This window comes from Podarcis pityusensis (genome assembly GCF_964106645.2).
Source record: "Podarcis pityusensis genome assembly, chromosome: 11".
Taxonomy (NCBI): domain Eukaryota; kingdom Metazoa; phylum Chordata; class Lepidosauria; order Squamata; family Lacertidae; genus Podarcis; species Podarcis pityusensis.
This window is the reverse complement of record NC_138036.1, coordinates 37,176,387-37,307,333: the sequence shown is the minus strand read 5'-3', so window position 1 is coordinate 37,307,333 and position 130,947 is coordinate 37,176,387. Positions and strand designations below refer to the sequence as shown.

At 41.9% G+C, this 130,947-nt stretch overlaps 2 protein-coding genes and 1 long non-coding RNA gene across 11 annotated transcripts; 2 read left to right on the top strand and 1 right to left on the bottom strand.

The window, feature by feature from the left end:
- Window positions 1-20,322: 20,322 nt before the first annotated feature.
- Window positions 20,323-44,369, top strand: ERAP1 (endoplasmic reticulum aminopeptidase 1). Of its 3 annotated transcripts, none has more exons than XM_080972451.1 (20): window positions 20,323-20,340; window positions 22,063-22,626; window positions 23,033-23,171; window positions 23,621-23,755; window positions 27,261-27,381; window positions 27,542-27,696; window positions 27,829-27,942; window positions 30,356-30,487; window positions 30,888-31,019; window positions 31,168-31,245; window positions 32,258-32,415; window positions 33,083-33,162; window positions 33,469-33,652; window positions 35,587-35,743; window positions 36,433-36,617; window positions 37,725-37,886; window positions 39,191-39,331; window positions 39,424-39,505; window positions 40,019-40,204; window positions 44,233-44,369. In XM_080972451.1, exons 2-19 carry the CDS (start codon window positions 22,142-22,144, stop codon window positions 40,178-40,180), a joined length of 2,802 nt encoding a protein of 933 aa, XP_080828577.1. In that variant the 5' UTR covers window positions 20,323-20,340; window positions 22,063-22,141; the 3' UTR covers window positions 40,181-40,204; window positions 44,233-44,369. The 3 variants fall into 3 exon arrangements, with proteins under 3 accessions (XP_080828577.1, XP_080828576.1, XP_080828575.1); XM_080972450.1 differs by lacking the exon at window positions 20,323-20,340 and adding an exon at window positions 20,374-20,623; XM_080972449.1 differs by lacking the exon at window positions 20,323-20,340 and adding an exon at window positions 20,374-20,664.
- Window positions 41,078-100,279, bottom strand: CAST (calpastatin). 7 transcript variants are annotated; one of them, XM_080972509.1, is made up of 33 exons: window positions 100,057-100,279; window positions 88,095-88,154; window positions 83,383-83,454; window positions 73,955-74,014; window positions 68,996-69,061; window positions 67,835-67,885; window positions 66,620-66,676; window positions 66,414-66,530; window positions 65,456-65,557; window positions 65,315-65,377; window positions 64,899-64,997; window positions 63,447-63,527; window positions 63,306-63,359; window positions 61,877-61,975; window positions 61,680-61,775; window positions 59,885-59,986; window positions 58,680-58,763; window positions 57,151-57,198; window positions 55,803-55,907; window positions 55,264-55,362; window positions 53,917-54,018; window positions 52,701-52,802; window positions 52,205-52,288; window positions 51,477-51,524; window positions 51,157-51,252; window positions 50,583-50,693; window positions 49,700-49,801; window positions 48,737-48,829; window positions 47,927-47,971; window positions 47,247-47,336; window positions 45,530-45,601; window positions 44,200-44,260; window positions 41,078-42,382 (listed from the first exon to the last, which is right to left on the bottom strand). In XM_080972509.1, the coding sequence occupies exons 1-32, from the start codon at window positions 100,105-100,107 to the stop codon at window positions 44,210-44,212; spliced, it is 2,562 nt and encodes an 853-aa protein (XP_080828635.1). In that variant the 5' UTR covers window positions 100,108-100,279; the 3' UTR covers window positions 41,078-42,382; window positions 44,200-44,209. The 7 variants fall into 7 exon arrangements, with proteins under 7 accessions (XP_080828635.1, XP_080828634.1, XP_080828633.1 ...); XM_080972508.1 differs by having other exon boundaries at window positions 55,264-55,365; window positions 61,680-61,772; window positions 100,057-100,277; XM_080972507.1 differs by having other exon boundaries at window positions 55,264-55,365; window positions 100,057-100,276.
- Window positions 100,280-113,929: 13,650 nt separating this feature from the next.
- On the top strand, window positions 113,930-117,369 carry LOC308458965. Its single transcript, XR_013977788.1, has 3 exons — window positions 113,930-113,991; window positions 115,366-115,440; window positions 117,306-117,369. It is a non-coding gene; the product is annotated as an uncharacterized lncRNA (long non-coding RNA).
- Window positions 117,370-130,947: the final 13,578 nt, after the last annotated feature.

Sequence of the window (130,947 nt, the reverse complement as noted above, 5' to 3'; positions counted from 1 at the left end):
GATGTTAGAAGCATCTTCATCTGATCTACTGTACCATCCATTTTGAGTGCTCTCTTGCAGTTTCATTGTAGTCTTTGTACTTGGTACAAATTTGGTAATGCATGTGCCCTGTACCCCTTGTACTACTGGTTAGGGAAATAAAATGCAAAAATGACATACAAGTTTTTTTTTAAAAAAGCTAAGTATGTTAATCAGGGAGAAGCCATGCATGGCAAAATCCATGACTGCATACCTTTCTGTAGGGGTCCAGCATTCAGTTAGCAGCCCCACTTTTAACATATCTGGTGGAGAATCTGCTTTCTATGTAGTTCCCCATATCCAGGTTTTCCTGTTCAAGTTGAACAGTCCCTTTCCAAAATAAAAAAATTCCTTTTTTCTTTTTTGTTTTGTTTTGACTACAACAGACCAACACGGCTACCTACCTGTAACTAGTCCCTTTCCACCCACCTCTTTGGGGTGACTTTCCCCCCTTTTTCCTTTTTGCTGAAAGGCAAATAGGCACTGTTCTGAATGTGCCTAAGTGTGGTGTGCAACCAAGAATGAAGAGCCAGGCAACATTTTCAAAAGGAAACTTCCGTTTATTGTAAAGTAAAAAAGGATATGAAAGCATATAAATCACAGTGCAGTTGAGGACTAATTTATGTACAACAGCCTAAGCAGGTGCATTTGATTATCGCCCTAACACATTCATAACTCTAAGTGAAAGAATTTAAGAATTCCATACAAGAAAAAGGAAAAATGGAAGGTTTGGAGTACAACCAAGTGTCATACAAATTCCCAGAGACAGAAATGGGTTGTAAAGATATACTTCTCTTGGCTCAGATTGGGAAACGCCTGGCTGCCGGGTGGATGAAAAGATGTGGAGGAGCTCTTGATTAAAAGCAGGAGTGGGATGCCTCATGCCTGCAAGGTTCATCCATCTGGGATATGCTCCAAACCTGAGGCACCAGGACCTCCTCCAGAACTTTGGGGCCTTCAGTCCAATGAAAGCTGCCTTTGTGAGAGCACCTAGAAAGAGGAACCAGGTGGAGCTCAAAAAGGCTAATTAACATTTCAAAAACAGATTTCCTGGATATGCTTTTACCTCTCACAGACGTGTCTACCTGTGGGAGTGTGCGGGAGTGGTTTTAATGACATCCAAATGAAAGGTGAGAATGTCTCCTTGCTTACCTGAGAAAATGGTAGGGCCCCAAATTTTTATGGCTCTTCTCCTTGCCCCAGGGAAGATGTGCAGCACGACTTGTGCTGACTTAACAATTTTTAGATAAACAACCCTTCATCTACCCTTAGCCTTGTTATGAATGATACATAATGGGGAGAAATTAACCTCTAGCCAGGCAGTGCGCTTTAGCAACAGGCCTGTATCAGGGACTCCTTTTTGAAGTTTGAATATGCCGTCTTGCCTTGCTGTTCTGCTGCAGTTAAAGCCAGGATGCTTGCGTTCATGTCATGTAGCATTCAATGGAGACAAGAGGGCCAGAGCAGGGAGGAGGAAGGCAAAGGGGAATATGTCCCAGACTGCATTATGGCTGATACCCACACCGGTCTCTTGAGGTGAACCAAAATTCTGGTGCCATGGGCAGTCCTCGGGTATGTATCTGAGGCCTTCTAGCTATCTTCTGCTTCTTGAAGTAGTTGCAGATATCCATAGCTAAAGAAAGAGCAACAGCTCTGCTTCTTTGCTTTCTCTAACAACCTAATACAGGAAAACACTGTACTTTTCCTTTCTACTTTCAACTGATCAATCCTGTAGCAAGTAAGTTTCTGTTTCCCAAGAAAGCGATTTTTGCTACCCATTTCTTGAGAACCATGTCAGCACTTTTTGTTTCTGTTTTTGGCCACTGTCCCCACCTACCTCTCAAAAAGCAGGAGCAGGTCCAGGAACACCCCAAACTCACCACCCGAGGACCACAACACCTCTGTTTATATTGTCATTGTATTTCTAGGGTTTCCAAATCTTGTAACATTTACAGAAGCAGCATCACTACATCAGAACAAGCAGCATGGAGATGAGCTGTCTGCTCGTCCAGGAAAGCTCTTTTCCAGAAAAGTGCTGTCCTGGCGTGACATCCATCCTCAATAAGAGCGATCTCAGAGATCACTCTAAACCTCAGGATGTGAGTGTGCTTACTACTAAATGTACTACTTTATTGTAATGTAAGTGAACCCTTGACCTCCTGTGGGCTCCCCCATGGATAATACACAGCCATAATGGCTAGTAGCCATTGATAGACTTATCCATGAATCATGATGACTCATGAATCATAACCTTAAGAAGAGCCCTGCTGAATTGGACCAAAGGGCCATCTAGTCCAGCATCCTGTTCTCACAATGCCCAACCAGATGTCCATGTGAAGCCTGCAACCAGGACACAACAGTACAGTCGTACCTCGAATCCCGAACGCCCTGGAACTCAGACGTTTTAGCTCCCAAACGCCGCAAACCCAGAAGTGATTGTTCCAGTTTGCAAATGTTCTTTTGGAACCCACAACGTCTGATGGGACTTATGATGGGCAGCAGGAGCTTCCTGCAGCCAATCAGAAGCCGCAATTTGGTTTTCGAAAATTTTGGAAGTTGAATGGAGTTCCGGAACAGATTCCATTCAACTTCCAAGGTATGGTTGTACTCTCCCCATTTGTGTCCCATCAACTGAGAATCAATGGTCATTCTTTTATAAGAGCTGTTTAACTGGATCACAAGAAACGAGCAAGAAAATGGCCAGTCCAGTGTAGTAATGTGAGGCTGCTTAAAAAATCATTGTAAACAATTAAAATTATGGTTTTACTGAAGATTTAATAGAATTGGATTAACAGAGAAGAGGCAAGAGAAAAAGTTAACATGAGGAACTACAAAAGGGGAGGAGGGAAGTCAAAGGGAACTTATGGAAATTGTCTTAGTTTAGGATTGTAAACCTGAAAATCTAAATAAATTTTTAAAAAAGAATGAGATGATACACACCAGAACTGGTTAATTGATACCAAATTAGTTCGGTGCTGTTGTATCAAACCTTGTATTATCAGCTGCCAGTTTTTAACTCTAAATTTCTTCAGTACCCCAAGATCACCAGCGACAGACATGGAAACTTTTTATGTAGGGTATAACGTGTAACTCATATTAATGGTAAAAAATATACACAGTGAAACCATGGGCGTAGCTAGAATTTATTTTAGGGTGGGCAGGCTTTATGTTGTGGAGACAGAACCAAGTCATCTGTAATGCAATTGGTCAGTTAGTTAAGCGTTTTTATTTATTTACTTCATTTAGGAGGGGCAGTTGCTCCCTTTGCAACCCCATGGCTATGCCCATGAGTGAAACAAGCATCTGTAGTACTAGCACAGTAGAAGAACAAACATTGCAAGGAAGGCAAACAATTTCACCAAGAAGATAGCTAACACAAATACAATAGATAACTAGTTTCACAGTGATCTTGTTTGCTTTACAAACAGGTGAAGATAGCATATTGTGCCGGGGATCCAAAGTCCTTCATGCAGAAACAGGAAGCATGTCACACATACCTGGGGGCAGAAGCAGTATTGTGCTTCACAGGGTGATCCTCTGGTGCCCTCCTGACTAGAACAGGCTATGAAGGGCTTCTAATAGATAAAGGAAGTTGAAGAGAGCTACTGCCATGAGCAAGTTAGAACAGCAAGCATGGCACTTTGGATATCAGCCTTAAGAAAGTCACAAAAGTTTTACCTGTAGCTAAATATTTGGAAGTAACTAATGATGATTACTTCTTCATTTATAGCTTCAGGACTGATTTGGGGGATTTTGAGCTTTCGTGGCACTTTGCATAAATACTTTGGTCTTGGTTTGGCACTTAGCAATCCAGGAAAGGCAACTGCCGGTTCCAGACACCATCATCCCATCCATGCTTGCAGGATGTTAGAGCAAACAGGATTTTGTTCTTCTCTGGGCTGCCCTATCACGTGTGTAGATAATTCTGCCCTGCTTGAACAGAACACGGAGATGTTAATAGATGTGACGAAAAGCCACAACATCGGAGATTGAGGAGGAAGGAGAAATATTATTCCTATCAAAATAATCTATACATTTCAGTCTGTAAACCAACTCCATTCTGGAGACTGATTTCACAGGAAATTCATGCTAATATGTGACCAGATAGCAACCCACAGTGCAGGCTGGACCAATTACTGGTGCAGTTGTGAGGTTAGGGTGTACACTATGTCTGGAATGGTGTTAGCACCTGTCAGTGCATCCCAACAATATTGTTCCTGATTTAAATGATTTAAGGAGTACAGCAACCCTTTATCCCATATACAACTCCCAGGAAGCACTACTTTATGTCTGTGCACCAGTGTGCATACAATCACACCATAGCTGTCAAGTGTCCCTTATTTGAAGGGACAGTCCCTTATTTCAGCGCCATGTCCCGCTGCTGTCCCTTACTGATGGATGTCCCTTAAATTTCAAAGAAAGCAGCTCCTCTCCCTCCCTCCCTGCCGGCCAGGGAGGAGGGAGGCTCCAACTGTGTTTCTTGGCTGTGTTGCTCACCCAATAAGAAGTCTAAGAACGACTGCGGGGTGGAGCTTGAATGCCTTGTGTGTGGCTAGTTAATGCAAGCTGAGGGGGTTTTTGAATGCTGGACGCCATTTTGTTGCACGTGCTGCTGCAATCTTTGCAGTGCAAAGCCAGGCCGGGGAGCCATCTTAAGTTGAGGCTGCATAGGCCTTGTGGTGCATGTGATTCAGATTCTATTCAGTTGAACCTCTGGTTCCAAAGTTGGTTGGACAGTGTTCTCGAAGCTACCAGCATGAGTTTGACCAGACTGTAGGAGGACAGGAAGACTGGAGTGCCTGGAACAGGTGAGCCTGCAGGTCCCTTATTTTGGCTGCTGGTCCCTTATTTTCAAGGCTGCTGGTCCCTTATTTTCAAATCTGTAAGTTGACCACTATGAATCACACTCTTTCTTGACATTATATTTCCTCTAGTTACACTGACTGTAACAGTATCCCTACTAAGCAGTGACAAAATGGATTATTTAAAACCCATGAGGGATTTTAGGATGACAGGACAGATAAAATTTTAACATCAAATATTTTATGAAGGCTAAACATTGTGGAATAAAGCAGAGAGAAATTGTCACTTGCTGCAAATCTGCATGCTAACGTTACCAACTGGTAGCAAAACCAGGAAGCAGTTTTTGTAAATATATGGTTAATGGAAATTTAACTGTTACCTATTTAGTGGCCCAATTTATATATGCAGCAGGCTGCAAGGGCAGCAGCTTGTACTGTAGTTCAACCACATGAGCGGAGCATCTTGTGGCAATTTTGTGTAAGTGGCTCCCCACATGGTGTGAGTGGGTATTATTTATCATATTCTGTTTTATAACCATTCCCAAAGTGGCTTACAAAATATGCTTTAAAAAAACAACATTTAAGTCTGGCATCAGAAAAAGAACCATCCCAAATATGCATCAGTTTCCAGAACATTTAACCAATCATGTTTTTCCTCGTTGCAAAGTATACGCAAGACATTAGGAAATTAGCACCATTCAAAAATGAACAAATGAAAGAGGAAAAGAGGAGAGGAATTTGAGTGGAGCCTCACAATACATACAAAAATATTTTATGTTGTGCCAGCACTTTCTGTCTGGGAGTGCTCTTTATTTGCATAGTAATAAAATCATGCAAATAATTAAAAACTTACATGATGTTGACTGTCATCTAATAATCATTCATAATGTCCCATACGATTCATTGTTAGGCCCATAGCATCCGTACAGTTCTGCTTCCAACATAAATTTCACTAGATCATTGGAAACTCTTGTAATTTTTAAATAGAAAAGAAATGTCTCTACAGCAGAGGTTTTCAAACTTTTCCTGCTGGTAACACACATTTTAGATACGGATCATTTCACGACACAGTAATTCAGTTTTACTAACAAACCGCAGCTTAAATTAACCCCTTCCCAGCCCCGGGCACACCTACACACTGCAGATGACAATGTGTCATGACACAGTTTGTAAAGCTCTGATCTACAAGATTATTTAGGTGGTATTTCCTGCCTTCCTCCTGGTTCTTTATTTGGCCTCTGCCAACCAGGAAGTGGAATTCACTAAGGCCCTCCTAGGCAAGGGAGTGCAGCTAAGCTGCTGAAACTCGCTCAGCCCTTGTCAGGGAGAGGGAAACACAAGAGTAGGAAAGATTATGTCTGCTGCAAGCACCAGTACAATCCTACAGAAACTGACAGGTAGCCTTGAAAAATGTTGTTCTGAACTGTATAGAACTAAATAGTCATGACAGATTACGGTCATAGTGACAACCACTACATGGCTGCATTCAACAGAGAATTTGGATCATAAGATCTGTGGCTTTTAGAAATTAACAGGATGTAGTTTATGGGGACAACTCTTGACAGTCGACAAATGAGCACAATGTACCTCAGATGATAAAGAGTGCTTCTTTTTGGCGTTCATTTCACAAAGGAGGAAAACAACCACCATGCGTTATAGAAGCACTGGAAAATAAGAGAGAATGAAACTGAAATGGAATTCAACACTGTAGCTTGAAATTCGACTGTAGTCAAAAGTGAGCAAGAAGATCATGGCTAATCCTCAAAATTTGTATTGAAAATATACCCGGTGGTGTTTGATGAAAGGTGGACCAGGCTACTGTTTTTCATGAGTTCTTCTCAGCCATTGAAAATAATGTAAAATATCTGACTAATAGTCAATGTTCAGAATTTACCCTCTTCTCCCCCACTCTACTGCCCTCTGCAGACCAAGAGGAGGCTTCCAATATTAATACTGTGGCATAAAAAGCCCTGGCAAATACCGTATTTTTTGCTCTATAAGACTCACTTTTTCCCTCCTAAAAAGTAAGGGGAAATGTGTGTGGAGCGAATGCAGGCTGCGCAGCTATCCCAGAAGCCAGAACAGCAAAAGGGATCGCTGCGCAGTGATCCCTCTTGCTGTTCTGGCTTCTGGGATTCAGAATATTTTTTTTCTTGTTTTCCTCCTCCAAAAACTAGGTGCGTCTTATGGTCTGGTGCGTCTGTTTGCAAATAGCTAAATTTACCATCCCAATCCCAAAGAAGGGCATTGCCAAAGAATGCTCCAACTGCCGCACAATTGCACTCATTTCACACGCTAGCAAGGTTATGCTTAAAATTCTACAAGGAAGGCTCAAGCAGTATGTGGACCGAGAACTCCCAGAAGTGCAAGCTGGATTTAGAAGAGGCAGAGGAACCAGAGACCAAATTGCAAACATGCGCTGGATTATGGAGAAAGCCAGAGAGTTCCAGAAAGACATCTACTTCTGCTTCATTGACTATGCAAAAGCCTTTGACTGTGTCGACCACAGCAAACTATGGCAAGTTCTTAAAGAAATGGAAGTGCCTGATCACCTCATCTGTCTCCTGAGAAATCTCTATGTGGGACAAGAAGCTACAGTTAGAACTGGATATGGAACAACTGATTGGTTCAAAATTGGGAAAGGAGTACGACAAGGCTGTATATTTTCTCCCTGCTTATTTAACTTATATGCAGAATTCATCATGCGAAAGGCTGGGCTGGATGAATCCCTAGCCAGAATTAAGATTGCCGGAAGAAATATCAACAACCTCAGATATGCAGATGACACAACCTTGATGGCAGAAAGTGAGGAGGAATTAAAGAACCTTTTATTGAGGGTGAAAGAGGAGAGTGCAAAATATGGTCTGAAGCTCAACATCAAAAAAACGAAGATCATGGCCACTGGTCCCATCACCTCCTGGCAAATAGAAGGGAAAGAAATGGAGGCAGTGAGAGATTTTACTTTCTTGGGCTCCATGATCACTGCAGATGCTGACAGCAGCCACAAAATTAAAAGACGCCTGCTTCTTGGGAGAAAAGCAATGACAAACCTAGGCAGCATCTTAAAAAGTAGAGACATCACCTTGCCAACAAAGGTCCATATAATAAAAGCTATGGTTTTCCCAGTAGTGATGTATGGAAGTGAGAGCTGGACCATAAAGAAGGCTGATCGCTGAAGAATTGATGTTTTTGAATTATGGTGCTGGAGGAGACTCTTGAGAGTCCCATGGACTGCAAGAAGATCAAACCTATCCATTCTTAAGGAAATCAGCCCTGAGTGCTCACTGGAAGGACAGATCGTGAAGCTGAGACTCCAATACTTTGGCCACCTCATGAGAAGAGAAGACTCCCTGGAAAAGACCCTGATGTTGGGAAAGATGGAAGGCACAAGGAGAAGGGGATGACAGAGGATGAGATGGTTGGATAGTGTTCTCGAAGCTACCAGCATGAGTTTGACTAAATTGCGGGAGGCAGTGGAAGACAGAAGTGCCTGGCGTGCTCTGGTCCATGGGGGTCACAAAGAGTCGGACACGACTAAATGACTAAACAACAACAACAAAATTTACCATCTACATCATATTTCTGGTGTACAGGCAGGTAATTGGAACCAACAGCTCTTACCAACATAGGCTTCGAAAGCATGATGCTAACAATACAGACCTAAAGCACTTAACCATCTTCAAATATCTAAAGACCTATCACATGGAAGATGGAGCAAGCTTGTTTTCAGACACTAGGTCCCGAAACAATGGATTCAAGTTACAAGAAAGGTGGTTCCGACGAAACACCAGGAAGAACTTTCTGACAGTAAGAGCTGCTCATCAGGAATGGTCTCACATGGGAGGTGATGGACTCCCCTTCCTTGGTAGTTTTTGAGTTCTGTCATGGATGTTTTAGTTGAGATTCTTGCATTGCATTGGGTTGGACTAGATGACTCTTGGGGTCCCTTCCAATTCTACGACAAACAACATGATCTTGCCTAAAAATATTATCTTGCCCATCCTCAGGTTTTGGAAATCTCAGTACAGACCCACCAATGATTTCCCTGCATCTCTTTTAAACTACATACTAAGCTTCTTTGGAGGGACGCGGGTGGCGCTGTGAGTTAAACCACAGAGCCTAGGACTTGCCAATCAGAAAGTCAGTGGTTCGAATCCCCGCAACAGGGTGAGCTTCCGTTGCTCGGTCCCTGCTCCTGCCAACCTAGCAGTTTGAAAGCACATCAAAGTGCAAGTAGATAAATAGGTACTGCTCCGACGGGAAGGTAAACGGCGTTTCCATGCGCTGCTCTGGTTTGCCAGAAGCGGCTTTGTCATGCTGGCCACATGACCCGGAAGCTGTACACCGGCTCCCTCGGCCAATAAAGCGAGATGAGCGCCGCAACCCCAGAGTCGGCCATGACTGGACCAAATGGTCAGGGGTCCCTTTACCTTTTTAAGCTTCGTTGATCATCCAGTTGATAACAACAGGTCAAAGTGTTCCTTACAGCAGCAGTTGGACTTCTTAAGTACGATACTTTGGGATAAACTGTAGACTACAGTCACTTCCCTATTATGTACAAAGTGGCTATAAGCACAGGAACTTCAATGTTCTTAGAAAATCAGAAACCCACATACCCCACTCCCAAGTATTCACATGATCCTTGTTAACTTATTGTGCTTTGCTGGTCTTAACATTTTGCTGTTGTTTGTCTTCATTTATAATGTTTTGAAATTCTGTTTTCTAAAGGTTTCTCTTTGTCAAATTTGGTTTGTACTTTTAAAGTTGCCTTTGCTATGCAAAGCTGACTAATAAATGTTCAATCAATAAAGAAATAGCTGCTGGATAGGGATTGCACTTGCGGGACTTAAAGGGCCGTCAATTCTGTCAGCTTTGACAGCGCCGACCATCTGTTTGAAAGTGCGATGGGGATTAAATGCAGGTCCCAGTACTTTGCTCCACTTTCTGACAAGTAAGTGGCATTGTCAGAGCTGGCCATGCTGGCCATCTGTTGGGCAGCTGCACGTGTCTGCAAAACCCAGCATGCTGCTACACACGTCTTTGGATCAGAACCATACCATTTCCAGATTCAAAGTATCCTTTCGGTGGCTTACACCATGCTATTATTAATTGCTTAAACCAAGCTATTTCCAGGTTCAAAATGTAGTCTTTAAGTTGCTTAATTCGTTCAGTTAGATGTTTCCCTTAACCCAACACAACAAGCCATTTCTCCAAAGCCTTGGTACGGGGAAATATTTCCCCCAAAATCACCCTAGCAAAGTGTATGGGAGAAGAAGAAAATGCACACCACTCAATTTTCCCAAGTCACACCACACATTAACTAGTTCAACATTTATTATCCTTTGACTCCAGATCGTACATGGGCCCATCCTCAAACTTACTCTCCTGCACTATCAAGTTTAAAATCAGTCTGTTTAACCCATTTTCTGACTATAAGCCAAAGAACCTACTGCCCCCACCAATTTCTCATTCTCATGGTGATTTCAGTCAATGGTCTCCCTTCCTTGGAGGTTTATAAGCAGAGTTTGGAAGGCCATGTGCCATGGTTGCTTCAGATTCCTGCAGGGGGTTGGAATAGATGACCCTTGGGGTCCCTTCAACAGTTCTATGATCCTTAATGACTGTTGCCCTATAATATTCTGAAACAGCTCCCCCCCCCCAAAAGCTTCTCTTGAATTCTCACAGTACCAGAGTTCTGAAAAAATAAGCCACACCCAATCCATTTAGAATGTTTTCTAAAAACCATTTTGACAAACTGTTTTCTGAAACTACTGTCACCAAACTTAAAAGGGGCATCCCCCCCCCCCCAGCAGCACTTCTACCAGTATAAGTAGTACAATTTTGTTTTGTTTTGTTTTCCCAAGACAACAGGCCTTCGGGGACATGCTCTGACTTGCTGTATTTTAGTAAAGCATTTGAGTGCTACTGTTCTCGAAGCTACTAACATGAGTTTGACCAAACTGCGTGAGGCAGTGGAAGACACGAGTGCCTGGCGTGCTCTGGTCCATGGGGTCACGAAGAGTCGGACACGACTAAACAACTGAATGAATGAATGAACTTTATTACGGTCACAGACCAGGATTTAAAAAGGCATATAGATAAAATAGCAGTTAGGAATTTTTGACCGATAATTGTCAGGGCAAATGAGGACAAGGAAACAGGCATAAAACATCCAAATAAAATACAAAATTAAACACAGATAATGGATAAAAAACTAATAATTAAAACAGATAAGAGCTAAAAACCAACAAAGACACGCAGTTAAAACAGCTGCAAGAGCATAAGAACTAAAAGACTCGCAGATAAAACAACTATAAGAGGCTGCAGAGTAGAAGCCTCTTAAATAGAGGACACTCACAACGTTAAAAACTGCTGTGCAAATATGGTTAAAACAGACAATTAAAACAATATACAACACTAAATTTAGAAACAATGTACAACAATAAACTGTCCCAGGGAGTTGACTCAGAATCACCCATGGAACCGTGTTTGGGGCTTTTCATGCCCGACTATTTTGAGTTGGCCGATGGTCTGCGCCTACAGATCTGTAGACAGAATCTGGTGACCATCCAGGTCATCTTCTGATCTTTGCCCAATAGCAAAAGGTCAAATTTTTGCTTTTGCAGGAGGTCGCCGAGCCTTACCAGTAGGGGATCCATGATCTTACTACGTGCCTCTTTATAAAAGGGACATCTAAAGTGCAAGTGTTCTGGGCTTCCTATCTCTCCCAAAGGACAGGTGCAAAGTCTCTGAGCATACGGGACCCTTCTAAAGGCTCCATCGAGGACCGGCGAGGGAAGAGCCCAGCTTCTGGTGAGTGTAAAGGCCCTTCTTGCATCCCTGGATACGAGAAAGAAGAGATATGGTGCCGGTGCGGCTATATATCTCTCGATTTCTCCAATTCTATAGTTGGGGCACCTTGCACAGTCCTGCTGTCTCTCGGTGTCTAATATTCTTTGCCTGACCATAGCTTTTGCCTGGTCCAAGCCCAGACTTAGAAGGGCTTGAGGGGCAAAACCCAATTTCCGGAGGGTGTTCAAGACTGCAGTCTGCCAGCCCGACTGGAATTGGTCACAGAGGATCAATGGGGCTATTCCTCGGGGGAGCAGGTTCAATGTCAGCCATTTGTAAATTGATGTTAGACAGATGCTAGCCTCCACTCTCATCATCCCCGTTTCTAATCTAACCCATGCGTTTGAGACACATATGGGGACTTGGAGGAGAGCTCTAAGAAGTCTGGATTGAACTCTCTCAAGTGGGGAGAAAGCAGAGGAAGGCGGGCCCAAAAAGGAACCATAGAGGAGTTGTGCCAAAGTTTTGGCCTTGTATAATTTTAGAGCTGCGGGGACAAAGAAGCCCCCTTGTGCTCTGAAGAATTTAAGGATACAATTTGCGTTTCCCCCCGCTGAACTCCCAATGGAGTTTATGTGTAGTTTGTTGGTTCCTGAGGCCTGTACCACCATTCCTAGATACTTGTAGTTTGTGGCTTGTTCTAATTTATGGCCTTGGAGTTCCCAGCTTCTAAGCTTTGGTTTTTCCCCAAAAGCGAGTATCTTGGTCTTTTGATAGTTGATTTTGAGACGTTCAGATTCGCAGTATGCTGCGAGCTTTCTTAGTGCTCTTTTGAGTCCAATGGGGTTCTAGATAGAATTACCGCATCATCGGCATATAGCAGGTCCGAAATATGCCGATTTGCAAGCTTCGGCGGGTGGAGTTCTGAGTCATTGAGTGCAGATACTAAGTTATTTAGATAGAAATTAAATAGTAGAGGGGCCAATAGGCACCCTTGCCTGACTCCTTTGAAGGTTTTTATTGGGTCCGTTAGGTGTCCTAGGCGGCTACACCTGACTCTAAGGGCCGTGTTTGCGTGCAGTGCCTAAATTAGGAGCAGGAGCCTTCTATCTATATTGGTACCCTGTAGTCTGTCCCAGAGTCTGGTTCTGGAGACTGTATCAAAGGCTGCTTTTAGGTCAACGAAGGCAGCGTATAGTGAGGCCTGCCCTCCTGATTTGTATTTGTCAATGAGATGTTGTAACGTTAGACAGTGATCTATCGTGGACCTTCCAGGTCTGAAGCCCGCTTGTTCTATTGCCAGGATATCTTCATTCTCTAGCCATTCTGTAAACTTATTAAGGAGGTGCTTTGAGTAGAGTTTACTAATCACACTTAATAAGCTAATCGGCCTACAATTCGCTGGGTCCCCTCTGTTGCCCTTTTTATAGATTGGGACTATTATGGCTGTTCCCCATTCCTTTGGGATGCGGCCAGTGTCATCTATGTAAGTGAAGAGGTTGGCTAAGAAAGGTGCCCACCAATCCGCCTGTGCTTTTATCATTTCTGGTGTAATGCTGTCTGAGCCTGGGGCTTTGGCCGTTTTCAGTTGGTTTATATATGATTTCACTTCAGTTATTGAAACTGGAGGCCATTTAGCCAGTTGTTCTATATTATAATTCCGTAGTGGAGGTTCAGCATCCTCGTACAGAGATTGGAAGAATGAGACCCAAAGGCTAGGGGGAATTTGTGAGGTTAAGAATTTGTGAGGTTAAGAAATAGCTTTATGGGTGCCAGAAGCTACCAGTTTGTAGAATAGTGTCTGATCTTTTGCTTTTGCCGCACTAATTAATTCTAACCAACATTTTCTGGTATAGGCATTCTTTTGGTGGCATATTAGGTCTTTATACTCTTTTTTTAGGGCATGGACAGCAAGATAAGCTTGATAGGCTTATCAACAACAACAACATACTAAACGACTAAACAACAACAACATACAAATAAGTGGGTATGAAAATGAAGAAACAACTTCACTTCAGCTGTGAAATTTATTGCATCTTTATTGTAAACACCCTGGCACAGGAAAGATGTGCAAGGAAATGGAATATAAAAATTAACCTTGCATGGAAATAATATGATGTATCTGCTTATTTTACACTTGCTTCAAATTTTATTAAGAATGCAAATTGAGGATTTAAACATGTGATGTTTCTGATATATCGCAGAGAAGTTCCGATTTGAGGCGTCCAAAGTATACATTTTATACTAAACAAAGTTTCCAGAATGTCTGTAGAGCTGCCCTTGAAAACAATTCAGTTGGACATATTTCAGAATATAAATAAGCTGTGGCTAGGGCAAAACTGTCCATGACCACCACTAACACAATGATCTTAACTGGTGAGAAGTACTTCAAGGATGCAAGATCTAATTTCAAGATGGTAAGATTTTGTTACTTTAGTTTATTGTGCTTCAGAAGCATACAGAATGACTTTCTGTGAATAAGCCGGCTGTTATCTCAATTACACTGATAGGGAATGAAGGATGAGAGACAGCAAGTCATTCAAGGTTATCAGGCAAGGTTGTGGATGAGGAGGCATTTATAGCATTCTCTCCTAGAACTTGTCTGAGCTGCCACCATTGGCCATTCAGTTAGAAAGGGTTTATTTATTAAATTTATATCCTGCACTTCCTCCCAAAGGGTGGCAAACAACAAGAGTTAAAGCAACAAAAACATCTTAAAAACAATTCCAATACAGATGCAGACTGTACTGGGGAAGATCTCAACTTAAACTTTGTTGAAAGATGGAGGTATTCAGCAGGAACTGAAAAGAAAAGCGAGATAGTGTCTCTCTCTCATATTCAAATGAAGGGAATTCCTCAGGGCAGATTCCATAATACTAAAACCCCCACCTCCAAAAGAGGTCCAGAGGGAGACACAAGAACTTCCCACGCTGGAGGAATGGCAGATGAAATTTATGGACTATATGGAATTGGCGGAAATGACTGGCAGAATCCGAGACCAGGGAGAAGAGTCGATGGAGGAAGACTGGAAGAAATTCACAGACTATCTTCAGAAACACTGCAAAATTAAGGAATGTTAGAGTGATGATGGACTGAAAACAAGTGGTTTCCAGCTGCACAGGTTAAAGTTAAGGATAGATTAAGATTAAAGATTAAGATTAAATAAGTTTAAAGAAATGGAAATTTGATTTTAAAAGGGGAAACTTTAAAGTTATATGATATTAAGATTAAAGGATTAGGTTTAAAAAAAAAAAGTTGAAGTTATATATTATAACATTTTATTAAATTAAAGATTGAGATTAAAAAAGTGGAAAAGAAACTGCTGGACAAATAATGTGGATTGGAATACAAAAGAGGGAGGTATGAGGAAGTCCAGAAAATAAGTAACTTAAAATTGGAAATGGAAAAGAGAGTTTGTTTTTAATTGTTTTGTGTTTATATTGTTAAGTCTTGTATTGTTTTTTGTGTGTGTTGTTTTTCTTTTTTTTGTTGTTTAAAACTATAATAAAAAATTATTTAAAAAAAACAAAAAACAAAAGAGGTCCAGAGGGTGCTAACACAAGAATGGGCCTTTTCTGTGGTCGTTCCCCATTTGTGGAATGTTCTCCTCAGGGAGGTTTGCCTGGCGCCTTCGTTATATCTTTAGGTGCCATGTTAAAATATCCCTCTTCCAACCAGGCCTTCAGCTGTTAATCTATTGGGGGGGTTATTGTAGTCCCCCTCCCTTTTACTATTATGCATTTTGTGTTTTATGTTGCCACCTGCCTTGTGGTCTCTTGAGGAAGGGAGGTATATAAATTTAATAAATAATAAAGGCCCAATTCATAGAATCAGAGTTGGAAGGGACCCCAAGTGTTATCTAATTCAACCCACTGCAATGCAGGAATCTCAACTAAACCATCCATGACAGATGGCCATCCAAACCCTGCTGAAAAACCTCCAGTGATGGAAAGTCCACAATCTCCTGAGGGAGAATGTTCCACTGTCAAACAGCTCCTACTGTCAGAAAGTTCCTCCTGATGTTTAATCAGAATCCCTTTTCTTGTAGCTTGAAGCCATTGATTCAGGTCCTAGCCTCTGGAGCAGGAGAAAACAAGCTTGCTCCATCTTCCATGTGACAGTCCATTTGAAGATGGCTACCATATGTGCTCTCAGTCTTCTCTTATCTAGGATAAACACACCCAACTCTCTTAACCATTCCTCATAAAGTTTGGTTTTCAGACCCTTGATCATCTTGGGTGCCGTAAGCTACAAAAGTTCCAGCTTATCAATACAGTGGTACCTCGGGTTAAGAACTTAATTTGTTCTGGAGATCTGCTCTTTCTTAACCTGAAACTGTTCTTAACCTGAGGTACCACTTTAGCTAATGGGGCCTCCTGCTGCCGCCTGCGTGCCGCCGCCACGCGATTTCTGTTCTCATCCTGAAGCAAAGTTCTTAACCCGAGGTACTAGTTCTGGGTTAGTGGAGTCTGTAAGCTGAAGCATCTGTAACCTGAAGCATCTGTAACCCGAGGTACCACTGTATCCTTAAATTGTGGCACCCAGAACTGGATACAGCCTGACATTTGTTCCCATTGAAATTTGTTTCTACACTGTGCAGAAAGGATATCCTGACCATGCAGAGCACAGTGATCGAGTGAATCTCAAGGTGAATCTCAAGGTGTGAGATTATCTTTCAGGTACGACCACTTATTTAGGTTCCGAGATAGCATCTGATTTACAAGCAATTGCAGCAATTCTTCTAGAGTATTTTTTTTTAAGTGCTTACATATAAAGGTTTTATCTGAAGATCCCAGAAACTACAACAGGACCATGGGCACAGGGCAGTATGCTTACTATCACACTGATGCTATAAAGTTAAAACATTTTAACTAGATTTACAATTTAATAATGCCTTACTGCCACAGAAGCCTTTTTTGATCCTTCCAAATAACCTGTAAGCAGACAGCCAGAGGTGAAAGTATTTAAATCAGTAATCAAGTCCAAATGGCTGCAAGGTTTAACCAAAGGGTACTCTTGATTCTACTCATTCCTTTGGAACAATCATAATTGCTTTCAAATGGTGACAGACAGACAGACAGCTCCCAGATGGAAGGGTCTTGAGAGCTCTGAACATATTTTGCCTTCCTCCCTGGAAAAGATTAATGTCAGGTAATTGACAGGCCCACACTATAAAGCTATTTCAGAATAATAATGTTTAATGAAGCCATGGTGCATGAGTGATCCCCTTTGAAATTCATGAACGTTCTGACCTTCTCACTTCAGGAAATAGTTCTCTGGAAAAGGTACTTTAATCTCTGTACTTCATTGCACACATTTTAAATGAAAAACACCCATACAGAGAAGACAATATTCCTTGACTTCATAAGAATCTCTGATCTTGGCCTCCCAGAGATGCATACACATTGTACAAATGGATGGAGAATGACATCTCTTGAAAACAAAGAAAACACCAAATGACATATCTTGCCTTGATCTAGAGACCCTTCTGGAAACAGCAGGCTGTGTAACTACTGCTACAAGCAAATATATCCCCTGCCACTATCAGCAAAAGCACCAATAATTTGCTTGGCAGGGTGGAGTAGCACTAGAATAATAGAATAGTAAAGGTGGAAGGGACTCCAAGGGTCATCTAGTCCAACCCTCTGCAATACAAGAATCTCAACTAAAGCATCCATACTATACAGGGCAGCATGCATTTTTGCGTGGACAGGCGGAGTCCCCAGGCGCGCGTCCACTCAAAGGTCGCCCCCCGTTTTATGCGGGGAGCGGTCATTGTAGCATAATCTATCCATCCATCTGGTATCAGCCTACTTCAGACACATCAGCTAGTGTCTAAGTCAGGCATAGGCAAACTTGGCCCTCCAAATGTTTTGAGACTACAATTCCCACCATCCCTGACCACTGGTTCTGTTAGCTAGGGATGATAGGAGCTGCAGTCCCAAAACATCTGGAGGGCCAAGTTTGCCAATGCCTGGTCTAAGTCACAGTCCTGACCAACCAACCCCCCCCCCGCGCACATTCATTATAAGACTGGATCTTAAGATTAAAACTGTAAAATTTAAAATATTTGAACTCTTCCACCCCCCTTTTCTGGTTTCTGATTTAGCACTACGCAGATACTGTATTCCAGCTCAGTTAAAACCAGTTTTAAATTATTCATGTACCTACTTCATCACCATCACTGCTATCAAACATTTATTTGGTGCCAATATTATACAGTGGTACCTTGGTTCCAGAAGTGAGCGTTTCGGTTCTCAAATTTTTTTTAGAAGTCGAATGTGTCCTGAGTCGTGAGCTTCCATTTTTAGTGTTGCGCCAGCTGAGCCGCTTTGATGAGAGATCGAGATTGAAAGATTGCACTGATTGGGGCAGTGGGGAGAACAGCCTGGAACGGATTAATCCGTTTTGCATTACTTTCTATGGGAAAGAGCGCCTTTGTTTGGGAATGTTTTGGTTTAGTAACAGACTTCCGGAACGGATTAAGTTTGAGAACCAAGGTAACACTGTACTGTCCTTGCCTGGAAACCTTATGATGTGTTAGTATTATAGGATAAGAACAGATACGTGGAACGAGGGAAACAACTGTGAACATAAGAATTAAATGAATTTAATAAGAACATAATTATTAAATGAATGTTTCCATTTAATAATTAACTTAGACAACTGATACTGCATGTTTAATTTTTGAAATCATGCATTTATTTCCTTAACTTGTAATATATGACTGCTATTTCAGTTACAATGGCAGGAACTGAAAGAATAGCTGGCTGTTTTTTTCTTTCACGCTACTGTACATTTTCTTCCTAATTCACTAAGTTCATGGCTCCATCGTAAGAATAGGAAAAGAGCCACCTCTGGTGGCAACAAGCTGAAAGGTACTATGTGAATATCCTACAATACAGAAACTAATCTGCATGGCTATTCAAATGTACACCTCACTACTATCTCAGAAAGGAATTATAGTACATTACATAAACATTCCCTTTTTTTCCTGGCCGTTGTCTAATTAAACAATCTGGGACCTTTTAAACTGTGGAGGCGAGGGCGGGAAGGCTGTATTTGTTTGTTACCATGTTATGTATTTTTGTGTTTTTTATGTTGTAAAGCGCCCTGTGATTCTTGGATGAAGGGTGATATAGAAATAAATAAATTTCTTGTTTGGGTATCTTGTGGAATCCTGACAGATATTTCAACACACAAGAGCAAGTGGTAGGGCTGTTATTGCTTCTAAATGTCCTATTCATTGAGCATTCATCCCAATTTGTTTGCTCAAAGTTTGCTTTTTGAAGATTCATTCTTACCAAAAATAAAAAATAAAAATCTGCTTTTGGAGAGAGAGGGGGAGCAGATTTGTTGTGCAAGAACGTCAAATCCACTTTAAATACTACCCACAAAATAGTAACAGTCTCGAAGCAGCCTTTGCTGACTTCTCAGCTTCTGAAAAGAGTTTGCAGTCATGCAAGAAGCTGGAGCATAGGAGTTTATGGCTCTGTACCACAGATACACCCCATTTCAGCTCCCAGTGCCAGTGAAAAACACTAGGAGGGACGGAGAAGGTTCAAATGCACTTTGTTTCTCTCTCTGCACTCACCCCACCCCCTTCAAACGTTGGAATTATTATTATTATTATTATTATTATTATTATTTCATTATTTATACCCCACCAATCCGACTGGTTTTCCCAAGCCACTCTGGGCGGCATTAACTTGGTTTGAAGAAGGAAAATAGCAGCCTTTTGCCCATTTGCAGACTCCCTAACATTTTAATTGTGCCAGATAATGGGTGCTAGAGAGCCAGTATGATGTATTAGCTTGCGTCAGAGTAGGACAGGAAAGATCCAGGTTCAAATCCTTACTCATGAAGCTCCAAGCAACCTGATCCTAGTCGTGCTATTTCTCAGCATCGCCTGTCGCAGGACAGGATAAAACAGGAAGGGGGAGAGCCACGTACAGTCTTGAGCGGAAGAAAACAGAAATGTGATCAAGAACTACAAAATAGTGTCGCCATATATAGCTATCCCATTCACCGCTGGATATTCAGAATAATATCCAGTGCTTTTTCTTATGGGGGTACTCAAGAGTACGAAGTACCGGCACAGTTTTTTCAAATGTTAGAAAGTATGGCACTTACTTTTAGAAGACATCTGAAGGCAGCCCTGTTTGGGGAAGTTATTAATGTTTGATGTTTTATTGTGTTTCTAATATTCTGTTGGGAGCAGCCCAGGGTGGCTGGGGAAACCAACCCATTTAGGCAGGGCATAAATAATAAGTTGTAGTAGTAGTTGTTGTTGTTATAAGTTGTTGTTGTGGTTGTTATATTATGTAACAACTTCATGGTAAGTACCAAAACCTTTCCCTTTTTTCCCTAAAAACACTGCTTATAGCTTACTTTTCTCCCAGGGCAAACAGCCTGATCATAAAACCATGCAATACACTTGAACCATTTCAAACTGCTCAAGGAACTGCTTACTGCTTAAGGAACATACTGTACGTCCAACACTGAACCACGACAAAACTAATCATAGGCTCTCTACAAATAAGGGACTATCTTAAGGCTGCAGCTGTGAACGCAAAAAAAAGGGGGGGGGGAGAGAAAGAAACAGCAACAAGCGCTTTGCTTGGGTACATTTCCCCTTTTTTTTTCGAAACTCAAAACCTGCTCGAGCAGGAAGCTGATCTTCCGCCGGCCAAGGTTGTAACTTTGGGACCATATGCTTCAGAAGCAGGTGACTCGGCGCCTATAAAATAGATTTGCTTCCTCGACGTCGTATATATAAATTAACGGTATACAACGGGGCTTGCAAACGCCGCTTCCTCGCCCTGGTGCAAAGGCTCCTGCCGCTGGGCAAAAGGGCGCCAGAGGCGGAGATCCACTAAAGTCCCCGCGACACCAAGACGCGTAGCGAGGGGAGAAACTCGCTTTCGCTTTCACTCCCCCGGCTCTGAGGGAGAAGAAGAGGCAGGGGCTGCGGCGCCGGAGGCCTCCTCACGCTCCCTTCCTCCGAATAGGTACGGGAGCCGCGCCAGCGCTGCGGGAGCCGGGAGAGTAGGTACCGCTCGCGGGATAAGGGAAGGGAGCGCAGGGGAGGCGGAGGCCTCTCCGCCGAAGGGGCCTAGCTTTGGCGCGCACCTCTTTTCGCAGTAGGCGCAAGAACGCTCCACTGCGCATGCTCACCCTCAGCAGGCCGCCGCCTCGCCCCCTTTTTTGAGGCGCAGCGCAGGAGGCCCAGGCCGGGTTTGGGGGCAAGGTGTCGGAGGGGCCTGGCCGCGTGCGTCGCCCCTACCCCACCCCTGTACCTTTCACCGTCATAGTCAGTCCAGGGATTCGCCCGCAGCCCGCAACACATGTTTTCTCCCCAACGGAATCATGGGAATTGTAGTTTACCCCTTCGCAGGGAGCCATGTTTTCCCAGCACCTTGAAACTACAGTTCCCAGGAATCTTGAGGGGGTGGTGCGGGGAAGCTCAGGTGCTTGAGCTGTGGAATAAGTAGGCAGCCGCAACGACAAAAATGGCCGAAAATTAAAACTCTACCTGGAGCTGAGGAAAAGTTGCTTCTCCTCCACCCCACCCCCCATCGTGCTAAAAGTCCAGCTCGCTTTGGTGGAATTAGTTGGCAGTAAAATGAGGACAGACCAAGAACTACTGGCTTCTAGCCTGCCCCAAGGGGTTCCATGTGTATCCCTGGGACTGAGTGCTTGGCATATGGGGCTGCAGAAACAAGCCTTAGACTTGTGCACCTACCTGCTGTGCATATTTTATTTATTTTGAAAGTTTTACAGATTATCACAATGCTCTGTGTGGTCTATGTGAAAATCTGTAAAAACTTTTTTTTAACGAACATAAGATGACTTAGGCTGTGCACACACCAAACTTTGAAAGCAAATTCATAGCCCATGTCTTCCCCCAAAGAATCTTGGGAATTGTTGTTTACCCCTCAAAGCTGCAATTCCCAGCAGTTTAGCAAACTACAGTTCTTAGAATTTGGGGTGCAGTGGTGCTTTCCATTACAGTATTGTTTCTTAAATGTACAGTATGGGGTATACACAGTGCTAGTTACATATCTGGGTAGGCTTGCTAAAATGAAAAGTTTTCCGTAGACATCTGAAATAATGTAGCAAAGGCACCTGCCTCTACTATCAATAGGCAGGGAGTATCAAAGTATAGGTGCCACCACACTAGAAGTTCAGTTCCTTGCACTTGCAGAACAGACATCATCATGGCATTTGTAGAAGGGCAAGTTCTGCAGATCAGAGCAGTTGAATAAGACATGTATGATGCAATGGAAGTGCTCCTTCAGTCTCCACTTTATAAATCCAAAGTGCATGGAATTCTGCACTGTTGATGTTTTTCTGACACAAAAGATTGCATTGATAGGGAAAGCCATAGGTGGTAGTCAAAGAGGTTTTAAAAGGTTTTTCTATTAATTTAATAATGTTTCTTTATTAGATTTGTCACTGGATACAATAACAACCTGACACTGAGATTGCTGCTTCCAGATTATACAGTTGCCTTGAAGAAGCTGAAAATGTTTCTATTGCTAGTCATTTTAAGTCTTGTTCCATTTTTGAGCTGTAATCTCAATAGCCAAACAACAGATTCAAGCACTGGAGGTGGAAGTAATCAGTTTCCTTGGAATAAAAGTAGGCTTCCCAAGCATGTCGTCCCAGTTCATTATGATCTTCTTATTCATCCAAATCTCACCACTTTAACTTTTACTGGACTGGCCAAAATAGAGATTATGGTAACTGAACAAACTAGCTCAGTCATCCTGCACAGCAAATATCTCCAGATCACTAAAGCTACCATCCAAGGAGCAACAGGATCCCCTGATGCTGATAAAGAAGTGACTGTTTTAGAATACCCACCATATGAACAGATTGCACTCGTTGCTACTGAACCACTGCAAATTGAGCACAAGTACATTATTAGCATTGAGTATTCTGCTAATCTCTCGGACAGTTTTCATGGATTCTATAAAAGCTCATATAGAACTCCAGAAGGAGAAGTAAGGTAAGACTATTTTCATTTAGATTTGTATGTATCTTTTTGACCTTCCTGTTTCCTGTGATTCATTGCTTCTGTGTTTATAAAGTTCGTGTCATATAGAATTGCAAAACACACGCAAAAAACTTGCATATGTGAGGAGCTCCAATCCCACATTAAATACCTGTCTGGAAGCACCTTTAGGTTGCAGTCATATGCATATTTATATCAAAGTAAATTTCATTAGCATAATGCAATCTGCATCTTAATACACTGTTAAAAGTTTTTTAAATATCTCTTTCTTCAATGAAGAAATGCAAGCTGATTTCTATTCATTAGGTGAAATGTTCATCTTTGAATATTTTTACTGTACTACTATGTACTGTACTACTAACAAAGCATATATGTCATGTATTCTGTTTCTTAATTCCAGGGTGCTTGCAGCAACACAGTTTGAAGCAACAGCTGCACGTATGGCTTTCCCTTGCTTTGATGAGCCTGCATTCAAAGCTAAATTTTCTATTAAGATCATAAGAGAACCGAAACATCTTGCACTATCCAATATGCCCATTGTAGGTGTATACTTTGTATTCTTTGATCTGCCTAGTTGAGCAAGATAAAGCAAAGTAACGTAGAAAACATTACCGTTGTACACTATAAACCGTATCTCGTAGGAGTTTATGCTCCTGTTGTGTTCACTTTTGGTGCTCACATAAGAAAGCAAAGCAGAATTTAAAAATGAATATATTCATGTGCTGGAAAAGTGTAAATCTGTTGAGTAGGGCTAGAAATAGGGGGCAATTCTCTCCTGCTAGGTTGCCCTTCTTAACTGATCTGTTTCTAGCTTCTTCTTAGATGTAGGTTTGCAACTGTGAAATGGAGAAAGCATTTAAAAGAGCTATGAGGGAGATAATATATATAGTGTGTGTGTGTGTGTGTGTGCGCGCGCGCGCGCAAGACCAGAAGTAATGAATGTACTTCAGAGCTAGAGTTGAAATGTAATAGTTTTTACATTTTTTAGGTGGAATCCGTAAACATTGGAGGGCAGCTCATTGAAGACCGTTTTGATGTCAGTGTAAAGATGAGCACTTACCTAGTGGCCTTCATTGTTTCAGATTTCAAATCCGTTTCCAAGATGACTTCCCGTGGAATTAAGGTAAACTTTTCCTATCAACTGAAGTGTTGCATATTGATATTTTAAAATTGTAGCAGTTTCAATTTTTAAAGTAATTAGAGCCTGGAAAGGTTTTAAAGAAATTATTATGGGTTAGAGCTAGACTTAGTCATACTTAGAGTAGATCCATTGAAATCAATGGTGCTTAAATTGGTTGTGACTAACTTTGGATCCAACCCTATAGAATTTGAAATATTTTTTCAGTAGTTCTCAAAACGTCTATTACAATGCTATAAGAAGCAAAAGTTTAGACTTGCAGTGGTCGTGCTCCATTTGTTAAGCATCAGTTATATGGATAGCAGCCATTGCACAGCTGTTTACATTTGTTGGTAGAAATGTGTACCAGTAATGCTTAATTTTCTAAACTGCTGGGATAAAAATTAAAAAGCTTGAGTACATGCAGTTGCAAAAAAGACTGAGCATCTGGATAATGAGATAATGTGCCTTTAAATTAAAAAATAATAATAAAGGCAGTCACAGGGCACTTCATCTTTCCTAGTTAGACTTTCAGTTTATCTGCGCTAAAACACCATGAGGTAGCTTAGTATGAGATACATACAGCCACTGCCCCAGGGTAATCCTGTGTACTTCATTTCTAAGCAAACATTTGAACTTGGTCCCTATCCAAATTCAACTCTCTACCCACCACAGTAGCTCTTCCCTATAGAATCATGGAATTGTTAATTTGGAAAGTGCCCTGAGGGCATGGGCATAGACAAGAATTTTGTTAGGGAGTGGCATGACTTTGTTAGGGGGGCAGGACTTGGGGGGCAGGTTAGAACCAATATGATTTGTCAGTATTTCTATTGTTTTACTTGATCTAGGGGAGCCAACTGCTCCCCTGCCCCCACTTGGCCACGGCCATGCCTGAGGGTCATCTAGCTCAACTTTCTGCAGTTGATAGCCACCCAACCTATGCTTAAAAACCTCTAAGGAAGGAGAGAGCATCACCTCCCGAGGGAGACCATTCCACTGTTGAACAGCTCTTACCGTCAGAAAGTTCTGCCTGATCCTTAGTCAGAATCTCCACAAGCAACCTCCACAAAATAAAATTTTCTTGATTCCAGGGTTTGACAAGGTTAAAAAGGTTATATAAGATATAGATACTTTCACTGCCATTGTTAGTGTATTTTTTGCTAAATTAAGATCCACCTTCGGAGTCCTTTAATTTGAATGGATCAGGACTCTTTTTAAAAAAAAATGATATTTATTGAAAAAAGAGTTGTTTTTTTTAAAGAATTACACAAAGGAAAAAACAAGACAGAAAAGGAAAAAGAAAAAGAAAAGAGAAAAATAAAAATAAAAATAAAACCATCATTCTCCAATTCTCCACTTTCAATACCTTCTTTCCTTGACCTCCTCCTCCTCCCTTTTCCTGTATCCTGTTTTATAATAATCACAGCAAATCCTTTCCATAATTCATAGTATTCTGTCATCACATTACCTTGATCTATTTTCATCTTATCTTATACAAAACCTTAAAGTTTAAAACTTAAATCTTAATTTTTACCAACTTCTCCTAAACCATAACATTCTTACCTAGTTCTTTAGACATTTTTATAAGAGCCAAATAGTTTCATTTCAACATTTTCCTAACATTCATCAATTTTATAAAACAGTCCTAATGATAAAAAGAAAAGAAAAAAGCAATCCAGTCTTCATCCAATGTCCCTTCCTCCTGGTCCCGGGTTTTGTCAGTCCTTTTTATCCTATTAATCTAGCACATTAACCTGGCAATCTTATATCCGAGGCCCTCAAGTCTCTTCCATGTCCCTTTCGTACATCTTCTTTATATTTCCCTTTTATTCGTGGGAACTCCGGCTTGGTAGTGTTTTTGACCCTTTTCAGCAAGACGATCCCTTTTCCATAGCTCGATGTAGTATTTACAAGCATGCTCCAGATTCCCTTCAAAGTTGAGAGCCCCCACAGCTCCAAACATCTGGCGGCCCCTTTCCAGACTTGAAAAGTCCAAATCTCCCTGTAAAGGGGGGTCTATCCAACCCCCCATTTCCAAACCAAACCAGATTTTATCTTTCCAAGTCTGATTTTTTCCAAGTTCATTTATCAAATCCAAGAGTTTATATTCCTGCTGGGCCGCAACTCCCTCCGTCTCTGGCGCCCAAGATTCAGCAAGGTCCTCTTCTTTCAGTTGTTCTGTCATGGCACGCTCCTGTTTTGATTCCTGGGTGGGCTCCATATAGTTTCCCACTACCTGTTCAAAGGTTCTGGCCGCATTAGTCATGAAATCCGTCTTCTGACTTAACTGATCCAATAGGGCATTTATTTTACAGAAAGCACCCAACAGTGCTTCTGAAGACATTGTCCTACAAGGTCACAAATCCTTTCCCACAGTTGTAATCAGTGACAGCTGCAAGTTCCCAGGAATTAGTTACAATTTCACAGTTCCCCACTAGGGGGAAAAACTTCTGGTTGTTCTTTTTCTTGAAAACAATAGCAACAAAGTTTCTTTTTTAAGATATTTTGTCCATATTTGTTCTTTTAAAAGACGAAGGGAAACAATGGAGTCACAATGTTTCTCTTCTTTTAACTATCTGTCAAAAGACATTTGTTTCTGGTCAATGAGTTTCAAACGTCAATTCTGACACCCCGCTCCAGGGTCAGGACGGTGGAAAATTACTTTGCTTTAGATTCACTTCTGCAGGTTTAAGCAGCTCAGAAAAGGTCCCCCTTCTTCCCCTGCTACCGAAGGGGGGGTTCAGCGATTTTAAATGATGAAAGTTGATCCTTTAAAAGTGATTTTTAAGGCTCTAATTTGCGTTGTCTTTGCTTTGTTCTGACTACGAGGAAACGGGAGGGTGACTTCCTGTTTAAACCTTCCCATTTCAGTACCAAATTAGGGTTAATTTTTAAGTCCAGATTCCTTTTTATTTCGCCAGTTCTTATTTGAAGTCCAAATATTCAATGTTCCAGTACTCACGGTTGGTTGTTTTAAATGCCAAATTGTCCCAGGAAAAAGGCAGCGCTCTCCGGCAACGACTATGCGGCTTCGCTCCGCAGAAAAAGCAATTGACTCACAGCACTGCGCCACTTCCCCCTCTTCACTTCGGAGCCCGTTTGTGGGTTCCTTTGTGGGTTGGGGGGGCGCTAAGGGTGCCCGTCGAGTCCCACGGTCACAGGCTTCATCTGCCTGTGATTTCCAGAAGGGTCCCCGCTACGCCGCAGCGGAAAGACCCGTTTCATGCAGAGCTAGTCCCTCCAATTCAGAGGGAGTCCGCCATTGCCGGTGGCGCCACCCCGGAAGTGAATGGATCAGGACTATGTCTTCCTAAGAAACATATCCTCTGCCATTGGTTTTTACAGGAGTTTACCTATGCACAGAAGGTAGGAAAAGCTAAATCAAATGTTGGATACATTTCAACTTTACTCTCATTTTAAGGTGTTAACAAATTAATTATCTTTTATATTTTCTTAAGTTGGAGTTCAGAATTCATCAATGTTTGTGTTTTGTTGTTGGTGATGATTTTAGGTTTCAGTATATGCTGTACCACATGTGATCAACCAACTGGATTATGCCTTGGATGCAGCAGTAAAACTGTTAGACTTCTATGAGGGATATTTTAGCATTCCATATCCTCTGCCTAAGCAAGGTAAACTCGCTACTTTACTTTTGATAGAAATGTTGATCTAAGTTACACATACATGCAAACGAAACCTACCTATGTATATGTTTACTTTCAAAGTTGACTTGTGAATTTATAAATGGAGTGAGTAGGTATGAGGGACAACTTTTTCAAAATGTATTTGCAGACCTTGCAGCTATTCCCGATTTTCAGTCTGGTGCAATGGAAAATTGGGGATTGATTACATACAGGGAATCTGCTTTGTTATACGATCCTGAAAAATCCTCAGCGTCAAGTAGACTTGGAATTACCTTGGTTATAGCCCATGAACTTGCTCACCAGGTAAGTTATCACTAATTTTTTACATGAACTTGATAGCTGCGCTAGTCAGTGGATTCTTCAGTGTAATGAAGGCACCAGAGGATTAATTTAAAACAGTTGAAAATCTCTGCTATCAGATGTTTTCTCTTGCAGTGGTTTGGAAATCTAGTCACCATGGAATGGTGGAATGATCTCTGGCTCAATGAAGGATTTGCAAATTTTATGGAATTTCTGTCTGTAAATGTTACCCACCCAGAACTGAAAGTTGTGAGTATTAACATTCCAGTTTTTATAATACTAAAATGTTTCTTAAAATCAATGTTGATTGCTCGCTGAAGATTATAGAACTATTATTATTATTGGAAATAAGTCAAACCAGCAACAATCACCTGAAAAGATTCTTGTCCATAACTCCAGACACCCTGGACCACAAGTCATATACTGCTATTCATGTATATGGGGTGGGGCATGGGGGCAGCATGAGTTTCAGGGCTGGGAGACTGATAAAGGACACGTCCCTCTTGAGCAACTAAGCATCCTGGCATTGGCAAGCTAATTTGAGATAAAAGCTGCTACCTTATTTCAGGTGACAGGTGAAATAACATTCTTAATAGGGTAGCACTTCAGTCACCAGAATTGAGATAACATGTAATTATCCCACTACAAGTGACAATTAGCTTGCCAATGTCAGGATGTGTGTGCTGTCATCAACGCTGATGTGTGAACGGCCTATAATTGTTTAACAAAAATACATCACTGTAATGGTTTTACATCCACTTTAACATAATTGTCACTGTCAATATTTTTCACATTTCATTTCCCCCTGATTTCACTGCTTACATTTTTCCTCTCTCTATATATATATTACACGTGTATGTGTATATTCCTGCCAATTTAGGATAACACTTCATGCACTTATAAAGCAGGGGTCCTCAAACTATGGTTTGCGGGCCAGATCTCGCTGCCAGGGTCCTGAACCCGGCCCAACCCGGGAGTTACAGAATCCACCACTGTCTTAACGGGTCTATGGCCTCGGAGGGCGGCAGCACCACCACCACCCCTAGCACAGAGGAGGCGGGGGAAAGGGTGTGAGGGTCTCCTCGGCCCTCCTCCCTGTTCAGCGCTCCCTTACTCGCTCTAGGCCAGGAGCTGGCAAGGCTTACCTTGCCTGGGTTGGTTCACTGCCTCAGAGCCCCCACCGTGGGTTGGATCATTTTCTGCGTCTGAGCAGACTCAATTTTCTGCATCTCTGTCGATGCGATATCCGGCGCTGCGCATTCCCTTATATAGATATCCATCTAACGACCATCTCATTAGCCAAAAGTGTTGGTTTACAAACCCCCTCCGGAGAGGCTGGCCCCTCTCACTGCTCTCGGAGCTCGTTTACCGGTAACCTCCTCTGGCTGAATTCCCGGACAGACCAGGGAGATTTTGATAGGCGACATTTTCCCAGCGTGGGTAAATGCACACCCCCTCCTCCTGCTTCCCTAGCAGGGAAAGAAGAGTAGTCAGAAATCTATTTACATGATGTTTATTTCTGACATTACAGCACTACAGAAATCATGTCCGACCACTTCAAACTTCATCCAGCAAGTCCAACAAACTTCCTGTACATACGCAAACGGAAGGTCTCAAATTACACTCTTCACAGAGCTCTGAGAAGCCTGTGAACTTCCGGGAATCTTCTTTCCCACAGCTAGCCGCATCTTGTGATGTCAACAAGCTGGCTGTCTGCAGCTGCGATGTTCTCATATACTGGCAAAAAGCAGGCCCATACTTCCCATTGAAATACTTATAAGTTTATGTTGATTAAAATCATTCTTCATTTTAAATAATGTATAGTTTTTCCTGTTTTTTGTGCACCACAAATAAAATATGTGCAGTGTGCATAGGAATTCATTCATATTTTTTTCAAACTATAGCCCTCCCCCCAACAGTATCTGAGGGACCGTGAACTGGCCCCTTGTTTAAAAAGTTTGAGGACCCCGTTATAAAGGGAACTCTAGCACAAAAAAGCCTATGGTATAATAAGTATTAATCTTTAAGGTGCCACAAAACTCCTTCTTTTTTGTGAAGCAGACTAACAAGTTTACCCCCTCTGAAAATCAGTCAGGTAATTTGAGGGGGGGGGGTTCAAAATTTATTTTTCTTTTAATTTACAAACTTGCATGCTTAGGTACATGCTGTGTTTCAAAATCAAAAAGCAGTTGCCAAATGATGGAAAGGCAGGATATCAATCTGCTAATTAATTAATAAAGAGTACAAATATTTTTGTCATAGAAATTAAGTAAAAACACTGATAGCTTTTCAGCTATACTTTTAAATGACACACTAAAACAGCTAACACACAAGTTAAGACTTGCAAGAACAGTAAAACACAAGGACACTTGATAGAGAGTGGTGGAACTTAATTGCCTTTACAAATTCACCAGAAAACAGAAGACCAGTTCCTAAGTCTTTCATGATACCCATTCTCCCTCTACCCCAAATTTATACAAACGATTACCATTATAATGTGTGAATTGTTATTATTACAAAGGTGATGGTATCTCCTGAGTTGATAATTGTAGTTCTTTGGTTTTGTTAACTTTATGTAAAACCTCTGAAAAATGACAATAAGTAATTTTTAAAAGTGACCTTCAAACCCTATTAAACAAGTACTTTGTTTTTCTTTTATTAGGAAGATCATTTTTTAAACAATTATTTCTCTGCTATGGAGGTAGACGCCTTAAATTCTTCACATCCTATATCGACCCCTGTTGAAGATCCATCTCAGATTCTAGAAATGTTTGATAGTGTTTCCTATGAGAAGGTAAAATTTAAAAAAAATTCTTATTTATGTATTCTTTCCTTAGTTCTGATGAGATTCTTATAAGCTCTCAGGGGCTCCATGTGTCCTAATATTTTGAGGATATCGACCCACCTTTTTGCCCTTATGCACAGTTCATTACACTATTTATTTTATTCTGTGTAAATGCACTCCTTCCCTCAACCATCAAACACATAATGAATATGTTCTGTAGCATTTGTTTTAATTTATATGGACAAAAATCTAATGTAAAAGCCAGAACCCAAAGATGAGAACTTTATGAAAGATTAGGGCTTAGGAGTGTCCTAATCAGAGCACCTGAACATCTTTTTGCTCCAGATGTAGATAAGCAGACATTGAAAAAGCAAGTGTAGAATTTATCGTTTCACTCCCCTCTTTTCAGGGTGCTTGTCTTCTAAATATGCTACTGCATTATATCAGCCCAGAAGTGTTTAGAGCTGGAATTACAAAATATCTGTCACAATTCAGCTATCAAAACACAGAAAACAAAGATTTGTGGAACAGCTTGTCAGGTGTAAGTATTTCTTGCACGTTTTCTACCAGCATACTTAGTGAGCAATGTCATAATTATCAAAGCATTGCTAGCCAGAATTGCTCTTTGAGCGGTATTGTTGCACGTGTTTTGAAGCCTTAGGTACCTAATTTCTGAGTTTTGTTGCTAGGGTTGCCCTGCAGAAGCAGCAGGTCGAGGACAAAATGATGGGGTTTGTGGCAGAAGCCAGGAGACAATCTCAACTTCCGTGAGTTTGTGTTTTATTGCGTACTGTATTTCTGTTTAGAAATTTATAAATTTCTTACTAAAGAGGGAGTAGCCACCCTTTCCACGAGTGAGGGTGCATAACACTTAACTGATATTCAGAGACCAAGGAATTTGTTACTTAGGAGAAAGCATCAGCACCTCACGCTCTACATTAATGGTTTCCTTCTACATGAACAAGTTATGATGAGCCTCTGGCTCCCTTTCATGCCCCTGAGGAAGAGATTGGAATCTCTTTCTGCTGATTTTAAGCAATCTGCAATTCTCAGTTAAATCCAGAGACAGTGAGCTGTAGTTTATTTAAACTATGGTTAGGAAGAAGGCATGATTGAACACTGGTTTGAGATAGGTTGTTCTAAAACCATACTTTAAACCAGTGGTGGCCAAACTTGGCTCTCCTGCTGTTTTGGGACTACAGTTCCCATCATCCCTGACCACTGTTCCTGTTAGCTAGGGATGATGGGAGCTGTAGTCCAAAAACAGCTGGAGGGCCAAGTTTGGCCACTACTGCTTTAAACAAACCACAGTTCATCAGCTTCAGACGTCATGCAGAACTGCTTAGTTTAAAACTGGAAGTGAGAGTTCTCCATGATCCTGCACGTGTGAAAGAGGGGAAAGGATCTCTGCAACTCATAGATGTAACCAGAAACTATGGTTTCTTATCATAGCTGAACCTTGCAATCTTTCTGAATTGTTCGAAACCTGTACTTCAGTGGAAATCAGATCCCACCTCCAACCAGCTTTATTCTTTGTGTGGTTAGCATTGATGCAAAAATGGAACTGGTTTTTGTCACCATTTTAATGTTACAGGAAACCATATACTTTCATTCTTAAATGTTTCTCTGCCATACGTCAAAAATGTCATCCCACACTATTGTTAACTATGGAAAGTCATACAGATAAGACAGATTTGTAATTTTTATCTCTTTGCTGCTACTGCCCAGTGAGCAGCATCTCCTAGCATCTCAGTTCATATTTTTGTCCCTGATTTATAGCACTGGACCCAAAATTGGCTTCATGATGTGAAGACCATGATGGACACTTGGACACTGCAGAAAGGATTCCCAGTGGTAACTGTGACATTAGAAGGGAAGAAAGTCCATGTAGACCAAGAGCACTATGTGAAGGCTTCTAGTTCTTCTGCACCAACCGGGTAATGGCAAAGGAGCAAGTGAAGCTCCACCACTGGCTAACATTTAATTATAAAAATAAATAAATAATGCAGATTGCACTGTGATTTCTTAACTAGTTAGTATTTAGGGAAGTTTTTAATGTCTGACATTTTAATGTATTTTTAAATCTTTTGTTGGAAACCGCCTTGAGTGGCTGGGGAAACCCAGCCAGATGGGCAGGGTATAAATTATTATTATTATTATTATTATTATTATTATTTTGAAAAATCATATTGAATATTCTTTTACATCATACAAATAAATCAGCTGAGGGCATGCTAGACTTTCTAAGTGAGAAAAAGTTACAATCTCTAAACTGGAGACTGGTTTAATTTTGTCCTGTAGGGAATTTCACTTGTTACATTTCTTTGAGAGCACATGTGACTGATGGCAAAGCCTTAAGGAAACGAAAGCATTTTCTTAAAGATAGGTACTCATAGTAGAGAGTTAATATGGCAGGAATCATTAACCATCTCTGGAAATGCAAGTTTGCTTTCAAGTGTGTGAAAACAGACCTTGCAGCCGTAGAACTCTCAACAAGAAACCCCTCTTTACATCCTCCCAGTCATGCAGGTCAGTGGTCAGCTTAGATATGTGTTCATACAGGCTGTTGAAACAATCAGCTAATCATCATCGATTTTACTGTAGGAATCTGTGGCATGTTCCATTAACGTATATTACCAGTAAATGTGCTGAAGTTCAGAAGTTTTTGCTGACAACTAAAACAGGTATGTTTGACTGAATTCAAATGGGTAAGAAGCACAATTATGTTTTCAAGCTTAAATAATTTTATTATGGAAGATTATAAGAATTAAGGAGATACAGATGTTCCAAGCTATCCATTTCTTTAGTCCCTGTAAGACACACAGAAGTTTTTATCCACAAAGCAGCTGTGTAGTAGACATTAAGGCTAGGTTTTTAAGCAATTTTAACTATTGCTAATCAGTTATTTATCTGTGGCTGATAACTGTAAATGAAATGAGTCAATACTGCTGGACAGAAAAATACAAGGTTGTGATATATTTTGTCTGTAGATGACATCATTCTCCCAGAAGAAGTGGAGTGGATAAAATTTAATGTTGGAATGAATGGTTATTATATTGTGCACTATGGAGATGACGGATGGGATGCCCTAATTCGTCTTTTGAAAGAAAACCATAAAGCAATTAGCAGCAATGATAGAGCAAGTCTCATCAATAGTGTATTCCAGATGGTGAGGTAAAGTATGATAGTACACACTAAATGTCTCTTTGGTAAGCAACGTGCCATTTTTGTTCTATACAACAGTAATACAGATAACACTACTTCATCACATAATAAAATGAGAGAGACACTCCTGTATCATTTGCAAAATTAGAAATCCAGAACTTCCCCAGTGATGTTGCTTAGGCCATTCCTGCGTGAATAATGGGAGAGTTGTGGTAGTACTAAGACAGTGAGAGTTAGAAAAGATAAGAGCTTGAGATCTCCCACCAGATGTCAAAGAGAACAACAACTACCAGACTTTTAGAAGACATCTGAAGGCAGCCCTGTTTAGGGAAGCTTTTAATGTTTGATGTATTACAGTATTTTAATATTTTTTTGGAAGCTGCCCAGAGTGGCTGGGGAAGCCCAGCCACATGGGTGGGGTATTATTATTATTATTATTATTATTATTATTATTAATAAATAATTTAATTTTATTATTATCATCATCATCATCATAATCTCAGAATTAAATACTGCTTCCTGTTCCAATAAAATATAATAGCTCTCCTAGTTCTTGCCCATTGACACAATGTCGTCTTGAACCAATCTTTTACAGACGTCACTACACTTTTTGCTAGCATAAAGAATGAGCACATACGTGTTTATAGCCTTCTTAGACACAGGCCTTTTCCCTAGAAATTGGCCTCATAATATTTGGCACAGCCGTTACAAGAGATTTATAGGATGCTCCCATCCTACTTTATAACGAAAATATTTCTTCCGAGTAGAAACAATACCTGCAACAAAGTGTCTGTTGATACTTTCCCTTGATCCACATTGGGGAGGGGGAGTATATTGCAGAAATACAGCAAGCTCACAACTTTTGTGGTGGTTACATTCCTAAAGCCAAAATTGTATGTAGTCAAAATGCATTGGGTTCAATGGCAGGTGGCATTTCCAAAGTCATTTTCCCTGGAGCGCCACCCCTCTTCTGCCCCCTTTCTATTTCTTTGCCTTGTGCGTAAAGCTTGAATGCACACAAGTTCAATGTGCACAAGTTGTGTATACATCTTGTAATGAATATGTTGTGTCAGCTAATGTACACAGCTGATGTACATCTCTGAGACAGCACATGATAATGAACGGCAGCAGGGAAGGTGCCTATTTAGCAAAGTAATTTGGTCCCTATTCCGGCAGCAGCCCTTGGTTGAGGTCCCAGAGCTGAGGATATCTGATACAGCCAACTTGCTTTGCTAAGCAGGGCTGGGTCTAGTCAGTGTCTGGATGGGAGACTGTCTTGAGAGCCCCATGTATACCAACTTCAGTTCCATGTTGGAAGAATAGTGGGGTATAAATGTACTAAAAAAATACATAGCCAGAGACAGGAACTATTGTTGGTTAAGAAGGGGGCTGGCCTTCATGAGAGAGAGAGAGAGAGAGAGAGAGAGAGCGCGCGCATATGCATGCAGATCAGTACTGTTCTGATGACCTGTGGGCAGGATTGCAAAGCTGGGTTAATTCAGGAAGACCACAAAACCTGGTAAAAAGCACGAATAAATCTAGGACGTATAGGATAGAGTAGGAAGTATGCAAGACAGAGAAGCCTGGCAAGACAGATAATAAGCAACGTTGCTGCTGAAATCTCTTCATGATACACTCAACAGTGGATCAGCTGCTGGCAGTTTTAATATATTATCATATTGCTACACTTTCCTGAACTCAGTGTATATAACACAACATGCGGACAGCTGCAGAAGTTCAACACTCCAAACCATGTTTTGCTTTTGCACAATTTGCCATTGCGGGGTGCAAAAATTCAGGAAGGTTTCATTCATAACATTAGCTGTTAAAAAGGAAAACACTAAGATTAGTGTTGCTAATATGAAAAAACTCTATACACTGAATGGTTCAGCCCCTTTAACAAATATTTTAATGTGTTATTACTGACACTTTGTTTCCCACAGTGCCGAAAAGCTGTCGATTACTAAAGCTCTTGATTTAACAATATACCTACAACATGAAACTGAAATTACTCCCGTGCTTGAAGGATTGGATGAGCTGATACCTTTGTACAAACTTACGGAGAAGAGGGACATGAAAGACATAGATAATCAATTAAAGGTAAGAAGAGGAAGACTGAAAAATAGCCATCAATACTTGCAGGCTGTCAGCTCACATACTGAGGTTATTGGCAATAATTTTATGAATGTATATGTGTTGTACTGTAGAATGAAAGGAAGCTGCTTTCTCACGGGATGCGAGAGTCAGTAGGGGCAGCATCCATCACAATATAGAGTGTACGATCAGCATGTCATTAATGGAAAGAAGCCAAACAATAACTGTTAGTATTTAAAGAAACAGCAAACACTACCTGTTTAAAGCAATTGGAAATTAGATAAGGTTAATATGTTATGATTTTATTTTAATATGATGCATGCTTCTTTTTTTAAAGAAAAAGTTCATCATGATGCAAGGGAGCAGGGTTCCCATTTATGTAGGTTGTTGTTTTTCTGGAACATGGATATGAAGCTGCCTTGAAACCATTAGCTCCTGTGTGCATGTGTTTTATAATCAGAATTTCAGGTGGTTAATTATGATACATACTTAAATCATTTATTGTTCCATTGTGTTTCAGTTTGGTTATTAAACAACTGTTTCCTTCAGCCATGGAAGTACATTTTGTGTGTGTGTGTGTGTGTGTGTGTGTAATTGCCTTTCCCATTCTGCTTATATATACAGTTTTTAACAGATTTGGTTAAAAAATTGATTTCACGTGTATGTTTTTTTGTATGTTTGTGAAATCACTCTAGGGATACATAGTCAATCTAATGAAAAACATGATTGACAAACAGTCTTGGGACGATGCTGGGACAGTGTCTGAGCGACTACTTCGGAGCAGTCTTCTGGCGTTTGCCTGCGTACGAAAGTACCAACCGTGTGTGGACAAAGCAAAAGAGTTCTATACAAAGTGGAAGGACTCCGATGGAAATTTCCAGTACGTGTTTCTCTTTTGTAAGCAGCATAGCATCTTCAGGCTTCACAGGGCAAAAACATGCATCGTGGCAACTTAAATGCTGTAACGCCACCCCAATTTAGCATACAAAACCAGGGAAATAAAAAAAAATCCTTCCAGTAATTTTTTAAATTTTATTTTGACTACAGCATACCAACACAGCTACCTACCTGTAACTAAAACCAGGGAAGTTGCTGTGTTGTGGCTGCTCAGTCCAGCTGGGTGGGAGAGCATGAAATCACTGGATAGAGGAAATTTGCTATTACCTGTGAATTTGCCTTTTCAATGATTCTTGAGATGAGGCAGTCTGACTTGAGTAGTAATTTGCAATTGAATCCAGACATGGAATAATAGAATCGCAGAGTTGGAAGGGATTGCAAGGGTCTGTGGCAATCACACAGGGTTCCCGGATGTTTCACCGTCTATTGATCCCTGTGCCACCACTTTATTTCTCGCTGCCACCACCCAGGCCCTACCTGGTAAAATACTGAGTCCAGTCAGGGTTAAATTGGAACATAAACTTCTGTTTATTTATTGCAGTTTAACAAGCATGTGGTTTCATAAACGATCTCAGTCAATTACAATCATGGGGTGCCTAGCCAGACCTATATCTTCCGCTACTTGCTCTCACTCACTAAACCACCTCTCAGATATTTACTTGTCTTCCCAGGTCCTAACTGTTCCTGACTCAGCTTATTTCGCTACACTAACTCAACCTACCCACAGACTCTATCCCAATTCACTCCCACTCCAACCAACCACCCAACTCCCAACGAACTCCCCCTTTGCCCCTCCCAGAGCTGGTTTTATAGTCCCTCTGACTCCACCCCCCTGGGTTCTGATTGGTTAACCTGTTTAACTATTTCACCTCCAGCACTCTCATATGTTAACGTCACAGGGGCATCTAGTCCAACCCCCTGCAATGCAGGAATCTCAGCTAAAGCATCCAAAAGAGATGGTCCTCCAACCTCTGCTTAAAAGCCTCCATTGAAGGAGAGTCCACAACCTCCTGAGAGAGTCCATTCCACATAAGAAACCAACACCAAGAGATGCATGTCAGAACTAACCTGAAGCCTCCATTTGTTGCAGTTTGCCCAATGACATCAAGTTTGCGGTATATGCTGTTGGAGCACAGACGGACGAAGGCTGGGACTTCCTTTTCAGCAAACACAAGCTGCCCAAATTTAATACTGAGAAAAGGATAATTGAATCTGTTCTCAGCCTAAGCCCAAATAAGGAGAAGCTTGAATGGTGAGTACAGTGGAACCTCGAGTTGCGGACATAATCTTTCCCGGAGGCACATCAAAGTGTTCGCTTCCAGAAGTGCCGCGTCTGCACACAGCACAATTTAGCGCTTCTGTGCCTGTGCGAGTGGCGAAACCCGGAAGTAACCATTCTGGTACTTCCAGGTTGCTGCGGGACGCAACTTGAAGAGACGTAACCTGAAGCGGATGCAACATGAGGTATGACTGTATTCTCTGAAAACATGAACGGCTTTAAATTAAAAGAGAGATGTTGTAAATGCAAGGCCACAGCCACCTGTATTTTCATCATCTCTTAACCATTGCAGTGCAACAAAAAGCAACAACATTGTAACATTGGATTGGAACGAAGTGTCTCACAGTTAAAAGGTCAGTGCACACACCAGTTGCACATTTTGTTCATGTGCACTGGCTATAAATGCTGTTTCACATTGTGACTGTTCCTATGGAATTAGAAGCTGTAACGGGGTAAGGCAGGGCAGATCAGATTTTTAGGTGAGGTGCAGGAGACAAAGGTGAACAAGTGGTGTCTGATCTTCAGCTGCAGGCCAGCTTTTTCATTCTTTTAGGTCTGGGTGTGTTCTGAGCGTTCTGTCTCCCACTGCTCGTCTTTGCCAAAGATTTCAAAGAGAAAGAACCCTTCCCCACAGCACAGAAGAGATTAATCTGAATAGTTAATTTTCCCCTTTGATATAGATTTTCCCCATTTCAGCTTTTCAATCAAACTTCTCTATGGCCCATAGGCTCTTCCACATTTTGTAACTAGGGAAGAAACAGCCTCAGCCCAGTATACCCCCATCTTTCAGCCCGAAATCTAGCTTCGAAGGCCTTCTGGTGGTTCCCTCATTGCGAGAAGTGAGGTTACAGGGAACCAGGCAGAGAGCCTTCTCAGTAATCGTGCCTGCCTTGTCAGATGTCAAGGAAATAAACATCTGAAGGCAGCCCTGCATCTGGAGGTTTTTTATGTTTGATGTTTTATTGTGGTTTTGTAATTTGTTGGAAGCCCCCCAGAGTGGCCGAGGCAACCCAGTCAGATGAGCGACATACAGAATTTATTATTATTATTCCTGTGTGTGGCACAGTACCCCCTTTCAGCACCTTTTCTTCTTTCCATGCTGACTATATGAGAGGATGCTTGGGGGAAATGAAGAATAATCTCTCTGCAGCGAAAGCTAAGGGTATGAAATCAAATAGCCATTACACTGTGTACCATTTATTCGTACTCGAGTTTTCCTGTTCCTATTAAGGTAATAATATTATTTCCTCACACTGAGGTTTCTTTTCTTTGTTTAGGTTAATGGAGCAAGGTTTACAGGATGACTTAATAAAAATGCAGGATCTTCCGTATATTGTTCTCTCCGTTGGAAGGAACCCTGAGGGTTATCAGTTAGCCTGGAAGTTTCTAAAGCAGAATTGGCAGACATTTGTAAAAAAGTAAGTTTTAAATATTATCACTCCTTGTACTCCTGTTTATTTTCTTTCTAATATAAAAATATTTACTTCATGCACTTCTTCTGTTTGCATAGGTTTGAACTTGGTTCGAATACCGTTGCACACCTGGTTACTGGATTGACAAATAAATATTCCACAAAGGAACAACTTGAAGAAGTAAGCATATCTCACAACCTGCATTATATGTCCGTGAGACTCCATGATTTCATTTTTTTAAAATTAATTGCTTTTCACACATGCATCTCAAGGCAATGTGCAGCAGCAGCAGTTGTTGTTTAAAGCAAAATGGACATCCATGGCAAACTGACAAGTTGTATTATTATAGGTTCTTGGAACCCAACATATAAATGCATGAGACATTTATGATACTTAACTGCTCATATGCTGTTCTGCTTCCATTTATATTATCTCTTTGTAAATCTGAAGCAAAAGGCCTTTGAAAACACTTGTAATTCATGAACAATTTGAACGACAGGCACGTTTCTTTTCTTTATGCCTCCATGACTGAGAATCTCTTATGACTAAATCCAGGCTGTACAGTTAGTGGCATTGGTACAGGAAGATTAGGATGCAGTCTCCTACAACGTTTTTTCTTTTTTCAAATCCCATTAAAGATAATGGGAATAGTACAAAAATTTATTGTGGTATTTATTTATTTTTACTCAACAGGTAAAAAGTTTCTTCAACTCCCAAGGCAAAAAAGTTTCAGAGCTCCGTGCTGTCTACCAAGCAGTAGAAACCATTGAAGAAAATATTCAGTGGATGGATAAGAACCTTGAAAAAATCAAGGAATGGTTACACACCAATAGCGGAATGTGGAACTCTGCATGAAGCACGATTTCAGAATGAAGAATGGTAAGTTCTTGAAAAGATATGAAAAATGCTACTTTCGTAAACGTAAGTTTTTATAAAATTCTAAAAACTGGAATGCTGATTAGTACATATATTTGAGCTTATTCTAATGACAGAGGTTGGAAAATATGAAATATACTTCCAAAGTGGAGGAAATAGCATTAAGGCCTTGCATGAATGTCAAGTTATGTATTTACAACAGGAGTGGTGAAAATTGGACCTCTCTTAGACCAGGTCTTTATGCCTCTCTAACTAGAGTCTGGGACTCCTCCTAGGCCATTCTCTTCTCAAATGCTTGTGTGTGACTGAAACATGTCCTAGAACTGATTATGCCTCTTGCTTGCGTGGATGGAGGAAGGAGAGATATCTGTGTGTTGGGATGTAGAAAATCTGACTTTTCCATAGCTGGAATGTTGCCAACTATACAGTAGCAAGTAACATCCATTACTTCGCCTACAGAGGATCAGGACCTTTTGATTCCATAGGTCCACTTTTGCATTATTTCTGAACTCAGATAAGGTATGGTTAACTCTTAACTGCAGTTTATGCAGCTGTCCGTTTCAGACCACAGTCTCAGATAATACTGCACAGTATTTAACTGAAACAAGTACTTCCGATCTGATGACTGCCCCCAGAGGAGACAGTGGGTGGGAGTGGGAGCATGCAAGCCTAAGGCTTGCCCCCTTAATGAGAAGCCATTCTTCCAGACGCAGCCGTAAACTACAAGATCCAGTAAAATAAGTGTGCATTGGGATAGAGGAGGTATTTCGGTTTGGTTGAAACCTGTAAAAGGTACCTTCTTCTAGACACAGCCAGTGTTCTTGTCTAATAATGGCAATAATAACCATGTATTAAGGACACAGTTCACAAACACAATTTACATTCTAAAACTTTATTAGTGTGACAGGCAATCTTAATACAGACTTTCAAAAACAGTCCGGTATTAACATTAGATTGTCAAGGACAGTCAAAATTCTGATGTCCCCAGAGGAACATCTCCTGCGCTTGCTCCTTTTGAAGTAAGTAAGAGCGATGGCAGAAAGTGGCCACGCTCCTGTGTAACTCCCATGCAGTTCAAAGGGGCTTGCACAGTTGATATTCCTCGCAGGCTGCGGCTTATATATTTGACCCATGGTAGTCTAGAGAACTAACTACCTGGAAGCAGACTTGACCAAACCAGGAGTAGCACCTTACTCCAAAAGTCAATAAAAAAATTGCTACTCATAATGCAAAGCATATCAGAACCTGCTGTTGGAGCCATAGCTTTTCTCACTGCAAGGAATACCAAAAAGGGGGGTGGGGAATAAAACATGGAAGTTGAGCAAGCATTGCATCCAAATTAGTTCACAAAGCACCTCTGTATTCAGCTGTGATGTGAATTTATACATCAGAAACAAACTGTGTAATCTGGATTCTGGGGGTGGGGTGGGGGGAGCTATACCAGTGTAACTTATAGGAACATATTGGAGTCCTATGTGCATCCTTTCTGGAGTACCCCTATGCAATAGCAATTCAGATGCAATATTACGCCCTTTCTGCAAGCCACTGACAGGCGGTCACAATCAGAACTCAAGGTTTCAAATGAAAATACTAGCGGCACTGTTCATATTGAATACTATGTTATTAGAAGCCAAGGACTGAGAAACAATCGCTTCTACTCTTCTCCCACGTTTAAATCTTAGCAACTGATTACTCACTTCTCACTAACTATTCTTCAAAAGGAATACCCGCAGGCAGATGATAGCCAAAACGCATTATATTCCAGAATATTTAGAGCATTCATTATACTAAAAAACCAAAAACCAAACCACAGCTTTTCTGAACTCTGCTGAGATTTGCAGGCACTATGTGTAGATTATGTGCAAAATTTGCAGACTTTTTTTTCTTTTTGCATTGCTATTAAATCCGTAGAAATACTTTTCTTACAAATATAAAGCGTCCGTTCCCTCTCATAACTGAAGAAAATTACAAAATAAGAGACAGTAAAATAAATGGAAAAAGGTCATCCTTGAAAATAGTAAGATTCATGCCTCCCATGCCATTATATCCAAATACCATGATACAAAAACCACCCGGGAGACTATCTTGCTTCTGCAAAATAGCTTCTTCTTTTCTTTTTTTTGTTCAAGTGCAGCTATCCACCAGCAAAATGAAGACTTTTTTGCATTAGCGCTGAAAAGCCTAGACAGAGAGGAAAAGAGAGCACATTATTTAGCCAGTAAGGGGAGGAAACGTTATCTCATAAAAGAGAATTCAGCAGGTTCCCAACAAAAAATAAATATGCAAGTTGAAACCACCAGCATGGTCTATATGTGGGCTCATGCAGACTTCCTTGCCATTTGTTCTGATTCAGTGGTAATCAGCAGATTTTCCTGGGAAAGCAGTAGGACAAAAAACCCAAAACCCTGCTCAGGCACAGACTTAGAAAGTGCAGACTCATGCCTGGAAAGCACATTGCAAAAGGAAGTTTGGATGAGCCCTGTGTGATGGTGTTTGTGAGGCTGTACAGTGGTGCCTCGCAAGACGAAATTAATTCGTTCCGCGAGTTTTGTCGTCTTGCGATTTTTTTCGTCTTGCGAAGCATGGTGTCGGGAAAGTTTTGGAAAAGCTTCAAAAATCACCAAAGTCTTTAAAAACCTCAAAAAAGGCTACCACACCGCGTTCTATGAGTTGCTCCTCGAAGTCAAGTCACAACTGTATTAACGGTGTTAAGAAAAAGGAAACAAACTTGCAAGACGTTTCCGTCTTGCGAAGCAAGCCCATAGGGAAAATCGTCTTGCGAAGCAGCTCAAAAAACCCTTTCGTCTAGCGAGTTTTTTGTCTTGCGAGGCATTCGTCTTGCGAGGTACCACTGTACAAGTATCAGCTCCCCTTGCCTGCCCTATTCAATGGAATTTGCTCACTCTGATGGTGGTTGCTTGCCTCAAGCGGAAAACAGGTGCTGCCAAAGCAAGAAACTTCTCTCTCTCTCAAAAAAGGAGAGGCACTAGAGGCTGCAACTGAAGCATACAGCAGCAATTCTGTATACAAGCATGAAATAGGTGAAGGATCTTCCAAGGACCCATAGGATGTTCTCTGAGAGAGGTCTCAAAGCCCCTCAAAGCTGCCATGAAAGCCTCTGCAGCAGTAAAGGGAAAAGAGAGGGATGTGCAGGATCCAAAGCCAACTTTGATCCAGATTCAACTCTCTTGACATGACCGTGAAATGCAAGAAAACTTACATTTTTAGACCCTTGTTTTTTAGAGCAGGTATTTTAATTTTCAGAGCTCTTGGGAAAATTAATACCAATTGATAGAATTCCTGCTACTTAACAGTATGTGAAATCTCATGCATTTAATTTTCAAAAAGTATTTCAATAATAAATGCCGGTGTCCTTTTTCTGGAGCCATTCCAGCATTTTAAAGGTACTTTACAAAGATGCTTTACCCATATATAATGCATATTTCACATTAAAGATGCATGTTTCTCACATTTTGCTAAATGCAAAAGTAATTTTGAATATACTGTTTGAAGGACAATTTAGCATGCCAGGTGCAGTGTGAAACACAAGCATACTCAGAGCTTTTACTAATCTAAAGTGCAACCAACCAATAGTCAGTCGGTTTCTTGGTTGAACTGCACTTAGAATATTCTATGTAGAAAACAGCTCTGCACATGCAGTATATAAATACTGTGGGTCAGTCCACGCATTAAGAGTCTGGTAGATGTGAAGCCTCACAAACAAGCTATCTCGGCCTATACTGACTCCAGGAATAAGGGATGGGATACCTTAGAGCTAAACAGGCAACTGTAACCTGAAACAACTTCTAACCCTCTTACAGGGCAGTGTTGCCAGTGGGTCTGGGGGAGAACCCAAAGGTGGAGGAACCAAAATGCACAAATCTCTGCTGGGTGCACAATGGAAGGGAGTGGAAACACGTATTTTCAGAAAAATCAATTCATTCTTCATGCATAAAGGATGCACACAAATTTGCATGATTAAGTCTAACAGTTCTTACCTGGTAACATTTAACTCTTTTTCTGTTTCTCAGATTTTGCACTGGAAGACTGCTCCTTTGCCTTAATGGGAAAAAGCAACAACCATTTTATTGGCTGGAATGCTGAGGTCACGTAACAAACACCGTGAATAAATATTTGAAATAAAACACAGCCATTTAAGTAAAACAAAGCTTGAACTCAAAGTGTTTGTCATGAATAAGGAAGTGGAGAGACACACATTTGAGAGGGCTAAAAACTACACATGAATGGCTTTTCTGAAGTTTTGTTTTTATTTTCATGCATCCCTGGAGAGAGCCAGCATTTGGTCATAACAGTGGCACAGGGGAGCTGAACGCTCCCTTCCTTCAATTGTTTCTGATTAAAGCACTAGTTCTTTGTGAAAGATACTGTCAGTTTGAGAGAGAGTGGGGAATACAGGTATTCGTTTTCTACACACAAATGCACGCTAACCACCACCAGGAGGCCCACAATCCTAGACTGGGGGAAATGCAGGGAGGAAGAAATAGTTGAGCATCCCAATCTTCCTCTGTGCCACAAATGTTGGACATCCTATGTAACACATAGTTTGGCACTTAAAACGAATGGCTACATTCATGATCACTGCGCAGTGATTATAGTCATAAGATGACTTACATGATCTGTGATTGCTATTTGTGGCATACATCGTTCAACGTAGCCTCGAGTACAACTGCATGTGTAACTGGCCTTCAAATTAGGTGTTTATTTTCACCAATCACAATTTTTTTACACTTGAACACAGCTCTGATCATTAATCAGTTAGGATTCAACAATTAAAGGTGAAACAGGGTGCATAACCATGTTGTACATCACTGTACAAGAGCCTAACACAAGGACAGCAGGCAGTTTACATTTACAGTGAAATAACAGTGGATCTAAGGTCCTGCAAAACAGATGTTTTGTGGCTAAAATGCCACAGATTAGGGGGAAGTCATAGAAATCTTGGTCCTCAGTTTGGCACTCGCACAACATACAGTGAGAGGGTTGGAATATACCATGAGGGTATGTGCACTATACCTCTTAAGACAGAACATGCCTACCCAGAATTCTCCTACCAATGTTCCCACCTCTCTTCATTCCCTCCCCTATTCTCAAATCCTTCCAAAAGTGCACAACAACAGCTTTGTGAAGATTTCTATTCCAGTGATGGTGGAAAAGGAGGACAAGCCTCCTGGCTTGCAGTAGATGTGGAAGACAAATGTTGAGGAATTGTGCAGAGTGTCTCAGAACTGCCTGAAGTTTATAAAATGGGCCGTGGCTGGTCTAACTACACTCTGCAAAATTTCATCTTTCTAATCAACAATTTCTTACCTTTCTGGATTTGGATTTCTTTTCATCTTTTCTAGCTGGTTTTGATGTGGCAGCATCTTTTGTTTTTTCATCCTATAGCAGAGAGAAAAACCTCCTGAGTATTTGGATTAAAACACACCTGAGTCTGAAAGAGTTTGGTAAAAGATTTTTCGAGGAAAGTGTTACTTCCGCGAGAGCCAGACAAAGTGGATCAATTGGGAGTCTGGAATGCTGACATGAATAATCTGGAAAGGCTGCACACCCAGGCAGCAGTTTGCAAGGTGGGGTAAACACCCTAAAACTAGCCACTCTCTAAGGGCAAAACTCAGAGTTCCATATAGTTCCATGGTTCTTTTAAGGAGACACCATCTTTCTTTTATACAACTACTGAGGCTGTAATCAGAAGGGGAAAACAGTCTGAGGAGAAAGCAACTTCTTCTCCCCCCCCCCGCCCCCCTTGTACCCTACATACTGTTTCCCAATTAAAATTGCCCATCACACCAAAGTTGGTTTTATTCCTGCCAAAAAAGATAATGAGACTTTCTGCCAGTTCAAAATATAGAGTAGGTAGATGATACCATTTCATATATACTGTTCATGGGATAAACTCATCTTACACTCTGGAATAAGCTCCAGTCATTTCAATGGATGGGCACAGAAAAAGACACCTGGAAGAATTATGCATATTCACCATTGTGTTGGAGACAAACAGGCTGCCTTCTACAAAAAAACAACTGGCCCTTTCAGTGGTAAGAGAGGCAGCTCCATAAATATGTCCATGCTTGAGACAGCTTTATTGTGAGAAAAGGTCTTTAAATGTCACAAGAGTTTACAGTTTTAGCAAGCATAAGATATGTGCCCAAAAGGGTAGAGGGAAATGTGAAATAGAGCCAACCATTATTTTTTGGGGTCCAATGGAGAGATGGAAACTTCAACAGGAGGAGTTCTAGGATTCACATTCAAGTGGTTAATGATTGCCAATAAAGCTCAATTATCTGCATAGATGTAATTAAGGGGTATTTAACACTTTCATTATATTGGCCTTTAAGAAACTCCGGCTAATGTTCCAAGGAGGGTAACCTCCATGAAATGAATAAACTGATTATTTCTGAAATCTTTGGATAAAAGCAGCATAAAGTCTCCCTTTTCTAGAGAAACTCTTTACATTACATTCAAAGCCTTATAAACCCAAGTGGAATCAACCTCAGAACAACCTCTTTGTGGCAGTCCTGTTAAGGGCAAGGCTGCCAACAGAAGCAGCAATGCTGAATGAGTCAAAAGAGTTTTTGCCTGTAGAAACAGACCAGTTTTAAGATGTAATAAAGTCTTCGTTCCTTAAGGAGGCCAAAGCCCAAACTCCTGAAACAAAAAGGCAGTGGGAAAGTTAAATTCTGCAAGACAGAAAAGAAAATGCAAGGGCATCTACAGGTAGATGTCACTCTTGAGCAAAGTCATATGCAGAAAGTGGAAACGAGAAGGGGTGACTATATTTTTTAAAACAATGTATTAACCAGGCTAATTAATACTGTGCATCTTCAGAGCGGCACCAGCATTATTTTGCTCAGAGCAATTGAACTGCAAATAAAAACAGCAGGAATCTCATTTGTCAGTTGCCTATTTACAACCAGTTGCAGTTTTAGTAGCATGCATAAAAGCCTGTTGGTTTTTGTTGCAATCTTTGCTTTCACTTATGCTTACTTGGTGATTTAAGGAGCATCTTAAAAATGGGCTTCCTCACCTTTGTTGAAGGCTGAGAAACAGGAGGTTTCCCACAATTATCAAAGTCCCCTGAAAGGGCATCAATAGCTGCCGAGTCATCAGCTGGCTTCTGCAATAAAAAAATAATATTTTTAAAATGTGAGTATTAAGTGATATGGAAAATAAACGCCTTACTTAAACATAGCCTCCCATTTCCAATGTTTAAATGGTTGGTTCTACGCCCAAAAAAGAATTTTAAGCTTCTACTATAAGTGCCACCAAATCAGCAGGTGCCATTAAAATAAGGAACCTTTTCTGAATTATCATTGTACAGGTTTCTTTTTTTGAGGTCTGTGTTAGTCCCTCATTGGCCACAAGTAGAATGAATTGAGTTAGAACAGCAGCGTGGAGCAGAGAGAGGGCTACTTCATCTGCTTTTCTGAAAAACCATTTCATTTGGTTTTCATTCAAGTTGCCATTATAAGAAATTTGTAACTTTAAAAATTAGTGCTCAAGTTTTCTTTCCTCTCCCATTCTTCTTTCCTTTTGTGTTGTGCCTTTTAGTTGGTAATCCTGCTCATGGGGATTATCTTGTTTGATACTCATTTTATGTAAGCCACTCTGGGAGCTTTTACAGTGGAACAGCCCTCTTCCAAATAGCTACGTAAATGCAACCCACAGGCAAGTAATAGCATTTAGTTAAGAGCAGCACCTTCTTACCTTTTGTTCTTTGGGTTTCTCAGCATCCTTGCCTGTTGGCTTCCCCTTCAACAACAAAAAGCAGCATTTATTTACTTATTTATTTATTGCAGGATTTGCATCCTACAAAATTTAAAATTACCTATAAAATAAGATAAACATCTTACGTTAAATCAGTTAGCCTAAACCTTTTCAAAATAAAGCCAGTTTTTAAAATGTGCATTATAAAATGTACCATTGTTTATTTTACTGACTTTATTTTATAAGGTGCATTATAAAATATCGTTTTAAAACAACATGGGGACTTGACTACCTAAGATCCACTGGTTCCTCACTTCTGTTATGGTAAAATGTGGCCCTCAATATATATTTTATATTGTAAATCACCCTGGGTTCTTTGGATGAAGAGCAGTATGGAAATATGATAGGACATGATATGATATATTATAAACATATATGTGCAAAATCTATCAATATAGATTAGGGGTGGCAAACTGTTGTCTCTCCAGATGTTGCTGGACTCCATCTCCCATCACCCCGAACAAGAATGGCCAATGGCCAGGGCTGGTGGGAGTTAAGGCTCAATACTGTCAGGAGGACCACAGGTTCCCCACCCTGGTATAGATGAATTTGGATTCAGAAAGGATCAGCTTACCTTCTCTCTCTTTTTATTTTCTTTTTTAAATAACATTTTATTGATTTTCCACAAATGTCAAAAAAACAACATCAACAACGACAATGCAAAAACAAAACAAAACAGATTGACTTCCCTCTGATCCCTTCCTTGGTTCTATTATTTGTCAAGAAGCTGCATGTTCATTGTCAGTTTACCTTCTCATCCGAGTCAAGAATATGCCTATAATCAGGAGGGATTGTTTCATCTTTCTCTCCAAGTTTGTCTCTATGCTCAGATTTAGCCTTTTCCTGTAAAAGCAACAACAGGAGGTCATGTTCTTAATTTTTCTGGAACGCTCAACCCAAAGAACACAGTATCTAAACTTGCCCTCAAATTGTAGAAAATACAAAAAAAAGTTGCCATAAATTTTGAAAAAAACCAACCATGAAACAAAACCCCAAATGAACACAATTATCACACCAAATATTGTAAAAAGTAACATAGTCCATTAGAGCTTCCCTATGACAACTAAACGCAAAATAGCGATTTGTGTAGTAACAACTTATTTTTAACATTTTATCATTGCAATGTTTGCTGCCCTGGGTTATCTCAGAAGGAAGGGCTGATATAAATTGAATACATAATAAAGATTCCCCCCCGCCTCCCTGCTTATTTGTGAACAGGCTGCACTTTATGAAAAACAATCCAAAGACAGAAAGAACGCTGCAAAAATAGAGGTTTATTATATTTACACACGTCCTTTGGCAAAAAAAAAAATACTTGTCACACTAACAGAAAGCAAATTCAGTTCAACTGAAGCCACGAAACACTTTCCATGAAAGGGGACCTCCTGAAATGCAAAAAATACCCTGCATAGACCCCTGCTTTCGTAGCTAAATATACCTTGTACAATATGCAGAAATCAGAAGACCCTCACTCTGCCCTCAAGTGTTGCAAAAGACAAGGGAGGTAGTATGGTGGGCTAGCAATGGTGAGGGGGTGACCTTGAAAGCCATAGACTGAACCCCTAGCCCCCAAAGCAAACAAACCAAAACCACCACCACCACCACCCGGCTCAGTTCTCTCAGCTTCCTATGCAGATTTGGGAGATGAATATGGTACCCACAACCATGTCAAGTCAGCTGTACTGCGGGGGGGGAAACAAACACTTTTCTCACCTTTATTTTATCAACAAGTGGTTTGTTTTCATCCGGGTCAGGTTCTCTTTGCCCCAATGAATCTGCAAGAAGATCTGCTGCATCATCGAGTTCTTTCCTACCCTAACAGATTTGAGAAGAGCAAAAACAAAATATGCCACATGCAATCTCAGAAATAAAAAACGTCAAAGGTATCAGAGTTGCTTTAGTCAGCATGATAGAAAGTTAACTTCAGAGCACTCAAAAAACTTTGGAAAGTTACAAAATATGCATAGCCAGGCAAAAAAACCAAACCATTCAGCTGCAAGCAAGCAACTTTGGCTTCCAGTGTACCTCAACCCATAACTGTTTTATAACTCTCTGTAAAACAAATTTGATTAGCCTCAAACTATGATTCAACATTACTAAAAGCAGTTAAGAGGCTAGCCACTCTACCTTAAAATTGAAAAATAGCATCCCATATAAAAATGACGATTATTGTTCCAAAGATGGTTATATGCACAGACATTTTGAACTCCAAAATACAATTGAGGGATATGGCTGCATCTTTACATGCACAAGGTCTCAGATTCAATCCTTGACATCTCCAGGTAGGGCTAGGAAAGATTGTCTGTCACTGAAGGCTAGTCTCCATCAGCCTGGTGCTTTCCAGCGATTTTGGACCACAACTCCCATGACTGTAGTCCAAAACATCTTAAAGGCACCAAGTTGGTTAAGGCTGCTGTAGACCACACTTAACTTGCTGGACCAATGGTCTGACTTGGAATAAGGCAGTTCCTATGTTCCTATAATCAACAAGCCTTTAAACGATAAGGAGGCCAAGCGTTTTTAAAGGGAAAATAAACTGCAATCAAAGGCTTTGGTCACAGAAACTAATGCAGGGAGGAAATATTATTCTGCTTACTGGGGTAGCTGCTGGTGGCGGAGGAGCCGATGAATGGACTGCAGAAGCAGAAGCAGAAGAGATCACTTCTTCGGTAGGTGCAACAGCAGGTTTGCCAGCACCTGTAGGTTTCTACAATGAAAACAATGGGTTCATAAACACATGCCAGAAGACAGTGAAGGATAATCAGGTGGCAGGAACCAGGTATCTGTTTCACACTGTGTCCACATCAGTTTGGGCTACAGTCAGCTCACTGCCATGTGCCCTGCATCCCACACAGTTTGTTCAGATCGGTATTAAATAACAGCAAATCAAGAATGTGTGTACATTGTTCACAGAGAGTATCAGCAAGAACTTTCTGACAGTAAGATCTGTTTGGAAGGGACTCGGAAGATGGTGGACTCTCCTTCCTTGGAGGTTTTTAAACAGAGGTTGGTCATGGATGCTTTAGTTTAGATCCCTCCGTTGCAGGGGGTTGGACTAGATGACCCTTGAGGTCCCTTACAACTCTACAGTTCTATGATTCTTTGTATGTAACTGTCTCACACTACGCCTAAAAGTTAAATAAAGTCTTTTTTACACACACACACCTTACCTGAGGTGCAGCTGTTGGGGCAGCCTTTGATGTTGGTGCTGAAGAACTAGAAAACCCTTCTGACAGAGCATCAATAAGTTCGCTTTCACTCAAGGGCTAGAAATAAATATATATATATTAGAACACAACAAATGTTCCGTCTTATTCTTGAAAACTAATTGGAAACCAAACACTTTATTACTTTTTCTCAGTTTTGTGTTGGAAATGTAGAAGGAATATGCCAACCATTTGTCCAGTCCCTGGTTGTAATAAATTTTGTGCTTCGTAAACTTTATTTAAAAAAATGTAAAACAGCCTGCTAGAAGCATTTTTTCACCAACCTGAGGTTTTTCTTGAGGTTTTGGTAAAAGTGGCTTCCCATCTTTATCCTGCAGAGAAAATATGACACTGGTTAACTGCTACAAATGAACTATGACAGGTGACCGAATTTGCCACAGTATCATTATGTATAAAATGCAATGCTAACCGATCAGAACAGTAGAAAGCCTGAAAGTGTTTTTGGACTCTATGTTTTTTGATAAGCACGTTCCTGCACTTTTAACCAACTGCCTGTCCTAGATAGGACCCACTCATCATGAATAGAGGGGTTCTTGCTACACTGCTCCATGTTTTTGTAACCTCCAAGCAGGACTCATATGGTGTGTGATTTACTCAGTGCTGCCTCTGAAGTTGACGGCGGAGCTTCAGTTACAGTAAAATGCAGCTGTCTGCCTACTTATGAGTATTAGAATGGATCAACTGCACTGCCCCCAATCATGGGTGTGCCCTCCATGGCCTAGGGCTGTATATTTAATTCCTGCTTCATCCAAGCAAGACAATCTCTATTGCTAAGAGAATAGACTAGAGTAGGGCTGGGACTTTGCTGATTATTCTATGAACAATTTCCTGAAAAACTGAACACCACACTCGCCCCCACCCTCTCTCACTCATTGACACAAAATGTTTTCTATCTTGTACCTAAGGTGTACAATTACATACAATTATTAGAGATGCTACTCATCCAATTAATTTGACTTAAAAGATCATGCAACAAGTGAAAATCAATCACCTTTGCTTCAGTTAATCTATAATCAGGAGGAATGGTTTCTTCATCTTCTCCAAGTTTCTCACGTTCCTCTTGTTTTGCTTTCTCCTGGATGAGCAGGGGGAAATGAAAGCTCTCAACATGTATAAAGAGAGACTGTCCCCAGTCATTTGGTTTCATAATAGTACGTGTAGCATAGAAGCATATGAAAGTGCATACGCCAATTTATTTATTTTTGTATAATTAAAGTTTCAATCAACTAAAACACAGCTTATTGGAACTGCCCACTTACTCTACTTACTGGTATTCCAAAAAATTAGTTTTAAGTCCAGTTTGCATTCTGTGGACTTCCTGTTTCCTGCCGTGAGAAATGGCTGCCTCCTATGAGCTCGGACCCCCAGGAGTGCCAGAAATCCATGGTTCTTTAACAATTTGGTACCCTCCCCCAAGAGAGAGTAAGAGAGGACCCAATAGTTACACACAGATAGATGTTTGATACGCCCCCTGGACTTTTGCATACCTTCACTTTATCGACAGCAGGCTTCTTTTCTTCTGGGTGAGGCTCCACTTTTCCTAGACTTCCAGATAAGGCTTCCAGAGCTTCGTCAGGTACCTGTGAAGTCTAGAAATAATATTATTTTAAATCAGCTTAGTGCTTTGGAAAACAATGTTTGAAGCAATATTCTTAAGAGTGCAAACGATGGAGCGGCTAACAAATACATTTATTAAAACTTAACTACCCAAGTATTAGTTTTATGGGAGGTGATTCACTTACTTATTTATTTATTTATTTATTTATTTGTATACCATCCTATGCCCATAGATCTCAGGGCAGATCACATCATAAAATTACAATATAAAAACCACAAAGTGCATAATACAAACAAGAACAAACCAATAATTTCCCCCCTTCCACAACACATTTTAAAGTGCATTGGATGTCAATCAGCCAAAGGCCTGGTTAAAGAGGAATGTCTTCACCTGGCACCCAAAGGTGTATAGTGAAGGCACCAGCTGAACTTCCCTGGGGACAGCATTCTACAAAGCAGTATTAATATGATTAACTGACTGCAGGAGTGGCCCATGTGGTTGGGTGGAGCCCCAGAACCACCTTCTTGATACCAGCTTACATGGACAGGACTGGGTTGGAACCACACAAGCACACCAGTGGAGCCAGACCAGTTTTCCCTCTCCATTGGACTGACAGATCTCTACCCTTGTCATCATATTCCCCCTGTCCCAGCACCATCCAAGGAAGCTGCAGTCACCCTGATGTCAACAGGATGGCTTTGCCTGACAGCACGGACTGCTATTGAGCAACTGTCTGCTTAGGATAGCCTAAGTACCTTAGTGCAGAACTTTTTCATAATTATAAATTAGTTTTCTGTTATGTGCACTGGCAAAATCCACATGGAATCTTTGCTAGCTTGGACCACTTAAAATGAAGATCCACTTTCACACAAGGTTCTCTTAAGTTCAATGGGACTTTAAACGTTCCCATTAGCAGGCTGCACTCATAGTTAAACACATCCAACAGTTAATGAGCAAAGGGAGAGAAAATCTACAATCTAAATATCCCAAAGAAAAGTAAGTAATGGCAAACAATTTTGTACCAACAGTTTGAAGCAATGTGCAGTGCATATGTATTAAGAAACCCCTGCAAAATCAGCCATTCTAATTTTTCTATAAGTGGCACTTGAACCTTTACTTGTTGACCTTCACAACTGGTTACTCACTGGAGAAGTTACTGAGGGAGCTGAAGATGCCACAGAAGGAGCAGCAGCAGCAGACACTACTTCTTCTGTAGAAATCTTTTTGGATTCAGCTGCTGAGGGCTTCTGAAATAAGATAGCAGGAACAAGATGAGTCTAAAAAGCCCAGGACACATATTTGCACAGCCCTCTAGCGGCTATGGTAGCTCATTTACCAGAAGTGATGTATTTAGTGTTAACCGAACTAAGCCTCCTAGAGCAAAATATACATCAGAATCAAGTATACAGTGGTACCTCGGGTTAAGAATTTAATTCGTTCTGCAGGTCCGTTCCCAAACCTGAAACTGTTCTTAACCTGAGGTACCACTTTAGCTAATGGGGCCTCCTGCCGCTGCCACGCGATTTATGTTCTCATCCTGAAGCCAAGTTCTTAACCCGAGGTACTATTTTTGGGTTAGTGGAGTCTGTAGCCTGAAGTGTCTGTAACCTGAGGTACCACTGTATACTGGTCATATTGGTCAGAATCAAGTATATACTGCCAGAGTTAATGCTAAATACATTACTTCTGGTACATGAGCACCATAGCTGCTAGAGGGTTGCACAAATTTGATAAACATCCCCTCAGTTCCTTCATCTAAGTTGTTTATAAAGATGTTGAACAACAGGCCCAGGACAGAACCCTGTGCCATCCCACTAGTCACGTTTTTCCAGGATGATGAGGAACCCCATTAATGAGTACTCTATGGGTTCAGTCAGTCAATCAGCTACAAATCCACCTAACAGTTACTTCGTTCAACCCACATTTTACCAGCTTCCTCGCTAAGTATCCCTAGATCAGGGTTTTCCAAAATTGGGTCACTAGCTGGTTTTGGACTACAATTCCCATCATCCCTGACTATTGGGTCCTGCTAGCTAGGGATGACCCAAGTTTGGGAAACCCTGCCCTAGACTATGAACTTCCTCCTTCAAAGGGAGTGTGACTTCAGAACAGGCAAGTGGTCAGTTTCCTGGACCTGAAAGCCACCCATCCATAGGGCATCTGTCTTGGTAGGATTCAGTTGCAGTTTAGTGGCCCCCGGCTAGCCCAAAACTGCATCCAGATGATAGCTCAGGACTTGCACATCCATGCCTGTTACATGGAAATCAAGCCAAGAGTCATCAATATACTGTAGATATCATGCTTCAAATATCCCAACAGGTTCGTTTAGCTGTTAAAAAGCATTGGGAACCAAACAGTGCTCTGTAGCACCTCAAAACATAACTTCCACAAGGCAAACACAGAGTCATTCAGTGCTACAGAGTGACATACACAGGTATGGCTGGTGCCCCCAAAATATGGGCTTGGCTTTGGATTCAGAAGAAGCTACTCACTGTAGAAACTCCTGATGGAGCTGAAGGTTGCACTGAAGGAACTGCAGGGGATGTGGCCACATTTTCTTTGGGAGTTTTTTGGGGCTCAGCAGCTTCTGGCTTCTGAAAGAAAACAGCAACTAATGGATTTTGAAAACTGGTATCTATTATTAGCTTGAGAACAGCAGAAATAGTAGCACCTAAACCTCCATTCCCAATGAGTAGGTGGGCTTCACAGGAGACCACAGCATGGATGGCCCACCCACCTGCCATCTTTGTGCACACCTCCCATGGCCTTATATTATGCAGCTGATATAACTCTCAACCCTTGTGTGGCTTTGCACACCACCAGCCCTGGCCCCTGGTATGTTCCCAACCCACATTTTCACCTTGCCCTCACACTAAGTACACAAGTGACACATGGGGAGGAATATGAGGGAGGAAAGGAGGAACGGAAATGCTATACCTGAATTAAGCTTATTCCACCTTTAATTCTCTGCATCCAATGCAATGAAAGATTCTGAATTTTAAGGCAGGTTTCCTAAGCAAAGTAAACTCACCTTAGGCACATCAGCAGGTGTAGATGGTTTGGGTATTTCTGCGGGAGGAGTGGGACAGGCAAAATCTTTTGAAAATTCATCAGCTAGGTCAGAATCGCTAAGAGGCTGTAAAAACAAAAACAAAAAATGAGAGGAAGACCGGAACTGTGTTGCTGATAAAATAAAGAACAGACATAAGAAGTGGCATTTATCAATTATCAGAGGGCCTTCTCGGTAGTGGCAGCCACTCTGTGGAATGCCCTCCCATCAGATGTCAAGGAAATAAACAACTATCTGACTTTTAGAAGACATCTGGAGACGACCCTGTTTAGGGAATTTTTTAATGTTTGATGTTTTATTGTGTTTTTACTATTCTATTCGGAGCCACCCAGAGTGGCTTGGGAAACCCAACCAGATGGACGGGATATAAATAATAAATTTGTTGTTGTTGTTGTTGTTAGAATACAATAGAGGAAACTTGAGATGAAGAAAATGGTGGTTGGGCAGCTGGAACTCAGATTACAGGGCCTCCATGGCATGCTTGCACTTCTTTTACAATGGATTTGAATCTGCATATACAGCAGAAATAGCAGGAGGTCAGTGTGATACTGACCATCTGTAATTGTAGGGAGAAAGAGGGAATCTTGGCTCTCCTCTCTCTGGGGATTCAGTCCACCCCCTAAACAGGTTAGCTAACACTGCACAAGCTGGCAGAAAAGATCACCTGATAAAGTTAGGAACATAAAGGCTGCTGCAGCATGTGTGCATGTATATAATGTTTGCAGAAAAAGCACCCAACCTTTGATTTGACTCAGCTGTATTAGAACTATTTTATATCTATGAAACACAAAACAGGAGTATGCCTGCATAATTATACCGCAAAACAGGAGTCACCAACATGGCACCCTTCAGATGTTGTTGGGACTCAAATTCCGATCAGCTGCAGCCAACATAGCCAATGGCAAAGGATGATGGGAGTTGTAGTCTAACAACATCTTAAGGACACTGCATTGGATACTCCCGCCATAAAGCAAAGTAAGTGTTTAAACACTGAGACAAAGATAAATGGCTGAATTGTCTTCAGTAATTGAGCAATAGGCATTTGTGCCACAATGCTAAAATAGCAAAAGAGGAATCAATTTAGACCAACACAAAATGTGCCTCTGAATTCAAATATTCATTTTGCACTGATCCCAAATATTAAGTAAACCATCTGTGTTAGAAACTGCCTTTTGAAGTTTACTATGCTTCCTTCTAAAATATCTCAGGCATTACGAAATCACAAAAAAATAATATGTAAAAGTTCAGCTTCATCATTTATTTACAATACAGGTGAAGGAAAGTAAAACTAATAGAAACACTTAAGAACCTTTGGTTTTTCTTCAGGCTTTGGCAACAAGGGCTTCCCATCTTTATCCTAAAAATAAACAGGCAGAATTATGGTTAACTTTGCCATTTACACTGCACCAAATTTAAGATACTCTACATTGTTGTTGTTGTTTTATTTAAATTCTCAATATATAGATTTACTCCAGAGGGATCCAAATAGTCCCCGCAATGGGGGGGGGAGGGGAAATATCCCCAGAGTTTCTCCACTGAACATATTTCATTCTGGAATTCCACTTATATGACTAGCTAAGAATGCTGAGCCAAAAGAATAATTCAGGCTGAAGGAAGAGAAGAAACTACATACACTAGTGATTATTTCTGGTTTCACATTTCCTTGGCTACCTTTTGAAAATAACTGTAAGGAGTAGCTAAGAAATCATCACTCTTCTGATGTGAAAATGATCAGATGCTTCTATCCTCGCCTCCCCCAGACACCACACACAATTGCAGGGTCCAGGTAGGTTCATATGGGGGAAAGCACTCTCTAAGGCAGTGGTTTTCAACCAGTGTGCCATGGCATCCTTGGATGATGGTCATGGAGGCCCACTGGCAACCGTGGCCTCTGTCCTTCTTTCCTTCCCTCCCTCCTCTGATGCCCTCTCGCATCTCTGCCTCCCAAAGGCTCGCACAGCTGTTTGTTGCAGCAGCCGTGGCTACAAGCTACCCAGGCAAAATGGTGCCTCTGGGGCTGGTCAGGGGGTGCTGGTTGCCAGGAGCTGAGGCAACCTCGGAGTAAACAACCAAGTGGGTAAGGGGGCCCTGTCCACCTGTCCACCAGCCCTTGCTGTTGGAAATAGACTGATAAGTCCCAGGCCCTTGTGGGGCAGTGTGAGGAGGCACCTCTCTTTGGGGCAGAGGGGCAGCTCAGAGACCAGGGGTAGCAGCAATGGCTGCCCAGAGGGCTCCCAAGGAGAGGGGAGAAGAGGCGGCGGCTGAGGGAACACTCCACAAGGGAGGGTGTTTGAAAAAGGGTGAGAGGCTGCCAGCTCTGCAGGCAAGGGGTGACGTAACTGGGCTCCTGAGCCCCACAAGGGTGCTGCAGAAAGAATGTAGTTTGTCAAGGGAGCCGTGGACTTAAAAAGGTTGAAAATCTCTGCCCTAAGGTATTTGGGTCCTAAGCTGTAGAAGGCTGTAGAAATCAGCACTGTGAATTGATAGCAGAAACTGATAGCTGAATTAGCTGGGATAGAATCAGTTTTATGCATTCAGACTATCTGGTCCCAGTCAACCATCTGCACATGAGATTCTGCATTAGTTGCAGTTTCTAAACTGCCTTCAAAAGCATTCGCTTGCAATACTCTGATCTGCAGGTGGACAACAGAAGATACATTTAAATAATTGGAGGAGGGGGCTTTCTAGCTCTAGCTTGCTGCTGCTGGATCATAGCCAGCAGGGAGTACAGAGAGCTGAAAGAGCTAATGTTTTTCGATTTTTCTTAACATGGGCTCAGTATGGTAAAATCTGAGATTTTATAGCATATGCAATGAAAAGTAGAGATGAGAATTTTACCAATTCTGGTTTTAATCTGTACTCAGGAGGGATTGTATCGTCGCGTTCACCAGGTTTCTTCTCCTTCCTTTCTTTGGCCTTTGGCTGAATAGAAAGAATCACAACATGTCAACACTTGAATTGCATTGCTGGATCTTTTGCAAGCAAGCTGGAAGTCAGGGTGATTGTGCCATAGAAATGTGTTAAATTTTAAACATATTTCTATGCATACACCCCCCCCCCCATATCTGGCATATTTCTGCTTCCTCCAACCCCCATTTCTCCTGCAGGCAACTCATAATCTTTGAATCTATATTTTTCCTTTTTCCTAAACTAAATAAAATAGCATGCATACATATTACAGATGCGAAAGAACTGTTATAGGTACTGTATCTGTAACATTTATTCGGGGGCAGAGGTGGAGGATCCTAAAAGTACTAATAAAAAACACATTTTATCTGAAGTGGCCCAATACATTTCTAGCCTTGTCAGCTTTGTTTCTCAAGATTAACTAAGAAAGAACTCTTATTTCTTTTATAGGAACTATAAAAGCTTGAAGAAATAACTAGGCAAAACTTAAAATGCATTGGGCATTTTCTGTGAATTAAAGTATTCCTTTATAGCACTTTTTGCATATTTCCTGTTGCTTTTGCTACACATCTGAAGAGAGTAATCCAGCCAAAAGTAAGCATTTTTCAGCTGAATTACTATCACAAGCAACATTTTCATCATGTATTTAACACATTGAAGTCAATGGGGCACAGAATCCTAGAATTGTAGCGTTGGAAAGGACCCCAAGGGTCATCCACAATTTATGCATGTCTACATAGTTTCAAGACTTTAAGTGGTATCAATCATGTACTAATTATTTATACAGCAATTGATTCACTTGCAATCCAATCCTATTATATTTACTCAGGAGCAAGTCTTGCCTTGCCCAGCTGGGCTCATTCCCAATTAGATGTGCACAAGATTGCAGCCTTGGGAGTGTTTTATTTTTTAAAAAAGGTCATACAGTACTGCAAAACTGCTTGTTAACAGAAGTCTTCCCAGTCATTCTCGCACATTCCCACATTGATGAAGCTACATTGTAGTTCAGAAAAGAAGCAGGCCACTAGCTACTACTACCATAGAATTCAAAGTGCTTTCAAAGGTTTCTGCTAGCAGCAGACAAAGCAGTATTTTTTCCTGGCATGTTTTGCAAGATTTTGCAGTGTAAATAATACCTCTTCCACTTCCACAATGGAGCTAAGGTCTACTTCCGGTTCCGGTTCTGGCATGCCAAGCGTATCCACAAGAGCATCCAAGGCGCTGTCACTAAGGGCTGCCTGCATCGCAAAGTGAGAAAAATGACCATGGGCTATAAAAACAGCATATGTCTCACGACAGATGCAATATATACTGAGATCATTAGGACTCCAGTTACGGCAGTACACTGAAGAATCTGGCATCCTTAAACAGCAGGATACTGTAATCTAGACACTCTGTCTAAAACATTGCAGTGTAGGAGGGTAAGCTGTGTATTCTTCAGCTATTGGGCAACATGTCAAGCCACTTCAAGCACCATATCTGTAGGAATCTAGCTTTTCTGTAGCAGAAGCTAAAAATGTAAGTGAACCAGAACGGCTGAGGCTTGTGCATTTTGCCACTACTAAATCCATCTCTGGGTCTTGAAACTTGATCCAAGTATTTTATTTGTGGTCCAAGAGTGGTGAACTCAGACAAAGAAAATGACACTATATGGAGAAAGTCCACTGATATAAATTCCCATTTAACTAAATCACCTATAGGTTGTTGGACTGCTATCTAACTTCAGGTAAATAAAATGACTGGGTGTTATTTCCAGCTACTTAATGCTTATTATTCTCCAATATCTGGACACAGCAGGTGAATGTGGCTTTTTTTAATGCATATATGAGAAATAAAATGTACCGTATTTTGTTTGTTTTGCTTCCTCAAACCACTTCAAGGAAGTTTTAACTTTTGAAGGCAGGATAACAGTATTTCAAAACAAATAATATAGTGTTAAGCTCATCCAGTATCCTTAATATCAGTAGGCAATGGAAAGGCTATATGCAGTGATACCTTACTCAAGCAGAAAGTAAAAACAGAAGCCAAGCCAGCACCCAGGAAAAGCAAGGGAGCATTCATTTGTCAGAAAGGAAAAACCACCTCTTAGAGCAGGCACCCCCAACCTGCGGTCCTCCAGATGTTTTGGCCTACAACTCCCATGATCCCTAGCTAACAGGACCAGTGGTCAGGGATGATGGGAATTGTAGTCCAAAACTTCTGGAGGGCCGAAGGTTGGGGATGCCTGTCTTAGAGCAACAAAGGGAGTTAAATCACATCCTGACTCAAACAGCCAATAAAGTATAGGTAACATTTTGAATCCCTAACCGTCACATTTGTTTAAAAGGCTACTTATGACCACAATGAGGGCTATATTTCATGTTTGCAGTATATTTTAGTTTGGAACCTTTTTACTACAGATTCAGGCTGTGTACCCAAAGGTTCAAAAGCTTCTAATCTGTACTGTTCCAAATAATTTCATAATAGCAGCCAAACTGAAGTTATTTCAGAATGAGTAATTGATTCGTAAAAAGGTGAAACTTTTAAATCAATAACTGTTTCCAATCCACAAGAGTGTGCACACCTGGAATCTTATGCGCAAACGCAACATCATCATCCCCCAGATTTTAAAGGCATCTTGGCCATTGGACAAAGGGGGATGCTGAAGTAAAGAAGGGGGATGCAGGCAGGCAGGTGGTTTCTTAATAGAAATGTACCTTCCTCCAATAGGTTGCAGCCCAGTCTTCAAAAGCTTAAATACCTTTTTACTAAACAACAAGATTTAGCACTGATTCTTATATTACAGTTTGAGCATATATAATTTATGTGGAGCCCAGGGAGTCTTTGCATGCTCACCCTTTCTCTCTCTATAACTTTGTAATACTATTTTAGGATAGCAGGTTCTGTGTGGTTATTTCAGTGGGGTAGGGGATCAGAGTACTTAATTTATACCTCTTCCACTCTGGCTTTCTTTTCTTTCGGAGGAGCTGAACTGCTGATCGAACTTGCAGACTGTGCTTGTAGGAGTTCACCTTCTTCTGCAGGCTTCTTTTAAAACATGAAACAATTTAAATGTGTTGAGTTTTTCACAGGAGTCAGATTGTATGTCTAATAAAGAGGCCCTTTCAAAAAGATAGCAAAATTGGTACCTCTTTTGGCAAGTCTTTCTTCTCTCCAGCAGATGTTACAGCACTGCAAGTAAAATCAGATGACAGAGCATCTGCAAGGTCATCATCTGTCATTGTTGGCTAAATGAAAACACAAACTGGGTTACACTTTTAACCATTTGCCCAACAGCAGCTTACAGTTTGCGGGCATTTGCACATTTATGGATGCAGAGCTGTGCTGTAGTGTTGTCAAATCCTGAGCTAAATACACCACCTCTTACTTTGGCAACTCTGTGGAAGTTACAGTGGCTTCTTTTCCCAGTCCTGAAGTAGCAGCAGAAAGGGAAATGGGGCAGAAGAACAGACACTGGAGTGAGAATCACTCTCCTCACATAAATATATTTATGCCCTGGAGTTTTTAGAAAAACAGGTTGCCATCTCCGGTCAAGAGCTGACAATCTACCTCTTGATGGGGAGACTGCTTATAGAAACAGGAGGATTTTGCAGATGATTTGTGTCTGCAACCCACAATCTGCTAAGGGAACTGCAGAATTACAAACTATTCTGAATGACTATTCTAAACTGACTCTATCAGTTGTTTGCAATTCTGCCCTGTGGCAGTCTGCATCAGCAATGGACAAATAGCAGATTATGATCTGGATCCAGATATTGATCCCTTGATTCAGGGACCGACGGGGTGAGCTCCCATTGCTTAGTCCCTGCTCCTGCCAACCTAGCAGTTCGAAAGCACGTCAAAGTGCAAGTAGATAAATAGGTACCGCTCTGGCGGGAAGGTAAACAGCGTTTCCGTGCGCTGCTCTGGTTCGCCAGAAGTGGCTTAGTCATGCTGGCCACATGACCTCGGCCAGTAAAGCGAGATGAGCGCCACAATCCCAGAGTTGGCCACGACTGGACCTGATGGTCAGGGGTCCCTTTACCTTTACATGTTGTGGTGAATCAACTTGCATAAATATCTATTGCATGCAACATCTATCAATTTCTAGAGTCTAGCTACTGACTTCAGCATAAATCAAATGAAGAGATTTTAGCATTGGCCATACATTAACCACAGCTGTATACTAGAAGCCAATTAAGCCTGCACAGTTGTAGTTAAACCATTTAAACCTTTATATATCAACAATACCAAGACTACTCAAGTGCAACAGCACAGCACACAATGTGTTGGAGGTATCCAGTCTCATTGACACATGTAGGTCATTACTAACTGATTTCAATGGGACCAAAGCACAAGTAATTTAGGGTGATATTCAGCTAGGTTTTTCTCAGAATTGACCCAATGAAATTAATTAACATGGCTAAGTTCAGTCTGTTAACAGGTCTACTCTGAGTAAAACCACCATCCATCCATCCATTGATTACAATGCAAAGTTTATAAAGAACTAGGCATATCTTCAAAAACCAGTAATAAATTTTCCATTTTCACACTTTGTGACAAATAAATAAACCATACCTGAGATTCTCCTACTGCCACTGGCGGGGGAACTGCTTTGCTATCTCCTTTACCCTGAAAAACAAAGTTTTGTGAATGAGTACTGCAACTAATGTGCAGTAGAGAAAGCATCCAAGGCACAGTTTTGGTTTCACTACTTACCTCTAGGAGTTTTCTGTACTCTGGAGGAATTGTGCTCTCCCGTTTACCCAGCTCTTCTATATATAAGGAAGACATTGGGTCCTGCATCATGTAAAAAATATTGTTGACTCTTTAAATCAATTACTAATGTATAAATATATACAATTCATTCATATAAGATTATGATTTACTACAAAAAACAGAGAGCAATAACATTCAAATATTTAATATTTGTTAACCACCTAAACTTACTAGTTGCTGCAAAAAACAACAACAATTCATTCAAAAACATGGTTAAAAATATAAACCATGCAGGTTCACAAGCAGTGAACCATAGTTTAGATCAGCTTTCCCCAAGCTGGTGCCCTCAAGAAGTTTTGGATTACAACTCCCAGTCATGCCTGACCATTGGCCATGCTGGTTGAGGATGATGGGAATTATAATCCAAAACATCTGGGAAGCACAAGGATGGGGATGACTGGTTTAGATTACCATGAACAAGATTGCAGGAGTCTCAAGCTCACACACTCCCTCCTCAGTGGGAATAAAGAGTTACACTTCCCCTCTATATCCAATCTGGAAAATTATCAGGTCCCAAGCCAGCTACTGCTAGTGTATTTTAAAAAACAAAAAACAACAACTGCATGTTAAATCCCAATATGTGTTTTCAAGTTTGGCCCTAACTGGGTTCCCTTGATTCAGGTGCTTTTTAAAAAATTGCTGAAATGACTTCTACAAATCTTGCTGTTTTTGCAAACACATTATGTATTTTTCTAAATTTAGAAGTTGGAAAATGGAGAGATCCAATGACAACCAATCTAGGCTTCGAGCCCAGTTTATGGTGAGGATGAAGATAACATAATTCTCAACAACAGGAAAAGAAAGGGAGAGGTCCACTCCAGGCAACCATCCATCCATTCTAAACTGTGTTTTAGATGTTTTCGAATAAGACGGCATGAGCCTCAGGCTTGTATGCGTCTCCTTCACCACTTTTCCATGTGTGTGAGAAGGAGAGGAAGAGAGCTTCTGCTTTCACTTTAGAACAAATTGCAGTTCCCTGCTAAGGATAAGCTCAGAGCTGTTGTTCATTCTTAGGCATCCTCTGCCTCCCAACAGCGGAGGTTGAATGTAAGACATCATGGCTAGCAGCAGGGCTTTGTTTCCAGCCAGAGCTCACCAGAGCTCAGTTCCAGCACCTCTCAGGTGGGTGCCATTACCATTCTAAGAGAACAAGGGAGAAGTTCATGGTGAGCTCCAGCACCTCTTTTTCTAAAAAAATAGCAGCGCCTAATAGCCACTTGTAGCCTTGTCCTCCATGAATCTGTCTAATCCTATAAAGTACAATTCAGATCAAGTTCACTAATGATTTGAAGTACAAATTCATATACAAAAAAGGCTACTGCTACCAAAACAAATAAGCTCACAAACACAGGCCTAATAAATAAGACTGTTTAAATACAGGAGATCTTATACCGAAACTGTTGGTCCAGTATATTCAGGAGTAGGTGGCTCATTTTCTTCAGGACCTCCAAGGGTATCAATTAAATCATCTAAGGCAGCATCTATGTCGGACTAGAAAAAAAGATTTTTATGAAGTACATGGCACTTCAGGTAACTTATAGATATCCCTCCCAAATTCAGCAAAAAATATTCCTGCATTGCAAGGGGTTGGGCTAGATGACACTCGTGGTCCCTCCCAACTCTATGATTCTGTGAAGTGATCTAACTCAGTGATGGCCAAACTTGGCCCTCCAGCTGTTTTGGGACTACAACTCCCATCATCCCTAGCTAACAGGTCAGGGATGATGGGAATTGTAGTCCCAAAACAGCTGGAGGGCCAAGTTTGGCCATCACTGATCTAACTAGACAGCAAATGAACTGTTGCTTACCTTTTCAGCTGGTTTACTTTCTGCAGCAGCTGGGGCTGGGGCTGGCAATTTGCCTTCTTTAGTCTGCAAATAAGAATGCATTTCTGAGAACTAAGCATAGGATTACATTTGCATCCGATTAATGCCAAACACTAAACTTACCTCTGCAGCTGCAACAGTCAAGCCTGCAGCTGCTACTGCTCCAGCTGTGCCAGCAGCTGCAACAGCTGCCTTGGTGGGCAATGACTTGTCATCAGGTTTAGCCTTAAGTGGAGAAAAGTTAGAGAGGTCCAGGTGAAACTTTGCCATTAATATTTTAAGGCAGCCCAACTACAACCTACACAAAACTAGGTTGCAGCATGGACATAATGTTTTCCCTTCCTGGAGTTTTAATTGCATGACAGCTTGGAAGCTGAACAATGGAAAGCACACATATAGCCAGACATTATGAAGTCAGCCTTGCAGAAAAAAATTATCTATAAGAAATCACATTTTATTCAACACTTACAGGGAACTATATTAATGTTCTGTAATTATTTTACTGCAAAGAAAAACAAAAACATCCAAGTGTATTTATGTATTACAGTATATTAATTTTTAACTAGAAAAAAGCAGGGGAAATGCAAATCATTTATTCAACTTAGGGCTTGCTGATCGCATGGTAGGTGGTTCGAATCCCCGCGGCAGGGTGCGCTCCCGTTGCTCGGTCCCAGCGCCTGCCAACCTAGCAGTTCGAAAGCACCCCCGGGTGCAAGTCGATAAATAGGGACCGCTTACTGGCGGGAAGGTAAACGGCGTTTCCGTGTGCTGCGCTGGCTCGCCAGAGCAGCTTGTCACGCTGGCCATGTGACCTGGAAGTGTCTCCGGACAGCGCTGGCCCCCGGCCTCTTAAGTGAGATGGGCGCACAACCCTAGAGTCGTACACGACTGGCCCGTACGGGCAGGGGTACCTTTACCTTTATTTATGATGATAAAATGGTATTAAGCCATGCATTGGTCCAGTTAAAGTTGGGTTTTATTCAATTTTTGTCCCATCCTTTGGGGCAAACACTTTAGATACCTAACCTTGGGAGTGCCACTCTAAAGCTTTCTGAAGAAAGTTTTTCTGCTTATGTTTTACCTTTGGTTCTTCTTTGGATGTCAGCTGTGTTGTTGTCTTGTCAATCTGACCAGAGGGTACTTTTCCAGTACTTGGTTGCTTAGGTTCCACTACAGAAGGTTGGCTTTGGCTTTTTGCCTACATGTACACACATAAAAAGATGAATGCCCTTACATAAATTTGCATTGTAAAGAATTATATCTCCTAGTAAGTAAAATAAAAATTACCCCTCCAGGCTCTTTTTGCTTCTCTTCTGATGAACGTTTAGACTGAGAATCATCTGGCTGTGTGAAAAGAGATAGCAATATAATTGATCAATTTAAATGTAAACAAACAGTTACAGATAAAATGTAAACAAACTAGTCTGCACAACGAAGAAAGAAATAGTCAAAAGTATTTTCGCTGTGATGGAACAATACAAGCCTGAACATTGTCCAAAAATCCAAAAGTTGTATTTGTATCACATGTCTATGAGCACAACTGCATTAAAATTAGGGGTGCTTGGTGAAGTAAACACCCCATCTGAATGTCAAAATCTGAATGAATCCGGGATGGGCACAGCCCCTGCAAGCAAGCCTTCGACTGAATCTGCACTGACTTGAAGCCCACCTCTCCTTCATCTGACAAGTCTTCCTGAAGGATCAAAATACATTCACAGGAATCATAGGATGGCCTGCCTCTGTCTAGTTATTTCTAGGCAGAAGTGATATGTGCCGATTTTGTCATGGTTTTAAGTGATACTGTGCAACTCATTTTGTGCCCAGTAACTATGGGACTTGTATTCTAACTCTTCATTCCCCGAGTGCGGGGAGGGTCTTTGCATCATTTGCTCTCCTGGTGCTGCTGTCTTCTCCCCTTATTGACATTCTTGTGGACATGCATTTGCACAATGTTCCTAAAAACTAACAGCCACTATGCTAATGCAAGCCCATTTACTGATACATAGTTTACAAACCATATTTGTTTATACCAGATTAAGTACATAATGGAAGCTATTTATTCCTCTTGTTTTGTATCCTGCTTTTTCCTAAGAGCTCATTTACTCTTATTAAAATGCATCTAGGAACTAAGTGTAATCTCCACTGATTTCAGTGCAACTTAATTTCAGGCTGCTTTCCTTTGACAATGTGCGGAAATGGGAAATGTGCAGGGATAGTCAACTGGGCAAGCTGCTACTGTCAGAAAGCCACTATTTTCTTTTTCAAAGTTATTGTAAATTGCAGAATAGGCATCACAACACCCCATTGGAAGCAACCTAAAAGACTGATAACACATTCAGAAGGCCCTGAATTAAACCTTATAGATTATGAAACCCAGAACTTTTGTTTAAAACAAATAATGATTAGTCAAACAAGCGAGCTTCATCACATATGTAAATGCTTATGAGATATTAGTTCAGGGCACAGCAATTCAAAACATAAATGTATGTTATGTTACCTTACCTTAGCTAACTGTGCTGCTTTTTCAGCTTCTGCTTTGGCTTTTTGGGCTGCCTACAATATGAACAATGTCAAATGAAAAAGCCAATTATTACATTAAAATTAATTGATATCCCTTAGAATGCAACAATATTTACAAGCAGAAACAGCATGAACAGAAGTTGATGAAATGGACTTTCCTCCTCGGGAACATTCATTGGCTACAGCAGAACAAACCCCTGAGAGCTGCTACTGATAGGGATTGCAATATTTTGAACCGATAGCTAAGGAGTAAAAAAAATAAAACTATGACTCCCATGAGGCTTTTTTGAAAGCCGTATTTTAATTGACCAATGAATTCTTAACTCTTGTGTAGCACAAGTTTGCTTATTAACCGTGAAGCTAGCAGAATGAAATGAAGCAGAGCATAAAAACAGGCAGACAGTTAAGGAATTATAAAATCCAAGTGTTGAGGAATTATGTGGGGAGAGCAATTTAAATGGTGGATTAGAATGGAAAGAGAGGAGAGAGAATTCCCAGTCAGGAGAGAGAATATATAGCAAGTGAGACCTCGGGAGCAGCTTTAACAAGCGCTTTTTAAAGCTCTCAAAGAACACAAGCAACACAGCTGTAAATTGCTCACTTCAACTCAAGTGTTACATGTTTTACTCTGGATTAGCCATCATTCTAAAATTTGACCTGAAGCATTTCTCTAGTGCCTATATATATATATCTATACACACACACACACACACACACACACACACACGCCACACAGGGACACATTTTATAAGTACGCAAGACCTCCATTATAAACACAAAGTAAGAGCAGGAAATCCTAGGTTTTCTGTTTGTCTTGTAGCCCAAACAAGTCTGCTATAGCTGTATCCATATAGCTCTCCAATAGTGAAGTTCGACCACTACATGGATATTAGCCACCACGCATCTCTAGCTAGTAGTTTGCATACTGTCACACCACAAGAACAAGGACACAAATGAAATTACGTTTGGTGGTTTATTTCCATGGCGGACTGTATGCTTTGGAAAAGATTGCAGCGTGACTATATGCAACTAAAGACAGACACAAAATGAAGTTTATTAGTTCAAGACTGATGAATGTGCACATGCTGCTGGTGTAGCTGGTGTTATTTTCAAACGCACACACAAAAACCAATCTCTTTTCACCTGCTTCTTGTTTCGTTTCCTTTTGTGGGATTCCACTCCACTGGCCTTTTGCTGGCTTGAAGAAGCCTAATATTGAGAGCACAAACTCAGGGTGCTTACAGAAATTGTGTAAGGCATGCCAAGGAAATGTGTTTCAAAAACAGGGGAGGCCTTTTTAGAGCATAAAGCACTGAAAAGAAAATTGCCTTTCCTTTTTAAAGGCTTTCTGAGGAAGTGTTTTATTTTATGAAAGGTTGAATTTTTAAACACGACATTTTCAGTAATAAAAGTTTCCGTGCCAACATATGTTCCACCCTCGTTTCCAGCACAGGTGCACGTTACAGGAATTAGCAGGTGCATGTCTGAACACCATATGTACCCATGTATTCCTTGTAATGGTGAAAACTTTCCCCTTTGGTGAAAGGCTTATTGGTAGGACACAGCCTTGCCATACAAAAATTCCCAGGTTCAGTTCCTGGCAGCTACAGAGGGTTGGAAGAGACTCCTGCCTAAAATCCTGTAAAGCTATTGACGATCTGTGTTGAAAATACTGAGCTAGATGGACTAATTGTCTGAGTCAGCTTCCTACTCAGCTTTAGCCATATTCTTTAAAAGTCACACTGACCTAGAGAGACTTGTATTGGAAAGGTATGGAAACACATGACAGGGCTATTTCTCTGTTCATCTCTCCCCAACTCTCTTTCCCCCCAGAACATACAGGTAACCAGCATCCAAAAAATTAACAACTGCCAACAGTTGTGAAGGTTAAGTAAGTGTTGCGCTTGCATTAAAAGTAACACTGAACTTAGGTACCAATTAGAACAATGTCTTTTCCAGCTTCCTATTCTGCACAGAAGGTTTACAGCCATAAAACACATCAAAGCAAGAGAGGAAAACAATGGAACTGAATTGAGCATAGCCTTTCCTGCAGCGTTTATGCTGCATCACTGGCTTGAGTTATTAGGTTGCAATGCTCTGCACACTTACTAGAAAGAGACTATGTTCCAGGAAACTAAACAGGACTTCTGGGTAAACAGGATAATATTGTTAGAAAACAGGGCATATGCTGACTCATTTTTTTGTGTAATATTATGCATTGCAAGAGCTGAGCTGTGAAAAGATATTCAACAGATGATCCTTCAGCTGGATTTGCAGCTTCTTTTTGTCGCTTCCCATCCTCATTCTCTTTTCTATTAAGCTGCCTCTTTCTGAACTCAGTTGCACTAATGGCCTTCACTTCTTAGCCAACCAGCACAAATCCCACCTTAAAGCTACAAGAGCAGAGGGAGTGGAGTAGAGTGGGGGTACCCTTTTTTCACTGCCAGAGGCCATGTGGGCATTGGTCTAAAGTGTGGCACCCATTTGAAGAGGATGGGAGAGATTCCCTTGCTTTATCCAATGTAGCTGTCCTGGAAACCAAGTCTATTCTTTTTCCAGCCCTTGTTGTGTTGTGTAAGTAATGCTAAGAGACTGTCAATATAATTGTGAATGGAAGTCAAGTTTAAAATTCAGAAAGGATCCACCTCATGGAGAAAAGAAATGGGTTGAGTGGGAAAGACAGAAGAAGAATAGGACTGGGAATAGGCCAGTGGTACTTGCAGTCTGAGGCAGGGATGCGGGTGGCGCTGTGGGTTAAACCACAGAGCCTAGGACTTGCCGATCAGAAGGTCAGCGGTTCGAATCCCCGCGACGGGGTGAGCTCCCATTGCTCGGTCCCTGCTCCTGCCAACCTAGCAGTTCGAAAGCACGTCAAAGTGCAAGTAGATAAATAGGTACCGCTCTGGCGGGACGGTAAACGGTGTTTCCGTGTGCTGCTCTGATTCGCCAGAAGCGGCTTAGTCATGCTGGCCACATGACCCGGAAGCTGTACGCCGGCTCCCTCGGCCAATAAAGCAAGATGAGCGCCGCAACCCCAGAGTCGGCTACAACTGGACCTAATGGTCAGGGGTCCCTTTACGCTTACTTGCACTGAGGACAGAAAGGGTCCCATTTTAACACAAAATCTGCTCACAATTATATGTGCTTCTGTACCTGAGCCATGAGGATAAAAATGTGAAACAGACCTGAACATACATATATATATTGGTGGCTCAGATTAAGAGATCTCTTTTAGGTACACCCAAGGGGCTTGAGGATTCCCTGTAGGATCAATGACTTTTTTTCCTTTTGAAAAGGAGACCACAATGCCATATCAATAAGCTTCCCTTCAGTTTTCAAAGGGGTTTTATGGCATGGGAAGCTGCTGTTTGATAATAGCAAATGGCAGCTTCCTATACATTTTCTTCATGCCATTCATATACCACTTCACTGTAAAAGAGACCCACTTCTGGGTTAGGCAGAAAAGCAATTACTGAAACATATAGCAGCAGGGAAGCAAAAGGATTAATGCTCTCTCTTCCTGCAATCAAGGAAGCTAGAGCAGTTAAGAATGATTTTCAACCACTTCTTCTCCAACAAGCATTGATAACCTCCTTATCTAAAGTCTTGCTCTTTAGTAAGGCAACTCCCCATCAGGTAGATCAAGGCAAAAGGAATATGAGGAAAAGGCACACCCCTTTTTTGTTTCAACAAGTTTCAGAGATATGAAAGACAGAGATCTAAGAAGTAAGCAGATATCCCTCATTCCAAATTGCAACACTACCCTAAGCAGAATGCACAGAATTTTAGTTTACCATGTAATTTCAAAGGTGACTGGGTGATTTAAATTTTGCAGAAATGATTATTAATAGGCGCTTTGAAGGCCTGACTGAACCACCTCTATATTCCTCTGTGACTCCTCTTCTTGCTACATTAAGCAACTTCTACAAAGCAAAGGTATCACACAGGTACAATTCACACATAGGAAAGAGGAGCGATCATTTATTTTGTTCACAAGAGAAGAGCAGAACATTTCTAGTCTGATCTAAATTGTGTGCAAAAACAGGCTCTGCATTTCTAGAGCTGGGTTTGTGGCGCCCTCTCTAACAAGGTAAGGAACATGCCAAGTGCTTCTAGTAGTCATTTGAATCTATAAATAGGATGCCCACTTTGCCTATTTATATGAGCACTTGAGTGCCAGTCCCATGAAGGTGAACACCAGACCGCAAGAACAGCTCTCTCAGAGTTTGGCTTACACTGACAAGTCGTGACAAACCTACCTTAACAGAAACATGATTTATAACTGCCAAGTAAGCAAGTTAATAGAAGCTAAATACTCTAGACCAGGAGTAGGGGACCTTTTTCAGCTGGAGGGCTGCATCCCCTTGTACAGAAGCTTTTAGGAGCCGCATGCTGGTGGAGGGTGCAACCAAAGGCAAAACCAGATAGATCAAGTAATGTGATTCTTACCTTGGTGCAGTAAACTACCGTATTTTTCACTCCATAAGACATACTTTTTTCCTCCTAAAAAGCAAGGGGAAATGTGCGTGTGTCTTATGGAGCGAATGAAGGCTGTGCATCTATCGCTGAAGCTAGCACAGCAAGAGGGAGAGCTGCGCAGCGCCTCTTGGTCTGCTGGCTTCCCAGCGAAGCAGGATGAGGGACGGAAGGAGCTCCATAAGGCTCCCTTCCGTCCCTCATCCTGCTTCGCTGGGAAGGCAGCACAACAAGAGGCGTTGCACAGTTTTCCCTCTTGCTATGCTGGCTTCAGAGATAGCTGCACAGCTTGCTCTGGCTTTTCAGGGAGGTGGGAGAAGGGACAGAGGGCAGCCAGTCAGTCCCTTCTCCCACCTCCCAGAAAAGCCAGCAAGAACTGCTCTATCTTTAAAGAGCCATGCCGAGCAAGCTCTTGCTGGCTTTTCTTGTTTTCCTCCTCTAAAAACTAGGTGCATCTTATGGTCGGGTGTGTCTTATAGAGCGAAAAATACGGTATATTCCAACCACACACAAGTTTTCTACATACATCTCTCCCAACCAGGCAAGCAAAAGGTGCTACCACAGCTCAGGACATATTCCAGTCAGGCAAAAGCACCCATGGCAGGTGTAGCCTGGAGAAAGTCTTACACTCCAGACAGAGAGAGCTGGAGGCCCTGGGTCTCAGGTTCCCCACCCCAGTCCACCACGTATCAGTTGATGTCTCTCAGTTATGTGGAGTTCATTACTTTAAAAATTGATTGAAGCAATTGGATATTTTAAAAACCTTTTGTAAGTTTTTATTTTATTGTGAATTGTTCTGTGTGCTGGTAGAGGCAGTATTTGAGCCTGGTTGAATTCTGCAACAATGGGACTGATTACATAACAGGCAGAATGAGATAGACTTGTTTTTATGTGGTTAGCCTGCTGAAGAATTTGATGAAGTCAGAAAATAAGAAATTTAGGAATCAAGGTTATGGGGATGAGGAGGTAAAATAGAACATGCAATTTTACATGGTCAATTACTGACCCACCTGGGAAAGTCCCCCCGCCCTTAAGCAATGACAATTTCAACTCACTTCTATCCTCTCTCGAAAGAAGGAATGTTGTCTAGGGCGTTGCATATATGACTAAACACTATTAGTTGCAAAGGAATAAAGATTGCCTATCAGTTATGCACATATGAGCAAATTGAGACATATAATTTCACCTGACACATAAAACAAAGATTAGCATCACCTATATGCTGTTGCTGTTTTAGAGAAACTGATTGTGGACATACCATTCAAATCCAAGCGCTGATACCGAATCAACAGGAATTGGTTGAATAAGTGGTGCAATTTCCTACAGCCAATGATATGTGATCACAACAGAATTGCTCTCCACAACAGTTCTTAAGCACTGTAACATTTATTACTTGCTCATATAAACCATTTTGAAGGGAGTTAACACTGATAGTACACCAGTAGTGTTAAACTCTTGTGTTAAACCCTACTTCTTGGGTCAGTCAGCAACTTGCACTCACTTATAAGTGCTCAGAGATGGAAAAAGATCACATAGCAATTTCTTATAATAACAGCTGCTGTAAAAGTAGCACAGAATCAGACTGGTATAAATGGACACTTGCTTATCCTTTTTCAGAAGACATACCTTTGTTTCAGAAGGCTTCATAGTGGGTGTCTTTGAGGAAACCGTGGAAGAAGACTGAGCCTACAATGTGCAAAAAAAAGGATGTGAATTAATTGCCCACCAATGGGAGTTAAGTATTTTTATATATTTTAGAATTCCATCCCAATACAGCAAGTTGCAAATCTGTATCCCAAAGCTCTCATTGATCTTGGATGTTCATTGATAGATGTGAACACTGATCCTTTTCCCCACAAATTGCACAGAGCATATAATGAATAGGGAGTTGTGTTTAGATACACAAATAACCAAAATTCCATAGACTTATTACAAGATTAAACAAGATGTAACATACTCATTCATTAGTGGTAGGACTGAACTAAAGTGCAAAGGTTTGGGGGGAGGGGGGAATGTGCTATAAACAAGTAGAAGCTTGAATAGTCAGAATAACCTGGAGTGCTTATATCAGACACAGATGTTTTTTATTAGCCATGTTTGGTTTCCTTCTGGAATGAAAAGTGGGTTACAGATAACCAATAGAATGAAATGAAATTGATAATACTAAGCGAGTTGTTCAAGGGTGGATTACATTTTGATAATCTCTTAATAGGGGCAAACTAACATTGCTAGACTTAAGAAAAATGCAAGGACACAGGAGAAATGAAAGGGCACAGAGCAGCAATTATTACAGGCTGCTTACAAAACCAATTAATGTTAAGATATTAACCTTCCCTCCCACCTTTCTTCAATATGAAGGCTAATGATGTACTGAAACCAGAGATGTATTTGTGCTTATAATTATCTCTTTAAGAGTCATTATACTGTCAAAATTATTTATTGGAAAAAACCAGGCTAACAATCCCATCTTAATCCAAGCTTTCCAGAACTGGCCCGAAGAAAACATTAAAACTCAGAATTACAGAACTGTAGAGTTGGAAGGAACCACGAGGATCATCTAGTCCAAACCCCAGCAGTGCCAGAATCTTTTACCTAACATGGGGCTCATGCTCTACTAACTGAGCTATCATTTGAAATAAGTGGTTGTAAGCTCTGGCAAGTCCAAACTCAGAGTTTTACATTTACATAGGAGCCACATGGAACAGGTCCCTTATTTAAATTTTCTGTTTTACCAAATTCGAAAAACCATTTTCTTTTGCACCCTCATTGCATAAAATGTGTCAAGCAGATATTCTATTGTTAACTACATGTCTTCAGTGATGGACTCAACTTCAATAGATTCTGAATGGCATGCCAAAAGGCTTTCACTATGTAATTTGCCTATATTATCCACCTATATTTTTCCAACAAGTAAATGCTAGGCAATGAAGTCATACTTTCATTCTACAGTAAGCCACCTTCACATAATCAAGTTACTTGTACAAAGTCTTCCTCCTCCTGGATACAGGACAAGTATCTGTTCCAAGCCTCTTTAAAATGAGTCACATTCATTATTGTCATGGAGTAAACATGCATCTGGAAGAGGCTGCCACCACCCTTGCCTTATAAGCAAGTCCCATACCTACCCTGCTCAAACTGCCAGATTTGAGGCAATTGGATTCCAGGACTTGGGGAAGCAAACTGTCAGTCCCCAAGTGGGTGTAAAACAGCCCTGTGGGGTTCCAGAGCAGCAAATAAACATCAGAGGGACCATAGGGAAGTGTGAAATAAAAATTTTAAAAAGAGCCAGTGAGGTGTTGAGATCAAAGCAGTAATCATGGAAAGAGAACAGCAGCTCATGGCAAACTCTTTAGACTGGAGATGAGATACTCAGGGAGAACAATATAATAGGCTAAGGCTTCTTAAGCATGGAGGAGGACAATTTTAATCCCAGTCATAACTGGGGGAGAAAAGATAAACCTTCCCCTCTACGTGTGTGACGGTCTACATAACAATCTTAAGCTTGCACACACCTGTAAAGACTCACAGGAGGTTTGATGGGATCAGCAGCTATATTATGTATCATTTCTTCAACTGGACTATAAACAGAGCAGGTTTGAAACTGAACATGAAACTAGAGGGAGCTTTTTATTTAAACTGAGAATAGTCACAATTTAGTTTTTCAGCACCACGTGTAATAAAACCCTTAGGAAGAAATGGCAAGAGTGTGGCCAAGGGAAATTTAATCTGTCACAAAGACTGCAAGGAGACAATAATAACATTTACATTGTACACATCTAATGCTGTAGTGATGTCTTTCTTCATCGCAACTCTACAGAATGTTATTTGTTTCCTCTGCTGTTTTCCTTTCAAATATTTATCAAGCAGCCATTAAAAAATAAAAAAGCTTTTTACCACTATCTGAGTTCATAAACAAGCAAAGTTTTGCCACTGATGAACCATGTGAATACATATGTTGGGCTTGGAAACAAATATGAAAAGAGTTGCCTGGTAACCGGTAATAACTGTATGATTCATAGCTAAACAGAACTTGGGAGAGATTGTAGCGTGTTTGACCAGAGGCACACCCAGTTTATAATACAAGAATTGTGAACTAACTGGTGAACTGAATAAATCTGGCTCTACTGGAAAAGGAAGAGCGAGAAATTTCAGATTTCAAAAACACAGCAGGAACAAAACCACAGTGTGGATATTTTCATGATAAAATCAGAGCACCACTATAGAATATTAAAATAGCTGTTAGTAAAGAATAAAAAATGCTTCACAGTATAGGTAGGGCAGGCATAAGTCACACCTGAATCTAGACCTGGAGGGTTTATCTCTACCTTAGCTTCCTAGAGACAGTATTATATACTTAGATATATAAGCTAGATGCCAAATGGTTCCTTACACCAAGGTTGAAGGCACCAAAATGGAATGTCTAGTTGCATTTTTGGGCAAGATGGCTCTAAATTCTTATTTTTCAAATGGCTCTAAAGTCTTATTCTTCAAATGGGGGACTGACATCTTGTGAGTTCAGATGGCAACCTTGAGCTAGCTTAAGAGCTTTGAGAAGTTAAAGAAGAAAAGTCACTTGATCCTGGGACAGTCCACATATATAATGGCCTATTCTGATCTCTTTTTCTTAATGGTGACTGCTCCTGCTCAGGCTGCACAGAAAAACCATTTTGGTTCCAGAAATTCTTTCTCATTGTGCAGATAAAATATAACTTATAGAATTCTACAGGATGGTGTTTTAGTGTGTGAAAACAGTCCAGATCCAATGATCCCCAGATAGTGAAGATGTTAGGTGCCACCCTGGCACCCAGGCATCTTCACTTGGTCAGAAGCAGTTGAAAAGCAGGTGCAAAATGTGCCTGGCATCTCGCTAATTTCAAACACTGTCTAGAGATCAGAGTCTTGAGCTGGAAGTAGGAGCCTAAAGAGTAGCAAGCAAAAGGTATTACTGTGTTGATCAAGAGGCAGGAGAAGCCCAGGCTCCTACTATTTAGACCAAATCTGACCAATCCAGGGGCTTATTACTGCCTGTCAGTCTTTGGGGCGATGCCGCAGATTGAATATGCCTACTACGTCTGAAGAGGGGCCCAAGAGCATGGTACACAGACCATGGGCTATGGCCCAGCATAAAAGTAGTGCGGTTCCCAGTTCAGGCCATCAACTCCCTAACAAGTCCTATTTGCTAAACACCCAAAGTGCATAATCAACATGCACTCAAAGATTCAGGCAAATGACAGCTACCATGTGGTGTCAAGGTCATCACCACAAAGATAACTGGAGGAAATAGCCAAATTGTCACTGAATTGCCCTATACCCATGCTCTGGAGCTAGTTATCCAAAAAGCACATATCTAAAACCTCCAAGTTTCATGAAGCTATTTGGCCCGCAGGAAAATGGGCATTTCCCATAACTTGGTGTAGGGAGATGAGGGAAAAATTAAAACAAGAGTCATTTTTGAAGGAGAGCAGGGGCATAACATTTATAAGAGAGATATGATAGCCATATTCAAATATCCAAAGGGCTGTCACATGGAAGATGGAGCAAGTTTGTTTTCTCCTGCTCCAGAAGGTAAGACCTGAACCAATGGATTCAAGTTACAAGAAGGGAGATTCTGACTAAACATCAGGAAGTACTTTCTGATGGTGGGAGGTGTTTGACAGTAGAACGGACTCCCTCAGGAGGTTGTGGGCTTTCCTTCATGGGAGGTTTTTAAACAGAAGTTGGGTGGTCATCGGTCACGGATTTAGTTCAGACTCCTGCATCATCACCATCAACAAAGTAACAATAATAATTTATTACTTATACCCACCCATCTGGGCGGGCCTCCTCAGCCACTCTGGGCAGCTCCCAACAGAACATTAAGAACAAGATGTAGCATCAAACATTAACAACTTCCCTAAACAGGGCTGCCTTCAGATGTCTTTTAAAAGTCAGATAGTAGTTTATTTCCTTGGTATCTGATGGGAGGCCACTAATGAGAAGGCCCTCTGCCTGGTTCCTTGTAACCTCACTTCTCACAGTGAGGAAATCCTCAGAAGGTGCTCAGAGCTGGACCTCAGCGTCCGGGCTGAACATGGGGGGGGGGGGGGATTCCTTCAGGTATACTGCATTACAGAAGGTTGGACTAGATGACACTTGGGATCCCTTCCATCTCTACAGTTCTATGATTACAAGAGGTGGCAGCAGAGGGTTTTCTTCCCTGCTGCCTTTCCTTAAACAAGAGAGCTTTTGCACTGTTAAAATGGTGGTGGAACTGTGAAGAGAGCACAGAAAATGATGCCATTTCAATGGATGTCTTGCCCCCTTTGTTGCCACATACATTGCCAGGTGTGATTTGAGTGAAAGAGCAGTGGTAGTGATGATTAGTAGAGTACATGATAAGCTAGATCCCAGCTTGGACGGGGTTGGTTCATAATACATAAATGGGCATACTCAAGCCTGCCATTACAAGCCTCCCAATTTCAACCTTCAACGTCATGGAAGAAATCACTTCCTGGAGCAGAGACATCATATAGAAAGTTTCAGCTTCAACATTCTACTGAGTTGAGCAGGACCTATTCCCAGGTAAGAATGCTTAGGATTGAAGTTTAACTCAGCCAATTAACTCCAAACCCCAAAACTGAAAATAATTGTTTTCTAAAACATTAAAGGGGGGGGTATTGTTTATAATTTCAGGGGTCGGGCGGAAACATTTTCCTACTATTGTTAGCTTAGCAACAGCTTTAGTCATTCAGCTTCATTGTTATGGAATAATATACATATAATATTAAGTAAACACCACCTTTGGGTTGGTAGAGACAATAGTTACCTGGACATGCCTGAACAGAGAGGGAGATATCCTGTACAGATCACCACACCCTGAATTACACAGGTTCCAAATATACACTGAATAGACAGTCAGCAATGACACACCAAATTTGTAAGACACCATTGTGAGCTTATGACAGTCAATTCAGGTTTTTTTAAAATAAAAAAAGATTATGAATCATTAGATCTATAGCCATGAAGATCTTACTCTCGAGATTTTGCTAAGATCTTACAAGTCACTGCTTTCACAACAACCTTTCTGATAAAAACACACCAAATAGTCAGCAGCCCCTAGCAGAAAAGCCTATTCTTCTCAGGGCTAGAAAGCAAGAATAAGAGCTGTAAAACTCTGCAACTCCAGAAATAAAATGCTCCAGTCCACTTACTAAGCACAACACTAACTAATTCAGCAGTTCATGTTCTGCAGTAAAGAGCATTGCAGGGTTGGAGAAGCAAAAGAAAGCAGGAAGTACGCAACACAGTTAGACCGCAGTACTGACAGTAGCAAAAAAAAATCCCGGAAAAACAGTACTCACTCCAGGCAGCTGGTATGTTCCTTCCCAATCTCTAAGTAAACAGAACACACCGGATCCTTATCGCAAGCTTGCTTTCATTTCAGTTTGTATCAGTTCTAGCCATGGTTTCAGTTTTAACACAGCCCCTGGAACAAACCCATGGCAGTGAAGATGGCACGACCAATCCGAACAGCACAAGCAGACACACTCAGTCTGCAGGCTCAGTTGCTCCACCTCCTATGAATATTCAAATAAACTTGAGAGATCCTCACAAGGAAGGTGGGGACAGGCAGCAGCTAGGCTTTGCCAAAATGGAACAGGAATTGCTGTCAAAGTCAAATGCGGGTGCTTTACTTATGTGGCTTGTAGTTAAGAGAAGACAGTAGACAAAACTGAATTACTGTACCAAGTTTTATTGAAATTTATCTGAATTTTCTGATTATTATTTTTAAAAAGCTACCAAAGGCACAAGGAAGCTTGAAGTGGGAGTACTAATAACCTACTGGCAGGGGATTTTGTTTAACCAAACTGGGAAAGGCATATAGCAGGCACCCCCAAACTCAGCCCTCTAGATATTTGGGACTATAACTCCCATCATCCCTGACCACTGGACCTGTTAGCTAGGGATGATGGGAGTTGTAGCCTCTAAACATCTGGAGGGCTGAGTTTGGGGGTGCCTGGCATATAGCCTGAAGACCGCTCTATAACATATAAATGCATTACAAAAACCAGTTAAGGCAGCCCTTTCACAGCTCCTGTTTATTCACCAGGAAGAATCTGTGGGCACAAAAATCTTTGAAACTCTTCATAATATGACTTTTTCTAGCTTGATTTCTAAATAAATATTCAGCATGTTAACACTGTTATATGAAAACACCAACAACAATGTACCACATATCTTTTGAAACTATTCTGAATATTTTAAAAAAACAAATTATTTGCATATTGAAATTTGTTTGGCAATTTCTCTTAATCCAGAATACAGAGAGGAAGAGAACTATATTTTCAAAATGTTGTTTTTGAATTCTATATAGCAATAAAGCCATTTTAGTCTGCACTGTATAGAACAACTATCATTCTCTTTATCAGACAATATTTTATTGCTGCACATAAAACTGTTAGAGCCAGGGAACAAATTAAAAACTTAGACAAGAACAACAGCTTATAGGAGCTGGAGTGCTTCAGGTTTTCTTTACTATATGCATAATATATAGATGGGGACAAACCATAGCACACTTGCAGAGTGCATACTTCATGTGCAGAAGCTTCCGTGGTCCACCCCAGACTAATCTTAGCTAGAAGAGCAGGCAAAAACCACAATCTAGAGAGCTGCTAGCAGTCAGGGTGGAAAATAACAGAAAAGGTAGATCCAATATGGTAGTTTCCTACAGGTATTTCGCCACCACTCGAAAAATAAATATGTCCTCTTATAACACAATATATGTGAAATAGATAAACACTGAACAAGCTGCATTAATGGCTCAGCTAAACTTCTGGAAATCTCATCCATTAGGAAAGTGCCAACTGGTGTTGACACCAATTTGTCCGCATAACCCCAGCCTTGCCACCACCCTGCCCTGACACCATCCAGGTAAATGGCAGTGATGCCATTGTGGCAGCTCTGCATTACCAGCCTGCTTCACCAACCCCTCCCAACCAAGTCAACTCACAATAATTAAAATCAGAGGAGCACAACAATAAAAACTCAAAACAGAACACAGCCTTCAGTAAAATCACTTCAATCTGGCAAATTAAAAAAGTCTTCATGAATTACAAGAAAACACTCAGAAGGAGGCCATATGAACCTCATTGGGCGAACCATTCTACAATGTTGGTGCAGTCACTGAGAAAGCCACCTTCCTTGGCCCACCCAAGAATGCTTCCACTATGACCTTCCTCCTTGAGTTTAGTGAACAGGTAAGCAGACATGGGAGGAGGCTTACTACTACGGCTTTGAACTGTGCCTGGAAACCAATAGGTAAAACATAGCTGCACATGCATGCATGTTTTATGATGATCTCAATGCAGGACGTTTTCAAGGGATTAACATGATGCTAGATTCCTCACAGTGCTGTGAAATACCCAGAACTCATCATAGCACCTCAGAATTTAACACAAAAGTCTGCAGTTTTCATTCAGATATTTTATACATGTAGGCAATTGGTGTACGTCAGCCACATGATTTCATTTGGACCCTGATTTGGAGCTTTCGTCAAAGCACTTTCTAGGTACCCAATTTATCTCAGGGTCTGTCCAAGTCCACGCTGTCTGCCAACCTGCTGGCCACTTTGCTTTTGGGAAATTCAGCAATGGTTATAAACCATTTTTTTCTTCTGACATGCATGCATTTAATCTGCAGGCATATTTTCCCCTCCAGAGCCAATAAAGCCTACCAAATTACAGACAGATAGATCAAGGCACTTTGTGCTAGATACCTTTGATTTATTTTATTTTTTAAGGAAATGTCTAAACCCCTTTTTATTTTGGGGTGAAATTTGATGAAATTTGCAGATTAGGTCACACCTTCCAGAGGCATAAATCCTCACGGCAGACATCATTCTGTAATTTGTCATTTTCCCACAGGAACAGCCATTACAGTTTTGGAAGGGGTAAAAAAGAAAAAGAAAAAAAGACTTGCTTAATCTTCTCTTCTCTAGGGACGCGGGTGCTGCTGTGGGTTAAACCACAGAGCCTAGGACTTGCTGATCAGAAGGTTGGCGGTTTGAATCCCCATGACGGGGTGAGCTCCTGTTGCTCGGTCCCTGCTCCTGCCCACCTAGCAGTTCGAAAGCATGTCAAAGTGCAAGTAGATAAATAGGTACCACTCCAGTGGGAAGGTAAACGGCCTTTCTGTGCGCTGCTCTGGTTCACCAGAAGCGGCTTAGTCATGCTGGCCACATGACCCGGAAGCTGTCTGCGGACAAACGGCTCCCTCGGCCCATAGAGCGAGATGAGCGCCGCAACCCTAGAGTCGATCACGACTGGACCTAATGGTCAGGGGTACCTTTACCTTTACCTTATTCTTCTCTTGGCAATTTGACAGAAAATCTCCACTCTGGTGTTTGCTCGCCCTTCTCCCATTGCTTCACCATCATTATGGCAAATTTAAGAGACATTACTTTCGGTTTCAGCAGAAGCCTGTCTGCAGCCTTTTGTGGGGAGTGGGGGAGGGGTGACACCTGTATTGTCAAGGCATCACAACTCACTTCAGGGCCCACTGTTTTAACTTCTGTGCTCCCTTCCAGAGATTCTGCTTTGCCTCTGATATATCCACAAGGCCCTCCTACTCATTCTGCTGAATAGAGCACTGATTTTAGTAACTTGACTACAGCACTTTTTAAATCATTGTTGGATTGACTTGTACAGATCCTGATTCACCTCAGGGAGGCAGAAGATCCCTCTGAGGCATTTCATTACACTTCGGGATTCATATGAATCCAATGCACATAGCCTTAAAACGCACACTTAAAGTGGCTAAATCACTGAGAACATTGAAGTTTCAGTTGACTGATATATCACTCATCTATATTATTAATTTAAAATATGTATGAGCCACATTTTAGGTTCAAACCCTCCAAAGTCAGCTTCCAACAATCTGTCAACAATATAAGAACCCACAGTCAATTTAAAGACAGATGACACCAGCATAAACATTCAAGATTAGATAATTAGTAAAGCATTTGCCGGTCATGCTTCCAGGAATATGACGAACAGTTCTATAACCACTCAAGTTACCTTACTGATGGAAGATGTCCCACTTGTTTGTGTTTTAGGAGATTCAGTAAGGCTAGCACTTTCAGGTTTCTTCTACAAGACAAAAAAAAAATGAAATATTAATTTAAAAGTAAAACACTAATGCTGTAGGGAAAATATTCAATAAAGATAGATGTTGCATCCTATTTTCAGAGCTTTTTTCCTTGCCATGTTGATGATGTACTGATTTGTAGTCAGCAGTTTACTAAAGTGCAATTACTTTAATTCACTCATTAGCAATCTTTGGGTATCATGTGAAAGTATGAATATAAATAGGAACATAGAAAACTGCCTTAAACTGAATCAGACCATTGGTCCTTCGAGTTAAGTATCACTACACCAACTGGCAGTGACTCTCCAGGCAGGGAACATGCCCAGTCCTACATGGAGATACCAGGGATTGAACATGAGACCTTCTGCATGCAAAGCAGATGCTCTATCACTGAGCTATGTCCTTTCCTGAATAACAACTCTGCCGTTACCCTGGATAAAGACCTGCCCTGGGAAGGGATGCAAAGATTTGTGCTCTGCTCACCTTATAGTCAGCTTAAACAGGTGATGCACAGACTGTGAATGAGATGTGTCCTCCCCTTTCGATTTCCCTTTTAGTATTAACCAAGGGGTTGTCATAATTGGAAAAAATCAGCAAACCATGGCAGGGACTTCTGGTGACGGATAGGTAAACTTTATTCACATTAGCCAACGGCCATAGCAACATAAAACAAGCAATATGTACAACTTCTGGTAATGGATTGAAAACCATGGTTGCAAGCAGGTTGGAAGGGGAAATGATTGCATCAGCAAATGATGCCTGACATCATGGCAAATAATAGTTGATACCAGAGGCAGTTTTAGGGTGGCGTAGAATGGAGCACAAGTGGTGGGGGGCACAGAAAACCGAAAGTGCACCACTGTTAATACTACACCTGAAATGCTCTCAAATGGGCCGGCTCTTTAAATAGGTAGGTCTCTATAAACAGGACATTGCCTTGACAATCAAGTACAAGGAGCTTCTCCTGGCTTTTAGCCTTTTATTATAAATACGTATTTTCTCCTATATTAATAACACAGGATGGATTGAAAGATGAAAACTAAGAATGGTGCAAAAAGTCAATGCAAACATAATTAATTAATTAATTGCCCTTCTCTATCAAAGTTCCAGCATCTTAATATGAAAACAGGCAGGCAGATCTGCAGACTGCTGACACACATGCAGGCAATTTATCCTCTGGTCACAATATTTTTTAAACCCTTCTCTCCCACTCTCATCCAACCTGCATGAAAACCTTGGAGTCACTTAGTTACTATCTCATTCAAGAATTCAAACATATCAATGAGACCAGGCTGAGCTGGTGGTTTTTCACACTGGGTGTCAAGTTAACACACAGAGTTGCCCTTCTCCAAACATTTCCATGATATTCATATTGGTCCCTAGCTCATGAAGAATCTCCTTAAGATGTATATTTTTAGGACACACCCTATTTTTGTGGTTGTAAGCTGCTTTAAATTGTTTTTAATGTTCTATTTCAAACTGTTGTGACCCATCCTGGGACCTTAGGGTGAATAAATCAAATTAATAACAAGGCAGCCCTGTATCAGGAAGTTTTTAATGCTTGATGTTTTATGTTTTTAGATATGCTGTAAGCCACCCAGAATGGCTCAGGAAACCCAGCCAGATGGGCAGGGTATAAATAATAATAATAATACCTGCCAAACAATTTCCATCCAAACGTAGTGTGAAACAGCCTTAAGAAATCTATTTGACCCAGGAATGCTTGGAGCTTTTCCCAAGAATAGTAAATAATATACTAACACTGTAACAACATCAAACGTCCCAGATGATGTTTTAGAGTGTAACAAAAACAGCTGACACATGTCCGTGACTTGTGCTTCCAATCTGAATTGGAGATTTTCCAAGTTGCTCTAGTCAAGTGAGACAGTAGACAGCACGTCACCCATGGCCTCCATCAGTAAAGATAGCACCACTCCCTCAAAGAGGCATTAATGATCTCTTTAACCAGTGCAGGTAGTCATTCCTAGCTTAGAAGTGCTTAGTATTGGCTGGGCCATATTCTATGCATTGGATGGGCCATATACTATGCATTGGCTGGGCCATATACTATGTATTACATAAATTATTTATATATATATATAATCTTCTCTGTAAGATTGCATATATCAGAAAAACATCTAACACACTACAAACAGCGTCATAGAAATGATGTAGCACCCATTCTCCTAGCATCTTATAGTTAATGATCAATTTGAGGACTGTGTCTATTAATGATGTGATGAATGATGCCACAACAATATGAAGCTCGCTGGGTAGCCTTGGGCCAGTCAAGGTCTCAGCCTAACGTACCACAAAGGGTAGTTGGAATTAAATGAGGAGATAGATGCATGTAGGCCACCTTGAGTTCCTTGGATGAAAAGGTGGGATATAAACAAAATAAACGAATTGTCCGATAACCAACAGATGCTAACTCCAAAAAGACATCTCTTATGCAAGCCACTCTGTGCATTTCTACTGAAAGGTGGTATATTAAGTGCTATAATACTGTTATGATTTGGGGGGGCAGACTCCTCATAATCCTAAATTTAGTAATGGGGTAGAGTTTAGCCAATTTTGGGAGTATGAGGGGAAGATGCCAGGCCAGTGAAACATACAGGCTGAACCAGTTGTCTTGTTCATGAGACTGCTGAGAGTGATGCCATGGATATATAATCCTGCAAACATAGGTGCCAGCTCCCTGGGGCCCTGGGTGCCTGAGCACCCACAAAATCCCCATGAAGAGGCTGGGCACTCAGAAATTTCAACACCAGGGCCATGCACACTGCATGGCACCCACAGCCCCGGGCACGCACAGTCTCAGGGCCAACTGGCACTCCTGCCTGTAAATGTTAGTTTGGGATGCTAGTCATTCATTCAAAGTTTGACATTTTAAGAGAATAGCAAATTGCATAGAAATAATATTATGAATGCACACCTTCCTAGAAGAACTGGGCTCAAACTTATTTTGAAGTAGGAACACTCATGTTGGCCTTTCAGCAAGGGCCCTGGAATAGAAATGTTCCAACCAGAATTGTTTTGCCCTTTTACTCCCACCACCATTACCACAAATTGTGCAGTTTCCAAATCAAGGAGTAAAAATTGGCATGGTGCAGGGAAGATTGGTTCAGGAGGCAAAAACATAGCACTGCCAATGTTATTCAGACAAGTAGATAGTGCCAAACTCCTCCTTGGAAGTAAGCAATGTACAAGGCAAGGCATTCAAAACTTGACACAGAAAAGGAAGTACCTACAGTGCATGTATATTACTGCTACTCTGTGCACATACCACCTACCAATGGATTATCCACTTTGACAGTGCAGAATGAGGAGATAGAAAAGGTAGGCAGAAATGGCTAAGTTAGAAAGATGCTGAATGTGCCCATTCCTTAACCGAGAACACTAATCTCAACTTAGAGCAGGGAGTGGAAGGTCTCCAGTGGCTGTGTAGCCTCTTATTGTTGTCTCTCCTTCCTGGACTGGGGCCAGTAATGATTCCTAGTAATGTTTGATAGCTTTCTTATACTTATGTATGTTCAATACAATGGAAATACAAGTGTGTCAAGTTGTTTTCATAATTAAGCTCTCAGGATTTTCTTCTTTGAAAGTACAATACAATGGCTGTCCATGATATGCCGACATAATAGTCATATCCACCTAAGTCGTACACTGGGTAGACCCACTGAAATCAGTGGACTTGCAAGTCTACTGTGAGCATGACTTAGCTGGAAACATAGAACCTATTAAGCCGGACTCAACTAATGAGTACTGCCAACAAAAGTCCACACAAGGACTTCCAATCGTGCAATGGGATTTCTGCTTGGCAAGCTAAAATGCTTACACTGACGGAAATATTGCCATAGCCCTACATTCAATTCCACCCACTGTCTATAAACAGTTATTCATGCATTTCCAGTTTCTGTGTCTTCAGGAACTCGGAATTCAACACAGCACAACACCCTGCTTTATGCAGGTAGGCTGAAAAAAAACTTAGATGATGAAAGGATTGAGTTGACAAAGTCAGAGGAGATGCATTACAGCAGCCCTTGTTCTTCAGGCAATACAATATCTACTCATCTGTCTAATGAAAGGCAGAAGAGATCACGTTACAAGCAAATTGCCATTTAGTCAGGAAGTCTCAGAGATTTAGGTGACATGATGGCTGGTGTGGCTGAAATGTCAGATTGCTGCTCTTCTGAACTGAGAGAATCCTGTTACAGTGCTCTAGGTAGGAATCATTAAACAAAGCAGTTTGCTCTGTTGTACCTCTCAGCTTCCTCGCTCTCCCCCACACTATGTTTCCTTCCCACACTATTGAAATTACAACTGGGTTCAGTTACAGATACTGGGCTGCAAATATTTATGTAGCACTTCATCACTCTTTTGATCTTCTAAATTATGGCAAACAAAGCAATATTACTTGTTGCTATTTTCAAATCATGAAATCTAAGCAAACAGTGAGCTGTGAGAGCCTTCACCAGTAAACATTTTTTAGAATAGCAATTAGAAGTCATTGCACACAGGAAAATAGGAATTATTTGTGCATTTTGAGTTTGTTAGCTGCCTTGACTAGCACAATGATTTTGGTCAAAATTCATTACTGTAACATAATCCTAGTAATAAAAACATAATGTTTTATAGTTACCTCTACTGCTTCTGCTCCTTTTTTATCTCCCGATGATCCACTTGCATTTTTAGGCCCACGCTGTAGGAAACATAAAGACAAACTGTAAATTAAAGCAAACAAATGATACAGCCAAGATATTGGCCGTGACCCATGAAGTACAAACCTATTTCTCTCCACACCCACTAAAACTTTGGACTTCTATTTCTTGCAGAGAAATATCCCTTTCTATACCATGTGAATCCAAAGCCTATGATCACTATGTTTTGAACAAGTCAGGATCTGAAAATACAGTTTTTAATTTGTTTAAGATCCAAATTCACTAAAAATCCTGGTACTCCTAGTCTCCTAGGTGGGAAATAACAGGAAACTGTAGTTAGTTTTAAATTATTCAATCATGGTGTGCCAAAAAGGAAGGAGTGCAGGGATGGTGTGAAGGAGGAGGAGTTTGGATTTGATATCCCGCTTTATCACTACCCAAAGGAGTCTCAAAGTGGCTAACATTCTCCTTTCCCTTCCTCCCCCACAACAAACACTCTGTGAGGTGAGTGCGGCTGAGAGACTTCAAAGAAGTGTCTCCCAGCAGCTGTGTGTGGAGGAGCGGGGAAGCGAACCCGGTTCACCAGATTACGAGTCTACCACTCTTAACCACTACACCACACTGCACAAACCACTGGTCATGACCCCTAGAGGCTTACATCAGTGATGATGGGGAACTGTAGTTCTGCATGGCCAGTGGTCAGGAATGATGACAGTGTCTCCAAAAGTTGTTGAGCCACAACTCCCCATCATCCCTGATCACTGTCCATGCAGGTTGAGGCTGATGCAAGTTGAAGGCCCAACAACTTATGGAGAACCTCAGGGCTCCCCATTCATGACTTATATGGCATGGGACCAGGATACTTGAAAGGTCCTCTTAACCCATAGCTTGACAAGAAATGTCCTAACTAAGCAGGCACATCTACTGTGTGACCCAGAGGTGATGCACAGGGGAGGCACCGTGTGGCACTGCTGCTTGCTCACCTGGAGAGGGATGGGACAGGTGCAGTGGCAGCAAGATTAAAGAAGAGTTAAGTTGGTAGCAGCCCGGTGGTGTGTGCACACCAGCACGGCCTCTGCTGCCAACCTTGGATCTCCCTCCCCCCCCCCCCCAATTTTACCTCTTCTTCATCTCATCCCTACTGAACGAAAGGTGCTGGTGCTCTACCCCATTGCACATCCTTGGTGATGTAGCTTCATGTGAATAAGGAGGCTACCTGACAGCAAAAACAATCATAATAATCTACCATAATAAATCTACTATATCAGTCCAACAAACTGCAGTTCTACAAAAAATTGTACTGTACACTTTACACATGTACCATTTGCAATCTTGCAAATAAATTGCACTGTATTTGCCTGTAATTGTTCTGGTGCTGAGAATGATATAGGATACAGTGTATAAGATGCAGCATTTCTATAATACAAAACGTATAACCACAGAGGGCTTTATATTGTGTCACTTCAACAGTCCTGTGCATATAATGGAGACTTCAACCCACAGGAGATAGCATCTCCCCTTGCATGAATGCTTTTCCTGCGAAGCACACATTTCAGGAATTATGTGCTTAACTCTCTAATCAGCTAAACCAGCACCTAATGCTCTAATTAAAAGGAGGAAATAGCTTGCAGCATGTGTACGCCTCTATAACACACACTATTTTAGGTATTAATATTTCACAAGGTGTTTGCATTTGCTTTTGAACTAGCACTTTTAAAACTTTGTGAAATCATGCCATAAACATACTTGATCTTCTGCACGCACACAAACCCATCCAACCAAGAATTCCAGTTGGTATATCCAAGACCTATGCCATCCACTGATGCTGCATCTATATACCCCTACATCTTGTTTTATTGCATATATACCCAACAAGCACAATACGGTGTATATGATTCCCTACTGCTTTATCCTCACTACATCAGTGGAATATATTGCCTGACTTTGGGCAAGCTTGTCTAGTAAGCTTCATGGTTGATCCAGAATTTGAACCTTGGTCTTCCTTGTACTAGTCTTACAGTATAATCACAATGCTACATTGGCTCTTACGTGAGAAACATATTCACTTTCTCTTCCAGTGCACCATGCTTCCCTAGAGAGCTTTTCATTTAAGGAACTATTTTGTGAGGCTTGTTCACATATACACCACTTGATATGTTATCATTTGATGCCTCTAAATGAGACAACTGAACTATCTCCATTGGACAGTAATAAACTAAGAGTGAACCTTAGGTGATGGGTCTATTATTGGTGATGAGTCTGTGGTGGCTCATTCATAAATCCAAGTCATTGCATGATGCTACAGTCAATAAGTGCTGGAGATACATGTGTGAACTAGCCCTAAGTCAGTCATTCTACATCACTATGATCCAGCTATAAAAATTCTAAAGAGTCATAAATTGTCACAGATGTAACACAGCTTTCCCACCAATGTAAGTAAGATTTCTATCTAAAGAGCAGCATACAGCTATAGGAATGTGCTACATTCAGTCACAGAATTTTGAAACTTGAACCTGTATTTTCTTTGGGTGGAGAATCAATGCAAAGGCGGCAGCACAAATCCAAAGTCCAACATTTATCTGGCTATTGATGTTATTACTGTACCAAAAGTAGTACCTGATGTTTAACTAGAACCACACTTTCTTAACATACCCAAATAAATGGAGAGCTATTAACAACAGTCTAAGGAGTACAAGTAATTTCTTAGCTTGTAAAACCACAGCAAATCAAAAGAAAACTTTGAGAGGCTAAAGTTGGATAGCTTTTGAACACGACATTCCAGTGAACAGAGTTTTCAATTTTCTTCACAAGCATGAACAATAGCGTTCAATGAAGCAGACTGAAATGCCATAAAAGCATGTTCTTTCATGGCCACACCTGTCAGCTCTGACTCCTTGATCAGTCAAGGTAAGCCTCATAAACTGGGAGGCACAGACCTCCGTAAAGACAGAAGCTAAAATGTATTTGGAACATGTTCAAGATTTCTCTCATTGACTTCTATTATCTTTGGAGCAGACACATGAAGACTTCCCTGGTGATGGGATGTTAACAACAACAACAACAACAACAGATTTATAAATCACTTTCTATGAGGCATCGGGGGGGGGGATTACACATAAAACATTGACAATATAAAGCAACAAAAACAATAACTGCATATATAAAATAACTTTCCAGTCCAATACAGATGCCAAATGGGAAAACAAACTCAACTTTGAAGGTGTGTTGAAAGAGAAGTGTCCCACAGCAAGAGATGAAGGAAAGTTCAAATGTCAGTGGACACTGTACATAAAGTATTACCTCACCCACATAGCTGAACATCTTTATCAGAACTCGGATCCATGGACAGCCTTCTCATTCCACAAAATCTGTGTTTGCTTCTGATGACAGGAGCATCCCAAGTAGAGTTTCACTTACACGATGCTCCTGAGAGTGGAAGCAGGGGGCCTTCCTTCAGGCACTTGTACCCCCTAAAAATCTGCTCCAAAGAGTTGGGGGGCCCTCTGGAGCAGAATAAGCAGTGCTACTGGAGGGAATCAATGTCTCTCCCATACACTCCTGTAGATGGATTTGTTTCCTGTTCATAGAAGCCTAATTACAGAACATTGGCTTGGATCCTAACAAAATATTTTATTCTCTGTATTTACAGCCCCAGTAAATAAAAATAAAAATAATTTAAAAAATGGTGGTTAGATTGGAAAATTTGGAGGGAGGAATCAAAAGGGAGCTATTAAATAAATAAAAGCAGTATTGTTAAATGTGGAGCTATTACAACGTTGCTTGCAAACTAACAGAAGGCACAAAAATGCAATTTTGTATCATTTAGTGGACTACAAAGAAACATTGCTATTAGTATGGTGCATACCACAACTGTTCATGCCAGTCCTTCACTTTTTTCATGACTGAGTTCATCCTTTGTTGACTTGTATGTAGCAGTAATTTTCAGATACTGAGGCATTTGGTATAGCACACATTTGCCATTATGTAGCCATGCAATGTTTCTATTTGGCCAGAATATAACACACAGCAATGTATAAATACAAGATACAGTAATATGCAAGATACATACATACAATTGTAACTTGCACTTTGCACAAGAGGATGCCGGAAATGTTGCAACCACAAGAGAAAATCCCATCAGGTCACTCAAGGCACCTAGGCAGCCTTCCCTCTTCAAAACATGCAGAAAGACACACCTGCTATTTCAATGAAATTTGCATCCAGTTTCTGGAAGCAAATAAATAATTGTTATGCCGTGCTTCATCCGCTGTGCATGAGCACATATGTGCAATATCACATACTCCAGATTCTGAAAATTATCGCTGTGTATTAGCCCACAAATGGTATCAGTTTGAAGCTTTGCTGATAAAAGCACACAACTGGTTGGCTATCTGACTGCCCTGTTTATAAGAGAGATGAAGAATCTGTGGCCTTTCCAATATTGCTGACTTCCAGTTCCCATCATCCCCTACCGTTGGCTATGCTGGCTGTGACTGATGAGAGCTGAAGCCCAACAACTTCTGGAGAACCACAGATTCCTTTATATGCAGCGTGAGAGTTCGGGTGCTTCTGCCCTGGGAAAAGGGGTATCTTATCTTGTTCATTTTATCCCGTTTGCATTTAATAAGTCACTTAAAACCAATCAAAATGGCCCAGGTGTATATCTGTCACAACCCTTTTGGTATGTGTGGTTGTTTAACACACAAACCATATGAACAGCAGGGCCATCCCAAGGCTATGATGCTGCCCAATGAAAAAAGCATTGGTGTGTCTTCATTCAGTATAGAGGTGCCAACTGCACTTGCATGTGATTGGCAATGGGATAGCATACTCCACCATGCTAGAGGGCAACAAGTTGGTTGGGGAAAGGTGCAGGACAGCCATGTGACACATACAAACACAGCATCAGCCACATGAGAGAGCCACCCTACCCTACCTACCAGCAGGAATGGCCCTGTATTGGCCTACATTTAGTCCCTGCAATTAACATTATGCTGCTGAAGTAGATTTAGGCACAAGATCTTAATACAATCTTGAGCACCCATGATTACCTGACTTTGATGGCCTTGCCAGACACTTTAGTATTCATTTACCTGTGGATTGCTGGCACAATGTTTGGTTTTCAGTGGTAGCACTGGTAGCCAGTTAGGACTCAAGAGACCTTTGTTTTACATACTGTGATGCTAAACTTGCAAGTTATGTCATTTCTCATAACCGAGACACAAGTGAGATAAAGAGGTTGACTGGAGGTCTATGGCACAGTAGCAGGCCAGCCACATTGTGCCAAGCCTTGGAGATTTGTCTGTACACAAACGCATAATGTGTGGTTTTGAAAAGGACTGTGTATTCTTACTGTTTCATTTAAAGACATACTGATTGCAAAACTAGAAGCCCAAAGTTTATACCGCGTTCCTGGAAAAAATAATACTCCAGAACATGCAAGAAAAATGATTGTTTACTTCAGGTGTCTGCCTAGAGAATTTAGAGCTAACAAGAGGTGTTTGGTTCAACACATTTTATGCACAAAGACTCCCTGGGTGGTTCTTACCATCAACATGCCCGTAAGCACGATCTGTACAGTATATGACAATCCACAGCTGCTTCATTATGCTTCTACTTGAATTCCCAAGTCTAATTAAGAATACCGAATTCCCAAGTCTAATTAAGAATACCAACTACCTTTCATCTACACCTGCTAATAGAAGCTAATTGATTCAGATGTAAAGATAAAACAGGAACTGAGAAAGAAAATTAATATTAATTGAATTAAAAGTATGCATATCCTAATCAATTCCCTCTAGCAATGGGGGATCCTTTTTTCTATCCTCTTAGTACATTCCGAACTGAATGTGTGGGTCAGTCCTGCTATAAGCCATCGGTATTGCCAAGGAGGGGGGCAGCTGCCCCCACTAAATAAAAATCAATAAAAATACTTAACTGAGGTTTCCCTCCCCCTAACAAAAGCCTGCCCTCCCCAACAAAAATCCTGGCTACGCCCATGCTATAAGCCAGAGATTTCTTTCAAAGCTCCCTTCAGGTGGGAGGCTGTCCAATGCTGAGTTGCTGCCTGGTTTATGTTTCAAAGCATCAACTGGGCCAGATGTTAGCCAATCTGTTCTCTGCTTTCAAATGCATCCTTTCTCAGGAGGGAGGCTGGCCAACCTACCACCTGAGGAGAGATTTGAAAGTACAAACTGGGCTAGCAGATAGCTGGCCAATTCTGCATTTCCAAAGATGGAAACCGAAGTCCAGATAAAATTAAGCAATGGGCCAGATATAGCTTGTGGGTCATGGGAACCCTCCCAAAAACACTCTGTGGAAGTTAGTATTTGAATATTTTGCACGAATCGGATAAAGTTACTAAATCTGCAGTCCTATCCCAAATTATCTTAATCAGCAGGACTTGTAATCAAATCCTAAACATGTCTTCTCACAAGTAAGTCCTACAGAATTCATCGGGGCTTGCTCCCAGGTAAAGGAGGTTAGGGCTGCAGTCTTGATCCAGAAATGGGATTAAGCCCCAACTGAATTGAATAGGTCTTACTTCTGAGGGAGAACTGTGCTACAAATGCATCTGTGTTGAGTAATGCAGTCAATTGCTTTTATTTCTCAATTATGGCCCCAATGCTGGGCACATATTTTGTTCTCCAACCTAAGCAACCCCCACTGTAGCCTCTTACATGTGGCCGCAAGTCACCTGCAGCTGTGCACAACCAGTTACATGCAATACCTGTTTGTTTAGAATATTTATACCACCACATTTCCTTATATTGAGTTTAGTGGCCCTAGTGCATTTATATCAAGACATTGACATACTGTCAGTCAATTGGGATCCAGATAACTATCACTGTATGAATGTAGCTACCTGCTTCTGCCCACAGATCTCTCAGGGTGTATTATTCCACCACCACCCCTTTTCTGCAATTTTACAACTATCCACTAGAATTTTCAAGGTCAGCAAATTGAAGGGATGGCTGTTTTGGTTTCTTTTCTTTTTTAGTAATTGCAGGTTTACTTGAGATGATCTTGTGTGATGGGAACTGTCAAACTTCAAACAGTTGTGATTTATTTTAGGAGGTGCCCTCAAGCCAGAAATACCATTAAAAAGTAAAGCTCTTAAAGCCAGGAGCTTTTTTTTTTTTAAGTGAAATGCTAAACTCTTTTCCAATAATGCAGTAAAGGCTACTACTGTCATTTTAGCATCAGAAAAACGAACCTTTCCCAATTAAATTCCTTTTCCAATTAAAAACATTACTGAGGGTGGGGGAAGAAAACTGATTTTTTTAAGCAATCTATAAAACTTTGCAATAATACAGCCCAAAAGTTCCACTACAATTCTAACCATGTCTACTCAGAAGAACATCCAACTGAATTCAGTGGCATTTACACTCAGGTAAGTGGGCTTAGGACAGCATGCTTAGAAGACCTGTCATTAATTTTAATTAGCTGTGGGTTGTATGTCTAGTCTCCATAATAAGAAGGAATATTAAAGCCTGACTTGTCACAATATCAGCACACATCAAAAACCCCGAAACTACCAATAATTTCCTAAAAGATTCACATGCCATTCTCTCAAACCATCCAATGTCATGAGTGCCAACCGATCATTCTTGACAAGCATGAGGAAGTATTGTACTAAACAAATTGTCCATGGTCTACTTTATTACATTCCAGGCAAAAAAACCAAAACCAAAAACCATGCACAAAAGATTTATTCCCCAGGTCTTCCGAACCACTTCCACTTTCCCTCTGTAGTGACGCCCCAAAAGCTCCCCACGTTTTAAAGTGAAAAATGCTGCAATGGAATCCTGCGAGCTACTCTCCTCCGCATACCATAACTGGGTGAAGTTTCCTGTTCTGTGGGAAAACGCATACCTGGCGTAACCTGCGCATAGGTGTGCACTTAAGCTCTCCAGCTGAGCTTTCCCCTCCATTCACCCTTTATCTACACAATTGCCCATGATGACTGACACTCCCTGACAAGATCTATACACAGTCAGCAGCGTGAAGACCAAAAAGAAACAGCACAAAACCCACAGCAAACAATCAGAGTACATCCCTCTTATTTACCGTCGCATACCACCAGCTTGCAAAAGCCATCCTGGGTTCCTGCTTCCTCCTCTCCGATCGATCCCTCCAAACTTCAGCTTCAGTAGCAGCAACTGCGCGCTCACAAACTCAGCTACGAGTGGCTGGATTGCATTGCTTCCTCTACTAGGGCGGGGCAGGTTGGCGGAGGGGGAAAGGGGGCGTGGCCTGGCCCTTGTTGCCATCGGCCCCGCCCCTCCACAGGCGGTGAAGCCAGAAAGGGCGAGGCGGGGGTGGGGGTGTTTGTGCCTGTTGCGGCTGCTCCTTTGGGTTTGGCGGCAGTGGCACAAAGTTAACCCACAGCGGGCTTGGAGCGCATAAGTTCCGGGGGGAGAGGGAAGATCTGCGCTCGTGACGAGCAAGGGCGAGCTCTTTTTGCCTTCAGGGTACAGAACCTGTAGTGGGACCTCCCTGGTGCTGGCTGCGCTGCCTGAGCCCTGGGCTAAGTACAACCATACATCCCCCCCCCCAATAATAGATATTTATTCATATTTAAACACGAGAAAATGTAGCAACAGATGCCAAATAAAACGAAGCAGAAATACTGTACAGGGAGCCAAACAGACCAAATCACACCATACATTTGAAGCACACATCCCCAAACCAGTTCGTTAAAATGTAGTTTGTAGTTGTAAGCTACAGATCCCGAAATTTTGGGAGTGGGCACTTTCAATGTATGGTGTGAACTGTAAATGTTGAGTGTGGCCTGAGGTAGGATTTCATGCCCCCCCTGGCCTAATTCATAGTGGGCAGGCAGGTCCCAACGTTTCCTGTTCCTCTTCCCAAACCTGTTCCTCTTCCATTCTTTCAGGAGGAAGGAAATGGCTCTGTCCTTTTCTCCTACAACTACCAGGGAGAGCTTCACCTATTCTGTTTCCCAGTAGGATGGGATGATGTTGGCAGCACACAACTAAGGAAAGGCACTCTGCACATGGCCAGACGCATGAGTGTAGCCAGGGGAATGGGGAGGCATCTGCCCTCCCCCAAATCAATAATCAAATAAAAAATCAATAATAAAAATACTTAAAGAAAGATCGGTTCTGTCCCCTCTAACATAAATCCTGCCACCACCGCCCCCCAATAAATCCTTGCTAAGTCCATGGTCAGAGGTAAATGAAATGCTTTTTGTGTGTGGAGGGGGGTTTTTTATATCATTCAGGTCCTCTTTGAGGGGAAGGGGGCAGGTTACTTACTCTAGAATAGGTTGGGTTTAACCTCACTGCAACATTGTCCCCAAGTGCTTTATTCCACACACACACACACACACACACGGGGTAAGGGAGGAATTGCAACTACGGTAATAATATGGACAAAATGAAGGGGGCATTATGAGAAAGAGAAGGGTTGTTCACACCAGCTGGCAACTGCAGAACTCGGTAGCGGACTTGGTCACCGGGGAAAGTTGGCAGAGACAGGGAATGCTGAGGATTGGCTTTATTGCAGACAGGGAAGGGCTGGGACTGAGCTGTGGCTTTAGACACTGGTTTGCAAATTAAACACTGAACTGAGCTACGCCAGGCTGCCATCTGCTGTTCTACAGAAACACAAGCAGCTGCCTTGCTTATTTTTCTTAAAAAAAAAAAGTTATTTAACAGAATTTATGTACGACTTGATTGCAATAAAGCCACTAGGTGGTTTACAAGAAATAATAAAATGATAAATAAACACAGTTAAAAACCATTAGAACAGTTTTAAAATAATTAAAAATAAGGGTAAAAAAAAGACTGAAGAACATCAGCTTGTCTGAATAGGCTTGCCTTAACAATAATGTTCTAAGCAGGCTCTGACTCAGACCATTGGTCCATGCAGCTCAGCACTGTTGGCAGAACCTCTTCAGGATCTTAACCAATGCTACCTAGGGATGGAACCTGGAACCTTCTACATCAGGCATAGGCAAACTCAGCCCTCCAGATGTTTTGGGACTACAATTCCCATCACCCCTGACCACTGGTCCTGTTACCTAGGGATCATGGGAGTTGTAGTCCCAAAACATCTGGAGGGCCGAGTTGGCCTATGCCTGTTCTAGATGCAAAGCCAGATGTTCTACCCCTGAGCTACAGGCCTTCCTTGGTTAAAGGAGGAGAAGCTCTAAACTTTGTCTCCCTGGTTGTTTTGAAAGTGAAGAGTTATTGCCCAAGACATATCATTTCCCCTTATTTCTTCGAGAAAATGCCCTGGACAATCTCTTGCCGCAACTCCTTAGGTCTCAATTGGATTGCTGTCTCTCCCACTCTAGGGACTCCTCCAGATCACTTATTTATTGAACGTTCACCCTGATCTGCTTTCACAAACCTTTTGTGGCACTTGGACTATACCAGGTTTTTTACTGAGCATTCATTCTGATTTGTTTGTGCAGAGGTTTCATGACAATGAACATCAATCCTGATTTGCTTGTGGAGGATTTCTTCCTGTTAATCATTCCACACATTTCAGTTCAGTTCATTGTAGTACCCTATCAGTTTCCTAACCTCAGAAACTTCTTTTTTAATAGTAGTTTTGTTGCACTAGGACAATGGGGACATTCAATCTACTTTAATTGCCACAACTTAAATTTCACATTATGTCTGAATCTCTTGAATGTGCTTGAATGCAAAATACATACAGTCTGGAGGGATCCTAGAAAGCTGCTTACATCACCCATCATAGATTTGTAGAGTCGGGACCACAAGGATCATCTAGTCCAACTCCCTGCAATACAGGACTCTTTCACCCAACGTGGGATTCGAACCCACAACCCTGAGTTTTAAGAGTCTCACGCTCTACCAACTGAGCTTGTTTACAGCCAGCAACACATTTTCAGGGCCCATGTTTGGTCCTGGAATGCATGATGTGTTGATGACAAATGCCTCTGAGCACATACAGAGTGCCTCCCAATAGAGCAGCCAGAGGCAACCCGCTGTCAGTAGGCAAGACTTCCAAATCAGAAAGCAGGGCCTCGGGGCAAGCCTGACCCCTTCAGTTTACCAACTGCAGAGAAGAACCAGCACATCTTGTGCCATTTTCAAGACTAACATTTTGGTGTGGCATAAACTTTCAGGGACTGGAACCGAATTGTTCTTTCTTTCTTTCTTTCTTTCTTTCTTTCTTTAAAAATGGCACAATACAGCCATTGTCACCGCCTCAACAGAGTAACAAGGGCTACCCCCTCTGGAATTTGTCCAGAAATGGTTAGTCACCGAGCGAACCTCACACACCCAGAGCCTAAGGGAGCCGCCCTGAGCTTTAATCTCCACCCGCCATGATACGACGGGGAGGAAGACCGCTCGCTCGCTCCGCCAGTCTCCCTCCCCACAATCCCTCGCGGGGGACAACTCTGCTGAGCTCTGCCCGGACCTCTAGTCCTGAGTCGAGACGCGCAGATAAGACACGCGTTGCGTCTCTTCCCAGGGCCGGAGCGAGAATGTTAGCCGTCTGTTGGTGGGCGGCCCTCTCCGAAATACGCCCCACAAGGAAGGAGGGGAACTGTCACCTTCTCTCAGGACTGCCATGTTCCTGGGGGCGAGTGTGGGGCAGACTCCCTGGCCTACCCTCTCCCTCAGGGGCTGCGTCTGAAGGGGTAACGGGCCAGTTGCTCCAACCTTGCGCGCGCGTACCAAGCTCCCTCACTTGCGCCGCTGCCCTCGCCCCACCCAGCCCCACCCACTGTTCTCGCTTGTCTCCTCTCCTTCTGCCTCAGCCCCACAGGGCGCCGGGGGGCACATTCCTCAGCCCCCCAGCCCGCTTCTCTCCCTCAGCCTCTTGCCCCGCGGCAAAAAAACCACACCAATAAAAACAACCGCAGGGAACTTCGTCTGACAGACTCGCTCCCAGGCCGTCCGCTCGCTCGCCTTCCTCTCCGCCCGCGCCGCTACTTACGGATCTGCCTTCTTTGGCGGGAGTTTTCTTGCCTTTCTGCGGCTGGGACATGTTGACAGGCGGGTGGGTTTGTTTCCCCCCTCACGTCCTCTGTGGCGCGAGGACGAGGCAATAATAACTCCCGCCAGAGGGAAGGCGAGCGAAGCGGGCAGGGTCCGGGCGGCTATGAAGCAGCTTTTCCGACGGCCACCCCCCCGGTGGTGCCAAAAGCCAGGCACCGCTAGGTCCCTCCTCTTCCTGCAGCCGCCGCTTTAGCAACAAGCAACCGAGAAAAAGCTCTCGGCTTCGGTTGTTTGTGGAGAAGGGAGGGGAGCGAGGCTCAACAAAAGAGACTCGGTGGCGAGTTTGTTTTGTTTCGTTCGCTCGCTAAGACGTTCAGCTGAGACTCTTGACCCGGCTGGGCGAGGCTACATTTTTATCTTGTTTGAACTGAGCGCAGTTCTCTCAGGCAGACGGGGCGCTGAGCGAGGAAGAAGACGATCCCACTTTCTTGCTACTTTGGAGAGACTTTGTTTCTGGCAAGCAAAGACGAAGCCTCAGCCTCAAAACAGGAAAGTTCGAAGGTTGTCGAGGGCCTAGTTGCTGCTGATTTTACTACTGGATTGTTTAAGAGGGCATGTAAATGGTGGTGTATTAGCCAGAGCATTTGGGTACTCCCTAGTTTGTCCATTCTCCCCCCTTTTCTTCCTAACCGAACACTGCATGTAACACTAATGTCTCACAACAAACAAAATTGATCTGCAGAAAATGCAACTTGAAAAAACAGACAATGCATGTATTTTTCTAAACTAAGAAATCTTTAATAAAAACATTTTTTTGTAAGAGAAAAAAAAAAAAAAGAACAGGAAAGTTCCCTGGCCACTTCTTGAAAGGGGCAATGGTAACAAACTGCAAAGCAACTTTCAAAAAGCCCAGAAGATGGAAATCATAGGCCAAAACATCTGGGGGTTGAACTTCTAGCCCAGCCAGTCCTCCTCCTACATGATAAGACTTGGCTCAGTTCAAGCAAGATAAAAATGTGCCTCGCCCACCAGAAGCTTAATATTTTTCAGCAGAATAAAACCTACCAGATATGTTTGCACAAATAAAGGAAGCCACTGCTTCCTGAAGCTACACAAGTCTGGACCAGATCAGTGCCTGGATGGGGGAGTGCATACCCTCCAAAATTTCTCTGGTAAAAATAGGGATGTCCTATTTCATCATCATCATAATTTTATTATTTATACCCCACCAATCTGACTGGGATAACAACAACAACAACAACAACAACAGTAATAATAATTTATTTATACACCGCCATCTGGCTGGGTTTTCCCAGCCACTCTGGGCAGCTTCCAACAGAATATTAAAACACAATACAGTATCAAACATTAAAAACTTCCCTAAACAGGGCCGCCTTCAGATGTCTTTTAAAAATAAGATACCGGTAGTTGCTTATTGCCTTGACATCTGCTGGGAGGGCGTTCCCTCGGCCACTACCTAGAAGGCCCTCTTCCTGGTTCCCTGTAACCTCACTTCTCGCAATGAGGGAACCGCCAGAAGGCCCTCGGAGCTGGACCTCAGTGTCCGGGCTGAAGGATGGGGGTGGAGATGCTCCTTCAGGTATACAGGACCGAGGCCATTTAGGGCTTTAAAGGTCAGCACCAACACTTTGAATTGTGCTCAGAAATGTACTGGGAGCCAAAGCAGATCTCTCAGAACCAGTATTATATTGTCTCGGCAGCCGCTCCAAGTCACCAGTCTAGCTGCTGCATTCTGGATTAGTTGTAGTTTCCGGGTCACCTTCAAAGGTAGCCCCAAGTAGAGCGCATTGCAGTAGTCCAAGTGGGCGATAACTAGAGCATGCACCACTCTGGAAAAACAGTCTGTGGGCAGGTAGGGTCTCAGCCTGCATACCAGATGGAGCATACCCTGGGTAGCTTCCAACATATATAACAACATAATTAAACATTTATAAAACTTCCCTATGCAGGGCTGCACCTTCTGAAGGTTGCATAGTTACTTTTCTCCTTGGCTCGGGGGTTCACATAACTCCATACCGTCCAACATTTCTCTGATGCAAATAGGGACGTCCTAAGGAAAAGTGGGACATTCTGGGGTCAAATCAGAAACCAGGATGGCTTCTGTAAATTTGGGGCTATCCCTGGAAAATAGGGGCACTTGGAGGGTCTGGGAGTGAAGTTCTGGGAAAGTACCTTCAGTTTCTTTACACTTCCAACACTTATTATCAGGCAAATGATAAATTTTTGCTAGCTTGACCACAGTAAAGGAAGAATATAAGAAGAAAGGGCCAAAATCTTAGTGTACACGCCTGGAAATAAGCCCTGTTGAACTCAGTGGGACTTGCTCCTGAGTAGACATGTGTAGGATTGTGCTTTAAGTGCAATTTCAACCCAAATGTATGCTTGTTTAGAACATTTCAGTACTGTTGCCAAAATAGTTTGAACTTGGGCGTAAATAAATAAATAAGCTAATAAGCTGCTAGTAAAAGAAAGTGAAATGTACAAATCTGTCCAGATATAAACCTAATAAACCATGGAAATGTGAGCCTACAGCATTAAATCATCTGTGAAATTAAAATATCATACTCGCTAATGGATCCACCTATGAAACTGGTGGTAGGATTCTGATCTTTTTACTCCCTCACAACATGGTGTGGCATTAAAATGTTAGCTGCCGAGAGCCGGAATTGCTTGATTACACATTTATTTGCTTTTGAGTGTTTAAATTGCCCTTGTGCCTTGATCAAAATAAAAAAATCCTTCCAGTAGCACCTTTAAGACCAACTAAGTTAGTTCTTGGTATGAGCTTTCGTGTGCACACTTCTTCAGATACCGAAGAAGTGTCTGAAGGTATCTGAAGAAGGTATCTGAAGAAGGTGTCCGAAGGTATCTGAAGAAGTGTGCTTGCACACGAAAGCTCATACCAAGAACTAACTTAGTTGGTCTTAAAGGTGCTACTGGAAGGATTTTTTTATTTTGATTATGGCAGACCAACACGGCTACCTATCTGCAACTTGTGCCTTGACTATGCCATCTGTGCCTTAACTATGTATTTAGCCCAGAATTTCACCACTAATATGGAAAGTGAGCCCACCCAAGCAATTCCCACTTCAAGCATGGTTAAACACAAGGTCCCTCCAAATATCCTTTTTATTGTGCCATTTTCATTTCTTTTTGCACCTGCAAAAGTTTTGCGGCAGACCTGCAGCTTCATTTCTTGTACCTTCTTTTTTTAAAAAACCGCAGGTGTTTCAGTTTATTTATTTTATTGCCTTGGTTGTGCTATAGTGCAAGAGTGGCAATAATGCAGTGGCACCAAAGAGGCATTGCAGAACAACTAATAAAGCATAATGATGTATGAATGGTACCGTATAAATCCACACTAATGCACTATTATTGTTCCAATGACATGCTGAAGGATACATTTGGGAAGGGGGGGTGTCAGTCTCGAGGGGCTCACAATAATGACGATGATTACGCCAACTATGACACACACTCATACGGTTCCAGTGCTGACACAAATCCTACTTGGCCACTGCAGGATTCAGAGAGAAGGCGCCTGGAAAAAGGATGAAGAGCACTGAACATAATGCCTGCATAACAACAGTCATGCTATCACAAATCACAAGATAGCTGGTTTAGATGCCAGGGCTGTAGCTGCCCTTTGCACACATTGTTCAATTGCAAGAGTCAGAGAGTTTTGTCTAGCATGAAACAGGATGGTGACCGGCTTGTGCAGCCCCTGCACTGATGAGAAAGTCCACACATATGAGTCCAAAACTGTGAAGTGCAGCAAGCTATGCTTTTCCTGCTAACTTCCATAAAGAGGCTCTCTATATTGTACGTTGCCTTTTTTTATATTATTTTTACAAACCCATCTCCACTAAATCATCTTTAAGTCTGCAACCTGAATTTACCAGTATGTGATTAAAAAGCTGTTTAATTCATTTTTTTTTATAAACCCACTCTTAGAACTTTATTTGTGGGTTTTAATTGTTGTAAGTAACTCTGAAAATCCTCTGGATTGAAAAGCAGAGCAGCAAAAGAAAGAATAAAAGAAAGAAAGAAAGAAAGAAAGAAAGAAAGAAAGAAAGAAAAAGGAAGGAAGGAAGGAAGGAAGGAAGGAAGGAAGGAAGGAAGATAGCTAAAGGTGGAACCTGCTACTCTGAGTTTGTGGTTCTGATCTGAAGTGGGGACTTTCAGCTCATAGCTCATGCACTTAACATGTGTTCAGAAAGTAAGTAAAGAGAATGCAACAAAAGAAAGGGTGTGTCTTATTCGAAACATAAATGATCTTTATGTAATTCTCCGAATAGGTATGCCTTTTAATTGTAAGCAACAGCTGAGCATCAGCAGCCAACAGGTCTAACAAGACTGCACTGCATTCCTGAGGGTTCAACATGAAGGATCCTACTCCCTGTTATAAATGCTGCAAAAGAATCAAGCATTCTTTTCATTGCACTTTTCTGGAAGAACCAAGGACCACACACACACACACACACACACACACACACACACACACTTAATAACAGATCTCAGACACAGGATCCCAAATTCTTCATTTTAGGTCATTTTAGTTGAACTGCATTTTTCTGATCACAGTTCACTGAAACAAATTTAAACATTTTCCAGAATGGTAGCCATGTCTCATACCCTCCAACATTTCTCTGATGAAAACAGGGACGTCTTGTTCCCTAATGATAATTTTACTATTTATACTCCATGCATCTTACTGGGTTGCCTCAGCCACTCTGGGCAGATTCCAACATATATAAAAACATATATAAAAATTAAACTTTTTTTTAAAAAAAACCAACTTTCCTCTACAGGATTGCCTTTAGACTGCTCAGGGGTTAGATAACTCCATACCCTCCAACATTTCTCCAAGGAAAATAGGGGCATCCTGAGGAAAAGCGGGACATTCTAGGATCAATCCTGCACCCACTTACCTTGGAATAAACCCCTCTAAAATTAATGGCTTCTGAGTAGATATAGATGGGATTGCACTGTTATAATGGTATACGTTTTTTGCACCAAATTCCGGCCAATCTCACATGCCCAACTAGCAAGGAAAAGCAAAAAATATTTACGTATATAGCTAATTAGGCTCTTAAGCAATCTCAGGCAATCTTTATCATGTTTACATTACAGCATTAGCTTGTGGTTTTGATGGAGCACAAGAGGACCAAAACTGGGGCGGGGGAGGGGGGTGCAACGCAGGGAGACTTTGCTCCCGGTGCCAAAATCATGATTAACATTATGCATATTTTTTACAAAAAAAAATAATTAATTTTAATCATGTGGATACTGGTTAGAAAGAATTAAGTCTACAGTGTAAAAGGAAGTTAAATATGACAAGCTGGGTGTTGCCCGTTTGAATTCCAGGCATTACAACCTGGAGGGAGTGCCTGACCACTTTGTAAGGGCTCCCCAGCCACTTCCATATCAAGCTAATTGCTTTGAGATAAATTAATGAGCTTGAAGGAAGCAACCTCTGTGATCCACCACCTTAAAATAGACTATGGACTGAAGCAGAATCACTGATAAATACCAGGTGTCCACTGCGAATGTGAAAAATAGAAAGAAGAAACAAATGGAATGTGCAACAAAACTGCTGCCTTTACACACCCCTATTTTCCAGGGACAGTCCCGGATTTACAGAAGCCCTGCCCGTGCAATATCCCACTTTTCTTTAGATCATCCCTAAAGGGGAAATTTTGGAGGGTGTGGAGTTAAGTGACTCCTGAGCCAAGGAGATAATTAACTATACAATCTTTAGAAGACATCTGAAGGCAGCCCTGTATAGGGTATTTTTAAAAATGTTTAATCTTTTCTAATGTTTTTATATTTGTTGGAAGCTGCCCAGAGTGGCTGGGGAAACCCAGTCAGATGGGTGGGGTATAAATATAATAATAATAATTTAGGATGTCCCTATTTCCACCAGTTAAATGTTGGAGGGTATACCTTTACATTACAGAACAATGCTTTTCATAAACAGCATTTGGTTCCTGCAAACGATGAATCAGCAAGCATGTGGCAAATTGACAATGTTTGTGACATCCCAGCCCCCTTTGAAGAATTAGTAGAATAAAGGTTTGCTGCCTCTTCTTCTTTCTTTTAACCTTCAAGTAACTGAGCCTCAAATCTAGCTTCTGTAGTATTCTTCAACGGTATTCTTCTACTCCTCCCTTTTTCCAGGCCTTTAATCTCATAGAGTGAATTGGCTGTTTCGTTTTGTTTTCTAAAATACTGAAAATCATCTGGTGGCAGAGATTCCAGCTGCGAGTATCCTGACTTAGCTCACTTACTTTATTCAATTCAATGCTTGGTTTTCCTGTCAGCAAAAGCAGGAATGTTGCTTCTCCATGGGGTGATTTTAAAAGCCAGTTGCTCCCCCTCCCTTAGGCTGTGATTTCAGAAGCGATGAGTCATGCCATAGCTCTCCTCTGAATCATCAACAAACAGTCTGGTGAAATATGCTTGGCTTGCCTCTCGAAAAGCCAGAGGCTGATTAAAAAAGGGTTTTTTATTTAAAAAAAATGAACAATAATCAGAAAATGATAATGCTTTTATAAGACATCTAGTAGGCTTTAGCACCCCCTTGTGAAAAAAGGTCATAAAAGCAGACTTTAGAAAACATATTCCCATTTAAAACTCAATTCAATTTTCAATTTTCCCTGATTGTGGTTTTCTTTCATGACACTGACTTGCTCTGTCCTCAAGAATCAAAATATGGATTCATCAAACTGACAGTGTTGGGTTATTGTAACCAAATAATTACTTTATTTCTTCCAACTTTCTCTTTGTAAACCATGCATTGTTTTCTCTATACAGTTGCAGTTGCCAGGAATTCTTAAAAATAAAATAAAAAGTTACAGTACTGTCTATCAAGGTACAGTTGCCAGGAGTGCCTTTTATCAGCTGGTTTGCTTATCAGCATTCATGTCAACAGAAAATAGACCTTGCAACAGTCACTCAAGCCAGTGACTACATCCAGATGAGACTCCTTGTACCACACTCTATGTGGGACTGCCCTTCAAGACTTCTTGAAAGCTTCAGCTGGTTTAGCAAGCGGCTCCTTGGTTGCTTGCGAACATACAGCACCAATTTTGTTGCTGGCGCATTTCAGGTACCAATTTAAAATGCTACTAATTACATGTAAGGCCCTAAATGGCACCTGTATGAATCTGCCTGGGGCCTATAATGGAGATCAGGGCTTTTTTTTCCAGCTAGAAAAATAGCTCTGATGGAGACAATTTTCAAGGATCTGTAGGTAAGTTTCATCAGGCTGGTGGGCACAAGGCACAGGGCCTTTTCAGTGATGCTCATTCTTATGGACTTTTCTTTTAAGGCTTTAAATGCTTGGATGCTTCAGTCCACTCTTAACTGAGTAATGATGCTGATCTATAAGACATAATTTTAACAGGTGTAGATTTTGGGGGGGGGTACTTCTAGTCTATGATCGTAATAAACTGATTGGTTGATTGATATTTTTTGTTTGTCTTTGAAACTGAATGTTGATGCTGCTTCTTCTGTTATTTTATTATTATTTATTTGTACATTGCCTTGAAAGTGTGTGTCTGTGTGTGTGTTTTATTTTCTCTGGTTTTCTGCTGTTATGTATCTTGTTTCAGTTGCCAAGGCAGGAAGAACCGGGAAGGACAGTTTGCTTCCTTCTAGGATTTCAAGCGCTGCTACATTTCATCTACTTGGCACAGGTGGGTGACAGATGGAACACACATAGGAATTCTCTGGCAGTAGGAAGTCCGTCGGTTTGAGAAAGTAGCTGCAACCCTGCAATGTAGCACATTGGTAAATATTGCAAAGGAGAGGTAGGACTCATGAGACGAATGCTTTTTGTTGGAAGCCTTCTCCACATGCTGTACACCCAATTCTGTGGCCCCTTCCCAATCCACAGCAAGTATTTAAAGGGTGGTGATACGGCATGTTAGTTGCTTACGTGCAATTTTATATATATACATATAAATCTTTTTTATTTGATTTTACAAATATAAATTTAAAACCATACCAAACGCGCATCCATATAAAGAGATTACTCTGAACCTTGAGACTTCCCCCCATCCCCTCCATGGATCCTATTGTCAACATTTTCAACTGTATATTATTTCATAATCTATATTTTATATCTATCCATATTGTCCGTAGTGTTTGTTACCTTACAAGTGAGGTTAAAATCCTGCTAATGTTTTCACCTGCTTACAGTCGTCTCCTAGATAAATTATAAACTTTTCCAATTCTTTCCTGAATTTCTTATCTTCTTGGTCCCTGAGCTTTCCAGTCGGTAGCTGCTTATGTGCAATTAATGCTGTATCTTGGTTTGTTTATTTATTTAGCACATTTATATACTACTTTTCCCTCCAAGGAGCTCTGGGTGGTGTACGTGGCTCTCTCCTCCCCATTTTATCTTCAAAGCAGCCCTGTGAGGTAGGTCAGGCTGAGGGACTGTGACTGGTCCAAGGTCACCCAGTGAGATTTGTGGCTGAGTGGGGATTCGAACCCTAATCCCCCAACTCTAAACACTGCACCAGACTTGCTCTTTTTAGAGGACAAATCAAAGTGCCCCATCTTCATTGGTTCATGAACTGCAGCTGGGACTTTGACTGCTTTTCTTCCAGACTCATCCATTCATATCAGATGTATAATTAACAGCACAATCCTACTCGTGTCTAAACAGAAGGAAGTCCTATCCAGTTCATATGCTTTACTCTCAGTCTCTCTGCATATAAGACTGCAGCCTAAGAACCTTACTGAGGGAAAAACCCAAAAGGATTGGATTGGGTTTAAAAAGAAAGATGTCACATGAACTGTATTCCTTTTGGCTTGATCCTGTCAAGTCTCATGTTTCACCAGTTTCCATCGTGCAGAAAGGGAAGGGCAATTATTTGCTATTTTGGGCCTGGCAAACTTCCCAACATGGTATGTGCAAGTTCACTTAACAAGGGCCTGATGGTGATGTCTTTTGGCTGATATATGTTCCTGTTTTATTCACTGTCATTCTCCATATAATTGTATTCCAAGGCTATGGTTTCTCTTGACAGATGAATTGCTTTCATGCTCATCAGTAAGGCATTTTCCTGCAAACTGAGATGGACAGGTAATATTGCGACTTATGGATGCTGCCTATAACATGTCAATTGCTTTGTTGGGTATTCTAATTGTCCCTTCTCAGAAACATCCAGTATACAATAATATTAATAAGACCAGACTTACCTGTTGAGAAGGATTTCCCCCACCTTCATACAACCTTTCCGTTTAAATTACACTTTTAAGTAGTTTGATATGGAAGATCCTGAAGAAGAAGAAGAAGAAGAAGAAGAAGAAGAAGGAGAAGGAGAAGGAGAAGGAGAAGGAGAAGGAGGAGGAGAGGCCTGTTGGACTAGACCAGTACTTTTGAGTTTCTTTGGGCAGAGAAGGCTTTCCAAAATAATGTCTCTACTGAGGAACACCTGAGCATCTGTAGTGGAACCAAGGGAATCAGCTTTCTGATGCTGGAGTGTTTTGAACTTTAAGGAACTGGGAACTAGAAGTCAGCTTCAGCATAGTCTCCAGGGATCCCGTCACTTCTAGGATAAAGAAGCAATCAAACAGTGGCGGATCCTCAACATGTTATACCAGCAAAAAAGGTATTTCAGAATAGTATGTGCTGATCACTATGCAACTGTCCTGGAACCTTATCTGTGCATTACACGACAGCATTAGAGGCAGCTGTGCTGAAATGTGATTCCCTTTGTCCCCAGAATCTGTGAGTCATTTATTTACCCTCAGCCCTGCCGCTGGCCATTTCTTTCAGTTTTCTTCTGTGTACTACTAGGAAAGATTACCTACCATAAATACAGCCTCTTTTTGTTAGTGACCCTGACTACTGGGTTCTCTAGCCAATTCAGAAGCTGGAATAGTACTAAGGGCTGTGCCGTTAGAAATCAGCCTTCTACTCAATGGTAGTAGGATGGACATGGATGCACAAATTCACGGGACATTAAAGATTATGCTAATAGTGTGGCACCACTGTTAATCAGAAGCGCCAAAAGGGAAGTGAAATAAAAATAACCTTCAGTAACAGAACGCAAATCTTCCCCGCCAGACAAAACTGGGAAGTTGCTAATTAAAGCAAAATAATGGATTCTGGTGCCATCTGCTGGCTGTTTGCATGCTGCTTAGAGAAGTTCCAAAATAAAATTTCCTTTATTTTGTACACTCTAACACTATTTGTTAAATATGCTTCCCTTTCAAAAGATACCACAAAACCAACAAAACGGCCTTTAGAATAGCAGCAGTATGTAATATGGTTATTATTTTCACTCTATTATTCCTCTGTTCATTGTTATGCTACGCCTTTTTTATTTGCTGTATTTGCTGAATGTTGTTTTATTATGCTGTAATCCACCTTGCCATTTCTTTGATGTGGAAGGTAGTACAGTGGTACCTCGGGTTACATACGCTTCAGGTTACAGACTCTGCTAACCCTGAAATAGTACCTCGGGTTAAGAACTTTGCTTCAGGATGAAGACAGGAATCGTGCTCCGGCGGTGCAGCAGCAGCGGGAGGCCCCATTAGCTAAAGTGGTCTTCAGGTTAAGAACAGTTTCAGGTTAAGAACAGACCTCCAGAATGAATTAAGTACGTAACCAGAGGTACCACTGTACACAAATATTTTTAATAAATGAATGAACAAAATCCTCCAATTCCGGGTAGGAGATTCACCCAGACATTTTAAACCACGGCCTCCAAACTTTAGAATTCAGCTGCAGTCACACAGCGCCATTTATCTTGTCACTTAGGATTCAAACTGTTTACTTCCACTTTTTATTTACTTTTTTATTTTAAAAGCCCAATTAATTCATGCAAGATGGTTTCATTCTAGCTTCACCTGATATACTGTTAATCCTTCAGCAAAAAGCAAGTGCCTTGCTGCCCCCTGTTGTCACTTAATATATGGTTATGGCCTCTGATCATTTTGGATCAGGGGTCAGCAACCTTTTTCAGCTGTGGACCGGTCCACCATCCCTCAGACCATGTGGTAGGCCAGACTATATTTTTTGGGGGGGGGGAATGAACGAATTCCTATGCCCCACAAATAACCCAGAGATGCATTTTAAATAAAAGCACACATTCTACTCCTGTAAAAACACACTGATTCCCGTACCATCCGCAGGCCGGATTGAGAAGGCGATTGGGCCACATCCAGCCCCCGGGCCTTAGGTTGCCTACCCCTGTTTTGGATGGACATATTTTAAAAGTATTTTCTACCTAAATCCAGAGGACAGCCCCAGTTTCTCTTGTGAAACAGAGAAACTGTTCAGTCACCAAGGTGAAAGGCAAAGCCAGCAGGTTGCATTAGCTTGAGATGTTCTACAGAGAAAGTAGCAATAATTTCCAGGAATCCTATTGTAACAATCAGGGTGCTGTAATATTCAGCAGAAGATGGTACAATTCACAATAGCATTCTTATCCTTCTCCATCTTGAAATATTTTGACCCTGAATGGAAATTGACAAATATGAATATGAAGCCAGTTCACCATTCACTACTTACTGTCAGAAAGTGTTTCCTGATATTTAGTTGGAATTCGCCTTTCCTGGCTTCAAGTTACAAGAAAGGAGATTCTGAATAAACATCAGAAAAAACTTTCTGACAGTAAGACCTGTTCAATAGTGGAATGGTCTCCTCTAGGAGGTTGTGGGCTCTCCTTCGTTGGAGGGTTTTTAAGCAGAGGCTAGATGGCCATCTATCACCAATGCTTTAGCTGAGATTCCTGTACTGCAAGAGGTTGGACTAGATGACCCCTAGTGTCCCTTCCAGCTCCATAATTCTATGATTCTATTATTCTACTGTCAACAAGGGAAGATGCATCTAGGACACAGGCAGCCGATATTGGTGTGGGACTCCAACAACCTTCCATCACAGCCAACATGGCTGAGGTTCCAGGCTAGTAGGATTTGGAGACCACAACACCACAATGGCTACCCCTGGTCTAGGGAGTTTCATCTGGGTCCAATGTTGTAGAATAAAACATGTGTTGAAGGAAAAGGTTTCTAGTAAATTGAAGGTTTTTTAGTCAGGAATGAGGCTGACCAACAGCAGAGAATGATTGGATGCTGAACTCGAGCAACCTTGATCCAAAATATCTGCTGGAGTTTGCACCGCATCATGACCCAAGTTCGCTTGTGGTTTCTACATTGAAGTCAGACAAGTTGCACAAATTCAGATCTTTAGCAAGACAGGAAAATGTTATTCCTCCTTTAGGAGGAAGCAGCTATTCTGTCAAAGACGCAATGTGGCTTGCAAAACAATAAATCATTCATTCGGAGAGAGGTCACCAAAGCATCTCATGCCTATGCAAACCGTAGCACAGAATGCAACAGTTCCACAAGTTCTCAAACTGTGTCACATACAGTTTATGGCAGAAAAGGTTATGACTTGTTAGAGCAGCCATCTTTGACCTTGAGTCCTCAGTTGCTGGACTCATCAACCCCTGCCAGCTTAGGCAAGAGGCATGGATGATTAGGAGCTGTAGTTCAACAGTATATGGAGCCAAAAGACTGAAAAAGGCTGAGTTAGTGGAACTTGACTGAATATCACATGCTGGCAATTTTCTGCATCAAGGAATCCTTTTTACGTGAGAATTTTCAGAGGGGCAGCCATGTTAGTCGATTTCACAGAAAACCAACAATGGCTACATACCAGAGGCGCCATATTCGGAAGAACATTGATGGCGCCCAACACAATGTCCTGATATTGTATGATGTCCTGACATCACTCTACACGCAGCTCTGCGCCCAGCCTGAACAATGGGGGGGACCCTGACTGCCTCAAAAAAAGGTTGAGGGGCCCCAAAGAGCCTTGGCCCCTTGGAGCCAGTGCCTATGGTACATACGCAACATATATTTAAGGCAAATGGCTCCCCTCCCCAAGAATCCTGGGAACTGTAGTTTATCCCTCAGAGCCACGATTCCCAGAGCCATTAACAAACTAAAGTCCCCATGATTCTTTGAGAGCAATGATGTGCTTTAAACATATGGTGTGTATGTAGCTGCTGAAACTTGTGTCAACTTAAAGCATAACTAATATATTATGGCATAAACTTTCATGGACTGGAGAGTCTACTTCATCTCAGATGTCAAATGTGGCATCCTGAGTTACAGTAATATATACAGTGGTACCTCAGGTTAAGTACTTAATTCGTTCCGGAGGTCCGTTCTTAACCTGAAACTTCTTAACCTGAAGCACCACTTTAGCTAATGGGGCCTCCTGCTGCTGCCGCGCCGCCGGAGCCCGATTTCTGTTCTTATCCTGAAGCAAAGTTCTTAACCTGAAGCACTATTTCTGGGTTAGTGGAGTGTGTAACCTGAAGCGTATGTAACCTGAAGCATATGTAACCCGAGGTACCACTGTATACATGATTTGGCTGGGGGCTGTATACAGTGACGGGGTGGTGTCTTCATGTGGGGCAACATGCAGTTGTGTGAGAGCTCACCTGCAGTCTGAAGTGCCCAGGCAAATATTTCCTGCCTCAATGAGAACTAGGCCACAGCTAACGTGGTGATGATACGAGTGAGAAGTTGCCATAGCTACCAGCTGAGTCATTTATGAAAAATGAAACGCTGATCTATGGCTAGGCTGACATTCTCTGACATTCTCTTATTTTAGTTTAATTCATAACGGTATCTTTTGTGGATCTGATTGAAAAGGAAACTATGATCCATTTGTTAAAATATGCAGCCTATTTGACAGTTTCCAACTCAACACTTATCAAATTTGAATTATTACATGAAAGTTATTAGGCTTTGGGGTAATAGCTATCAGTTTTGCAATTTATATTATTTTAAAATAATCCACTGTTGTCATGTTCTGTAGCTTACATTCTTTGGGATGAACAAGAAAAGTGATCTATTTCACTGCAGCCATGTTTTTCAGGTAAGAGTTTGCAAGCTTTCAAGTCTGCAGCCTACGGCAAAATCTGCTTTGATTTTTTTCTTCAAGCACATTACTTAGTCTGCTTTATGGTAAATGTAGTTTCATCTTACATGGTTACTGCTGAAAACGTCAATGCTGACAGCAGTTTATATGATTATTTACCCCCCCCCCCACAATATACTTGGCGTGTACAAGTGATGTGAGCACGCCACGTGAAATGCTTGCACAACTGAATATTGAGGTGAATATTGAGGTGATACGTCACAGCTGAATATTGAGGTAGCCCTCCTTGAAAAAATTGGGGTGCCCTTGACCCCTCAGCCCCACCACCAAGATGGTGCCCCTGACTGAGACTGAATTGAGAAGGAAATTTGCTTGACATGGGAAGAGATATTAAGTAGCAAATGTCTGATCTGCTATGCCTTCCAGACAAAAGATAAGCCATTTTGTGTTATCCAAGAGTCAAAAAGCCTCAGCTTCTCTAGCAAAAGAATGATATGGTCAGGCACATTCCCCCAAAGACCATTGCATTGATCCAAGTTGCAACACCAGAATTCCAAAGCATTTTATCACTTACAGCAGTTACAGCTTTCTTTTTGCCAATCACCCATGAACTGATGTTTGCCACAGCAAGCATCCCCCAATCTTGTGCCCTCCAGATGTTTTGTATACTGCTTAATTGTAAAGAAAACCGCTAAGCAATTTATAAAGAATATAAAACATACATTGAAAATGTCAACAAAGGTTTTTAAAAAATCAGAATGGAGATAAAATGACCCAATATCCCTGAAGGAGCGTCTCCACCCCCATCGTTCAGCCCGGACACTGAGGTCCAGTTCCGAGGACCTTCTGGTGGTTCCCTCAGTGCGAGAAGTGAGGTTACAGGGAACCAGGCAGAGGGCATTCTTGGTAGTGGCGCCCGCCTTGTGGAACGCCCTCCCATCAGATATCAAGGAAATTAACAATTATTTGACTTTTAGAAGACATCTAAAGGCAGCCCTGTTTAGGGAAGTTTTTAATGTTTGGTGTTTATAATATTCTGTTGGAAGCCGGCCAGAGTGTCTGGGGGAAACCCAACCAGATGGGCGTGATATAAATATATTATTATTATTATTATTATTAAAAAATCAATTTTTAATAGCAATTAAATCAGTTATAATTGCAGATTATAATATATGTCAGCTTTATGGGAGTTCCAAAGTGCGGGAGCTACCGCAGGAAAAGGTTCATTTCTTACAAATGTGGAATGAACATTATGTTGCACTTGTTAAAGTGCCCATTCCATAGATTGAAGAGTGGAGGCCACTAATGATATGGAAAGTAAGTGCATTTATTTAAGCATGATTTATTTTAACAATGTAATTTGTCTAATAGTAGAAGCTGAGAGTCCTACGTATGTGGAACCAGACAGCCCTAACCTCACCATTGCCCCACTCCATCCTCTTCCGGGTAAGCAGCAGAGGCACTGGTGTCAGGGGGGAGGGGCAGTTCCATGGCTCTGTCCCACCACACACACACATGACTGGGCAAAAGTTACCTCATGATGCCTTTAACTGAAGTATGGGCACCCAGGGAGCTGTTGGAAAACTAGCCCCCTCGGGAGAGGCTGGCCTCTCTCCCAGGCTCCAGGGGCTTGTTTGCCGGTGATCTACCCTGGCTGGTATCCCGGCAGTCCAGGAAGATCTTGATATGTGACACCTCCCTGGGTGAAAGGTGCACACCCCCTTCTTCCTTGCATACCAGCAGGAGAAAGAAGATAGTCAGAAAGTCTATTTCATCTCTAGTTTATTTCTGACTGTACAACTGTACAAAAAACATGTCAGTTCACTCAGACTTCTCCGAGCAACTCACTCAGACTTCCTTCACACAAGCAAAAGGAAGGTCTCATATGACACAAAGAACAAATCCCTGTGAAATCCCTGGAGCTTCCCGTCCCAGGGTTAGCTCCATCATGTGATGTAAACATCCAGCTGCTTGTTCACAGCTGCGTAGTACTCATATCCCAACAGGAGCCTGCAGGGTGGAGACTGCAGATGAGATTATTTGTACAATGCAAAAAAGGACACTCGCAAACACCCCTCAATCACCTCAAAAGGAAGGTAAATAGGACAAAATTCCTGTGCCCCACATCCATTTAACAGTTTTTGAATGCAAATTCTTTTCTCATCTACAGAGAATGGTGGTGGTTGTTTTGTTTTTTAAAAATCCCCTCACTTTTACTACTTCTGTAAAACAGAGATGTAGCTACCAATATTGTCATCCCTTGGATTTTGAAATGCCCTGTGGTGCTTCACAATTTCCAAGGCCTTAGAATATTGATCCTATCCATTTTTGAGGTAGGACTTCTGAAGAAGCCACGAACTGGGTACCTCACTGTGGAGAATTTGCAGGGATGCTAATTGCGTTACCCAATCTGACCTGAAGGTGATGGGATTAGCTCCAAAAGTGTATGTAAATCACAGAAGCCAATTATTTCAGAATTAATGCACCACCCTTGAATTTGAGTCTGATGATGAGCAAATTGCTTGTTTGTTGGAAAAGAGGCAGCTGTGTTTGTCTCGCTCTCATTATGTGCCTAACCAACTGTCTGTAAATAAATCAGACAGACCCAGAGGACTTTACAGACCAGCAGTTGCAATGAGCAGTATTACTACATCCACAATTTTACTGTGCTCATCAAGGCCAAATGTAAGCAGGCAATATGCCACTCAACCGCAGCTTCAGTTTCATAAATATAAATCATGGGAACGTGAGTTCACATGGAGTTTTCCCTATATGGGTGCAACAGAGATACAGTGCAGAAAAGTGTATTTCACTAGATCCTATGGCCTGCTGTGTTCACAAGCCTGTGCCATTAGCCATCCCACTGTCCAAATGATCGCCATTCTTTCCAATGTTTGCTGTTCTTACGCTTATTTCCCCAGGTGCATGGAGTTTTTGAATCAGGCAGCTTCCCAGAGTCCACGCAGGGGTAGCCAACATGAAGCACCCAATATGGTACCCACGAGAGTTGTTGAACTCCAACTCGCGTCAGCCCCATGGCCAATGGTCAGGGATGACGAGCACTGTAGTCCAAAATAGCTGTAGTGATGTGTAAATATTGCTATACTTGAATTTTAGTTTACTGAGATGACCTTCTGTCGTATGCACTTATGTGTAATTTCTCTGATGACATTTACGGTACTTTCTGCTGATGCCAAATGATTTCCTTCCCTTTCGGAAGCTTTTCAGTTTACATGCACAATGAATCTCCCATTATCCCCCTTATTCCATTTTCCTTAAGCGATGCTGTGCTGTTTCTCTCCGAGCTGCAGGGACCTAATGTACTTTCAGATGTCGTTTCTCCCCACTGCCAGAGTGGACTCAACCACCTGCCCACACCTGATTGTGCAGCTGCTTCCTGTTGATGATGGGGCAACTGTTGACACAGACGTCATGAAATGATTCAGAGCACCCTTACGCTGGGCTGCAGATGGGTACTATTCCAGTATGCCCATAAGTACTTCTAATAATAAAGAAGGCTTACATAAATCTAGATGGGAAATGGAAAAATATCAGAGCACCAAAGGCAGGCAGCTCAGTTCTATGAAGGAATAGTATTTTACCAGTAAAGAAGGAATCAGGACTATCTCAAAAATGCGAACTGAGGAAAAATATGTTCCAGCGAAGATTTAATTGAAAAAGGAAGCGCAGTTTATTGCATCAGTGATTTCTGTGGAACTTAGTAACAGCACTTGGATAGTGGTTGTAAGAGGATAAGCTACAAACGACCTGGTCCACAGGATCAACTGATGAATGGCATCTCAGTGAATCGCAATGAGTCTATGGCCACAAGCAGAGGTATACAGTACTTAGGGTCCTTTGCATCCTTGGCAAGGAGCTGTGTGGCACCACCCCTGAAAAAAGTCACTTTACCACAAGAGCCGCATTAGAAATTACTACATTCTGCATGACCCAAGTACTCGGAAGTGTCTGGAGTGAGGGCGAGACGAGGAGGAAGGGTGAAAAAATCCGTAAGTCTTTGTGCTGCGGTGTGAGAAGGCCGGAAAGCTTCTCCCACATTTGACCTTGCCACAACAGCGACCGCGTGTCACCACACACATATATGCCATAGTCTGATAGGTGATATTTGTGCCTTCCCCCAGGCCTGCACCTCAGATTGGGGTGGTGGTGCTGGTTCCGTCAACCTTTAGGGATAATGTTTTGTAAACTCAGGTTTTTTGAAAACTCAGGTAGAAGCAAGGTAGGATGATTTCTGATCCCAGCTGAGATTCTATACCTGAACTCTGAAACTTTTTAAATTGTACTGTTGTACAATCTCCAAGCAGTGCAGGATTGCAGGGGTTCCTGGCGCTTACCCAGGGTTCTGCTTCCTTGGAATGAGGCACAGCAAGATGGTGGTGTCTTTACGATATGTGGTTTATTGACACACATATGTAATCTGAGTATATGATGGAGGGGTTTGCAGCATTAATACCTCAGAAGGTCTTGATCAGGCATAGGCAAACTCAGCCCTCCAGATGTTTTGGGACTACAACTCCCATAATCTCTGACCACTGGTCCTGTTAGCTAGGGATGGTGGGAGTTGTAGTCCCAAAACAACTGGAGGGCTGAGTTTGCCTATGCCTGATCTTGATGCTCCCATAATCACAGCGTGGTACTGTGGGTTAAACCATAGAGCCTAGGACTTGCCGATCAGAAGGTCGGCGGTTCGAATCCCCGCGACGGGGTGAGCTCCCATTGCTTGGTCCCTGCTCCTGCCAACCTAGCAGTTCGAAAGCACGTCAAAGTGCAAGTAGATAAATAGGTACCACTCTGGCGGGAAGGTAAACGGTGTTTCCGTGCTTTGCTCTGGGTCACCAGAAGCAGCTTAGTCATGCTGGCCACATGACCCGGAAGCTGTACGCCGGCTTCCTCGGCCAATAAGGCGAGATGAGCGCCGCAACCCCAGAGTCGGTCACGGGGTCCCTTTACCTTTTACCTAGCTTCAAGCAGAAATCAAGCATCTCTCTCTCTCTCTCTTTCATTGAGGCTTTTGCCTGCAGTCTGCTTCTAGCCCAGCTCTCTCACACAGGCTCTTGTCCTTCTCACTAGCAGCCAGGTGAGGAAGGGGACCCACCCATTTGGCCTCTGGAACAGAGCAGCTTCTTCATATATTAATCACCCATACCTTAGGGCCATTACCAAGAAGCTGACCTAGCTATTTCAACCATGGAATCCCCCAAACTCACAAAAATACATTAAGAATAATATTGGAAGGGGGAGGGAGGACGAGAGCGAGAGTGCATTAATTCTAGGATTTTTCATGGCCATCAGGTGGTGCAGTGAGCTACTATAAGACTTATTAGAAATGCACAGCAATTCTGATCTATGGGTTTAGGTGTATGTGTCCCAATCTGAGTGTCCCCATCCCTGGCGCATCACTCTGAGCACTGAGACAGATGAACTGAAGGGGGCTTCCAAGTGTGTCCAGTGTTTCAATGTCTCCAAACACCTGGGAACTGACAGCACAGGGTTCACCTGAATGCAATAGAAGCTGCCTCAGACCTCCATGCTCAGCACACAAAGGTCTCCTGTGATGATAGGGTCATTGGAAGGAGAGCCTGTGTGCATTACCCAGCTAAAGCTCTTTATGCATTCAATTTGAACACCTGAGAAGAGCTTTGCTGCAATGCATATGTCAAATGCAACAAGTTGCTTCCCTTAAGCATCCAGGAATTCTGCACTGTCAGTTCACGAGACAATAAAAACAACAACAACCATTCTCAAGTCTAAATGTCAGTGGTGGCAATGATCATCCCTATCTTACATTATCACATCAAGAGGAAAAAATAAACTCGTTACTGAAAAGCATTCAAAACCGTCAAGCCAAAGAGCCAGCAATAGCAAAAAGAGTCCTGATCCTCTCTTCTAAAGCTCTTGGAATAGAAGTTGCCATGATTTTGCATTTGTGATTACTATAAAACTCTTGTGGAAAGGGAGAGATCATCAGTTGCTCTGACTCATTGTTCATTAGCAGCATATTGAGACACAACTTGGGTTTTCCAGAAGGCAAATTTACGTCAGCAAGTGAGAAGATAATCACTTCTATAAATCTTAGATCACGTCCTTGACTGCTGGTTTGTTAAAAATATAAAAAAAATCTGAAGGCAACGTTTTGTAGTTAAACCAAATGCAGAAATAAGATGTCACAGGGTGCAAGTGATGACTTAGTTCCAGTGTCATAGATATTTACAGGCAGTCCATCAAGAAGCCAGGTCATCGCACTGCTACCACCTCAAGACTTGACCATTATGTTCTGGGAAACTGGAACATACACAATAGTTTACTAGTTTCTTCCAAAACTGCCCCCTTCCTTTCAGAGATCCATTCCATGAACATCAGAAATACTGTGTCAGATCACTTAACAGTTCTATTGAAACATCACAGATGCTGTAAACCCCACAGAGCTGTGTGCTGAAAAAAGGCTGTATCTTACACAGCAGTCCTTTTGCATGTCTCCTCAGAAGCAAGCACCACAGAGCTCAGCAAGACTTGGTCCAGTTAAGTGTGTGCAGAATTGCATCCAAAAAAGTAATTTATTAATTTTTTTACACAGAGCAGGTGGCCAGAACCACAGCAGAACAAAGTACTATACAGTTGAACCTAGGATTGTCTAAACCTGGCAAGTCTCTAAATGAACCAAGGAATTCAGGGTACAATGCGATTACATGGATCTTTCATTTCCTGCTTTCAGGCAGGAGGTGAAGATAATTTTACTTCAGTGGGCTTTCTTCAGGATTCTGATCTTCTGTTTGCTGCTATATATACATTCACCCTTTCTTAGAACTGATGATATCTTCTCAAACAGTGACTCACAATTGAATTGGGGGAATTGTGCCCTTTGAAAAATACTGTTCTTGGCATGACATGAGGTAACTTAAAAACTCCATTTGGTGATATTTGATATGTGGCAGCTGTTAGACCCATGTAGGTAACATCACAGTCCTATGTATGTGTTTGTGTGAATGTCTGCGGGCTTAAAGTGCGAATCGTGTTGAGAGTGAAGGTATGCAGGGATGATCTAACTGTGTTCAGAGCTAAATGCTTCCACCAATGGAACCTCTGTGCTTTCAGGATTTTCCGACGCATGCATTCATATTAATGCACTTAGAATCCTTCTTCACATTTTTGCTTCACCAGAGCTTGACCAGAGCTTGCTGAGATACTGGAGGCAGAGCTTTTGCATGTACCTCCACCCTCTCCCCACTGTAAGCCCACCTGGGTTCACCCTGAATGAATGAATGAATGAATGAATGAATGAATGAATAGGACTGTTGCAATCTGCAAGTTATAAACATGCACAGGCGAATTCACCCTTAGTTGTCCATCGATGGATTGCAACACACCAGCTCAATGAACTTTCTGAAACCTGTAACACTACATGAGAGCGATAGCACTATTGTAAGCATCTTAACTTTGAAATAAAACCCACAGGGGTCAGCGGTAGTTTCTTCCTTTCTGGTACATGGAATCATAGAATTATGGAGCTGGAAGGGACACTAGGGGTCATCTAGTCCAACCTCTTGCAGTGCAGGAATCTCAGCTAAAGTATCCAAGACAGATGGCTGTCCAACCTCTCCTTATAAACCTCCAAGGAAGGAGAGTCCACAACCTTCAGAGGGACACCATTCCACTGAGAACAGCTCTTACTGTCGTAAAGTATTTCCGCATGTTTAGTCAGAATCTCCTTTCTTGTAACTTGATTCCATTGGTTTGGGTCCTACCCTCTGGAGCAGGAGAAACAATCTTCCTCCATCTCCAATGTGACAGCTATTTAGATATTTGAGCCTAGGACTTGCCGATCAGAAGGTCAGCGGTTCGAATCCCTGCGACGGGGTGAGCTCCTGTTGCTCGGTCCCAGCTCCTGCCAACCTAGCAGTTTGAAAGCACCTCAAAGTGCAAGTAGATAAATAGGTACTGCTCCGGCGGGAAGGTAAACGGCCGTAGACTTAAATGATAAGAGTCACAGAGTTTGCTCTTCTGGTTCCTTTGCATCACTTTATTCTTTTTCCTCAATGTAGAAGAAAGAGCTGGTTTCCCTCTCTCCCCTTTCATACTTGGTGTGGGACCACAGCTTGCAGGGATGGGAGGTTTATCCTTCCCTCCTCATCTGTGATCCCAATGAAAATCCCCTTCCCCATTATAGCAATCTGCATTAGAAACCAAGCTCCCTTTGGTGCCCCTCATGTTGAAGCAATTTTTCATTGATATTTTTGCCAGGAATTGGTTAAAATTCCCCACATGTGAAGTCCCAAGGAAAATCACCAACTGCATCTGATAATACCCAAGACATGGCTGCTATCTAGGCAAGAACTTCTAGTTAGATCCCTAGTAAAGAATTTGGAGATGGAGATCTTCGGCTCCCTCCCCTTTCTACATGTACTTGCTGCAATCATTGCATGTGACGTGTTAAACTTTTAATAAAATATCTATTTTTGGAATCGTAACTGTTTGCTAACGACTGAGACTTCCCTTAACCATACCCTATCACTTTCCTTTGAGTCACGTCTTACAACACATCAGTAGAAAAGAAATGATTTCTGTGTCATTTATTGGGTATGATCCATGAAGCAAATTGCCTCATTAAATTTACAGTGGGTGGCTTGCTTATTATTTTATGCCCAACCTCATAAAGGAACAAGTCAGGCAACTTCCATTCACTCGTTCGCACCATGGTGCATTCAGATTACATGCTGAAATGGACGGGAAGGGAAAATGGAAGAAGCCCAAGAGATTATGCATGCTGTTCTGTATATTACTTTTAGTATTTCTCTTGATCGAGCTACAACCTTTTGCAAATGTCAGGCCTGGTTGTCCCAAACTTCACACATTCAGCCTGCCCAACCAGACTTTTGGTAAATGCACCTTAAAATGGCTTGCAAAAAAGCTTTAGTAATTACATATTTAGGACGTCCAAAAGGAAAATAGAATACAATTAAGAAAACCAGCACTAAAATACATAATTTCAAGCCAATCAATTTATATTTATTGTCATGGGGTTTGGGGTAAGTCTGAATGATGCCTGTGGATCGCTTCCAGGGCTGTGATTCTGTATCCAGTGAGGTTTAGAATCCAGTAGAAAAGGCCAGTGGCGTAGCGTGGGGGGTGCGGGGGGGCCGTCCGCACCGGGCACAACATCTGGGGGGGGGGCGCTCGCACTCGCAGCTCTCTGCCCCTACCTGGCTCACTCACTGTCTCTCACTGCAGTGTTGGCTGTGCGAATCCGATCCGAGCCGCTGGGTCGCCGCCCACTGTGGAGGGGGTGGGTGCCAGGCATGCGGTGCGGAGAGAGAGCGAGGGACTATCTGGGGGAGGGACAGTGCAGCGGCTGCCCAGCGCAGCGCTGAGCGCGGGAGAGAACCACACCAGACCAGACCAGGCAGCAGCAAGAAGAAGCTGGCAGCGGCGGCAGGTTAGGGGTTAGGGGGCGTAAATTACTTGCCTTGCCCCGGGTGCTGACAACCCACGCTACACCGCTGGAAAAGGCTACTGAACCAGTCAGACAATTTTCTTTGTTAAGGTAATGGCTTTTGGCCAGTTAAGTGCTCTCATCAGAATCTCAAAAAGAGAGCTATGTAGCTATAGTAACAACTAAGTGATGGCACTTTCCAAGAAGGGAGCCAGCATTTTCCTCAATCACAACCCCCCACCTGGCTGGATGCCACATCATCCTAAATAGGGAACAATAGGCATAGCTGTCAACTTACAGATTTGAAAATAAGGGACCAGCAGCCTCGAAAATAAGGGATCAGCAGCCAAAATAAGGGATTTTCAGGGCACAGGTATGTTCAACTTCTGAGTCCCTCCGAGCCAAAGGCAGAAAGCCCAGCCAGCAGCCAAACGAAGCTTCAAGCGGTGGTTCCCACAGCGCAGCAACCCGGCAAAGAGGATGCAGCAAGGAAAACCACCGCCACCTCTCCGCTGGGAAGCGCTGAGCAAAGGCAAGTCCCCAGGCAACGTGGCCGATTTGATCGGCACAAGGCATGCAAGCTCCACCCCCCAGTCGTTCTTAGACTCCTTATTGGGTGAACAACGCAGCCAAGCAACACAGTTGGAGCCTCCCTCCTCCCTGGCCAGCAGGAAGGGAGGGAGAGGAGCTGCGTCCTTTGAAACCCGGGAAATTTAAGGGACATCATCAATAAGGGACAGCAGCGGGACACAGCGCTGGTATAAGGGAGTTTCCAGCCAAATAAGGGACGGTTGACAGCTATGAATAGGTCAAGGGGAGAGAGAGAGAGAGAGAGAGAGAGAGAGAGAGAGAGAGAGGAAAGCAGAAAGCAGAAGCTAAAGAAACAGAGGCATGTCTGCTCTGTGATGGACCCAAGGGTATAAAGTGGGCCTTCCTTGGAAACACTAATGGATGAGCACGATCTTTTGTGGTGGTGATGCTATGAGCCCCTCCCACCACCCCTCAAATCCTATGTTTAAGTGGTATATATGTGTAAATAAAACCACATATCCTAAAGACACCACAGTTTCCATTGACCTTCATTCCAAGGAAACCAAACCCTGGGTAAGCACAGGCTTCTTATTGCTCAGAGACTGGGGGTGTGCAATACCTTGTCTGCTGTTTGGTAACCCTGTAGCTCAGCAGAAACCCCATAGCTCAGTGATAAGAGCATTTGCACTGCTGAAAGAGACCTCTGCCTGAAACCTTGGAGAGCCACTGCCAGTTGGCACAAGACAATACTGCTCTAGAGGCAGAAATGGTCTGCCTGGGTGGAATGGACTTCCTTATGTTAGGCAAGAGCTGTAGCTCAGTGGTAGCACGTCTACTTCGCACGCAGGCTCACTATTTTTTTGCCTCTTGCTGGCACCTTGTACATGCTCGCATCATGTCTGCATATTTTATCTTACAAGCTCCTCGGTTCAAGAAGTCAGCTTCACATCTTTTATGCCAAATGAATGCAACCGTCACAAAAGACAGGTAACACCATGACACAACTGGAATAGCTCCATGTGTCAATCTCTGTGCACAACATAATGAAATCACAGTGTGTTTTGCCACTGCCAAAGCCCTTAGCTCATAATTTGCATCTATGTGTCACTAATAATAACAGTAGCGGACTTAAAAAAACCACATCTGGGTCACTCTGTTCCAGCAATATCGGGCCTACAAAGACTCCATGAGTGGAAAATCCACAGAGCTATGATTTGGTTCATGTCAAACCTAATGGAACAATTTCCCATAATATTCAGTGCCAAATATAGTGCATTCATCGGAAGAGTTCAGAACACATTAGTTACATTAAAAAAGGTAACGGACCCCAGACAGTTAAGTCCAGTTGCATTACTGTACATTATTTGTTACACTACAACAGAATGTTGTGGTGTAGAGTGTTCCTGTTCAGGATTCTAGCTATTCCATTCAATTCTCCCACTCCAGTTTTCTATTCCTACTCCCACAACAGGTCCGTGATCATTCACCTTTAGTTCAACTGCTGATTATAGGAACTACTTTCATGTGTAGTTTGGAGATTTTTGAACTAGTTTGGTCAACTATGTTCAACTGAACTAGTTCGTTCCAAGCACAGGGGAGCAATGCACGAGGAATCCAAGGCTCACTGCAGCTGACACATGTAGCATTGAAACACACTGGCCTTCTTCATAGAATCACCCCTTTTCCTGCACTCTCTATATTTTTTTTTAAAAAAACACCAATTTTTTATTGGTTTTTAAACAAACAAATACAATAACCAATAACCAACAACCAATTATCCAGCAGTACATCTAGCGGTGTTTGTTTTATCCATTGTCTCTAGACATATACTTACACATTCAACATTGAAACATATTACTATATATAACCTCTCCACTGAAAATATTGAATGGTTGGTATAAGAAGATCTTGATTTTGGTTATATTGTGGTTAGGTGATGCACTGCTTGACAACCCCTTGCCTTTCCCCATCTATTTCTTTCTTAGAAGAGCATGTTAATAAAGATGCTTTAATTGATGTTTTCCCTAGGTGATACCTGTGTGTTTGCAAGACGAAGCAATCTTTTTTTGTACCTTAGTGTATGCACTAGACACAGGAAGGCTAGTGTGAGTTTACTTTTATTCAAATGGTCCAATAACTTGCTATATATGAAATAAATAAATAAAAACAAAAAATTTTGTCCACTAGCACCTTAGAGACCAACTAAATTTGTTCTGGGTATAAGCTTTCATGTGCATGCACACTTCTTCTGCAAGCACACAAAAGCTTACTGTATAGCCAGAACAAACATAGTTGGTTTCTAAGGTGCTACTGGACTATTTTTTTATTTATTTCGACTGCGTCAGACCAACACGGCTACCTACCTGTTGCTATATATGGGATGCTACATTTGAAATCATTCTTACAATTTAACAACAACAACAAACCATAAAATACTAGAACAATTTTTTTTCCAATTGCAGCATTTATGTTAAAAAAGAAAAGGCAACATTTCCCACTGTTGACATTTACAAACGTTACGTTTACAAAGAGAGGCAAAACTGTGTCCTGGTTGGGTGCATATATTATTTTTATCACTGGAATGAGGCAATTGCTGAAACTGGCATACTTTCTCTCTGTCTGCAGAACATCAGAAGAGCTGAAATTAAATCAGTATGAAACCCACACACTGGTATCTGATGAAAACAGGAAATACAATCTGAGCAACGGCCAGAATTCCTAGACTTGTCTTTGTTGCTAAACATGAAGCTCATCTCCCAGGGACCATGGTTAGTTTTTTAAAAAATATATCTATGTGCTTCCTATGATCAAAAGTCTCTGAAAAAGTTGTCATCCATCCATATAGGTGCCTGTACTCATCATTAAGTTGTTATAGTAAGGGCCACATTTTTAACATTTGGGGGAATGGTGCCGGTACTGCGTACGCTTGAGTACCCTCAGGGGGGGGGGGAAACCTGGTCCTTTGAGTTAGTAGAGCATAAGACTCTTAAAGCTTAGGGTTGTGGGTTCAAGTCCCACCTTGGACTAAAGATTCCTGCATTGCAGGGCATTGGGCTAGATGACACTTTTGGTCCCTTCCAACTCTACAGTTCTGTGACTCTATGAATCCCACAAGGCGTGTTCTCCCTCATGGAGATCGCGTGTTGTGGTGGGGTCCGCCAGGCCACCCCTCTGTTGCCAGGCAGGATTACTAAGGAAGCCGGTGGCAACGATTGGATGGCTGGGTTGCTGGGGTAAATTCTATGTTGCAATTTGGTGGGAGGGATCAGTGGTTTTAAATCCTGTGCATGCTGCTGGTGCTTTCTCTTTGCTGTGTGCAACGGATCACCCACCCACCCTCCCTAATTTTATGGGTTTTGCGTTGACCTTGCTATGCCTGTCATGAGGTCGTCTGCCGTTGGGGCAGGGGCCTGGTAGGAATTTTGTCCATCTGGCCGATTGGCTGGGCCATTTGGTTTTTGCCTACTGCGTAGCAAATCGTCACAACTTGTAAGGTTGCGGTTAGGCATTGGTTATCAATTGGTTGGAGGAGGGGTTAGGATAGGCTGGGCCCGCCCCTCCAAGGTTGCTGCGGAAAGGGAATTCCATTTAAGGAATCCAGGGGCTTGCCAATTTTTCGTCCGAATCTCTGGAATGGGGCTAGGGCCGGCAAGCCCTGGGGAGCATGCGGGGAGAGGTGAGGGCCTGTGGCTCAGCTCCATTTCTCCCCAATATTATTTTCCCTTACTGACTTTCGTTGGTATCTGCAACTCAGTTCTGTCCCCAGGTGGGGGGGACGGACAGATAGTCTTAACCCATGCCTAAGCAACCACTCACATTTATGTATTTCAATAAAGTTGTGGCCAAAATTATGCCAAAAACCTTAAACAAAAATTATGTGTGTGTTGTGAGTTATTTGAGGGGTGGCTTGGGGACCTTGACACGCAACGGCCATTAACAACAATCCTTATGAAAGAATCAGTGACCTTGAATAATGGCAGACATTGAGATTCCACAACATGACCCGTGTGACAAGTACTCACAGTGCAGTACAATACAATCTCATACCGTTATCTTGATAGATCGTGCGTGTTTCAACCACAGGCAAGTGAATCAGGAAGCATAACATTACAATAGTGGGCAAAACCTCTATGGCACAACATACTTGCCGTTAGCAAAATATTGCGGAAAGGCAATGCACATTTGAGAATCAACAGGCTACTTTATGGTACTTGATCTCCAAGGACACAAAGACACAATTTGGCCAGAGGCTGCAAAGGAGGACCTCAGGGAGTTTAGCTGTGTCCCTTTGTTTTGGACAGATGGGGAAGTTCATAGTTCAGGGGCAGGGCATATTTCCATATTGCCAGGGAGTGAGTTAGAAACATCGCTCTGCCACTCACTGTGGCCCCAAACCCTGTTCTGCATGTCTGCTTGTTCCCCGAACACCTCTTGCTCCTGAGAAATAGAGAAAGAGAGAGATATTGGCTAAGATGAGATTGCAGCAGAGCGAGTTGCTAGGGGTTCAGTTGAGCACCTCAAATGCAGCCCCTCCAGTGAAATAGGTATGTGTCCTGCCAAAACCTGGCCCTCCCAGCACGCTCCTTCTCTGACTGGAGGATAATGAGGCACCTAAATTCTTCTCCAGGGTGTGCTCTTCTCCAACATCTTCTCCCCCAAATCCAGGCCACACCCACCACGTGCACCATGCCACCCCTCCCCCTGCCTGCCACTGCTGCCCCCTGCTGCTGCCACGTCCCCCACCTGCCACTGCCTTACCTTTGCCGTCTCTCTCTCCTCCTTCTCCACTGCCACTTCCTTGGTCTCCTTGCGGCCTCCTCGATCTTGCTGTGGCCGCCGGAAGTGGTGTGTCCGCTTCTGAAAGTGTGCTTCCAGATGTGCTCTGCCCACTTCCAGGAGTATGGCAGGGCTGGCAAAGGCCACGTGGTGGAGGCCATGGTGGTGGAGGCTTCCAAGGATGAGGGAGTAGGAGGAACCAGGACATCTGGAATTTCAAACAGAAGCCAGAGGGCATCTAACTGCAGGATGTCCCGCTCAAAATGGGACTGTTGGAGGGTATGTCAGTGGCCTGATCTAGTAGGTCTTTTCTCATGTCCCTTTGGATGATGATGATGATTGAAATATACTCGGAGTCGAGAGTGGATTTCATGCTCTTCATTCAGCTCATAGTGGTGATGAGGAATGGAAGTTCCCCCAGAATGTCTGCTTAAATACATTATTTACACAATGGGCCCCACGTGATTGGCTAATTCCGGGATTCACCTGTAGGCCAATCAGGTTGCAGATTCACTTCCACCTGGAGCTGGATTGGGTGGCTCCTGTGGACCAATCAGACTGCTGCATTCTGGACCCTATTGTTCTAGGACCAATCAGACTGCTGCCTTTTGGATCCTATTCAACTCAGTACATAACAATGATGATGACGATCCCACCTTCCCTCCAAGGAACTCAAGATGTTGTACCTATTTCTCTCTCTCTTCCTTTTATACTCCCAACAACCCTGTGAAGTATGTTAGTCTAGACCAGTGATCGCCAAACTTGGCCCTCCAGCTCTTTTGGGACTACAGCTGCCACCATCCCTAGCTAACAGGACCAGTGGTCAGGGATGATTGGAATTGTAGTCCCAAAACAGCTGGAGGGCCAAGTTTGGCCATCACTGGTCTAGACAGTGACTGGTGCCAAGTCTTCCAGTGAGATTTGTGGCTGAGTAGGGATTTGAACTCTGGTCTTCCAGTTCTGAGTCCCAACACTGTAACCACCACACCATCCTGGTTATATTCCCCCTACTCCTTAATGCACTGGTGTGTTGAGCATCTCTTTCCTCTTGTAACTGAATGCCTAAAGATAGGCTTACAATACAGAACAGTGTGTTTTGCCATGTGTTTACAGTTCCTTGGCAAGTTGGAGGCAAGTCTCCTTTTTTCATCCTGGATCTGTTTCATCAGCTGATATAAAAATATTATACAGAGGGTAGGTACAGAGGATGGTGCCTCTCAGTACAAAGGCAACAAAAGTAAACACACAAACGGATATACTACATTAACTTAATTGAGTCTAAAGGAGCAACAGCTATTATTTGTCACCACTGGCCTAGCTCCAGCTGTTGGCACAGCCCCAGAGAGCAACTATTATGCAAGTATATATTGTTTGTGATATAAGGTGCCATTTTCAGGGAATTTAATATATATTAAAAATCCACTTACCCTTGCAATGATTAAAAACTGAGCAGGTTGAGATGAAAATATCAAAAAATATTGCAGCCATTAAACAACCATGCATCACACAGCTGTGAGCATAGACCACCTCTATAAAAGCACTTTGCCTTTTAGCTAGTGCTGTCAAACTTATTTGAGACAGGGCAGATGGCATTTCACCTGAGACCCCCATATCATCTGCCTCTTTCGGAGACATGTAATTTCCTTTTATTTACAAATACTGCTTTGAGCAGTTGTTCTTTCTAACTGAAAAGATGAAGGCAAATTTTCATAATCCCATTTGGCCAGGATGATCAATGTCGGTTACACTTTGAGCCACAGTGACATTTCGCAATGCCAACCTTTTGAAGAACTCTGCATGTACCATTTCCCTTTGCATACAAGGAAGGAGACTTCAAACTGAAGTGCCAGACTGTCATTGCAAGAAGATTGCAGAGGCTGCTTTTGCTCAGTTGGGGAGACTGGGGGTCAAGCAGGGCTGTGGTTGTTGTTTTTAACAAACCTCCTAACTTTGGGCCTCCACATATTTTGCCAAACAGAGGTTATCTGTGCCAAAAAACCCAAATGCACTAATAACCATTAATGCTCAATAATTAATATGTTCAGAGTTAGGCCCCATCTAAATTTAAAGCAGAATCATGCCACTCTGAATAGTCTTGGCTTCTCCAGCAAAATTCTAGGAACTATAGTTTGTTAAGGGTGCTGAGAGTCATTAGGAGGCCCCCATTTCTCCCTGAGAACTACATTTCCCAGAAATCA

Bases quoted from the DNA above. Each gene is read 5' to 3' on its own strand.
- ERAP1 (XM_080972451.1), top strand. From the start codon at position 22,142: ATGTTTCTATTGCTAGTCATTTTAAGTCTTGTTCCATTTTTGAGCTGT. The intron at 22,627-23,032 runs GTAAGACTATTT...TCTTAATTCCAG, and splicing joins ACTCCAGAAGGAGAAGTAAG to GGTGCTTGCAGCAACACAGT. The intron at 37,887-39,190 runs GTGAGTACAGTG...TTCTTTGTTTAG, and splicing joins AATAAGGAGAAGCTTGAATG to GTTAATGGAGCAAGGTTTAC.
- CAST (XM_080972507.1), bottom strand. From the start codon at position 100,107: ATGTCCCAGCCGCAGAAAGGCAAGAAAACTCCCGCCAAAGAAGGCAGA. The intron at 66,531-66,619 runs GTAATTTTTATT...GTGTACATGTAG, and splicing joins AGCAAAAAGAGCCTGGAGGG to GCAAAAAGCCAAAGCCAACC. The intron at 61,776-61,876 runs GTACCAATTTTG...ATGTTTTAAAAG, and splicing joins AGAAAGACTTGCCAAAAGAG to AAGCCTGCAGAAGAAGGTGA.